We start from the raw sequence: 106,570 nt of genomic DNA on the forward strand, positions 1-106,570 counted from the left end.
CCCACCAGGCCAGACCGGTGGTCTGTCAATAAATTATACAAGTTAGGAGCTTAGACAGTCATGAAAAGTGTAGTCTCTCCCGGACACTGGTGCAGTCAAAGACTAACAATGATGTGTTACCTCCTTTACAGTACATATGGCCCTATACTTTCCCTAGTGCGGGAAATAGCACTTTCTGTGCATATGTCAAAAGTTTAAAGGGCCATATGTTTTGTAAAACGTTGTACGATACACGTGCGAATAGATAATTCGCAACTCGTGTCGATTTAAAACACTGCCTTCAGTCGTGTTTTCATTTATTGCCACTCGTTTCGAATTTCCTCTTTTCCGCACTTGTATCGTAAATAACTATTCCTAACTCCTTTTACTTTTCTTTTCCACTCTGCTGGTGGGCTTGTCTATTTTTGTGTAACATTTACTTTAACAACTACCCTGTTACCCTGTATCTAGCTTTAATGGTAAGTTCTAGAGATGCACCGGATATTCGGTTACTATCCGGTATCCGGCCTATCAGGCAATGATTTTAATATCCGGCGGAATACCGGATAGTAAAATTGCTTGATTTCGGAGTAAACTAATTGGATTTATGAAACAGTCTTTGATCATAAATATCATAATCGTACTTGTTTATTATTTTAAAACAATTTTAACATTCCACTGACTTGCACGCGCACTCACGCGAACCCAGAAATGTGTCCGCGCGAACGTTCACTAGGAAACAGGTCAAACCTGCAGAATGCGCACCTGTAAAACCGAAATGTAGGTATAGTTCCGCTGGCCGAATAGTCGGCGGCCGGATACCGGATATTCGGCCGATGGTCAGGCCGAATATCCGGTATCCGGTCAAACAACTATCCGTTGCATCTCTAGTAAGTTCCTTTGTTTGTAACTGAAGTCGCACTGTATGTGGAAGGTTTTTACAAGCTTTTACAGGTGAGAGATCACCTGTCCCGTTGTCTGTCTGCAAGTTGAAGTTAAATTTGATCCACTTCCCGGTTTCAGATTGAGCTGAAATTTTGCATGCATGTATAAATTGGATGACAATGCAATATTATGGTACCGACGAGCTGATCTGATGATGGAGACAGGAGGTGGCCATGAGAACTAAGAAAAGTACAGTCAGCGATAAAAGCGTGTACCAAAAATGAAATTGTTGCCAAAAACTTATTTACAATAAATGTGTTGTTGTGAACAGGGGGCAAGCTGGAGAACAAGCCGGAGGCGCGCAGCCCCAGCGAGAATGACGAGTCGCCGCCCGGCGAGCGCTCGCCCGCCCTGCAGCCGCCCAACGGTAACTACCCCCGCCCTACCGATACCATGCATGCAGTATTGTTTCTTTCTAAAAATAATAGTTATTTGTTTCACTCGGGGGCAAAGTTGTTGTTTTACCGCTCGTGCTGAACACCGGAGCAAGCGAAAGATTCCAAAATCACTCGCTACGCTCGTGGTTCGAAAAATTGAATCTTGAGCGTTGCGAGGGTTTCAAAGCACGAGGGTTAAACAAAATTTGCCCCCGAGTGAAACACAAAATTTTTCACCACACCAACCCGAAGCAAATATGAAATGTAAAATTTCAAACAAAATTAAATCCAAATGAATGTTACTAAATATTTATCACCCAAAAATAATCATTTGAAAGTCAATTCTACCAGCAAACAAGAAAATAACTCAAAATTTGCATTTGATTACTTTGCCTCACATGTGAATAAAATGCAACTTTGCTATCAGTTTTTGAAGTGCAAGGTAAGCCTTTCCGAGCTGGTGTGGTGAAAAGGAATGCCTCCTTTAAGTAAAATGAGCCTACTTAAGGATTTAAGGTAGTTTCCCTCCGGGGCCCGACTTATTTTTCCACTCTGTGTAATATAACCCTAAACTTGGCAGGATTTTTTTTGCTCGAATTTAGTGTTTTTTTCTTGAAAAAAGGGATACTAAGGGTTGACATAAGGGTACAAAAATAATAAAAAAAATCTTACTATTTTAGTTTTTTATTTATAAAACGTATCTTTAAATGCACTCTGCCAAGGATTCACAAATTAACATTAAATTAGGTATGTATCCCAGGAGAGACACTGCCAGGTTCACTGTGAGGTGAGTTATGTATCTTCAAAGATTCATTGCCAGGTTGAGGTTGCAGAATATATACTGTCTTTCTAAGAAATTATTAGGATTTTAGGACATATTACGATATTCTATTTATTAAAAGTATTTAACTATATTATTCAAGTGCCACAGATATTACAGATAAAGCTACAGCAACAAAAAAGAGCTCGCAATCTGGTTGCTGTTGTTCCTCCACCCGGGGTCAGGTCAGAAATAGATTAGTAGTTGCCTCCATCTTTACCATCTTCTCTAGAGCACCTACATCTGTTATCAGACAGCGATCATGGAACAACAGATAGCTACCCCAGCCCAGTGACCACTGCTATCCATGACCAGCATGCCACCATCACCATCGCCAAATCAGGTAACATTGCTAGTACATCTTCAGAGTGAGTCTCCAACTACGAGACGATCAGTAAGCCTCTCTGAACCTGCCACAATACCATCCCATAATCCTACACCATCGCCATTTTCAGGTTTATCATCCTACTCTGCAGCTTCAGTGCTCCTTCCCCTGCAACAGTAGCATTTTATGTGGCTTATTTTTTTACACATTATCTGTGACTACTGGCCTTTCTAAAACTTCTATTCAATATTGACTACCCCAATTCCCGTAAATCGCTACATTTCCAATATAGTGTGAGAGGTTTTGATTAGACTGGCTTCTTTTTAGTCACAATTATAGTTTTGGTTTTTTTTTATCGAGTAGCTACTGCAAGGGAAGGAGCATTGAAGCTGAAGAGTAAGATGTAGGATTGATAAACCTGAAAATAGTGATGGTATAGGATTATGGGATGATGTTGGAGCATTCGCATTTGCTTGTTCAGAGAGGTTTAATGTTTGTCTTGTAGTTGGAGAATCATTCTAAATGTAAGCAATGTTACCTGATTTGGCGATGGTGGTGGTGGCATGCTGGTCAAGGCTAGCAGTGGTCACTGGACTGAGATCGCTATCTGCTGTTGTTTCATGATCGCTGTCTGATAACAAGTCTAGGTTCTCTAGAGAAGATGGTAAAGATGGAGGCAACTGCTGCTGTCTATTTCTGATCTGACCCCGAGTTGAGGAATAAGAGGAACCCGATTGCGAGCTCTATTTTGTTGCTGTAGCCTTATCTGTAATAATTATGACACTTGAAGGATATAGTTAATTAATACTTTTAATAATAGAATGTCGTAATTTGTCCTAAAATCCCAATAATTTCTTAGAAAGACAATGAACATTCTGGAACCTTAACCTGGCAATGTATCTTTAAAGATACATTTAAAAAAGCATGTTTTTAGTAGAGAAGCTGGCGGTGTGCATTTGTAGATACATACGATAAAACGAGTTCATGCTATCTATAACAACAGTGCAATGAGTAATAAAAATACGTTATTGTTTAGAATATATATTAACTTTTTATGTAACAAGCATAAATAGACCCAAATCTAAAAGGAAATCACTAAAAAGTACCACTTTTCCCACACGATGAGTAAACGCAGCTGCGCGGCCTGACATTTTGCGTGCTACCCTCAAAATCCGATATGCCAGCGACATAAAACATTTTTTTACCAATTAAGTATAGTATCAAGTCGAAAAATACGCGTCAAAAAATACTATGAAGCTGTTAACTTTTTGCGTAGATTTTTAAAAAGTGTAACGTGCATAAGAATGCACGCTGCCAAGTTTAGGGATAAAGTGGTCGCTAAATGTTTTGTTGGTCCTCAGGCAACATGAGCTTCCCGCCGTCTGCGGGCGCCTTCCCGCCGGGCGCCGGCGCCCCGCCGCCCGGCTTCCCCAACAACCCCCCGCCAGGTATGTTACACCACCACCCCCCGCCAGGTATGTTACACCACCACCCCCCGCCAGGTATGTTACACCACCACCCCCCGCCAGGTATGTTACACCACCACCCCCCGCCAGGTATGTTACACCACCACCTCCCGCCAGGTATGTTACACCACCACCCCCCGCCAGGTATGTTACACCACCACCCCCCGCCAGGTACCTAACCACACCAATTTTGGTGGCTAGCCATAAGCCGCGCGTGGCGCTGTCGCCACCTAGCGGCCATAACTGTCCTGATCGTAACAGACGCCTTTTGTTAGAGAGGGAGTCCTCTGTACCTAGTACTATTATTTATTCTGTGACACAAGCCAAGATCCTCTTATGGGTCGTTACGCCATCGGGAAGTAAACGAGTCCCTTAATATGAATTTTGAATGTGTACAGGATTCAACAATCCCCCCGGCTTCCCGGGCGTGCCCGGCGTGCCCGGCGCGGGGGCCCCGGGCCCGGGCCCGGCGCCGGGCGCGTGGGGCGGCTGGGGGGGCTGGCCGCCGCCGCTGGTCGCGCAGCCGCCGCCCAACCTGGCTACCGCTAACGTTCCTAATTCCGGTTAGTATGCAGACTGTTTTATAACCGACTTCAAAAAAATGGAGGAGGTTATCGACTCGACCGTATTTTTTAAGTGAAAACTTCTTTAGCGGCGCCGTGTACTTTTTGTGAGGGGGAAAAAATTATAAACTCGCTAGAACGTAGGACGGACACGTGACCTGAGCGAAAACTGTTACGATGTCATTGAGTTTTCACTTCTGCCGGCACTCCCGGAGTGCAACCCGTTGGTTTTTTATTTGTATGTATGTTACCTCATAACTCCGTCATTGGTGAACCGATTTTTTGCCGAAAGTATATAGTTGCAAGTTGGTCCCGTTTTTATCAAATCCCAGGTCTGATGATGAGATCCATGAGGAATCCAGGGAACTCCTCGAATCTTATAGACATACATATAGAGATTTTTGTGTTGAACTTCCTTCTTAAGAGCTATAAATCACCAGCGTCTGAAACTGCGAATCTCACACTGAAACGTTAATATTAGAAGGATTTAGAATAATAATAAGAATTATTTATTGCCAGACACATACAAGAAAACAAAGACAATGAAAACAAAACAAACAAAATATACAAAAATACCTGTTGAACCAGCAACAATGAAATTAACATAGCTTGGCATTAAAGGCCAGGCCACACCGGATGCGTGTGCGTGACGTGCGCGTGCACGTACGCGTCCCGCTACGTTGTAGAATATGAAAACTCATAAGAGAGGACACACCGCTTGCGTGACGTGCGCGTACGCGTGACTTGCACGCAACGCAGCTCCGACGAGACAAACCGGCTGCGTGCACGCGTCCACGCAGCGGAGCGGCAACATCGCTTCGTTGCGTGCAGTGATGACGTTGTGTTTAACTGCGTTCCCTATGAGAGGGCGAACCGAGCAGGTTCGGACGCGCACAGCTCGGTGCTGCATAGGTGCTGTGCGTGTACACGCGCAGCCACTTGTATTTATTTACAACTCGGCCGGTGCGCGTGCTGGTTTTTAATACGGATTCAGTGATAAAAGAAAAACTAATTAAAATCTTTCGTTAATATGAATGTATATTTACAACATAGCACAAAGATTACCACAAATACGTTTTAAAATAATTTGGCCTGTGGGAAAGAATCGATTTTAGGTATTAATGATACTATTGGGAAACAAGGTTGTTGTATTGTGAACTATTTTGCGTCGGTGAACAATATTATGTACTCTCAACTATCTCGATTCAAATATGAGACATTTTTTTCTTCTAATTGCAATGGCGGCATTAGGTGAGCAGCTTCCATTTGCAACGGGAGTTATAATAACATGATGTAGGTACTGTCGCAGGAGTATTTTATTTTACTGCACGCATGACTGAGCTGCAGCGTGCGCCTGCGTGGCGTGTGCAGCACGTTGCGTGGCGTGCGTTGCGTGACGTGCGCGTCACCTGGTGTGACAGGGGTGCTGCGCAAGTCACGCAGCGCACGCCACGCAACGTGCTGCACACGCAGCCGTTGTGGCTCGGCCTTAATCGTTCTTATGTTATAAAACTTTTAAACAACCAATAGTGTGACAATAGGGATGGACTTAGCATTTGCTGTGTTACAGACTAGCTGTCACAGTGCTGATTTTCAGTTCACCCCTAATTATCAGAGCTCGGCAGGGGTGAGCCATTTTGACGTCACTTATGTCAAGTGTAGATATTAATATAGATACACCTTAGAAAGAAATATTAAAATAAAACTTTATTAATTATCATCATCATCATCATCATCAACCTACTCTCGTCCACTGCTGGACATAGGCCTCTCCTATTGCACGCCATTGAGCACGATTTGCGGCAACTCTAATCCAGCTCTCGCCAGCCGCCTTGCGAAGGTCATCGCTCCATCTTTATTAATTATAATTAAACTAAAATGACCATGCCTCATGTACAAATAACTTTAATAGTAGCAAATGGATGGATATACATATTATTTGAAGAGGTTTACTAAAAAAGCTTGCAATAAAATTTATTTCTTTTAATGGCGACGTAAAGATCGTAGCGGAAAGGCAGCCTAAATAAAATAATTTATTTAGTTATTAAATTACACCACATATACCATCGAATGACAAGGCATGTCCATGTTGTGCAAACTCTGAAAACAGCTCACCTCCGCCGAGCTCTGCTAATTATATACGAGCCCCGATGCACATGTTTTCGTCTAGTGAGACCATTTTTTGAGATTCTCAAGTTTGTTCAAAAATAATGTTCTAGTTTAAAAAATACTAATATTTAATGCTTATACTAATGTAATTTAATTTTATATGGTAATACTCTGCAATAACTAAATCCAAATACAAGAAATACTGTTTGTACTGAAAGTAAAAAAATAACGATTTTTTATTGACGGGTAGTATTACAACATATGTGAAAAGGGCTATTACCAGAGAAAGCAACAGGGCTCTTTCAATGTACTGACAATTTTGTTTCGAGCCCATGCATGCACCAGTGCTGTAGAAGAGAACAATATGATTAGGACAACGTTTTTGAAAAGTACGTTTTTTCGGCAATAAAAGTCTCATGCAATTTTATTATACGATCAAAATAAACTACATTAAACATTACTATTATGGTTCCCATTACTGGGTCATTTTATGTTCATGTGTAAAATTTATTAAAATAAACAAAATTTTTGCGTGGAACTAGACGAAATAATTTGCATCGGGGCTCGTATAAGATAATAAAATATAATAAAAATATAAAACAAGTGTTTTTATTTGCGAGCAGGAGCGGCGACAGCCGTGGCGGGCGCCGGCGAGCCGGCCGCGCCGCCGCCGGCCGCGCAGCCGCCACCCAAGAAAGAAGAGACGGTAACTACACTATTCTTCTAACTCTTTTCTTCATCACTTTGTATCCCGGGAGGTTCGTTTTTAGTTCTCAAAAACCGGCCAAATGCGAGTCGGACTCGCGTTTCTAGGGTTCCGTACATAAGTCTGACTCACGCTTGACTGCACATTTCTAATAGGTTTTCGTGTCATCTATAGATAAAGAAAGTAAGGTAAGTAAAGTTTTGTGTAATTTTTTTTTTTAATTTGACTCATTAGTTTCGGAGATAAATGGGGGGGGGGATTGGTCACTTTTTAACTATTTTCTTAAATAACTTCGAACCTATGTATTTTAAAATTATAAAAAAAAGATGTCCATCTTTGGGTTACTAATTTACATATGTTTACCAAATTTCAACTTAATTGGTTCAGTAGTTTCCGAGAAAATGTGCTGTGACAGACAGACAGACAGACGCACGAGTGATTCTATAAGGGTTCCGTTTTTTCCTTTTGAGGTACGGAACCCTAAAAATGCACAATATTTTATCTTCTAAATAAAACTTTTTTAGTTGAGGGCCTCAGAAACTTTCGCGCCGTCGGTTTTTGCGCCGGGGAGGGTCCCTGGTTGCTGCTGTTAGGGACAGTTCTACTCTCAGTGAATGCTGAACCCCTGGAGCCTGGCTCGGGCGGGCCGGACAGGAGGCGCTCGCTCTGGGTGTCGGGGGCCGGATTGGAACGCGTCGCGGGCCGGGGTTTGGAGGCTTTAATGCATTGGCTCCCATATGTAACGTTCCACGATAAAAGGTACCTTATGGCGGCTGGCGCTTACGTCGCATTGCGCCGCAATAATATTGCAGCGGCGTTAATAATAGCGTAAGCGCCAATCGCCATAAGGTACCTTTACCCGTGGGACGTCACATACAGACATTTAGGGCCACTTGCACCTTCCCACTAACCCGGGGTTAACCGGTTAAACCGTTAACCCAGTGTCAATTGTACTAGTAACCATGGTAACTTCAAGTTTATCCGGTTAACCCCGGAGTTTGTGAATGGTGCAAGTGGCCCTTATTGCTAAAAACAAACCCGACCGGTTGATACCATGAATGAAGAGTCATCCAGCCTATGGGCTCCTTTAGATGATGCGAGAACTCGCATGCGACTTTCATTACAATGCGGGTTGTGATCGGTCAGCAGTGTAACTAAAATCGCATGCGAGTTCGCGCGCCGTCTAAATGAAGTATTTGTCAAGTGATGATGGTGACCATTGTCACAAGATTTAAAAAAACTTTCGGTAAATCTTGACAGGAAATGAGTTCGGTGTCGGAATTTCGCGACAATTAGGATTGTTAATTTTTTTTCAAATGGTCTATTTCGAAAACCATTTCGAGATATAAGGTTTTTAAACAGTTTCCGACATTTGCTGCGATATAATAATTGAGGATTGAAGATATTTCAACAAATATCCTTATGACCTTAGTTTGACCTTCTCCTAGGCTGAATGTAAAGTCATTGCATAATAAAAGTTATCGAACCATAGTAAATAAATCCGTCACTCACGTAAAGCCAAGCGCGCACCACGATTTTTTGTCGCGCGATAATTTAGTCGCAGAAATGTAACGTATGGGTTTATATGGCGGTGCGCGCATATGCGACAAAAAAATCGCAGCGATTTTAAAATTGTGATTTGTTACATTTTTCCGCGACAGCGCGCGACGCGATTGTCGCAAAGTGAATTGCAGCATACGAAGCTGTATGGCCCCGCGCGCACTGCGATAATAAAATCGCAGCCGGGACCTCAGTCGGCATTTCGCTCTCCAAGCGTCAACATATCGGAACCTGCTTCTCCAATGGAGTTACAAGATGAGACGCTAGATGTTGACCGTTTAATTATAGAAATAGAAGGAGATCACCTTTGTGGTATAAATACTCAGTCATACAGCGTTTGCATATTGTTTCACGACAAGCGACTGGTACGACATCCATGTCGAGAATGAACAAATCGTCGACTTTTTCATCGCAGTGCGCGCACTGAATTTTCTGCGATAAATTACACCGCGATTCTAAAATCGTGTCGCAAAAATTAAAATCGTGGTGCGCGCTTGGCGTAATGTCAAAGTTATCATTGTCATCGATTGTCATAACAAAATTTTTCAGTTAAACCGCTGCGCTTGTTTGTTACAACTTGATTTATAATTAAGGCGCTCTTATAGTTGAGTTTTACGTTTCCGAGGGGGTGAAGCAGACGAGTGGTAGAACAGGCGGGCGGGCGCCCCGCGCGCCCCGCCGCACCATTCTCGCGCAGCACGTCTACATCCTTATTCTGGCGCCATCGGTATTCTGAATATTCTGATTTGTCAGTTCCGGGATTTTTTCCGGCAATTAATATCGAATAAGGTTTATTAGCAAATTCGTATTTAAATGAGTACTTAATGAAATTATATACTATATGAGAGTATACCCCGACAAACTAAGAACCTAATCAAATTATACCAAATTATTATGAGACAGAAATTAGTACTTACTTACCTTAAAAATATAATAGAGTTAGACCAAGAAAACTCTGCAACGATTTTGATTACACACGCAGTGCAAGTGTTATTTTGAATGACAAACCTTTATGAAATTATGATTAACACTTGCACTGCGTGTGCAACCAAAATCGTCGCAGACGTGGTCTAATTCTAGAAGTCAATTTCGGGCAAGTAGGTATTGAAAATAAGGAAGAATACTGTAGCAGGGGGGTGTCACTACCCAGTTTAGGTACATTTGGCCGGCGCGCCGCGCCGCGCGGCGTATGGCCAGTGTTACCAACTTGGCATAAATGATGCCAGATCTGGCATATTTTCACTCGCTTTGGCACCAAAATATTCCATTTAGCATCTGGCATATTTTTTAGCATAATTTAGTCTAAGCCAAGTTTGCACCAAATTGACAGCAACGATATGCGCCATCGCCTTATGTGGTTTATATTTTCATATAAATTTTGACTTTTGTGGAATAATGGACGTCGACAGACTATATAAAGTTGGTCAAGCAGACCTTGTCAGTAGAAAAAGGCGGCAAATTTGAAAAATGTATGTATTTAGCATGTTTTTAGCATATTTCAAAAAACTTTGGCATAATTTTGGCATAATCTAGACATTAGTCTAGCATTTTGTCAAAATCCGAGTTGGCAACACTGGTATGGCAGTGGGCTGCCGCGCGACGCTCGGCTTGCACGATAGTCGTGTCACGTGGCGCTCGCGCAAAATTGAAAATACACAATGGCTTCGAAACCTATATCTCGATCTAATCCGTATAAAAGATATTGTTCTGTTTACGGATGTCTCAAGAACAAGGAAGCAGAAATAACATTTTATTAAATTCCGGAAAGGTGAATTTTAAACTTTAAAACATAACATAAATATTAAGTAATCAAATCCGATAACTAATTCGTTTTGTTTGCATAAAACTAAACCGGTTTAGACCAATTTAAAATGATTATTGGTCGCCCAGAAACAATATTAGGAACTGACCGACATATTTTCAAAGGAATACGGCTGTGGCATACCTACCTAATACTTCCGTAAGAATCAGACATACTATCTCCGGATAAAAAAATTATGTTTACAGAATCAACGTTTGTAATTCCTACATATGTATTAATCTTAAAAATAATAAATCGGTAGGTATAGGTACAAAAACTTGTCAAGTTTCAACCCTGTGCCCGTTGCCGACACTCACAGCTCGGTCATAAAACGGCGGCGAGTATAGGTATAATTTTATACCTAAATGTGACTTTTGTGAACGAGTGAATTTTCTGTACGGTAGTACTATTACTTATTCTGTGACTGTAGTTCGTTTTTTTAGCATTAGAAAGTACTTGAAAGAAGGTAAGCGATCTTGACATGTCTTTTAATTGAAAAGCGCTTTTTAAAAATCAGTAACTATTACTTATGAAAGCTTATTTTATATATTAGGACTTTTATTTTATATAAAATCAATCAACATTTGGCATGATGTGTCACATCCCCGTAGCTGCAGGCGTCCATAGGCTATGGTGAATGCGGGTCGTATGCTTGCTTGCCACCAGTGTGGTATATAAAAACAGCATTTTTTGGAATAAATTTCCATATATCACGGTACGGACTTGGCGGAAATAAGGTAGAAGTACTAGTGCTCAACGCACTAGTATTCGACACAGGCACTTTATGTCAAAGTGACAAGAATTAAATTTGAATACAGAAAGATCGTCGCCGTTCAAATTTAACCTATATTACTTTGACATAAAGTATAGTGTGTAGCTTTCAAATAGAGCTCAACGGCTAATCCTATTGTCTATTGTTAAGTAAAACCGCACGTGCTACTGCAAAAAAAGGGTCTTAATTATTTTATTTGGCACCTGAGCGCCGGCTAGGCCAACGCACAAAAAACCAGTGTAGGTGCGCTCTCCGGTAACGCGCCTTTGTTACGCATCTCGATGACACATTTTAGACTGGTTCTGTAGCGTTCGACTCGCCGGCACTCAGTAACCGAAGTACGTATTTTTTATGCAGGTGGTTGTGGCACGTGGCACGAGCGGTTATACTTAACAATAGACAATAGAATTAGCCATCGAGCTCTATTTGAAAGCTACACACTATACCCATGTCGAATACTAGTGCAGCGTCGAGCACTAGTACTTTTACCTTACCTAATATTAAACACAAAACTATTTTAGGCATTTTTCGACCACTTCCCTTAAAACGCATGTAGGTAACTCGGAAACTAAAAGCGGTGAAATGGTTACCACCATACACTAAACACTCCCACATAGGTATTTGAATCCCGTACATACACATATGTTTAAAAATGATTCAATTTGATTAATTTAATAGCCTTTAATAAAATATATTTTCTCAAAAATGGACGGCAAAGTCGACTTTGCCGTCTAAAAAATAGGTCGCGAAGCATGTAGTTTATGGTCAATCAAAAATTAAAAAGTTAAAAACATTGCAGTCTCGATTTTGGGACTGCAATGTTGCATACAAATTCCATTATTTGTCGAGTTCCAAACTTTTTAAAAGTTGAAATGGCCATATCAAATGAAGGCACAGGCCCATCAAACAGCCAAACAGATGATTAATACCGCGACTATTTAGTTGTCTCAAATAGGTTGGCGTATTTTCGGCAGAAAAATACACTTCAATTTTTTTATAAAAAGAATAAAAAGGCGGCAAGATCTTTTTTCTGTGAAAATATATACGTAAAAACGTTGCTTTTGTAAAATATTTCTATTATATTTATATTTCTTGCACCATTTTTGAGAAAAGCACTATATATGACTCGGCTGGAAGGCTACTTGCTGGCTTCGGATTCAATTAAACGGACTCCCAAGGTCGTCCGTTTACAACGAATCCTCAGCCTGCAAGTAGCTACTTCCGAGCCTCGACAATAATGTACTATTACACAATTTATCAATCGTGACTGAATTCCGGATCGGTTAGATGGGTGTGTGCCTTTGCTTCCCAACTTGTTATAAAATGACAATATGACGGGCAAATGTCTGAAATGTCACAGTAATTAAGAATTATTTTGCTTTTCTTCGTAAGTATGTTGAAAAACATTGTGTGTATAACATATTTGCATATTTATACAGTGGTTACCCATTTTATGAAACGTTCACTAAACTAGCATAGGTCCGACGCTGGCAGTGGCCACGGGCGTACTGGCGTGGGGAATGGGCGCAAGGTATTGCCGCGTAGGGTGTAATTTAGTACGCAAAGCTTGAATTCATAAAATTATGAATGAAAAGATTAACGTATCGATAAAAGGACCAGCAATAACGAAGATTTACTTAAAAGCTATCAAATGAGGTAAGTTTCATATCCATTTTCGTCGTAGTACTTCTAAAATATGGATCAAAAGACAGCTTTAAGCATGTTTTCAACTTAAGATTATATCGAGAAAATAATGAGCCGTTGTGTTTCTGACAAGCAATAACGTAGTTCAAGGACTAAAGTTATACATACTAGAAAATAATGCATGAAATCCTTGTAAAAGTCTGTAAATATGGTTACAAAAAAGCGCATTTTACTACACACCGCGCCTTAATACCTAAACAGTAGATTTCATTGCTTAATAATATATCAAAAACCTTATTCCTACGTGTTTGAATGATTCACAAAAATAATAGTTCGAATCCACGAAGACCTACGACGTGAAAGATGGTGCCGTGAATTAAACTTGGAATACCTACCTACTTCACGTGTTACACACAGTATTGCTAAGAGAATCACGTCGATGTAAGTATAAAATTAATATTAATTTACTACAATTAAGTATTTAAAAGCTCACTTTATTGGCAGGGTCGTGGTATCTATTTATTTTCTGTGGTAATGTAGCCAGTATCTAAAGGCAAACCGTTAAACAGAGATGGTGCCTACTAGAAAGAAGGAATATACAAGAATACATAGCCATACTCAAAATTCAGCCTGAAACTGCTTTAAAAAGATATAATTTCTAATTTCCAGGTTCATGTTGCAGTTCAAGCTGCTGATATCATGGTGGACAAGACTTAATAAAGAGTTGTGAATAATAAAACATGTTTTTGTTTACCTACTTTTTTATTAATTTGGGAAATATGTTATATATGTTTACAAAAAAAAATGTAACTTTACATTAAATGTATGTTTATCATCTTCTGCACGAGCATCTGACAATGATGGCTTCTTGTTGACCATCCAGAAGAGAAGTGTATGGTTTGTTATTTACTCTGTTTCCAGGCATTATTTACGGTCGTAAAGTATTACGACGATTAATAATTAATATGACGTTCGTTTCAATACAAAATGCTCAACTTTGTTCTGGGCCCAAGTGCAATTACATATCTCACAGCTGTATCTAAATAGGAATCACGATGACCTGAAATAATAGGATATAATTAGCAAAATTGGCATGTTCCTAATATAGTAGTATAAGTATGTAGTACAATATCCAAACAATGGTGACAAGCCGGTAGAAAGCATCTACTGGGTGCTAAGCTACCTTTAGCAATGGACGGTTGTAACGATTTTATGAATCCAATCTTCTTACAAATCGAATCAGTTAAAATATATATGATGTAGGTAACTTACATTTATATTTTTGCTCCCTTGATTTCAGCCAAGTTAAGGTTGGAGTTGGATGCTATATGGATACATACTCCAATAAAACTAAGTTATATTATATAACTTAGGCAGATTTCTGGAATCAGCTTTCTCAAATTTATAGCGTAGGTATTTTGAAATTAATGATTCAAAATAAACGAGTTTGCCATTCCAGACGATATTATTATTTATAGAAACACGTGACACTGACATTGTCGACAGGTGACATTACAATCAATTGACAATGACAACTATTTTTTTAATTCTTGTTGTTGCTTGTGCTTTATCAAACAGCCGACGACATGTAATTTACGAGAAGTCGTATCTCATATTTTCAATAAATTATAAATGTTCAACCGAGCCACGAATTACTAAATCATTCAAATTAGTATCTTAAATTAACCTATATTTTCAGAAAATAAAATAAAAATGGGGGTCTAAAAAAAATGAACAATCCTAATTAGGATAGGAATTTATTGAAAATATGAGATACGACTTTTCGTAAATTACATGTCGTCGGCTGATTAGGATAATGCACAAGCAACAACAAGCATTAAAAAAATAGTTGTCATTGTCAATTGATTGTAATGTCACCTGTCGACAATGTCAGTGTCACGAGTTTCTATAAATAACAATCGTCTGGAATGGAAAACTCGTTTATTTTGAATCATTAATTTCAAAATACCTACGCTATAAATTTGAGAAAGCTGATTCCAGAAATCTGCCTAAGTTATATAATATAACTTAGTTTTATCGGAGCATGTATCCATATAGCATCCAACTCCAACCATAACTTGGCTGAAATCAAGGGAGCAAAAATACAAATGTAAGTTACCTACATCATATATATTTTAACTGATTCGATTTGTAAGAAGATTGGATTCATAAAATCGTTACAAGCGTCCATTGCTAAAGGTAGCTTAGCACCCAGTGGGTGCTTTCTGCCGGCTTGTCACCATTGTTTGGATATTGTACTACATACTTATACTACTATATTAGGAACATGCCAATTTTGCTAATTATATCCTATTATTTCAGGTCATCGTGATTCCTATTTAGATACAGCTGTGAGATGTGTAATTGCACTTGGGCCCAGAACAAAGTTGAGCATTTTGCATTGAAACGAACGTCATATTAATTATTAATCGTCGTAATACATTACGACCGTAAATAATGCCTGGGAACAGAGTAAATAACAAACCATACACTTCTCTTCTGGATGGTCAACAAGAAGCCATCATTGTCAGATGCTCGTGCAGAACATGATAAACATACATTTAATGTAAAGTTACTATTTTTTTTGTAAACATATATAACATATTTCCCAAATTAATAAAAAAGTAGGTAAACAAAAACATGTTTTATTATTCACAACTCTTTATTAAGTCTTGTCCACCATGATATCAGCAGCTTGAACTGCAACATGTACCTGGAAATTAGAAATTATATCTTTTTAAAGCAGTTTCAGGCTGAATTTTAAGTATGGCTATGTATTCTTGTATATTCCTTCTTTCTAGTAGGCACCATCTCTGTTTAACGGTTTGCCTTTAGATACTGGCTACATTACCACAGAAAATAAATAGATACCACGACCCTACCAATAAAGTGAGCTTTTAAATACTTAATTGTAGTAAATTAATATTAATTTTATACTTACATCAACGTGATTCTCACAGCAATACTGTGTGTAACACGTGAAGTAGGTAGGTATTCCAAGTTTAATTCACGGCACCATCTTTCGTAGGTCTTCGTGGATTCGAACTATTATTTTTGTGAATCATTCCCACACATAGGAACAAGGTTTTTGATATATTATTAAGCAATGAAATCTACTGTTTAGGTATTAATTATAAATCAAATTGTAACAAACAAGCGCAGCGGTTTAACTGAAAAATTTTGTTATGACAATCGATGACAATGATAACTTTGACAATACGTGAGTGACGGATTTATTTACTATGGTTCGATAACTTTTATTATGCAATGACTTTACATTCAGCCCAGGAGAAGGTCAAACTAAGGTCATAAGGATATTTGTTGAAATATCTTCAATCCTCAATTATTATATCGCATCAAATGTCGGAAACTGTTTAAAAACCTTATATCTCGAAATGGTTTTCGAAATAGAACATTTGAAAAAAAATGAACAATCCTAATTGTCGTGTTTCTTGTGACAATTGTCATTAGCTTCGCAAAATAAATATTTATTTATTGGCGATAACATGGAGTTTTCTTTATTAAAATGTTGGTGGGGAAAAAGCTCACCGCCCGTCCGATGGTAAGCGGTTACCGTAGCCTATAGAGGCCTGCGATGTCGACAATTGTCGCACCTGTCACCGTGGTGAAATACGGGCCCGATCGATTCTTACCATAAATGAAAAGTCATCATTGTCATCAAGCCTATGGGCTCCTTTAGATGATGCGAGAACTCGCATGCGACTTTCATTACATTGCGGGTTTTGATCGGTCAGTTGAATTGGACGTCAGCAACAGTCTACAATGTAACTAAAATGGCATGCGAGTTAGCGCGTCTAAGGCCCACTTACGCCAATCCTCTAACCCGGGATTAACCGGTTGAACCTGGAGTTACCATGGTCACCAGTAAAATTTGACACTGGGTTAACAGTGTAAGTCTGGTTTTAGTGTCACGCGGACCGTCCGTGCGGATCGCTCCGCACCGGACCAATATATATTAAGTTCAGGGAGCGTTACAGAGTAAAGCTGACGGGTCCGCGCGGACAGATTTCTCATACAATTTGGCGGTGCGGAGCCATCCGCACGGACGGTCCGCGTGACACTAAATCCAGCCTAAGGGCTCATTTAGACGATGCGAGAACTCGCATAGGAGTTTCATTACATTGCGGGTTTTGATCGATCGGTTGAATTATACGTAACCAACAGTCCGCAATGTAACTAAAATCGCATGCGAGTTCGCGCGCCGTCTAAATCAGCCCTAACGGGTTAACCCCGGGTTAGTGGGATAGTGCAAGTAAATGAGCCGTATGTGTGAAGTATGTGATGTATGTGGTGCAGGTGATCCCCGCGGCGCTGGCGGCGGCGGCGGCGGAGTGGAGCGCGCACCGGGCGCCGGACGGGCGGCCCTACTACTACAACGCGGGCAAGGGCGAGAGCGTGTGGGAGAAGCCCCAGCCCATGAAGGAGCTGGAAGGTATGTGGTGCAGGTGACCCCGGCGGCGGAGTGGAGCGCGCACCGGGCGCCGGACGGGCGGCCCTACTACTACAACGCGGGCAAGGGCGAGAGCGTGTGGGAGAAGCCCCAGCCCATGAAGGAGCTGGAAGGTATGTGGTGCAGGTGACCCCGGCGGCGGAGTGGAGCGCGCACCGGGCGCCGGACGGGCGGCCCTACTACTACAACGCGGGCAAGGGCGAGAGCGTGTGGGAGAAGCCCCAGCCCATGAAGGAGCTGGAAGGGATTACTAATATGTTGCATAAAATTTATTGTCATATTTTACTTTCGCATAGCAACCCTTGGCAGAATCATCATTTCGCAGAATTACTTTTTGCATAAGTTTCATGGCATACTGTTGTTTCGCACAATTTTGTAAAGCAAAATAATGCAATGGCATAATCTCAATTTGAAGAATAATACTATAATCGAATAATTGTTTTGCCGAAAATTGCGTCGCATAATATGTACTTGGCATACTGTCTTTTCGCACAATTTCCTTAGGCAGAATAATTCATTGGCATACTGTTGATGAGAATAATATTTTGATGGATAGTTAGTTTCTCTACCCTACCCTACTACACCAATGAATACCTACTCCAACAGTACCTATTGAGCAGGGGTCGCAGTTCTAATCTAACCTAACCTACAGTTCTGGAAGCAGTTTCTTTTGAGTAGGGGTCGCAGTTCTAACCTAACCTAACCTACACTTCTGGAAGCAGTTTCTTTTGAGTAGGGGTCGCAGTTCTAACCTAACCTAACCTACACTTCTGAAAGCAGTTTCTTTTGAGTAGGGGTCGCAGTTCTAACCTAACCTAACCTACAATTCTGGAAGCAGTTTCTTTTGAGTAGGGGTCGCAGTTCTAACCTAACCTACCCTACAGTTCTGGAAGCAGTTTCTTTTGAGTAGGGGTCGCAGTTCTAACCTAACCTAACCTACACTTCTGGAAGCAGTTTCTTTTGAGTAGGGGTCGCAGTTCTAACCTAACCTAACCTACAGTTCTGGAAGCAGTTTCTTTTGAGTAGGGGTCGCAGTTCTAACCTAACCTAACCTACAGTTCTGGAAGCAGTTTCTTTTGAGTAGGGGTCGCAGTTCTAACCTAACCTAACCTACAGTTCTGGAAGCAGTTTCTTTTGAGGGGTGTGTAATGATCCGTATAACAATTTTTGATATATTTTCAAAATATATAACAACTTTTGATATCATTTCATGGTGTATAATCACTTAAGCGGTATAATGAACTTTTGATATAACAACAAAATAACTATTTTCATGGGATATAATGTTTAATCGATATAAAAGCTATTCGATATAACGTTTACTGGATATAATGAATATTTGTTATAAGTATTTATGGTATAATGTATTCAAATGTATAATAATAAGTTGAGGTTATAATAAAAAAAGTCGGTTCTGGCGCTTCGCCGGCCGCTACCGCGGCACGCTCGCTTCGCTCGCTCGGCTCGCGCGTTGTAGGGTCGCAGTTCTACCTAACACTCCTCCTCGCTTCGCTCGTCGTCGTACCTAACTGAGACCTGCCTTAAGTTCGAATACGTAGGTTGTTATAATAGTAGTAAATATTACAAATTATACCAGTACTACATTATGCCAACTGAGCGTTATATCGAACTTAATTATATACGCTGTTAATGTTAGATTAGAAGTTGTTATATTACAAGTTCATTATACTTGACGATAGTTAGACTCTTTAAGAATATACCATGTATTGTTATAGCAAAAGTGCATTATGTCCCTCAATCGTTATATCGACTAAAAATATATCAAAAGTTGTTATATGGACCGTTACGCACCCTCTTTTGAGTAGGGGTCGCAGTTCTAACCTAACCTAACCTACAGTTCTGGCAACAATTTCTTTTGTGTAGGGGTCGCAATTGTAACCTAACCTAACCTATAGTTCTGGCAGCAATTCCTTTTATGTAGGGGTCGCAGTTCTAACCTAACTTAACCTGTAGTTCTGGCAGCAATTCCTTTTGTGTAGGTTCAGTCAGCGACATGAGTATTACGCGGTAACAATTTCGGCAGAACTTTTATTCTGCTGCATAACATTCTGCGAAATTCAAGTCTACAATATGAGCAATATGCCATAAGAAATTCGGTGGAATGTAATTTATGCTACATACAATTCTGCGTATGTAAAATCGACGATAGTAGTATTCTGCTATTCAAAATTCTGCCAAATGAATGTTATGCGACATGACAGTTATGCTAATTATACAATTATGCAAAAGTATCATTCGGTTAAAAATGTTTCTGCGAAACCTGCTATGCGAAGTGTATTTCGGACAATCGATATTATGCAAGATAAAGGGAAGCCAGCTGGAAGGTATGTGGTGCAGGTGACCCCGGCGGCGGAGTGGAGCGCGCACCGGGCGCCGGACGGGCGGCCCTACTACTACAACGCGGGCAAGGGCGAGAGCGTGTGGGAGAAGCCCCAGCCCATGAAGGAGCTGGAAGGTATGTGGTGCAGGTGACCCCGGCGGCGGACTGTTTGCCCTTGCATAGGGTTCCCATACGTCCGGATTTGTCCGGACATGTCAGGATTTTTGACCCCTTGTCCAGATTGCGGCCGGACTTGGCTAGTGTCCGGATTTTTAGGAATGACCTTATAAAAAAAATGTTTACGTGATATATTCATTACAAAGTTGACGCGCGCCGCCGGGGCGTCGTCAAGCTACGCCAAATCTCTGTTACAAGAAATGTCCGTATTTTTAGGGTGATGTCAGGATTTTTATCATGACATTTAATTCTTCCATATGGCAACCCTACCCTTGCAGGATCTACACCGTGTGTAACTTTCTCAAAGACACCGATATTCTAATTAACTCCATTTCGGAGCAATTAACGCCGTATGGCGTTCAAAAGGCTAATGCCCTTGATGCCAGCCCTTTAAGCCAAATCTCATATAATAAGGGGCATTCTATGATGGCGCCATCTATGCAAACGTTTGAAGTTGACAACCAAATTGTGAGAACACTGAATAATATAATTAAATGAGTGCATAATTATTAATATTATTATATTGTTGCAGAGTTACAAGCCAAAATAGCTGAGGAGAAGGGAGAAAAACCAGAGAAAGACAAAATGGACATTGACGGGAAAGTTGAAGGTAAATACTCTGAATTAGTTATTTGTTGTCATTTCATTTATTCTTTGTGAGTACAAAAGGTCTAATGTGTAAATCATTACATGTCTCAACACAACCCTGTGAGGGTATTGCAATACACTTAACAGCTATAAGAACTAAAGTATCTATACATAAAAACATTTAATATACAAATTTAATAAGTTAGGCATTATAAATAATATTTGAATTGATTGAAAAATATAATAAAATTAAGTATCAATCAATCAATCAATCAATATATTTATTGCTTACTTTACATAAGAACTTAACTTAGGTACAAAATGCGGTGTGGTACATTGCTATACATATGGATATATTTTTACTTTTATGGATATGCAAGGTATAGCGAAAGCAAGCTACCCTCCGTACTAGTTTACACTGTATTACGGCAAAATTATAATTAATAAAAAGTATAATTTAAATATTTTGTAGGCAATTGTTAGGCATTCAAATAAAATTTCAGTCGAATTGTAATTATTTTACATAAAATATAATGTTAATAAAATAAGAGTGGTGACATATATTATTGTTTTTGAAGTGAAAACTTCTTTAGCGGCGCTGTGCACTTTTTGTAATGGGGAAAAAATGTTAAACTCGTAACAGGTGTCACGTGACCGTAAGACGGACACGTGACCTGATCGAAAAACTGTTGCAATGATTTTTTCTTTATTGATTTAAATGCCCTCCAGTGAGTTTCCCTCTAACTGGTACTAATATAACTCGAGTACTAACAGTGATGTGCTTTGGGGGTTTCAAGTAATGCGACGAAATAGCGCTAGATGGCGTTAACCTCAATTATACATAGTGCGTCATTGAGTTTTCACTTCTGCCGGCACTCTCGGAGTGCAACCCGTTGTCTTTTTTAATCTCGCCTGTTAATACCGCCTAACGTGACCAGTTCTCCCAGTGATCGACGTGGAAGCGCACGCGGAGGCGGTGGCCGCGGCCGAGGCGGAGCGAGTCCGTCTACAGCAAGAGCGCGACATAGCCGACCGCGAGGCGGCCGAGCGCGAGGCAGCCGAGCAGGAGAAGAAAGAGAAAGAGGAGAAGGAAAAGGAGAAGGCGAAGAGGAAGAACAAGCCGATCTCGATTATGCCTATTTCTGGGACGCCCTGGTAAGTTCTTATTAAATAAAGGACGCTTATAACGGGGAATTCCTATCTGTATCGCACGCGCTTAATTATTTTTTTCTACTCGTTGACTGTAATTCCTGAATTAAGATTTCGTTATAGACTAGAAATCCTCTAGACCGAGTTTAGAGCAATTATTTCATGCAACCTATGATGCCAAAAATGCGGGGGTGCGCGGGACGAGGTGAGCAAAGTTCCGTGCCGGGATTGGTCCGTTCAAAGACACGCACGTCACACAAAGACACTTTCGACTCGAACATGGAGTAAAATTACCGTATGCGTGGCAGAGGGAGTAGCGCGACTATGCTCAGTCTGGTGGATGTCTTGTCTGTGGATTGCGTATACCAAACTGCATTTGGGTACTTTTAATGTATGGGCTCCCAACTGAACTTAGATACAGTTCGTTTCGATACAGTTTAGTCAACTATAATGAAATGGACCAATCACGGCTCTCCGCGATCTCATCGTCAGCCTCCGCGAAGAGGACGAAACAAAACCATACCTCAAATTAATTATTTATTTTAGGTTGTATAGTAGAAACGATTGCTTCCCTTGATATAACAACATCCCTAGACTACGTAAACCACTTAGCGTTGCTTGTTAGTCTCCATAGGCTACGGTGGCCAAAATCGAGAAAACAAATGTCTAAAAATTAAATTTAGCGCGGAGCAAGTACCAGGGCCTCATGAGTTACGAGAAGGTGTCGTTGACCAACGCGGCGGCCGTATGAAGGTATCGCGGCTGCTCGCGTATCTTAATAGCTGTATACTTTTGGTTTGGTTTGTTTGTATGATTCTACTAGTAAACATTTAATGAGTAAGATGCGTAAAAACCAAGCTATTTCGAATTTGGTAGCTAAACGAGATGGCGCTGTACAGTCCCCATCAGATGTATCGGAGCGGCCAAGGCGCTCACAATTATTTGAACACGCTTCTATTGTCACGAATATAGCTATAGTTGAGAGCTTAGCGAGAAGAAGCGAATGGTCGATCATTAGGAAGGCGTGCGACAAGTCGCAGAACACATATTAATTCACTATTTTAGACGGATTTATTTCTTATTTATTCAATTACCTTTAGTTACCGACGTTTCGACACAGGTTTCACTGGTCGTGGTCGCGGCTGAATGTCCCAGCAAAATGTCAAAACAGAGATTTGTGCAACTACCCGACGAAAAGCGTATGGAAAAGTTTGGGGTAGACATCACATTTTCAAACCACCCGCTACACATAATGTTAATTATTGTCAATAGTCGAACACACAACACTCAGAATATCCTCGCACACGTCCGAAGATAGATCCTTTGGCTTTAACTTCTGTGTCACCGCTGCGACACACACACATGACGAAGAGTTTCATGTTTTTTTTATGTAGGTGCTTGGTGTGGTCGGGCGACGGTCGCGTGTTCTTCTACAACCCGACGGCGCACACGTCGTTCTGGGAGCGGCCCGAGCAGCTCGTGGGCCGCGCCGACGTGGACCGCGCCATGGCCTGCCCGCCCGCCGCCGTCACGCAGGTACCACACACTACACCCATTAGTCCAACATGTGAATGTACTATGTAGTCACTTTTCTTTCTTACTTGGTTATTCTATGTTTGTAGTGACCCTGCCTCTGGTCCCGGGTCCTAATCCCGGTAAGGGTTTTTATTTGTGTGATGAACACAAATATTTGTTCCTGAGTCACAAGTATTCCCTATGTATTCGCGTTCTTTATGTCGGTAATTTACAGCAAGTAGAACATGTTTTAATTATTAATCTGTTACGGATTTATCGATGTTTCATTTTCTCATGTTTATGCCACTAAAACTTGTATGTCTGCAAATAAATAACCTGATTTAACCAAATTTGTTTGTTGTTCAGTATTTCCAACGCAAGGAGGCGACAGCGACGCCGACGGCGACGAAGCCCGCCAACGGCGACCTCAAGCGCTCCGCCGACTCCTCCAGCGAGGACTCCGACGCCGAGCCCGCCAAGAAGGCCAAGCCTGAGGAAGGTCAGTCACATACATACATACATACATACAACGGCGACCTCAAGCGCTCCGCCGACTCCTCCAGCGAGGACTCCGACGCCGAGCCCGCCAAGAAGGCCAAGCCTGAGGAAGGTCAGTCACATACATACATACATACATACAACGGCGACCTCAAGCGCTCCGCCGACTCCTCCAGCGAGGACTCCGACGCCGAGCCCGCCAAGAAGGCCAAGCCTGAGGAAGGTCAGTCACATACATACATACATACATACAACGGCGACCTCAAGCGCTCCGCCGACTCCTCCAGCGAGGACTCCGACGCCGAGCCCGCCAAGAAGGCCAAGCCTGAGGAAGGTCAGTCACATACATACATACATACATACAACGGCGACCTCAAGCGCTCCGCCGACTCCTCCAGCGAGGACTCCGACGCCGAGCCCGCCAAGAAGGCCAAGCCTGAGGAAGGTCAGTCACATACATACATACATACATACAACGGCGACCTCAAGCGCTCCGCCGACTCCTCCAGCGAGGACTCCGACGCCGAGCCCGCCAAGAAGGCCAAGCCTGAGGAAGGTCAGTCACATACATACATACATACATACAACGGCGACCTCAAGCGCTCCGCCGACTCCTCCAGCGAGGACTCCGACGCCGAGCCCGCCAAGAAGGCCAAGCCTGAGGAAGGTCAGTCACATACATACATACATACATACAACGGCGACCTCAAGCGCTCCGCCGACTCCTCCAGCGAGGACTCCGACGCCGAGCCCGCCAAGAAGGCCAAGCCTGAGGAAGGTCAGTCACATACATACATACATACATACATACATACAACGGCGACCTCAAGCGCTCCGCCGACTCCTCCAGCGAGGACTCCGACGCCGAGCCCGCCAAGAAGGCCAAGCCTGAGGAAGGTCAGTCACATACATACATACATACATACAACGGCGACCTCAAGCGCTCCGCCGACTCCTCCAGCGAGGACTCCGACGCTGAGCCCGCCAAGAAGGCCAAGCCTGAGGAAGGTCAGTCACATACATACATACATACATACAACGGCGACCTCAAGCGCTCCGCCGACTCCTCCAGCGAGGACTCCGACGCCGAGCCCGCCAAGAAGGCCAAGCCTGAGGAAGGTCAGTCACATACATACATACATACATACATACAACGGCGACCTCAAGCGCTCCGCCGACTCCTCCAGCGAGGACTCCGACGCCGAGCCCGCCAAGAAGGCCAAGCCTGAGGAAGGTCAGTCACATACATACATACATACATACAACGGCGACCTCAAGCGCTCCGCCGACTCCTCCAGCGAGGACTCCGACGCCGAGCCCGCCAAGAAGGCCAAGCCTGAGGAAGGTCAGTCACATACATACATACATACATACAACGGCGACCTCAAGCGCTCCGCCGACTCCTCCAGCGAGGACTCCGACGCCGAGCCCGCCAAGAAGGCCAAGCCTGAGGAAGGTCAGTCACATACATACAACGGCGACCTCAAGCGCTCCGCCGACTCCTCCAGCGAGGACTCCGACGCTGAGCCCGCCAAGAAGGCCAAGCCTGAGGAAGGTCAGTCACATACATACATACATACATACAACGGCGACCTCAAGCGCTCCGCCGACTCCTCCAGCGAGGACTCCGACGCCGAGCCCGCCAAGAAGGCCAAGCCTGAGGAAGGTCAGTCACATACATACAACGGCGACCTCAAGCGCTCCGCCGACTCCTCCAGCGAGGACTCCGACGCCGAGCCCGCCAAGAAGGCCAAGCCTGAGGAAGGTCAGTCACATACATACATACATACATACATACAACGGCGACCTCAAGCGCTCCGCCGACTCCTCCAGCGAGGACTCCGACGCCGAGCCCGCCAAGAAGGCCAAGCCTGAGGAAGGTCAGTCACATACATACATACATACATACATACATACATACATACATACAACGGCGACCTCAAGCGCCCCGCCGACTCCTCCAGCGAGGACTCCGACGCCGAGCCCGCCAAGAAGGCCAAGCCTGAGGAAGGTCAGTCACATACATACATACATACATACATACAACGGCGACCTCAAGCGCTCCGCCGACTCCTCCAGCGAGGACTCCGACGCCGAGCCCGCCAAGAAGGCCAAGCCTGAGGAAGGTCAGTCACATACATACATACATACATACAACGGCGACCTCAAGCGCTCCGCCGACTCCTCCAGCGAGGACTCCGACGCCGAGCCCGCCAAGAAGGCCAAGCCTGAGGAAGGTCAGTCACATACATACATACATACATACAACGGCGACCTCAAGCGCTCCGCCGACTCCTCCAGCGAGGACTCCGACGCTGAGCCCGCCAAGAAGGCCAAGCCTGAGGAAGGTCAGTCACATACATACATACATACATACAACGGCGACCTCAAGCGCTCCGCCGACTCCTCCAGCGAGGACTCCGACGCCGAGCCCGCCAAGAAGGCCAAGCCTGAGGAAGGTCAGTCACATACATACAACGGCGACCTCAAGCGCTCCGCCGACTCCTCCAGCGAGGACTCCGACGCCGAGCCCGCCAAGAAGGCCAAGCCTGAGGAAGGTCAGTCACATACATACATACATACATACAACGGCGACCTCAAGCGCTCCGCCGACTCCTCCAGCGAGGACTCCGACGCCGAGCCCGCCAAGAAGGCCAAGCCTGAGGAAGGTCAGTCACATACATACATACATACATACATACATACATACATACAACGGCGACCTCAAGCGCCCCGCCGACTCCTCCAGCGAGGACTCCGACGCCGAGCCCGCCAAGAAGGCCAAGCCTGAGGAAGGTCAGTCACATACATACATACATACATACATACATACATACATACATACATACAACGGCGACCTCAAGCGCTCCGCCGACTCCTCCAGCGAGGACTCCGACGCCTAGCCCGCCAAGAAGGCCGAGCCTGAGGAAGGTAATCTTCTTTTTCTCAAAAATGGACGGCAAACTCGACTTTGCCGTCTAAAACATAGGTCGCGAAGCGCGTAGTTTATGGTCAGTCAAAAATTAAAAAGTTAAAAACATTGCAGTCTCGATTTTGGGACTGCAATGTTGCATACAAATTCCATTATTTGTCGAGTTCCAAACTTTTTAAAATTTGAAATGGCCATATCAAATGAAGGCACAGGCCCATTAAACAGCCAAACAGATGATTAGTACCGCGACTATTTAGCTGTCTCAAATAGGTTGGTATATTTTCGGCAGAAAAATACACTTCTATTTTTTTATAAAAAAAATAAAAAGGCGGCAAGGGCTTTTTTCTGCGAAAGTATATACGTAAAGAACGTTGCTTTTGTAAAATATTTCTATGATATTTATATTTATTGCACCATTTTTGAGAAAAGCACTATATATGACTCGGCTGGAAGGCTACTTGCTGGCTTCGGATTCAATTAAACGGACTCCCAAGGTCGTCCGTTTAAAACGAATCCTCAGCCTGCAAGTAGCTACTTCCGAGCCTCGACAATAATGTACTATTTCGCGTTGTTCCGGCACCGGCATTTTGCCATGGCCCACGGGAGCCTGGGGTCCGCTTGACAATTAATTTCATGATTTGACGTAGGCACTAGTTTTTACGAAAGCGACTGCCATCTCTGACCTTTCAACCCAGAGGAGAAGCTAGGCCTCATCGGGATTAGTCCGGTTTCCTCACGATGTTTTCCTACACCGAAAAGCAGCTGGTAATATCAAATGATATTTCGTACATAAGTTCCGAAAAACTCATCGGTGCGAGTCGGGGCTTGCGGTCGAACTAGAACCTCAAAACAAAACGGCCTTTTTAACTTTGGACGCATAAATTGACGAATCCAGCAACATAAAAACTAGTTTGATGTATTCAAAAGGTACTTAAAGACACAATACAGCACGTAACGGCCCCCTTTTTGAAATACCTGTCTGTTAGCACCCACTCGAGGCCGCACGCCTCCCGGGCTCGAGGCCAGAGCGCGCGCGCACCGCTAACAGAACCTTCTCGCGATTTACTTACCTTTCCGCTCAGATTAATGTACTCATTGTTAAACTGTAAATGGTGTCGCTTTCATTATTTCCGAACCTTCGTCAACAATGTCGTTCAATTTAAATAAACACGATTAATTAGCGGTGGCGCTAGTGTGCACGTTTAAAGACTCTTATCTCGATTGTAAAATTGATATCGGTTACAGCGGCGTCGAAGAAGCCGGCGTCGACGACGTCCTCGTCGCTGATCGACGCGGGCAAGGAGGCGCGCATCGAGGCGGAGGCGCGCGCGGCGCGGCAGCGCGCGCTCGTGCCGCTCGAGCAGCGCGTGCGCGTGTTCCGGCAGATGCTGCAGGAGCGGGACGTGTCCGCCTTCAGCACCTGGGAGAAGGAGCTCAAGAAGATCGTGTGCGACTGCCGGTACCTGCTGCTCACCTCCGAGGAGCGCAAGCAGGTATGACACACACACGCACTAACATACCACTACATAGCCCTCAGACCGCGGCGACGCGAGCTGTTGGCTTTACCAGCGGACGCACCGTGTCACGACTCAACTCTCCGCTGCTCCGTGCCCTGACACGGTTGAATGCGCTCTTGGCATCATCACCCGAGTGCGACCTGTTTGCGTGGCGTTGAGTGTCTGTGAGAAATGGATGCCTGAGATTCTGTAAGGTGATTAATTATGTACCAAATATACAAAAATTTACGCCGGCCGGACGAATAGTAGGTCACTATCCGGTATCCGATCGGATGATAAAATAACGGCCAGATAGGCCGATAACCGGATAGTAACGGAATATCCGGTGCACCTCTAGTTGCCAGCACTAATAAAGAAATGTTTGTCGTCAGGTGTACAACAAGTACGTGCGCGAGCGCGCCGAGGAGGAGCGCAAGGAGAAGAAGAACAAGCTGCAGCAGAAGAAGAACGCCTTCAAACAGCTCATGGAGGAGGCCAAGCTGCACTCCAAGTGAGTACTGTGGAATCCGGTGACTCCGCTTACTATGACGCAAACTGACCAACCGCTTACTATGACGCAAACTGGCCAACTGCTTACTATGGCGCAAACTGACCAACCGCTTACTATGACGCAAACTGGCCAACCGCTTACTATGACGCAATTACTGTGCGAAGTTTGGTCTTCATATAAAATTCTTTGTGACAAACTCGGATAAGATGACTTTGCTTATAGTGACAAATCGCTTACTATGACCTACAAATCCCATTTTTATGAAATTATGTGCGGTTATACTGACACATTTTCTGGTTTTCGTGACCGTCCCCACGTCTTTCCTTGCGAGGACGTTTGGTGCGTGCGTGGCGTTTCAGTTGTTTTAGTTTTGATTCTCGGTGTAAGTTGATAATTGGTACAGTCGACGTCAAAGATATGTTTACATTTTTCGCATTATTAGAAAGGAGTAAGGTGCAAAAGTGTGAACATATCTCTGACGTCGAGCGTCGACTGTACAAGGTTAATAAAACCCATTTCTTATGAAGGAAATTGAGATTAATTCGGAAAATTAATAAAAATAAGAAGTTAATCCACTATGCTTTATATGACATCCGCTCAGTATGACGTGTTTGTCACTTCCCTTCGATGTCATTATAAACGGATTCTACTATACTGTAGTGCAGGGCTTGTTAACGTTACCAATTCACATTATAAAGTAACGTTACTTAACGTTAAAATCATAAATATACCTTATTACCGGTAGTAAATGGTAACGATACTTGATAACTTAACATTATTATAACGTTAGCTAGTTAACGTTAATTTTACCGGTAATTTTACTTTTTATTGCAGGGCTTGTTAACGTTACCCAATCCACATTATAAACTAACGTTAACACTATCATTCATAAAGCTGATATTTGCTTGTAATTTCATACACAATATTAAGGCCAGTAGACCTTATTGACCATAAATACGGCAGGGCTTCTGTCAAATTGAAATAGAATCAGTCAAAATACATTAAAGATAATTATGTACGTTAGTAAAACTCAACTTTAATTCTAGTAGTTAGAGTTCATAGTCTTTTGTCATTATTCTTTATGTTGATCAAATGAAAGAGGTGGTATTTTACTTGTTTAAGATCTGTGTCCAATATGCATTGCGTCTCACTCTCTCATTAAGCAAAATGTGAAACGTAAATACACATTGGACCGAAATTGGACAGATAGAATACCACCCGGCTGTGTCGGAATATATATATGCCAAAATAAGGAGGTTGCAAAACGTCATAAATTAGTTTGTTAAATATGATGGTATAGCTAATTCGTTACTTGGTCGGTTTATATTAGGTCCAGGCATCTTTGATATAATATACGTCAAGATTATATAGATTGGATAATGTCTAGATTCATTTTGTGAAATATGGAGGTGTTGCTGAAATGTAATTTAGTCGGATTATATTAAATGAGACACCTAGCTAGTTATTGATGTTACTGCTTGCTCGTAAAAATGATTCAATTAAAGATAATTAAGTAGGTACGTTAGTAAAACTCAACTTTAATTCTAATAGTTAGAGTTCATAGTCTTTTGTCATTATTCTTTATGTTAATCTAGAATGGTGAAACTTAAATTCTTATTTGAGACATTATTACATGCAATGTGAAATAATAATAATGTCCTAATGTGATATGTTGTTCAGGGCGTGTGGTTCAGAAGAGGAACTATTTTTTTATTATTTTTACGCTACGACGCACGGTTTAGGAGATCCAACCCTATGAAGATTTTTGTTTTCTTTTTTTTTCTTCTATTTATTAGTTTTTTTCTTTTCTTGTATTTTTTAAATGTTATTAAGGGGTTTCCTAAAGGGGAACGAAAGTTTGATTACTTTTGCGCTACGACGTACTGTTTAGGACACTTTAGGAGATAAAGCATTATAAAGTTATTTTTGTTTTTTTTTTTCCTTTTTTTTCTTTTTTTTAATATCAATTAGGAGTTTCGTACAGAGGAACGAACATTTTACTATTTTTGCGCAACGACGCACGGTTTAGGAGATACAGTCCTATAAATATTTTTCCTTCTTTTTTTGTGTTTTTTTAAATATGACTTAGGAGTTTCGTAAAGGGGAATGAAAATTTGATTATTTTTGCGCTACGACGTACGGTTTAGGATATACAGCTCTATAAAGATGAAAAAAAGGAAATCGTACCATAAACCACATACTGCCTATATTTTTTTTAAAGTGGTAACACACCATCGCACCGCACCGTGACCCTAGAGCGTCACACCCATAAGTGAGAGCGAGAAAGAGAAACAGATATCTCCTTCTCGATCTCACCCATGGGTGCGAAACTCCGAGGCCGCGGCGCGGTGCGACAGTGTGTTACCATTTTAATGGCTGAATGCCACGAAGGTGTGTCACAAATATCTGTGATATGGAAATTAAAAAAAGCAGCCAAGTGCGAGTCGGACTCGTTTACGATTTATGACGTATAAAAAAATACTACTTACTAGATCTCGTACAAACCAATTTTGCATGGTAATGTATTTTTTTTTGTTTTATCATTTTTTTTTTAAGTTACAGGGGGGGGGGACACACATTTTACCACTTTGGAAGAGTCTGTTGCGCAAACTATTCAGTTTATAAAAAAATGATATTAGAAACCTCATTATCATTTTTGAAGACCTATCCATTAATACCGCACACGTATAGCCCCCTCCAGACTATGCGCGTGAATCGCGGGCGAAGCCGCGAACGCGAGTGTGGAGTCTAGTTCGCTGATATGCGAAATCGACTCCAGACTCGCGTTCGCGGCTTCGCGCCGCGATTCGCGCACGAGTGTGGAGCGGGCTTATGGGTTTGCAGACAAAAAAAAATTTGAGTGCAGTTCTAAATATGGGAAAACTCCAAAATTTATTGTTTCTTTTTTCTATTTTTGTGTGAAAATCTTAATGCGGTTCACAGAATACATCTACTTACCAAGTTTCAACAGTATATTTCTTATAGTTTCGGAAAAAAGTGGCTGTGACGTACGGACGGACAGACAGACATGACGAATCCATAAGGGTTCTGTTTTTTGCCATTTGGCTACGGAACCCTAAAAACTAATAAAAAGAAGAAAAAAAAGAGAGAAAAACCTTTATAGGGCTGGATCTCCTAAACAGTGCTTCGTAGCGCAAAAATAATAAAATTTTCGTTCCTCTTTTTGTAAAAAGTTTGTGTAAAAGTGCCCTTGTGGCCTATTTGCTGAATAAATGTTGATGTTTGATGTCTTCAGAACCACACGCACTGAACAACCTATCACATTGGGACATTATTATTATTTCATTGAATGTTTGAGAAAAGCACTATACATGCCTAGCCGTGAAAAGGTCTTGCCGGCTTCATATCACTCCCTGAAACGTATAAAACGACACCCATGATGACTTTTATGTCAAAGTGCACGGGAGACATCTTGGATCTTAAAACTATCATGATTTTTGAAACCGTCACTCCCTGAAACCTATAAAATGACACCCATGATGACTTTAATGTCAAAGTGCACGGCAGACATCTTGGATTCCAAAATGGTCATCATTTTCAAAATCTGCACCCCCTAAAACCTACAAAATGACATCCATGACGACTTTTATGACATACTGCATGGTCGCCATCTTGGATTCCAAAATGGTCATTTTCGAAATCTGCACATCTGATTCAAATAATCTGCATCTACCGGGTGTGGCCTGTAACATGAGCAAATAATTAAAACATAGGTTGTACTCCTCAAATGGTGAAACTTTTGTTCAACAACTTTTAAAAATTATGAAGTATTTAGACTCCCTATTTTACATACAAAATAAATATTATCTTCAATGGACGCCATCGCCACGCCATAATTATTATTGTGATTTGACGTTGCTTGTCACGCCTTAACCATAACAAATTTCGCAATACATTGCGTCTTAGAATAAACTTTAAAGTGTATTAAAAATCAAACCACAAGTTATTTTTAAAAGTTGCTGAACAAATATTGGTCAGTATGAGGAGTACAGCCTAAAATTTAATTTTATGCTCATATTACAGGCCACACCCGGCATATCTATTAAGCCAACATCAACAACATATCTACTATCGAAAGGTACTTTTGATAGTAGTAGTGCGAAATGTAATCTGAAAGGAATCAAGTAATGCATTCCTATAATGAGGAATCGATATTGATTCCAATTACTAGTAATTGTAATATTAGAAAAGATGATTCCTGATTCCTTAAATGTAAGTGTACTTAGTAATTCGGTATTGTTAGATTACAAAGTAATCTGGGAATCAGTAATCAGATTACAAAGTAATTTCGAGTAATCGTGGAACCAAGAATCAATTACGAAATGCCCGTCTCTGCCTGACAGTGAATGAACACTCGCTCGATTGTCAACGATGATGACATCTATCAGTGAACCAAACGGTAAATAAGCAGCTGTTAACGTTACCTACTAACGTTAAAAATGGTGTATCGATACCTTTGACTTAACGTTAGCTCAAATTGACAGCTGCTAACGTTACCATTTTGTTACCGGTAAAGAGTAGTATAACTAACGGTACCTGGTTTAACGTTAGTTACAACTTAACGTTAAATCTGTCACCTTGTGGTAACGATACCAACTTTTTAACGGTATTTAAAGCCCTGCTGTAGTGTATTGGCGTCTCGAGCGCTTACATTGCCTCAACCGCATCGCTAAAACTTTTTCATTGTAACTGACATCTGTATTTGGGTCGATCAACTATTTCTTGTTGTTGTCTGTCCCATCAGCCAGGAGACAATAAGTAGCATAGTTTCTTAAAAGAGCTGCTGTACCATGTTCCACAAACGTGCTTAGTAGATGTCCCATTACGGAAAGGCCTTATAACTACCAAAAAAATTTAGTTTGGTTCATTTAAATACGGAATAGCTAGTATTTTAAGAGTGACCCAGGAGACCGTAACCATGGCAACTAGTGACAAGAAAAAGTTGATTCACCCATTTACAATGAACGTGTTCCCCCAGATCGTCGTTCAACGAGTTCTCGAGCAAGCACGGGCGCGACGAGCGCTTCAAGGGCATCGACAAGCCGCGCGACCGCCTCGCCTACTTCACCGAGCACGTCGCCGAGCTGCGCAAGCGCGACAAGGACGACAAGGAGCGCCGGCGCGAGCAGGTGAGCCGGCGGGGGGGTTACGGGGCGGGCGGTGCGCGGTGCCGTGACCAGGATACTAGTTACATCACTCGATTCATCAGTCAGATAAAGTCTCTCTCTTTCTTCGTCGTAACCTCATGTCTGAGGGTCGTGACCGCCATAAGTCGCGTTTTCTTGGATTGCTCTCCAACCTGGCCGATCTTCTGCCTTCCGCATAGAGCCTTGGATTTTGCGCGTGTGACTAAAAAAAGATAAAAAAATATGTATAAGATAAAAAATAGTTTATTCAAGTAGGCATATTACAATGCGCTTGTGAACGTCAAATAAATCTATACCGGCTCCAACCCTACACCTCTGCCTCTAGAAGATTTAAATCCCCCCTCAATTGGAGGAGGGTATCCCAATATGGGACCGGCAACAAACTCGGCGGAAGTTTAAGTTGATTAGTGCATCTCTCGCGGTAAGCTTACCAAATCAATCAATCAAACCATCTATTTTCAGGCCCATAGATACATACCTTACAAACTAACATATATATACAATCATAAAAAAACTAAAATGGTAAAGAATCATTTTCGTGACGCAGTTTTCTGTTCCGGCGGCAGGTAACCGCCGAAATATCACAACCTTCGGCCAGAAGTTCGTGTTCTAAATGATGACCGGTCTGGCCTGGTGGATTGTGACCCTGCCTATGAAGCCGATGGTCCCGGGTTCGAATCCCGGTAAGGGCATTTATTTGTGTGATGACACAGATATTTGCTCCTGAGTCATGGTTGTTTTCTATGTATTTATATGTCTGAAGACCCACAACACAAGCCTTCTTAAACGTCGTGGGGCGTAGTTAATTACTTAATTAGTGTAAAAAAAGGTCCTATTTTATCTGTTTCATAGATTTTGGCTGGTCCATTTTCTATGGGAGGGTAAATTTTTTTCGCGATTTCGGTTTTGGTCCCGTAGTAAAAGTTGGTCAGTATAATCCCAAAACCTCCCTGGCAACGGGAATGCACTTGTTTTTTGGCCACCCTGTATAACGATTTAGTTCTAATTGGAATTAACTTCACTATAATATTGCAATGCCATTGAACTTGCAGGATTATGCCAAATGTTTGCTCAATCGGATGCCAAAGAGTTTATGCACGTGTAGTAAGAGTTTAGACGTTTTGCGCATTTGGTATGCTTCATCACCATCATCATCAAAGACATATGTAACTTCGTATAAGATGAATAAAGTCTAAGGAAAAAACGTGCTTCGGAAATCAAGAAAAAGTCATTCTCGGATAGATGCCGCACACACTTTTAGCCTATGCTCGGCTAGATGGTGTGACGACATCGTTTCATATTTAACAATTTTAACACATAGATATCAGTGAATGAGCATGGGTCAAAACAATATAAACATGATAAAATCATTCATCCACATATATACGTTTTTTGATAATTTTATACGTGTTTATTTTGAGTTTTAGTCGTGTCGATAGATGGCAGTAAATTTACAGTGACTACAACATTTACTATACTGTATGCAATATTATTTGCGTTATTTGACACATTGTGACTGACGTATATAGAGATGTAACTAACCCAAATCGATTGTCACAGCAAGCGATTACGATTGGATGGCACGTAGACTGAGGTATCGAATTGTGACGTATAATGAATTTTTATTTGTGATTTAAATAAAGCTAGAATTATATGGTTTTCCCGCAAGGTAAACGCATTTAATACACCGACCGAGTAGGTCGCACCCATCGTCAAAATCTAAACTAACTGGGGATCTATTTTAAAGTTTATTTATGTTATTTCTGTGTCAAATTTGTTGTCTGTTAGGTGACGATAAATATATCCATATTTACAGTTAATTATCCACCTTTTCCTTACTTTTATTAAAAGAAAAATGAAAAATTCATATCGATTTACTTAGACGACTACCGATTCATAACGATGGTGACCGGCCAACCCTAAAATTAAAAAAAAAAGACGTAGAACGTAAACGTTTGCAGTGCAGTTGTTTTCCTTTGTGATTTCGATGTGCAAGACATTTTACGTAGTATTGCTGTTGTGAGTGACAGACGTCAAATACCGCAAATAATGTTGTATACACTATATGACAGGGCCCCTCTATATTATCTGTTCTTTTTGTCATCATGTTTGGATCGGCTGAATTGTTTTCATGCTACTTAATGAATATGAGTGATGTAACTTTTATTCGTGGTTCTAATGTCATCTTGGGCAGTGTGATATTGTAGTGACAGGCTGGACAGACAGGTTTTTATTTTATTTATTACACTCAACAAAAACGCCCTGGCAAAGACGCTTAACCAGGAGAGAGGCCTTTGCCCAGCAGTGGGACACTCATAGACTAGGAATCCTCTAGACCGAGTTTAGAGCAATTATTTCATGCAACCGATGATGCCAAAAATGCGGGGGTGCGCGGGACGAGGAGAGCGAAGTCCCGTGCCGTGATTGGTCCGTTCAAATACACGGACGTCACACAAAGACACTTTCGACTCGAACATGGAGTAAAATTACCGTATGCGTGGCAGAGGGGGTAGTGCGACTATGCTCAGTCTGGAGGATGTTTTGTCTGTGGGGACACTCAAATAGGCTAGAAGAAAAATACAATCAATGACACTTCTCTCCTTCTGACACTGTTTCAAATAGATAATATAAAGAAGTTTCTGACTGATGTTGTAGAGGAGATTGTACTCGTATGTATAAGGACTGTATCGTTTATTTTAAATACAGATAAAACCTGGTCTAACTGTTGACGTGTGTATTATTTTGTATTACTATGTTCTTAAGGTATAATCTGGGGGTATTTTTAAGCCATATCTGATATAAGAAGGTTTTACATTTATTTTATTTTAGGGACTTTATGATGATTTTAATACCGTCTAGCAAATGTAATTCGGACAAGCCTATCGAGCTTAATTTGAGACTATTTCACCGATTCCTTGGTCCGATTTAAAGAAACAAAAGGTTAATATGCTGCCAAAATATGCCATCTAAGTGTCCTTTTCATGATTGCTCAATTGAACATCCACAGAATAAATGTGGTGAATTTTTATCTTTACATGAAAACGACTTTTTATGCAACATTTTGGATTCCCGTCAATTTCTGACGCCAGCGAAATGAGGGAAACAGCTAAAAGAATCTACCGAAATCCAAAGCCTAACGGACATTCATGGCGTTGAACCATGGCTAGAACAGGTCGATAGAAACGCTCCATGATGGTTATATTGTATACCAAAGTCGGGGTTGTCGTAAGTAACATGCCATATTCTCTAAAAGGCCACCAAGCACAGATCCAAAACTTTTTTTCCAACTAAAAGAAATGATTAGACTATGCCCAGATGTTTCGCTTTACGAATCATATGTAATTGCTGTTTACATAGTACGATTTTTTTTGTGTAATATCTCGTCTTGTTCGCAAACCGTAAATTTTCTTGTAGTATTTGTCCAAAATCGTTGTAGTTATTCGGGAGGATTGGGTAAATATTGTCCAAACCATATGCTTTACGTGATCTCCCAGGACGAAATGTTACTTATTATTAAAGCACTAATTAAACTATATGTGTAATTTTTTAATAAAAATATAATACCAGAAAAAACGGCTAAGTAAAGTTGTATTCATAACAAACGATACAGTCCTTATGAGTAAAGATAGAGTGGTAACTCCATACATCAGTTTACTTACCAAAACGCGAGTTATTTCGTAGCATCCAATTCAGCCGACCAATAAAATACCGTACAGTCTAAGGGCTCATTTAGACTATGCAAGAACTCGCATGCGAGTTTCATTACATTGCGGGTTTTGGTCAGTCGGTTGAATTGGACGTAACCAAGCTTTAAATTTAAAAATAAAAGCAGCTTTAAATGATTATTTACGAAGGAAAATTGAGCTTACAAGGTTCTTACTTTATCACACTGCTCATATGATAAAAAAACATACGGAGATAAATCGCTTACTAATTGAAGTTAGCTTCAAGATTATCCTAAATCCGACTGGTTTAACAGAGACAGTTATAATAGATATTTGCAAGAATCTATAACAAATGAGAATCAACAGAGGCAATGCTTACAAAATCATAGATTACTTTTATGAAAAGGGCAGTTTTTGACATATATACTTTTTGTACATAAAATTAGTATTAAATTAACCCAATATATGAAGCTTCAAGAAGCGAAGTAAATGCAAAGCTTATGTAGGTACTAATTACATAGAGACAGCCCCCTTATTCATAAACGTCTACTAAAGTTGACAAGCCGATAATAATCGTTTGTCCTTTTCCGACGTATTGGTATGATGGAAAGGGACAAACGATTATTATCGGCTTGTCAACTTTAGTAAACGTTTATCAATAAGGGGGTAAGAAAATAATTAAGTCCTCCGTTGCAGTAACGCTTAGATATTTGGGAATTGTTATTTATAATTAGTGAAAGCAAATTGCATAAATGCAAAAATAGATAACAGATTCCTTTTAGAAGCCAAAAGTGAAATATGAACTAAAGTTTCATTAAAATCATTATTTTTTAATGATGAATTGATGTAATATAATAGCGAGTGCTACAGCAAACTTGAATGATACAATACAGACAAATGATTTTATAAAAAGCTACTGCAATTATGGTAGTCTAAAGATGTGACAAATGCTAATATTTTATATATTTTTATATATTTCCGAGAGTATCTCACTGCCAAGAAGCTTATGATATTGAAAAGCATAAAACCTATAATGGGTTCGAGTCCCATGTTGCCTTTTTTGACATTGCCTCGTATTTAATTTAATACAGTCTTTAATATTTTCAGCTACTTACCGGGTTCGATCCCCGGCGTAAAATGAATGGCTCAAATTGACAAATATCAATACAAAGAGATAGCAAATTCACTAAATAGATTTACATATCAAATATCAAGTTTTTTTTTAAGAGTTCCGGGTTCGAATCCCGCTCAAAATTGCAAGCGAATGTACTTTGAATGCTCTGCGATTTTAATAATATTAATTTTCGCTATATTCGTCTTTGGAATGAATTAAAATTACAACAACAACAATAACATAATATTTGGTGAAATACTTATTATTGTAATTAAATAAATATTTTATTAAAATGTGCACAATATCTATGATACAGTTTTCATTGAACTTAATACATAAATATATACTATATATTATTAGTAAAACTGTATCAAAGACTTGTATCGCGACTAGAAGCATTATATGAAGTGTTTGGCCAGCGACACCTAGCGGCCGAGTCTGACAGTTCGCGGCGTGTTGTAGCGAGCGGCCGGCTGAGCGGCGGCGGCGGCGGCGATGTGATCACTTGACGGTTATAGTTATAGGTATGAAACACTCATATACAGCCTCAAGCTCGAAACGATACGCGGCAACGCGGACATCCTTAGCCGGTGACATAACGGCCCCACATGTCATCAGAACCTGTTGAACCAAACTAATGAACACCAGGTAACCTTGCCGGGGTGAGCGACACGAGCCAAAGTGAAATATCAAATAATAGTCAGTCTAAGGCTTTGACCGACTTGACAAGCGAGAAATGGAGCGTTAGTATGGTGCAATCAAGTGTAAAAGGGTCGATCAACTATTTCTTGTTGTTATTCTGTCCCATCTGCCAGGAGACAATCGTAGCATAGTTTGTTAGAAGAACTGCTGTACTATGTTCTACAAAAATGCTTAGTAGATGTCACATTATGGAAAGGCATTATAACTACAAAAAAAAATAGTTTCGTTAATACGAAAAAACTGGTATTTTAAGAGTGACCCAGGAGACCGTAACCATGGCAACTAGTGACAAGAAAAAGTTGATTCACCCAAAAATATGGGTGTAGCCAACTTATTCAAAAATATGTCCCATACTTCTTAATTCGCTGACGTAAGAGCTATAGGACATATTTTAGAGATGATTTGTGCCCCCATATTTTTACAGTTGACTGTACATCTTATTCTAATAAGATTTGGACTTTTATGGCCATGCTCCACACCCTTTAAAATTAGAGGCTTAGTTATATAAGTATATACGAGGGGTAAACCGAAATGCTCGGGAATTTAAAAAACTAAGTACACTAGATATATAAATTATATTTTATTGTTTTTCGAAGTACTCTCCGTTACAATCAATGCACTTTTGCATTCTTTTAAACCAGTCATTGAAACAGTAATTCCAGTTTGAACTCGACATTGCCAAAATGGCCGATTTATAGGCTTCGACGGCGGCTTCTGGGTTCTCAAACCGTTGACCACGCAATAAATCTTTAATTCTAGGGAATGTAAAAAAATCGTTTGGACTCAGGTCAGGGCTGTATGGAGGATGGGACATCAACTCAATGTTTTCCTCGTTCAAAAATTGATTTGTTTTACGGGCGGTGTGGGAGCTCGCATTATCGTGATGTAAGATGACACGTCGTGTGGGGTTCCCTCGGCGAAGTTCGGCCAGCATCTCAGGCAAACAAACTGTAATATACCAATCAGCGGTAACCGTTCTTTGTTCTTGTAAAGGAATTGTGGCAATATGTCCTTTTTTTGAGACGAACGAAGCCACCATTTTCTTCGACACGCTGCGGGAACGCACAACTTTCGTTGGTTTGACCTCGTCTTCGAAGACCCAAACTGCCGACTGGTGCTTTCTTTCAGGCTCATAGGAATAAATCCAGGATTCGTCACCCGAGACAATGTTATAAACGGCTTTTGACCTTCCTCCATTGTAGCGTTTTAGAGTAGATCGGCACCAATCGACACGAGCCGCCTTTTGCTCTTCTGACAAATTATGGGGTACCCACCGGGAAATCAATTTTCTGACACCCAACTCACCATGCAAAATCGTGTGGATTGCAGTCATTCCAATGCCTATGGATGCCCGAATCTGCTCGTATGTCACATGTCTATCTTCTTTCAGTATTTTTTCTACAGCCGCGACGTTTTCAGGCGACACCGCTGTTTTCGGCCGACCTGTTGAAGGCACGGTGCTGAGAGAGGCACGACCCCGTCGAAACTCTGCATACCAACGATATATAGTCGTTTGACTCGGTGCTTCCATTTCATATATAGAAACAAGCTCATTAAGACAGTTATCTGGAGATAACCCTCGGCGAAAGTTGTGATAAATAATGGCACGAAAATTTTCACGGGTGAGCTCCATTTCGTCCAGCGACTTGTCAATTTGAAAATGGAATTTAAAAAATATGACGCTATTTTTTTAAATTGTGAAAACGGCATCGTGACTGTCAGTTGCCAGTACGCGTGTGATAAAAAAAGATTTAATGTAGCTCAGTTTAAAGTACTCTATTCCCGATCATTTCGGTGTGCCCCTCGTAGCTATACACTTTTATATTGCACGTAGTATGAGACATTGTCACGTGGACTCGTGTCGCTGACCCGACGGTAAGCAATATCTGGCTTATTTTCCAATTATTTGACTAAATATTGTGGAAAATTTTGTCAAATTTGATGCAGAAAATAATACTAGGTTGAAGTTGCAATTATTACTTACAATCCTTAGAACTTAGGTCCCATGAGAAGCTACATTTCAAATCTATAATCTATTCAATAAGTGGTCTTATAAATTGAGGCGATCAAGTCATAATTGATATACATTTTGTAGCATTAAATTGTTAAATTTGAAGTGATACAAGTTAACGACATACTTTCTATCAACAGCCGAGAATAAAAAGATGTTACCAAAATCGTCAAATGGTCACACCAATACTTCTCAAAACTATCTAAGGTTAGACATTATTTTAAGCTGTTCAAAATTATAACAAATCAGAGAATCTGAATGGCCTAGCTACGTTTCTAAAGGCCTCGCTTACCGCGTGGTAAGTGTACATTTTTATTATATAGAGTTAATCTTGCAAACCCCCTGCATGCGCCAAATGTAAGGCAATGTTGCCAGTACTACAGAAAATCTACCATTTTAGTAGAAACAACCAACTCAGCGGTGATGGGTTGCCACAAACAAAAATGAATGTAAATATACAAACGAGTGCCAAAGTAAATTTAAATTATTGGCAGAAAAGTCACAGTTGTTTTTTACTAATTCTTTTCTTTTACAGGTTTTTATTTTGTTTTATTGTTGATTGAGAATTTTTAATGGTTCATAGACACATAACAATGTAATTTAATTTAAAAACAATTATATATATAATTTATAAATATATATTTGGTTGTTTTGACTTTTTAACAATGATGTTAGAAATTCTCGGTTAACCTCTAAAAATTAATAAGAATAAAAGTATTCAGAAAGAGATTTAAGATGAAATTATGAAATGAATTATGAAGTTAAATATTAAAGTTATCGAAAGTATAGAAAGACTTTGTGTGTCTGTTTAAATTGAGAATCATTAGTTGAAATGAAATGGAATTGTAAACTCAGTGATATAGTAAATATACTAATTTTACGGATATGAGTTGAGAATCATTACTTTTGTCATAAAAACTATGAGTGTGGGTTCGATCCCCACCTGTTTTATTTATAATATTGTGGCCAAAGGCCAATTTAAAGAAGGAATTTAACATTAAAAGTGTGACATGCAAACATAAAGGTGGATACGTGACAGACGTGTTGGGTGCGAGTCCTGCCAATCACTGAAAATCTGCCTAAACGCACAAATGGCGTTAGCACTAGAATGAAATTCAATAAATGGATGTACATATGTTGCATTACATATTTTGAGTTCAATTATGATCAAAATCTGTCGGTCAGTTTAATAAATATGTGTGATTACAAAATCGATAATTATAGTTATGGCTAGCTTTTGGCGACTTTCTCTGCGTGGAATGATGGTGATGATTGCTAGAAACGACCCTATATGTGACGTTCCACGGCAAAAGGTACCTTATGGCGGCTGGAGCTTACGTCACATAGCGCCGCAATGATATTGGAGCGGCGTTAATAATAGCGCTAGCGCCAACCGCCATAAGGTACCTTTACCCGTGGGACGTTACATATCTTTCCGCCGGCCAAGCTATCTCCAGTACCGTCTATACCATAAGGGCACACGGGGCAGGACAGATAGTAACAGTATATTTGATTACCCATAATAAATAGAAGATCATAGTAGAAAAATGTTACTTTAATTCGCATTCTTTACTTTCTAAAAGGGCCCCAAATTCTTATGTGCCAAGGGCCCCAGCATGGTTTAAGACGGCCCTGGCTATCTCCATACCAAATTTCATCTAAATTGGTCGAGCGATTAAAGCGTGACAGACATACGAGTAAAATGGTAGAAATGAAATAAAAAGAACTAAAAAAAATCCATACTAAATTATTGCCATGTTGAAGCATTTTACGCTAAAAATGTGACAGTTACGTAGGAAGGGTGCCTTAATAATTTTCTACAATTTCTCGCCGGCTTATTTATGAATTAGTAGGAATTTAGATCAGAAACCTTTCGAGCAACACCGGCTTCCGACACGTCGGAAGGGAGGAGCCCGAGCCATATTTTACCGTACAAATCTTTCTGCAATTTTTTGCGAGGGGAAACGTGCACACAGTCGCACTTCTCACTCACTACATGCAAAATCCAATCTGTAATGATGACACAAATACATAGAAAATTACACCTCTGACCTCTTCATTGTGTACGGTCGAGTCACAACACGCACCGCGCCAGTTGTGTGCATGTACAATTGATCTTGTACCTCGGCAGAGGGGAAATAGTGCGAATGGCGTCTCCCTTCTGTGTTGCTCGAAGTCAGAAATAGATCATAATTGAATCTATTATGTCCTGTGTCGTTTCTTGTAGGCTCTTTATTTCCCATATATTTTATGCAATGCAAAATTATACTTTATCATAAAGAATAAACGTCACGATGACACGGTCTATATCCGTTAGTTCGCTTGGCTTATTATTTATTATGTAATAAAATAAATAAATAATAAAATTATGTAATGATTTTACATTTTATATCAAATAAAATATGATATATCCGTAAGGTTGGTCTTAAGTCAAATAAAGTCAAACTTAGTCAAAGATAGTTTACGTATACATGTTGTGATGGAAGTAAACGTATTAATTTTACCCCTAAAAATGTATCTAGGCTATTAATAACAATTAGATATTAATTTGTATAAAATAAAGGTTATATAAAAGTTATAGTTCGTAGTTTCCTAATAGAGTCCGACGGCTAATCCTATTGTCTATTGTTAAGTAAAACCGCTCGTGCCACGTGCTACAACCACCTGCATAAAAACTCGTTCGTTCACTTTACCCAGGTAATTGAATTACAACTCCTATGGAAATTGCAATAACATTCGAAATTAACTAATTTTGTTACGATGTGTGTGGTCCGTTCTACTCGCCGGCAACCAGTACTTTGGTTGGCGTGTCGAGTCGAACGCTACAGAACCAGTCTAAAATGTGTCATCGAAATGCGTAACAATGGCGCGTTATCGGAGAGCGCACCTACACTGGTTTTTTTTAGCGTTGGACTAGCCCGCGCTCAGGTGCCAATTAGAATAATTAAGACCCTTTTTTGCAGGTAAGTAGCACGTGCGGTTTAACTTAACAATAGACAATAGGATTAGCCGCCGGGCTCTAGTAGGAAACTACGAACTATACATATAACGCCTTCAAACTTATCAAGGCACATTGCGTTAAAAATTTTAAAGGTCTATTTTTGTGATAATTTAACAGACAGGGCGGACATTAAAAATAAGTTTTTGGCAAAAAATTCATTTTTGGTACAAGCTTTTATCGCCGACTGACCTTTTTTTTCTACAGGCAACTAATACTCATCGAGACAATTCTAAGAACCCCAAACACAATTCTATGGCCACCTCCGGTCTCCATCATCAGATCAGCTCGATGACACCATAATATTGCATTGTCACCCGACTTACATATGTATGCAAAATTTCAGCTCAATCGGAAACCGGGAAGTGGATCAAATTTAACTTGCAAGATTAGATTACACACAGACAAACGGTCAGGTGAAACTAAATAAAAGCTTGTAATAAAAACCTAGTGCGAGACGCACTCGCCCACCGAGGGTTCCGTACAAATTAAACTTAATTTTTTACTTGTAGTATTGACGATATTACTTGCCAAATTTCATTGTTCTAGCTCAAAGTAAAGTAGCCTATAATTTTTGATTCCCGTTGAGTGTCGAAATATACGATTTTGGCGCCAAAAACTTAATTTTTATGTAATTGTCATCAATATTTTGGAAATTTTAGGGGTAATAATATTAAATTTGTAAATTACACGTAATTACAATCTTGTCTGTGTTGATCTTTTTCTGCATATGGATTTGAGTATTATAATCTCTTCATATTATTATTATTATCTCCTTTATTCATTTAATATCTTGGGTTAGGTTATTAATTTATAATATAAATATAAAAACAAGAAAAAATACATATAAAAGTATTATAAAAAAACCTAATCTAGGGTGCCGCCAGCAGCGGGGCAAGGCCCAAGCTGCCGGTGGTCAGGGCCGCAGAGAGGAACCGGCGGACTATCCGCGCCGTGTCCAAGATCACCGCCTTCTGCATCTGACCCTTGATCTAACCACCCAGCGAGTCTCAATATTATTATTATTTCAATAATTAAAATCGTTAACCCGGCCACAGGTATTCTATGTTGTCTACGACATTTATTCATCAAAATAGGTTATGCTGGGTGAAGGGTCGGAACGGGTTAGGGAAGTCAAAATTAAATAAAAGTCAAGATAACTTACTTGGTTGGCGCGGTGACCCAAAGTGAGTCTTGGCCTCCAACACAAGTCAAGATTATAAATATTAAATATGTAAATATATTCCATTACAATACTAAATACGTTTACTTCTACACAATCAGCTAATAACCTTTTTTTTTCAGGAACTAATGCAATAATGACATTTCTCTCCACAGCCTCTAATGTACTCTTTCAGCATCTAATCTCATTTCCTTTTCAGGGCGAAATCGTTGCGTACTAGATGTAAGAAAGAGCTGGCTGCGGCGCGTTAGTGGTGGGTGGTGGGGGGTTGCCTAATTAGTAAACTTTTCCCGGTTTCGTCTTTTCAACCCGTGATTTTTTTTTTTCAGTAAAAGTCAGGTCCGCGTGAGCTCCAATGGCAGAAGTCGCATAATTTATCCAAGGACGATACTCGTACAATCGACGTCAATAATATGTTTACACTTTTGCACATTACTCCTTTGTAACAAGGCGAAAAATGTAAACATATCTTTGACGTCGACTATACTAAAAAAGCGTTGTGTTCGATGCAACCCTTTAATCTTGCATTATAATATAAAGTTAAAACTTAGAAGTAAGATCATCTATGGTGTAATTCACCGTATTTTTCAGCGGTTCAGTCAAATAACTTCGATTACTGAATTAAGTGCCGTTGTAAAATGATTTAATTCCGCATAAAATTATTTAATAAAAGTATTACGTCGATAATACTAACGAATGTCAATTTACTTTCAATTAATCTTTATATTGATAACGTACCATCACGCTGCGCGATTTTTGCTCCATTTACGGTCCTAGCTAAATAGGTTGTTCAATACTTACGCTATAGAATTTCCAATTTAGCGAGAACCCTAAATGGCTTAACAATCCCGCGTGGTGACTGTACGTCTGATCTTTCAATCACAGTTGATTCACAAACCATTTTGGTTGAGATACAAACCATTACGATCTAAAACAAATGGACAAAACCAGTTAACAATGAAACAACGCCCCCCACCCGCCGCTAACCCGCCCGCCCGCGCCCTATAAGCGCCACACCTCCCCCCTCTAACCGGTATTTCCCCTTCTAGGCTAAAACAGACTTCATAGCGTTGCTGAAGGAGAAGGCCATCGACCGGCATGCGCGCTGGGCCGACGCCAAGAAGAAGGTCGACAGTGAGGCGCGGTACAAGGCGGTAGAGAGCAGTACCCTCAGAGAAGACTACTTTAGAGAGTACTGCAAGATTGTGAAAGAGGAGAGGAAGAAGGATAAAGACCAGAAGGAGAAAGGTGGGTTTATGGTACACACTACCGGTGCACCGGATATTCGGTCACTATCCGGTATCCGGCCATTATTTTAATACTTCGCGGGGCTCCTATTTCTGGGCGGTTTGCCCTTCGGGCATCTGAAGCTACCTAACGAACCTAACCTACCTACACTTCTTTCCCCAAAGTGTAATGTTTTCATGGACGTCACACTAAATTAATAGGTTAGGTAGGTTAGGTTCGTTAGGTAGCTTCAGATGCCCGAAGGGCAAACCGCCCAGAAATAGGAGCCCCCGTCTAGCAAAGTTTTGAACTAAATGTTTTTTGAAAAACAAACTCTAGTGGGGAAAAATGCGTCCGGAAATAATGCTACGCGGAACTAACGCGAGTGGGGAAAAATGCGATCGGGAATAATGCTACGCGGAACTAACGCGAGTGGGGAAAAATGCGATCGGGAATAATGCTACGCGGAACTAACGCGAGTGGGGAAAAATGCGTCCGGAAATAATGCTACGCGGAACTAACGCGAGTGAGGAAAAATGCGATCGGGAATAATGCTAACGCGAGTGGGGAAAAATGCGTCCGGAAATAATGCTACGCGGAACTAACGCGAGTGAGGAAAAATGCGATCGGGAATAATGCTACGCGGAACTAACGCGAGTGGGGAAAAATGCGTCCGGAAATAATGCTACGCGGAACTAACGCGAGTGAGGAAAAACGCGATCGGGAATAATGCTACGCGGAACTAACGCGAGTGAGGAAAAATGCGATCGGGAATAATGCTACGCGGAACTAACGCGAGTGGGGAAAAATGCGTCCGGAAATAATGCTACGCGGAACTAACGCGAGTGAGGAAAAATGCGATCGGGAATAATGCTACGCGGAACTAACGCGAGTGGGGAAAAATGCGATCGGGAATAATGCTACGCGGAACTAACGCGAGTGGGGAAAAATGCGGTCGGGAATAATGCTACGCGGAACTAACGCGAGTGGGAAAAAATGCGTCCGGAAATAATGCTACGCGGAACTAACGCGAGTGGGGAAAAATGCGATCGGGAATAATGCTACGCGGAACTAACGAGTTTGGGCCCTTATCGTGATCTAGCTACTCCTAGTCAAATCAGCTTCTTTTTTAGAACTGTCAAAACGATTTGCTAATATGGAATTTATATGAAAGATCACATCGTGACATTACAGTCGACTCACCTACTTTTTATTTTTCTATCCGATTTATTAAATAGAACTTGTGTCTAAAAATAGCTGCTACCTACGTTTCTCAGTTAATCTTCTAGTGCTTTATTTCATACTTGTTTTAAAGTAATTTATTTGAAATAAAGTGAAATACCCTATTTGAATTGTATGTGTATTAACTAATTGATGTATCAGCAGAGCGAGACCGCAGCAGCAGCAAGAAGGAGAAGAAAGACAAGGAGCGAGACAAGGACAAGGATAAAGAGAAGGACAAGGACGACAAGCGAGACAAGGACGGCAAGAAGGAGAAGAAAAAGGAGAAGGGTAGCGAGGTAAGTGATACATCCGTACATATAAATCATTTGACGATTCGAAAAAAGAAACTGATTGGAATAATTGTCAAATACCCGGTTATTTATGTTATCTGATATTGAAAATAAACATTGATCATTGATCATTCATAATTATGGAAATATTAGAAACATGCTTATGAAAATACACTTATTTTCTGCGAATCCATTAACAATATTATTTTCTACAAATCGTGCGTTTTATGTGTTTTATTATATATTCGAATAAAACTATTCAAATTGTATGTTCAAAATCTTGCGAGGGTCAACCAACGAAACCAAATTAAATATAGAATTACAGCTTTTAAAGTCATAAGGTAAACGTACTAGTGCTCGACGCGGTCCCAGTACATGTCATCTTGAAACTTAAATCACTGTCAATAGAGGTGACAGCAGGTTGTCATCTATTGGGCATTGCATGGGCATGTCGAGCACTAGTACGGTTACTTTATTTACCGTAACTAAAAGCAAAATTAGCAATGTTATCGTTACTCAGTGGAGAGTATACGCCATCGTGTGCGGCGCGTCATCGGAACCTTGTTGGAATGCGCGGAAGTTGACATGAATTGGGCTTTGGCGGTTAAAGTTTTTTTTTGAAGTAAAAACTTGTTTTGCGGCGCTGTGCACTTTTTGTGATGGGGAAAAAATGTTGAACTCGCGACAGCGTAAGACGTAAGACGCTTCGTAAGACGGACACGTGACCTGATCGAAAAACTGTTACAATGTCATTGAGTTTTCACTTCTGCCGGCACTCCCGGAGTGCAACCCGTTGTTTTTTTTTATAGCCTATTGTGGTCAAAGGGACTTATACAATTTGAATAGTTTTGAGCCAAAGTGAACCTGCTTGCGCGAGCGAGTCGGGCGCGATTGTACGGACGGCGGCGATATTTACTCGAAACGTTTGATTTCGGAAAAGTGCAACAATACTCCACATAAGTAAATACTGACAGTACCACAAGGTACGCGGCCTTTAGCGTAAGTACCCGCTTAATTTTATGCGTTTGTATTAATGTTAGTTAGTTAGCTAGCGATACTAAAATGGTATCGTCTTGGGTCGTCCCATTTGTTTTCGTCAAGTTCTTAAATTAGTCCTATTCTGCTTTCGTCACTCATTCTACATTGAAAGCCATCGACGATTTTTTTTTTCTTTGTATGGACTTGAAGGCGGTGTTGCCCGTAGCCAACGTCAAGTAAAAGGGTAGGAAATTAAACGCGGAAAGGAATAAAGGAACGGAATTTGGAAAAAGTGGTCAGGTCAGGTATAAGAATACAAAGTGATATTTTTTTCTAGTGATAAATATACTTAATATTATGAAGATTATACTTTTATATTATTATGAAAGATGAACCATGCTAAGATGTTATATAAATCATGATTAATAAGCAAGGAGTGACGAATGTAGAATGAGGGCCAAAAGCAGAATAGGATACATTTAAGAACTTGACGAAAAACTAATGGGACGACTTATGACGATACCACTAAAATATTTAGTATCGCTAAGGCCAACATGTTTATATTAGTGTTAGTTAGCTAGCGATACTAAATACATATTCTTATTATTATTAGTTGGAGCCTGTCGTATCCCACTGCTGGGCAAAGGTCTCCCCCCCCCCCTTCCCATTTTTCCATATTCTTATACTTGGGTTCAACTCCCAAAGTATTTGATTATGTAGATATACAGGTTCTTTTTGGACCGTTAGCCATATTATGCGAGGTGATTACAGTAGAATCCGCTTACAATGACATCGAAGGGAAGTGACAAACTCGTCATACTAAGCGGATGTCATATAAAACATACTTGTACAACTTCTTATTTTTGTTATGTTTTCCAAATTAATCTCAAATTCCTTTGTGAGAAATGAGTTTTATTGAACTTGTAACAAATATCAACTTGTTAAAACTAAAATACCTTACACGCCACGAACGCACCAAACGTCCTCGCAGGGAAAGACGTGGTGACGGCCACGAAAACCAGCGAATGTGTCAGTATAACCGGACATAATTTCATGGAAATAGGATTTTTAGGTCATAGTAAGCGGTTTGTCACTATAAGCGAAGTCATTCTATCCGAATTTATCATAAAGAATTTTATATGAAAACCAAACTTCGCACAGTAATTACGTCATACTAAGCGGTTGGTCAGTATAAGCGGAGTCATAAAGGGATTCTACTGTAGGTAGGTCATACTGAACAACTTTTTCTATGGGACCAACTCCGAAATCACAAAAGTTTTTTTAGCCGTTTCATACATTTTGGTCGAGTGTATGTCGATGTTTTCTATGGGAAGGCCAATTTTTTTTGGGATTTCGCGGTTGTTCCCATAGAAAAAGTTGTTCAGTATGACCTACTTAATCACCTCGCACAATATGGCTAACGGTCCAAAATATATGCCCTGTATAGATATATGCCACAACTTATTTATTGTATTGGGATGTTACGCCGATTGTCATAATCTGTGGGGGACTTACCCGCCTCGGAAACCCTAACTAAAACTAAAGTGTTTTTGCAGTGCTTACTGTTTTGGGGTCCCGCGGACGGACGGACGGACGGACGGAGCTACGGTGAGGTGTTAGGAGCCAGTATAACACGAATAGACACATGTTATAGCTAGTATTCTAGCTGGTATAGCTAGTATATGGACTTGGGACCCGATAGTTGACATTTTATGCGGTGATTTTTTCGGCTTTAATCTTAATCTGTTAAACAAAAGGCATTATTTCTTTTATGCAGCGTAGTTAGCCACCGAATCCGTCACCAGGGAAACGAACGAGCTCGTATTAAAGGCAATTCTACCGTCTTATGAATAAGAAGGTGGAATTGGTTCAAATTCTAACAGCCCATTCAGAGATAAAACGTTTTATCTCGTATCGATTTTCCTCTTTTCCGTACTTGTATCGTAATAGTTATTTACGATACACGTGCGGAAAAAAGGAAATTTAAATTTAAATCGACACGAGTTGCGTATTACCTATTATTAGTACATATGGCCCTTTAAACTTTTGACATACGCACGAAAAGTGCTATTTCTCGCACTAGTACGAAAAAATAGGACGATAGGCTGTAGACTAAGAACCTCCTCAAAATACCTTCTTTAGTCGCTGTGACTATCATCTGCAAAGATGCTGGGGCCAATGTTGACGTATCATAAAAGAAACAATACCTTTTGTTTGACAGATTAAGCCGAAATATTCATCTTATAAAATATCAACTATAGTTGAACCTGCATCAGTCCCGCAGATCATGACAGACGGCCTCAGGTTTAGGGTCACGGATTTTAACAATTCCAAAACACTCGATACACGGGTAGATCAAATCGGGCTCTTAAAGAGGCCCACAGATTACCAGTTCGCCGGACGATATCAGCCTGTCAGTTGTTCGGAGCTGTCAAATTTTGCGTTTAACTGACGGGCCGATATCGTCCGGCGGACTGGTAATCAGTGGGCCCCTTAAGACTGTTATTGTTTTGCTATTGGTCATTAATACCTCCTAATTTTGTCAGTTTTGAATCGTCGGCGTTTAAAAGTGGCTCCTGGGGCTAATTATCATCATATTCGTTAAATTTAAACAATTTTAACATTACCCATTAGTATGGAAGTCTATATAACAATTTAAATGAAGCAATTGCATGTGTATAAACATTGTTATATGTGACGTCCCAGGGGAAAAGGTACCTTAAGGCGGTTGGCGCTTACGCTATTACTAACGCCGCTCCAATATTATTGCGGCGCTATGCGACGTAATCGCCAGCCGCCATTAGGTACCTTTTTCCGTGGAACGTCACATATGAATGCATTCCGTATCGTGAAAGGCCGTCATGTGTTATCGTCTCGTGCTATGCAGGTTCACTTTGTGCCCTAGTGGGTAAATGCGTGTTTAACTATACATGTTGTGACAGAAGCTAACCCTATTAACTGTAACCTCGTTTGATTTAGAAACGATAAGTCAGTCGATACATATTCGGAATTCAATGTCTAGGGTGTTTTGCTTCTGACACAGCATCGAATATATTTAAGAATAACAGCGAAAGATAATAAACAATAGTTATAATATAATGGCTCCTAACAACGCTGCTGCCGGTTTAGCGAATGATAACCAAGCTCTTTATTTTGATACAAACTATTTACATCAAAACGGACAACCAAAGTTCGTTATAGTACAAAGTGCGGAAAGTGGGAATTTGGCTACGAATGGCGATAAATTAACACTGACTACCGAGAACCCGCCTGGTAGGCACTCGTAATGTTTGCTTAGATGCCGGACAACCCGCCCAGCGGGTTGTTTTGTACGCAGATATAGACGATCGGTTTCTGGGGTAGTGCGGCGTTTTTTGCCCGGTTGCGAAAGTGTTAAAACAAAACCAAAGAGTGTTTTAAATTGAGTTGCGAATAGAGATGCAACGGATAGTTGTTAGGCCGGATACCGGATATCCGGTATTCGGCCGCCGAATATTCGGCCAGCGGAACTATACCTACATTTCGGTTTTTCAGGTGCGCATTCTGCAGATTTCACCTGTTTCTTAGTAAACGTTCGCGCGGACTCATTTCTGGGTACGAAATTGATTAAATTGTTTTAAAATAATAAACAAGTACGATTATGACCGTGTCTGTTTCTTAAATCCAATTGGTTTACTCCGAACTCCGAAATCAAGCAATGTTACTATCAGGTATCCGGCTGGATAGTAGGTCACTATTCGGTATCCGGCCGGATAGTAGTCCACTATCCGGTATCCGGCCGGTAAAACAATGGCCGGGTAGGCCGGATAGTAACCGGATATCCGGTGCATCTCTAGTTGCGAATTATCTATTCGCACGTGTATCGTACACCGTTTTACAGTACATACCTGTTGTTACCTACATATTTGTACCTGTTCATACTTTTGTACCATTTCTTTTGTAGTGTGCAATAAAGCATTTTATTATTATTATTATTTGTATGTCTTTTCTATATCTCGGGACCATGGGGTCCCGGACCTTTGGGAGGCGTACGTGGGGCCGAAGCCAACAGCGCAGAGGCCCTTTAAGACACTTTAATCTAAAAGCAAGGGATACATTATTATTATTATGCCCTTTTAAGTTCGGTCGTCTTTTAAGTTATCGCCACTCGTTTCGAATTTCCTATTTTTCGCACTCGTATCGTAACGTACTATAATGTCACTAAACATAATGTAACTGAGACTCACAAAAGCGAGGTTATAATTCCGTTAATGTCAATAATCTTGGTCACTACATTACACTCCAAATAAATATCCGTGCAGGTGAAATGAAGTCAGGCCCCTATTTCACCAACGTGACAGGTGCGACAATTCGACAAGTCTCATTGTTGCTGACGTCACAGGCCTCCATGGGCTACGGTTATCGCTTACCATCGGGCGGGCCGTATTCCTGTTTGTCACCATGATTGTATTATTTAAAAAATCTTTATTGTATCGGCATTAAACAGGTATTTCTCTTGCGATGTTTATGATGATAATGATGAAAATTGTCACAAGATTTCAAAGAACTTTCGGTAATTTTGACAGCAAATGAGCTCTGTGTCGGAATTTCGTGACAATTGTCGTATTTCTTGTGAATTAACATGTTGGTGCCAAACAACCACACCGCCCGTCTGATGGTAAGCGGTTACCGTAGCCTATGGAGGCCTGTGACGTCAGCAACAGTGATGTCGACAATTGTCGGACCTTTCACGGTGGTGAAATAGGGGCCGGATTATGCGTGTCAAGTAATAGTAAGCTTAAGGGCTCATTTAGGGCTTATTTAGACGGCGCGCGAACCCCATGCGAGTTTCATTACATTGCGGGTTTTGATCGGTCGGTTGAATTGGACATAAGTAACCAACAATCCGCAATGTATAGTTCGTAGCTTTGTAACAGAGCCCGGTGGCTAATCCTATTGTCTATTGTTAAGTAAAACGTGCTACTTACCTGCAATAAAGGGTTATACTTATTCTATCTGGCACCTGAGCGCGGGCTAGTCCAACGCTCAAAAAACCAGTGTAGGTGCGCTCTCCGATAACGCGCCTTTGTTACGCATCTCGATGACACATTTTAGACTGGTTCTGTAGTGTTTGACTCGCTGGCACTCGGTAACCGAAGTATGCAGGTGGTTGTGGCACGTGGCACGAGCGGTTTTACTTAACAATAGACAATAGGATCAGCTCGGGCTCTATTAGAAACCTACGAACTATAACTAAAACCGCATGCGGGTTCGCGCGCCGTCTAAATCGGCCCTAAATGAGCCCTTACGCTAGTTCCGTATGATACGATTTCTTGTTTCGACGTAGAGAAAACACAAAAGACATTCAGAAATTATAAAAGTTACGGAGTTAACTGTTGGTTGAATTTAAACTGTCATAACTTCATAAGTCATACTAGCTTAAGCAAAAAAAATCGGTATAACTCGCGTAATTGAAGATGCTCGCGCGACATGTCGTGCTTGGGGACCTAGGGGGGCTGTCCATAAATTACGTCATCGATTTTTGACCCCCCCCCCCCTAAAATCATCCAAAAATCATGCTTCGAATGACCCCGTTTCCTCCTACATCATGCTACCATCACCCGATGTCGAGACCCCCCCCCCCCTAATTTGAAATGACGTAATTTATGAATAGCCCCTAGGCTCTCCGAAACATGTCGCGCAAGTGACTAAAATCACGTGAGCTAACCTGTACATGGAGTGTTATGTGGTGCGCAAGGTCGCAGCGGCGCCCTCAACCGTCCGTTTTCCACAGAAATCCGACCAATCGACCGCCGAGGAGGACCCCAAGCAGCCCACGCCGCCCCCCGACCAGTGGGCCGATATCCTCGGCATTCCCGACAAGAAGGAGAAAGAGGAGAATACCTCCAAATCCCCCAAATCCTCCTCTAGCTCCCCCGAAATCGTCAGGTCCCCCAAACAACTCAGGTCCTCCAAAAAACTCACCCCAGAAGAAAAGTCCCCCGTCAAACAGTCGCCGAAGAAGAAGAAATCCGAGCCGAAGTCCCCGGAGCCCGCCAAGAAGACCCAGAAGAACGAGAAGAGGAAGAGGAAGAAGAGCGAGAAGGAATAGTGCTTGCTGTACGTTTTTTTTAAAACGCCCCATCAAAGGAATAGACTTCTTTTACAGTGAGCTCTGTGTACGTGCGTATAGAGACTATTTTGAGACCGGAACTATTTTATGTGTTTAACGAAAACGGACGTTCTCAGTGACATTGATCATAATAATGTAAGTTTTATGTAACTAACGCGGTCACGCCGCTCCGGAGCGGGAGCGAGAGAGCGCTATGCGTGTATAGAGATGTCCCGCTCGCACACCGGCGCGGCATCCAGATCCGCATCCAGTGTGAAGACAGTCTAAGTTGATATTTACTACATAACATACAGGGTGATTCATGAGACGTGAGCAGGACTAATCCTGCACACTCAGTAACTGATAATTGATCGATCACCGTCGTATTTAGGTGAAACAACCACACTTTTTCCTATTTTTTAACTTTTTGGTGAGGGCAAATTTAACTCTCTACAATCATGGTTACCCTACAAGACCTAATTAATAAACATAAAACCTCTTTATCAGTAATGACAGCATATTGATTACGAAGAAAATAAACTGTCAAACTTGAGTGAGATACGAGTTTTCAAAAGTAACCAGACAGTGATGACATTCAATTTGACACAGAATATCGGTAGTTTAGTACATATTCTAATTTTAGGGTGTCCATGCATGTCGTAAATTAATTAATTTTTTTTTTCAACACGAGTAGAAAATTAACGTTAATCTCACTAATACTGATACAAAACAGTTGCTTATAATTTACAAAATGCGCAGTGTTAGTCCTGCTCACGTCTCCTGAATCACCCTGTATATACAATACACTAAAATTGTATTTTCTACGACCATTTTAATTTGTGCCTGTTTCATATTGTTCTATACTATAAATCATTGTAAATATCATTAAAATTATTTTAAAACGATTATTATGAATAACGACTGAGCTTAAGTTTTATAAGCGTTTTAAACATGTTTGGGAAAGTACCTGATAAATTGAATATTAATAACTTCCTGTAAAAATGCATAGTGCTTACAAAAATGACTATATTTGTAATGGTTGTATGTACATAAAAATTTACTCGTTTATACCGGGTGTGGCCTGTAACACGAGCAAATAATTAAAACACAGATTGTACTCCTCAAACGGTGACACTTTTATTCAACAACTTTTATAAATTGTGAAGTATTTAGACTCCCTATTTTTCATACAAAATAAATATTGTCTTCAATGGACGCCATCGCCACGCCATATCATTGTGATTGACGTTGCTTGTCAAGCCTTAAACAAAACAACATTCGCAATACGTTGCGTCTTTGAATAACCTTTAAAGTGTATTAAAAATCAAAGTACAAGTTATTTTCAAAAGTCGCTGAACAAATGTTGATCAGTATGAGGAGTACAGCCTACAGTTAAATTTTTTGCTCATATTACCGGCCACACCCGGTATAGTAATCTTAATGGAACAAAATAAATAACAGGTGCTGCACTCTGGCGGCAGAACATTGCAGTAATATCCCCTATTCAAAATTCATTTCTTGTACTTTTCTGATTGTCGTATGTTTATTGTTTATAGTAGAATATTTTAACCTCATAAGGCCAAATGTGCTGCAACACATAATAAGTGCATAGGCATAGTTTCAAATTAAAAAAACCGGGCAAGTGCGAGTCGGACTCGCGCACGAAGGGTTCCGTACCATAATGCAAAAAAAAAAACAAAAAAAAGCAAAAAAAAAACGGTCACCCATCCAAGTACTGACCACTCCCGACGTTGCTTAACTTTGGTCAAAAATCACGTTTGTTGTATGGGAGCCCCATTTAAATCTTTATTTTATTCTGTTTTTAGTATTTGTTGTTATAGCGGCAACAGAAATACATCATCTGTGAAAATTTCAACTGTCTAGCTATCACGGTTCGTGAGATACAGCCTGGTGACAGACGGACGGACGGACGGACGGACGGACAGCGAAGTCTTAGTAATAGGGTCCCGTTTTACCCTTTGGGTACGGAACCCTAAAAAATAGGAAATGTTTGTATAGTGGACATTACAGACGTTACAAGAAAACCTAAATATAGTATATTTTAAAATATAACAACTAGATTTCTACACGGAATCCCAGTATTATGTTAATTTCAGATACATTATTTTATGGACATTTATTCTTGATGACATATTCTATTTATTTGGATAGTATTCAGGGTTTTATCTTGTATAACTTAGAGGATATAACCAACGGAGACGCCATGTCTATAATTTTCGGTACAAAATAGTCTGCCGTTTTTTGCGGGGGAGGGGCACATCAAATGTATACGTAACGTCAACATAGCCATGTCAGATAAACGTCAGTCCATACATGTGGTTGACCATTGGCCGCCTACTTTCGACAGAGGGCAACGCCTGTTAATGACCACTCCGTTGGTTATATTCTCTGTTGTATAATTTCATTAATACATAAATATAACTTTGATAAAATTCCCTTAATAATAACGCGCTAGTCAGTCAGTGGTAGCCCGTGGGTGCTTGTTGGGTTAGCGCGTTATTACCAGTATTTTGCGGATTAGCAAAGTAATAATTTTGTAAGTAAAGCCTGATTCTATCCTTGTGCCGCCCAATGTACATTAGGATGTACAGTCGCCATCAGATATATCGGAGCGGCCAAGGTGTTCACAATATCTGAACACACACTCTAACGCCCTGACAATAGAGGCGTGTTCAGATATTTGTGAGCACCTTGGCCGCTCCGATATATCTGATGGCGATTGTACACTTAGTTTCGATGGAATGTCAACCTTAATTAAAAACGAAGTAGGTAGCAATTCATTTGTCTCGAAAAATTTTCGTACAAATGAAATTCAACCTAATTGAAAATACGATAAGATTCTAACTTCCTTGACTATAGTTTTGTATGGTGAGCGGCACGAAGCTATTAATTACTTGAAAAATGTGTTTATATACAATTGAAATATAAACTGTTAGTCCAAAAGCTTCAAGGTACTATTTTTCCTGTATGAATACAAACTACTTGATGTGTATATAATTATTAATTAATTGACTGCATATTAATTGTTGTAATTTGTGTCGTGTCCAAGCAAAAAGACCCACAATATCGCTTGCCATAATGACGCTTTGACAGGTTATTCATATGTGACGTCCCATGGCAAAAGGTACCTTATGGCGGTTGGCGCTAACGCTATTATTAACGCCGCTCCAATATTATTACGGCGCTAAGCAACGTAAGCGCCAGCCGCCATAAGGTACCTTTTGCCGTAGAACGTCACATATAAAGATACAAGCAAATCTTGTCCTTATGGTAAGCGTAAAAGTGGTACCTTTGACTAGAGTACGACACATTTTTGAATAAAATTATATTTATATGGTCAGGCAGGGTATGTCCAGCGTAAGGTATTCTTACCTTTGCCAAAATATTTAGAACTCACCCTATAGGGGTCGCCTAGAAATCATGTGATCGCTTAGAGGGGGCTGAGGGAAGAAAAATATCACGAACGAAGGTCAAAAAACCGGTCAAGTGCGAGTCAGACTCGCTTTCCAAGGCTTTCGTACATAAGTCCGACTCCCGCATAGGTAGAGTACTATTTTGTGTATTTTTTTTCTAAATTTTAGGCCCAGTAGTTTCAGAGATAAAGGGGGGAGATGGTCAGACAGACAGACAGACGCACGAGTGATCCTATTAGGGTTCCGTTTTTTACAAGCTTTTATTTAGTTTCACCTGATCGTTGTCTGTCTGTCTCTCTGTCTGTCTGTGTGTAATCAAATCTTGCAAGTTAAATTTGATCCACTTCCCGGTTTCCGATTGAGCCGAAATTTTGCATACATACGTAAGTCGGGTGACAATGCAATATTATGGTGTCATCGAGCTGATCTGATGATGGAGACCGGAGGTGGCCATAGGAACTATGTGGTAAAACAACGAAACCTAATTGTGTTTGGGGTTTTTAGAATGGTCTCGATGAGTATTAGTTACCTGTGGAAAGAAAAGTACAGTCAGCGATAAAAGCTTGTACCAAAAATGAAATTTTTGCCTACAACTTATTCCTTTTGAGGTACGGAACCCTAAAAATAGGCCAAATATGATCACATGATTTCTGGACGACCCTATATGACCGAATAGTATTAGGATTAAGTGGACCGGGAAAAAACTTGTACAGGGTACTCATCATAACGCATTCACTGCGAGGGGGGTATAGTCTTGGGTCGTCCCATTCGTTTTTCGTCAAGTTCTTAAATTAGTCCTATTCTGCTTTCGTCACGCATTCTACATTGAAAGGCACCGACGATTGTGACGAATATAGAATGGGTGACGAAAGCAGAATAGGACTAATTTAAGAACTTGACGAAAAACGAATGGGACGACCCAAGACGATACCGCGAGGGGGCGTGGCCTAGGAACAAACTCGTATGATGGTGGATGCCATGGGTCACCTCTCTCTGCAGCTGACGTGAGCTCTGTACACAAGCTTGTTGTCCCACATTGTTACACGGATTGTAGTGTATTTTATATATTAGTTCAACATTTAAATAAACCTATAGTAGGTTAGGTAACTTACCCTAAAGGTTAGGTAACTTACCCTAAAGGTTAGGTAACTTACCCTAAAGGTTAGGTAACTTACCCTAAAGGTTAGGTAACTTACCCTAAAGGTTAGGTAACTTACCCTAAAGGTTAAGTAACTTACCCTAAAGGTTAGGTAACTTACCCTAAAGGTTAGGTAACTTACCCTAAAGGTTAGGTAACTTACCCTAAAGGTTAGGTAACTTATCCTAAAGGTTAAGTAACTTACCCTAAAGGTTAGGTAACTTATCCTAAAGGTTAGGTAACTTACCCTAAAGGTTAGGTAACTTACCCTAAAGGTTAGGTAACTTACCCTAAAGGTTAGGTAACTTACCCTAAAGGTTAGGTAACTTATCCTAAAGGTTAGGTAACTTACCCTAAAGGTTAGGTAACTTACCCTAAAGGTTAAGTAACTTACCCTAAAGGTTAGGTAACTTACCCTAAAGGTTAGGTAACTTACCCTAAAGGTTAGGTAACTTATCCTAAAGGTTAGGTAACTTACCCTAAAGGTTAAGTAACTTATCCTAAAGGTTAGGTAACTTATCCTAAAGGTTAGGTAACTTACCCTAAAGGTTAAGTAACTTATCCTAAAGGTTAGGTAACTTACCCTAAAGGTTAGGTAACTTACCCTAAAGGTTAGGTAACTTATCCTAAAGGTTAGGTAACTTACCCTAAAGGTTAAGTAACTTATCCTAAAGGTTAGGTAACTTATCCTAAAGGTTAGGTAACTTACCCTAAAGGTTAAGTAACTTATCCTAAAGGTTAGGTAACTTACCCTAAAGGTTAGGTAACTTACCCTAAAGGTTAGGTAACTTATCCTAAAGGTTAGGTAACTTACCCTAAAGGTTAAGTAACTTACCCTAAAGGTTAGGTAACTTATCCTAAAGGTTAGGTAACTTACCCTAAAGGTTAGGTAACTTACCCTAAAGGTTAAGTAACTTATCCTAAAGGTTAGGTAACTTACCCTAAAGGTTAGGTAACTTACCCTAAAGGTTAGGTAACTTACCCTAAAGGTTAGGTAACTTATCCTAAAGGTTAGGTAACTTACCCTAAAGGTTAGGTAACTTATCCTAAAGGTTAGGTAACTTACCCTAAAGGTTAGGTAACTTACCCTAAAGGTTAGGTAACTTACCCTAAAGGTTAGGTAACTTACCCTAAAGGTTAAGTAACTTACCCTAAAGGTTAGGTAACTTATCCTAAAGGTTAGGTAACTTACCCTAAAGGTTAGGTAACTTACCCTAAAGGTTAGGTAACTTATCCTAAAGGTTAGGTAACTTACCCTAAAGGTTAGGTAACTTACCCTAAAGGTTAAGTAACTTATCCTAAAGGTTAGGTAACTTACCCTAAAGGTTAGGTAACTTACCCTAAAGGTTAGGTAACTTACCCTAAAGGTTAGGTAACTTATCCTAAAGGTTAGGTAACTTACCCTAAAGGTTAGGTAACTTACCCTAAAGGTTAGGTAACTTACCCTAAAGGTTAGGTAACTTACCCTAAAGGTTAGGTAACTTATCCTAAAGGTTAGGTAACTTACCCTAAAGGTTAGGTAACTTACCCTAAAGGTTAAGTAACTTACCCTAAAGGTTAGGTAACTTATCCTAAAGGTTAGGTAACTTACCCTAAAGGTTAGGTAACTTACCCTAAAGGTTAAGTAACTTACCCTAAAGGTTAGGTAACTTACCCTAAAGGTTAGGTAACTTACCCTAAAGGTTAAGTAACTTACCCTAAAGGTTAGGTAACTTACCCTAAAGGTTAGGTAACTTATCCTAAAGGTTAGGTAACTTACCCTAAAGGTTAGGTAACTTATCCTAAAGGTTAGGTAACTTATCCTAAAGGTTAGGTAACTTATCCTAAAGGTTAAGTAACTTACCCTAAAGGTTAGGTAACTTATCCTAAAGGTTAGGTAACTTATCCTAAAGGTTAAGTAACTTACCCTAAAGGTTAGGTAACTTACCCTAAAGGTTAGGTAACTTATCCTAAAGGTTAGGTAACTTATCCTAAAGGTTAAGTAACTTACCCTAAAGGTTAGGTAACTTACCCTAAAGGTTAGGTAACTTATCCTAAAGGTTAGGTAACTTACCCTAAAGGTTAGGTAACTTATCCTAAAGGTTAGGTAACTTATCCTAAAGGTTAGGTAACTTATCCTAAAGGTTAGGTAACTTACCCTAAAGGTTAAGTAACTTACCCTAAAGGTTAGGTAACTTATCCTAAAGGTTAGGTAACTTACCCTAAAGGTTAGGTAACTTACCCTAAAGGTTAGGTAACTTACCCTAAAGGTTAAGTAACTTACCCTAAAGGTTAGGTAACTTACCCTAAAGGTTAAGTAACTTACCCTAAAGGTTAGGTAACTTACCCTAAAGGTTAGGTAACTTATCCTAAAGGTTAGGTAACTTACCCTAAAGGTTAGGTAACTTATCCTAAAGGTTAGGTAACTTATCCTAAAGGTTAGGTAACTTATCCTAAAGGTTAAGTAACTTACCCTAAAGGTTAGGTAACTTACCCTAAAGGTTAGGTAACTTATCCTAAAGGTTAGGTAACTTACCCTAAAGGTTAAGTAACTTACCCTAAAGGTTAGGTAACTTATCCTAAAGGTTAGGTAACTTACCCTAAAGGTTAGGTAACTTATCCTAAAGGTTAGGTAACTTATCCTAAAGGTTAGGTAACTTATCCTAAAGGTTAAGTAACTTACCCTAAAGGTTAGGTAACTTATCCTAAAGGTTAGGTAACTTACCCTAAAGGTTAGGTAACTTACCCTAAAGGTTAAGTAACTTACCCTAAAGGTTAGGTAACTTATCCTAAAGGTTAGGTAACTTACCCTAAAGGTTAGGTAACTTATCCTAAAGGTTAGGTAACTTACCCTAAAGGTTAGGTAACTTACCCTAATGGTTAGGTAACTTATCCTAAAGGTTAGGTAACTTACCCTAAAGGTTAGGTAACTTACCCTAAAGGTTAAGTAACTTACCCTAAAGGTTAGGTAACTTATCCTAAAGGTTAGGTAACTTACCCTAAAGGTTAGGTAACTTATCCTAAAGGTTAGGTAACTTACCCTAAAGGTTAGGTAACTTACCCTAAAGGTTAGGTAACTTATCCTAAAGGTTAGGTAACTTACCCTAAAGGTTAGGTAACTTACCCTAAAGGTTAAGTAACTTACCCTAAAGGTTAGGTAACTTATCCTAAAGGTTAGGTAACTTACCCTAAAGGTTAAGTAACTTACCCTAAAGGTTAGGTAACTTACCCTAAAGGTTAAGTAACTTACCCTAATGGTTAGGTAACTTACCCTAAAGGTTAGGTAACTTACCCTAAAGGTTAGGTAACTTACCCTAAAGGTTAGGTAACTTACCCTAAAGGTTAGGTAACTTACCCTAAAGGTTAAGTAACTAACCCTAAAGGTCTTACTATAAAAAGATAACTCAAAGGAGTTCATAAAAGGCTAACGTACCTATACTGTTGAAATCATTAATTAAGACAAAAATAACTATTGATTATAGTTTTTCAATAAGATAATTATTTCGATTTTGGATAAATAATACACCTTTTGTACTGAATCTCAAACTTTAAATGATATTTTATTCAGTATTTTAACACATGCCTCAGGTCGAGCGTAGCCGGTAACACGGGAAAAACCGTATGTAGCGAAAATATTGTGTGATTTTAGGAAACCACGATGCAAGTGAACCTTTTTTTCGGATTGTAAGGATGTAACTGAAAATTTTCGAAAAATTATTCGATTTAGGGTATGAAAGTGTAACAATGGTATTTCCTTCCTTTACCTTCGAGAATATCTAAATCTTCCGGCATTGCCTTGACCAACAAAACTGGGTTGGAAAGCACAGAACCGAACAAAAGTGGGTTAGGTTAGAAGTGCGAGCCTTACAGAAACGAAATGCTACTAGAAAAGTGGGTGGTTTTATCTCCTTTTCTACATAGCGCACCATCTACAATAATCTTTCACCGGGCCGCATAGAAGTCGGTTTTTTTTCTTAAAAATTATTTACAAGACTAAACTCTTAAGTACCTACTAGAAATAAAGCAGATTTTACTAATGATGTAATTATGTAATATAATATGCTGATAGGCAGTCCAAAAAATTTGGAGCGATAGAATAAAAGATTCACTTTAAAAGTGCTTATGAACAGAGAACCCGCGGGGCGCTGGCGGGGCATGTGTTGAATCAACTGAACCCTAGATCTTACCTTCAAGTACAAATATAATATTCTAAAGTTATATTGAATCTAATATATCAAATACACGTGTGTTCATCATAAAATCAATACTTGGACTCAAAAATGTATCAATTCGGAAATTGTAAATAGTGAAAAAAATTGTAAATTTGTTATGATTGTAGGTTAAGTACGTAGTTTTTGTAATTATTATAATGTAGTATGTAATACTGTCTCTGTTAAGATTGTGCATTAAAATACTTAAGGGAAGTTGTGGTTTCTAATGATTGTTTTATTTAAATCACTTCGATATGGCGGCAAATAGAGGCACTATTCATTTTACCTGTTGTTTCCTTCTTGGACATGAATAGAATATATGGTTTGTTAAAGAACTGTCTCATTTCAATCATAGACAGAGAGAATCATATAAACATACAAAATGGAACATCGATTGTCCGAGATAGTTGGGTAATTCGCCAGGAACTGACCCCCTTTAGGAAATGGCCGCCCTAAACTAAAAATGATCGAATTTAAGCTGTTGTGAGACATACTAACATTGAATAATTTTACGGTTTAGACTCGCTTGTTTTTAGTCACTCGCGCGACATGTTTCGGAGAGCCTAGGTCTCTTTTCTCAAGCACTAACAGTGCGAGCAGCGTTCACGACGGTCGTGTATGTGTGTAAAATTATTCAAAACTAAAAATGAATTATATTCACCTATAAACAGAATTCATTTTAGTACTTATTAGATTTCAATAACTGGCCACCTTATACTACACCCCTTGGTTTGGGGTGGCCAGTTACTGGCGAATTACCCTAAACACTTTTTACGAAAAATAATAGTAAATAAATAATAATAAAAACTATGCCATTAAGTTTCCTTAAATGTACTTAGCCATAATAGCCCAAAGTTAACGGAGTTAAAAAAAACACTGTAGAATATTTTGTCGATTTTTGCCTAAAAGCACAATAAATAATAGTATGTACTAGGTACAGACGACTAACTCTCTCACAAAACGCATCTGTTACGATCAGGACAGTTATGGCCGCTAGGTGGATACAGCGCCACGCGCGGCTTATGGCTAGCCACCAAAATTCGTGTGGAACGGATGTACTTTTAGCTACCTGTAGCAAAGCGACGAAATTGCGGAGTGAACCACGCCTGCCCGTAACGCGCAGGCGAGTACATATTTAACCCTTAAATACATGTTTTTTTTTCTTTTTGCTCGAAATTAATATATGTATCACATAATTGTTTGCTGATTCTAGGAAAAATAGTAAAAAAAAAAATATCTTCGATTTTCACTGCGAAATCACTGTTAGAAGTTGAATTGGCTAAATCATATTTATGTAAATATGTAATAGATACATGTTTTTTTTTATTACCATTAGAAAGGTACACCATTTGTGATATACCTATGACAAAGTTTTTAAATATAAAATAATTACAAACCCCTAAAACACCGTTCAAAATCACACATAATAAATTATCAACATCTGGATTTTTCCAAGTTTTCCGACTTTACGCCTTAAAGCAAATGTAATTTTTATAAATTAAAAATATTGCGTAAATTTAACCCTTACATCATCACTCATCGTCACTTGAGGTTTAGTATAAAGGTGCGTTCAAGATGTTAGCCTTTTTTTTAAATCTGTGAGCTGTCTAATGCTTTGTAGACATTTGGCAACACTATGCATTTAAGGGTTAAGCGATCGGTCTATAACGTTACCACGCTAAGTTTTCATACCAAGCGCTACATCTGGTACCTATGGAGCTTACTGGGATATGTATGCATTCTTACTGCCAACTCTGTGCATAGTTAGCGTGATCAGAGTCTACGGGTCCGTTCAGCGCCATCTACGACAGCTGTTAAATTGGAAGTACAAATTTGCGTTCACCTTAACACATCTTAAACTGCAAAACGTAATTCAAGACCAAAAAAAGTAAGACAATGTTGCCACTTTTTACTAGCGCGTCTTGTATTTATGTAAAAATAAGTAAATAAAAGTGCTTTTTTAAATAGTAGGAGTAAAATTACTAATAAATAAATTATCTTAGCGTGATTATTTATCAAAAGAAATTTACTATTTTACAAACATATTATTGCAGTGGCAACATTGTCTTACTTTTTTTTGGTCTTGAATTACGTTTTGCAGATGTTATACACAATATTTGTTTCAAGTTCATTCCATATGAATACTCACGTTTGATATCTTTATACCAGCCGGAGGCAGCGACGGGGTCCGAGGCGGAGGCGGAGGCGGACGCGGACGCGGAGGCGGGGGCGGGCAGCGACGCGGAGTCGGAGGCGGCGCGCGAGCGGGCGGCGCGCGCGCAGGCGTCCATCAAGGAGCGAGAGAGAGAGGTGCAGCGCGCGCTCGCCACCAGCCTGCGAGACAGGGACAAGGAGAGGGAGTATCATAAGAGGGACGAGGCGGTGCAGGTACGTTGATAATGAATAGAATAGAATAGAATAGAAATGGTTTATTTGGTGTTGAAATACATGCTTAACCTATAATACATCTTATTCTAGTACAAGACACCAAAATGGATGCCACTCAGCATATGCCGATGACTAATGTCCTTAGCCATAGTGTAGTAGTCATTCTCATTAGGATTTTTTTCTTCCTCGCGTTATCCCGGCATTTTGCCACGGCTCATGGGAGCCTGGGGTCCGCTTGACAACTAATCCCAATTGGCGTAGACACTAGTTTTTACGAAAGCAACTGCCATCTGACCTTCCAACCCAGAGGGTAAACTAGGCCTTATTGGGATTAGTCCGGTTTCCTCACGATGTTTTCCTTCACCGAAAAGCAACTGGTAAAAATCTAATGATATTTCGTATATAAGTTCCGAAAAACTCATTGGTACGAGCCGGGGTTTGAACCCGCCACCTCCGGATTGCAAGTCGCACGCTCTTACCGCTAGGCCACCAGCGCTTCTGGTTTAGCATTATTAAATGTGGAGTGGAAATTAGGTAGGTGCCTAATAATGATTCTCCGAGAAACTTTTAGCTGATTATCGATTCGCTGACAACAGGTTTTAATCAATTTTAAACCGAAATATGAACAAAAGCATAGGTAGGTATATGGTATCTATGCAACATAGATTTTTAATTTTATGGTCATTTGTGTATCTACGTGAAAATAAGTAGATAATTAAAAGTATCTAAAACCATGTTTATGAGACTCAAACTAAAAGTTGTTGTGTAGGTTAGTCATGTCCTAGTCTAGTTAAATAATAAGAGACAAATTCTGCTGTCAATATTAATGCCAAATAAACATTCGACCCATGGTTTCTCGGGTAATTATGAGATTATGACAGTTAAGGTAGAAGTACTAGTGCTCGACGCTGCACTAGTATTCGACATGGGCACTTTATGTCAAAGTAAAAACCGGGCAAGTGCGAGTCGCACTCGCGCACGAAGGGTTCCGTACCATAATGCAAAAAACGGCAAAAAAAAAACGGTCACCCATCCAAGTACTGACCCCGCCCGACGTTGTCGTTGACGTTGACTTTGGTCAAAAATCACGTTTGTTGTATGGGAGCCCCACTTAAATCTTTATTTTATTCTGTTTTTAGTATTTGTTGTTATAGCGGCAACAGAAATACATCATCTGCGAAAATTTCAACTGTCTAGCTATCACGGTTCGTGAGATACAGCCTGGTGACAGACGGACGGACGGACGGAGAGCAGAGTCTTAGTAATAGGGTCCCGTTTTACCCTTTGGTACGGAACCCTAATATAGGTTAAATTTGAACGGCGAAGATTTTTCTGTATTCAAATGTAATCCTTGTCACTTTGACATAAAGTGCCCATGTCGAATACTAGTGCAGCGTCGAGCACTAGTATTTCCACCTTACTAAATGATTATTCTACGAATAGTAAATGTGCGTATCACTATCTATGTTCTGCTTAGGGGGCGTCCAGAAATCATTTGGTCATATTTGGCCTATCTTTGTACCCCTTGGTGATATTTGGCGATTATTCCAACTGCAATGTAACCTGATTCTTACATACAATAAAGAACTTGAACTTGAATTAATGACTAGAGATGCACCGGATATTCGGTTACTATCCGCACAATGCGCAGCTGAAAAACCGAAATGTAGGCATAGTTTTGCTGGCCGATTGTCAGCCCGAATATCCGGTATCCGGCCAAACAAGTATCCGTTGCATCTCTATAAATGTGTCTATAAAGGTGTCGTGTTTCGGAGGTTCCGGGGCAAACTGCCGAATCCGACACAAGAGCAGCCACATGCAACGGAGCCACGCCGTTTTATCGACTAAATAGTGTTTAGTTTTATGTTTATAAAATACATTATGTATGTTAGTCTGTAAGGTATTTGTAATATGGGCCTTGTTGCCTGAATCACAGAATAAATAATAGTACAGAAGACTCACTCCCTAACAAAACGCGTCTGTCACGATCAGCACAGATATGGCCGCTAAGTGGCGACAGCGCCACGCGCGGCTTATGGCAAACCCCAAAATTGGGGCCGAACGGATGTACTTTTAGCTACCTGTAGCAAAGCGACGAAATCGCGGAGTGAGCCACGCCTGCCTGAATTAAATTTGTAAATGAATGCCCTTCTCCGCAGCACTTCAACGCGCTGCTGGCGGACCTGGTCCGCAACCCCGACCTGGCGTGGCGCGAGGCCAAGAAGCAGTTGAAGAAGGACCACCGCTACGCCGCCGCCGACCTGCTCACCAAAGAAGACAAGGTTTGTATAAGGCCGGGTCGTATTCCACCTCTCCAATATCTTTCCTCCTGTACCTCTTCCTGTTACCTCTTCTTCCTGTATTATTTGTATTGTTTTATGTAATGAGGTGTGCAATAAAGAGTATTTGTATTGTATTGTATCTTTGTCCAATTTGTTTTGCTATTAGAAGCCAAATGAACGTTCCAAATTTCCAATGAGGTCATAAATCTTTAGGCCGGCCCCGCAGGGATGCGTGTCGCAACCAGGGACCGTACAACCGGTTTTAATGAATAAGGCTTCTTTAAGGCTGATATTTGCTTGTAATTTCATACCCAATTTTAAGGACAGTAGACCTTACTAACCTTAGATACGGCAGGACTACTGCCAAATTCAAATAGAATCATTCAAAATACAATGTACGTTAGTACAATTCAACTTTATTTCTAGTAGTTAGAGTTGATAGTCTTTTGTCATTATTCTTTATTTTTATCTAGAATATTAAAGAATATTCGCTAATGACCATTTTGGAATCCAAGATGTCTGCCGTGCACTTTGTCATAAAAGTCGTCACGGATGTCGTTTTATAGGTTTTATGGATTGCCGATTTCAAAACAGATGACCTTTTTAGAATCCAAGATATCTGCCGTGCACTTTGTCATAAAAGTCGTCACGGATGTCGTTTTATAGGTTTTATGGATTGCCGATTTCAAAAATGATGACCTTTTTAGAATCCAAGATGTCTGCCGTGCACTTTGTCATAAAAGTCGTCACGGATGTCGTTTTATAAATCATAAATCATAAAATCATAAATCATTTATTTGCGTGAAAAGGACGGAAGAAGACGGACGGACGGAGGAAGGAGGTATAGGTTTTAGGGAGTGCCGATTTCGAAAATGATGACCTTTTTAGAATCCAAGATGCCTGCCGTGCACTTTGTCATAAAAGTCGATATGGATGTCGATTTATAGGTTTTAGGGAGTGCCGATTTCGAAAATGATGACCATTTTGGAATTCAAGGGGTCTATATTAATTCGCATAACGTAGTTCTCCTAATTCAATTTGGCATAACGTATGTTACGCATAATTTCTAAATCGCATAACGTTATTCCGCATAACTGAGTACGCATAATGTTAATGCGCATAACATACATTGTCATAACGATGACTTGGGATAAATATAATAAGCATAAAGTTATTTTGCATAATTATTGAATAGTATAAATATAAAAGGCAAATAAATAAAAATATAGACAGAGCGGCTCGAATTAATGTTCAGTAGGTTTAGAGAACGAAGTTTTAATTAAATGTAGCGCTTTTTTAGATCTCAAATATCACAATACGGCTGCCAAAAATTTAATCAGCAACCTTGCGGTCTTTCTCTAGGGACTTCAGCGATTCAAATCCTGAGTTTATGACTTTTGCTCGATTAAAAAAATCACTAAAATAGGTCTAAAATGCACTTTAAAAAAAATCCCAAAAAATCAAAATATGATAATTATTTCTAAAACCTAAAAAGAAAACAAAAATTACTAAAAAAAACACGAACTTACTACAGTTACTACGCCTTAATAATTTTTTACAGCAAAAAGATTATTATTTGTTAGAAAAGCTTCGCTTTGTTTCGCTCGATCCTGCCTTAGCCTTGTGAACCTGACCTAACCGAGTTGGTTTTGCCCTGATCCATTTAATTCTCTTGCTTTATTAAATTAGGCTAATTCAGTTTGTGCCAAATAATGTTATAGTTAATAATGTTATGCATATTTAAATTATGCGGATTCATTATTATCCGCAATAAGTGTTATGCTTTTTTAATATTATGCCTGTTCAATGTTATGCACAATTATGTTATGCCAAAACTGTTATACGAATTCATATTATGCCAATTAATGTTAGGCGTATTAAGGGGCACCCGGAATTCAAGATGTCCGCCATTTGTACATTTTTCCTGTGATTGTGCAATAAAGTTTAAATAAATAAAACTTTAATACTTATTTGTTTAAAATCGTCTCTTAATATATTAATTTGATATTTTGAACACTTATATTTAAACCAGGAGCGCCTATTCGCTTCGCACACTAGCACGCTGGCGACGCGACGGCGCGACAAGCTGCGCGCGCTGCTCACGGAGCTGGGCGTGGCGCCCACCGCGCACTGGCGCGACGTGCGCGCGCGCCTGCGCGCCGAGCCCACCGCGCCCGTCTACACCAGCGCGGACAAGGTATACTTTGTAGCTTTGTAGCAGGCCCCGAGGGCTAATCCTTTGTCTATTGTTAAATAAACCCGCTCGTGCCACCACCTGCATAAAAATCTTTCGTTCACTTTAACCGGTTATTGAATTATAACTTCTACGGAAATCGCAATAAGATTCAAAATTCAGTAATAGCGGAAGCAGTTATAAAGTTGACCCAAAAAAATTTTATTAAGCTATGAGCTTCATCACAAATGTTCCTTGAGTAATTCTAAGCATTTCAAGCCTGGGAGGCAACAAGAAATGTGTGTCTACTCGGATTTGTAATGGATTCAAACTTTCAACCCCTTTTTAACCCTGTTAGGGGATGAATTTTACAAAACGCTGAAATTACTTTTCCTGTCTTTTAATAATATCCCCAAATACAAAGATTCAAGTCCCGCGTTCGAAATATTTTTTGATATCCATACAAACTTTCAACCCCTTTTTACCACCTTAGGGGATGAATTTTCAAAAACGCTGAAATTAGTTTACTTGTATTTTAATAATATATCGTTTTACGAAGTTTCAAATTCCTAGCTTAAAATAAAACTTGAACCCCATACAAACTTTCATCCCCTTTTTAACCCCCTTAGGGGCTGAATTTCTCAAAATCGCTTCTTATCTTTTGTACACTTTATAAATGTAATCTAGTGTGCAAATTTCAACTTTCTATATTTTGTAGTTTCGGCTCCGCGTAGCAAAAATCTCCAACCAAATTTTTCACCGTTTTACGTTTTTCTTGTAAAATTACTATGAAACTGAAAAAAACAAATATCAGCAATGAATTCTACGTCTTTGGTTTATACGAAAATGATACCAAACTTGCCCTAGTACCCAACAGGATCAGAATAGATTTTTTTTAAAGATGACGGGTGGCGGCCGTCTTTGTACCCCACCCTCCCCCCCACCCCAGGCTAGAAATGCTTAGAATTACTCAAATATCAGATGTGATGAAGCTCATAGCTTAATAAAAAATTTTTGGGTCATGTATGGCAGCGTTACATAACCAAACGTCGGACTATAGGGGGCAGTTTGAGGGCAAGGTAAGGTTTACAAAAAAATCTTAACTTACGAGTATTATAATGTACCTAGTATTTGTAACATAGTTAATTAAATTAGTTACCCGTTATCATTTATTCATCTTTAATGTGTAAATACTCTTTGAAGTGATGACTGATAGCCCACTGAAGTGGCCACTTAAAAAACAAATAAATAGCTGACATGCGTCATTATGACTGTTGTTCATACTTATATTTGTTGGTAGAGTGCCGTCTAATCAATAGAAAGATTTGCTTTATTTGTTACATTATAAATACTAGGTACCAAATACTAAGTACAAATACTCGAAAGTGAATTGATTGATTTTCGAACCTTACCTATCATTCTGACATGCCACGAAAATGCCCGCTGGAGTCCGACGTATGTACATAACTGATTCCAGTATAATGGGAAAAAAATTTTTTAGGCTGTGTGGTCCCTTCGACTCGCCGGTACTCAGTACTACGGTTACCGAGTGCCGGCGAGTCGAACGCTACAGAACCAGTCTAAAATGTGTCATCGAGATGCGTAGCAAAGGTTTTAAATGATGATAAATATTTTATAACATTCATTTGGATTTGATTTGGTTTGATTTTGTTTGATTTTTACATTTAATATTTGCCTTGGGGTTGGTGTGGTGCAAAAATTTTGTGTTTCTGTCGTGGTCAAATTTTGTTTATGCCTTGTGCTTTGAAATCCTCGCAACGCTCAAGATTCGATTATTAATTTTGGAATCTTTCGCTTGCTCGGGTATCAATATTAGCACGATCGGTTGAACAACAACTTGGCCCCCTTGTCAACAACTAGATGGAGCGATGACCTTCGCAAGGCGGCTGGCAAGAGCTGGATCAGAGTTGCCGCAAATCGTGCTGAATGGCGTGCAATAGGAGAGGCCTATGTCCAGCAGTGGACGAGAGTAGTAATAACGTTATTTTTCAGATGGAGCGCGAGTTCCGCGACTTCCAGCGCGACAGACAGAGCGCGGCCAAGACTGCCTTGCGCCAGTTACTGCAGGAGACCAGATCCATCACACACAAGACGCTGGCCAGCATGAAGGATGTTGCTGGAGGCGAGCAGCTGCAGCCTGTGCACGACATGCTCAAACACGACGCCAGGTACGTGCAGTGAAGCCTCGTGACCGTCGGCCGCCGCTCCGCCGGTGGGTACACTGATCCACCACACACAAGACGCTCGCCAGCATGGAGCTGCAGCCAGCACACGACATGCTCAAACACGACGCCAGGTACGTGCAGTGAAGCCTCGTGACCGTCAGCCGCCGCTCCGCCGGTGGGTACACTGATCCACCACACACAAGACGCTCGCCAGCATGGAGCTGCAGCCAGCACACGACATGCTCAAACACGACGCCAGGTACGTGCAGTGAAGCCTCGTGACCGTCAGCCGCCGCTCCGCCGGTGGGTACACTGATCCGCCACACACAAGACACAGTGGACAGAAACAGAAGAATGAGGTCATAATAGTGACTTGCGTGTTAAAGGTAACTGTAAAAATATGGGTGTAGCCAACTTATTTATAAATATGTCCCTTACTTCTTAATTCGCTGACATAAGAGCTATGTCCCATATTTACACCGGTCAAATCTTACAATAAAAAAACAATGCGTGATGTAGTTCTGTATTTTTTGTATATTGTTTATAGTCCTTAGAGGAATGTGAGACTATGTTTTGCAAGCAAAAAAAAGTTGTGCTCTCTGCGTAATTTGCGAAAAACTGCAAAAATTTCGGACTTTTTTCAGATTTTACAGTTTCATCATAAAACTATGGGTTTTTGGTCAAAACTTGCTATGTAATGTTGAAAGAATATTAAATTTGGAACAATTTAAGCCCACTAACAGCGCCGTATGTCAAATAGTTCTTGAGATATGGGGCTTTAAAAAAAGGTTATTTTTTCCTTGGAATGAAATTACAAGTTTTTCCTATATTTTAAGACAAATATCGGCACAACCGCTCATGCTATGATATATATGGCAATGAAAGTTATAGCAAATTTAATTACCTTTCATTTAAGTGCTAGAAAAAGTCAGTAAGTCTTACAGTACTGAAGTTATCGTAATAAAATTAAATTGCTATAATGGGGAAGGCAACTAATGTATTGTTTTAGGCATTATCAAAATCCCTTCAAAAGGCAGTACCATTGTCGAGAACGCAATCTACGATTATCTTTTACCGGTTTTCCCCGATAGCAGTAGAGCGACGTCGGAGATCAAACATTTTTAAAATGCACTCACGCCACTCACCTCTTAAGCACTTCTTTCATTCAGTAATGAAATCAAGACACAAATTCTGTAGTTTGGCTTGTTTCTCGGCTCCACTTTTTGGTTGTAGCCGTAGATTTCATGATGCCAATTCTGATTTTACAATTTGTTATGGTTTTGAACTTGTTTTAATACGACCGACCTTGACAATAGTTCACGGTAATCGGCGTGGTGTTGGTGAAACACACTGAAATTACTGGAAGTCATGTCATTAGTATCTAGCTTGCGCTCGCTTATTGGTGCTCTTGAGTGTACTCTGAGTCGTGGTAATGGTAATACAAGATCACGATAAAATCCTAACCATAACAAATTGATACATCAGAATCAGTTACCATTACCCACTCTAGGTATACGTTTGTGTTATAATCCACGGGTTTTAACTGGCAATATCCTGTTACTACTAGTCTTTACTAGATAGGTGTATAAACTGACAAACCAAATCATTTATAGAAAAAGAACTGAACGAAACACGTAGGTAAGTATAGATAAGTGTGTGTTAACATGATGTGCCAAGCCGGGCGGATTGCATAAATTTGTTTCATATCGGTAAGCTTACATACCGGTTTCTTTAGCCCTTGACTCGTATAAGCGATATTAATAATGAACTACAGCATCATGTTGAGTAACTGGCGTGATTGGCGTTGGGCGAGATTTTATAAGATAATTAAAGAGAATATTAATTAAGTTAAGATTAAAAAACCCGTTTTGAACACCCTAAATCCGATAAATTTCCGAATATTTTTAGTTAAATGCCTATATCTACAATCAGAAAAAAGTTTCACTTGTATCGTGGTTTCATAAAACCACACAATTACTTGTTTTCTATTGATAAATTGACCCATTTACTTTCCAATTATTTTTATTTTTTTACTATAGGTAAATACATTTATTTTATACAGTAAATACTACTAGTGAAAGAGGTATTGCTAGTTACAACCCATGGATTGACAACTCTCTGAGCAGTAGCACCACATTCATTTCAGCCTTAACAACCATTGGAAATGAATTTGTAATTTATTGTGTAAATTCGGTAAACCATTGAAGAAGTTTTGATATACTGGTTACATGACAAGACTGAGTCACATACATGCCCTATAACTAAACGTTTACCTAGAGTGGGTAATGGTAGCTGATTCTGATGAATCATTATGTTACGGTTAGGATATTATCGTGATCTTGTATTACCACGACTCAGAGTTCACTCAAGAGCACCAATAAACGAGCGCGAGCTAGATACTAGTGACATGGCTTTCAGTGTGTTTATCCAACACCACGCCAATTGCCGTGAACTATAATTATTACCGTCAAGGTCGGTCGTATGAAAACAAGTTCAAAATCATAACAAATTGTTAAATCGGAATCGGCATCGTGGGATCTATGGCTACAAGCAAAAAATGGAGCCGAGAAATAAGCCAAACTACAGATGGTGTCTTGATTTCATTACTGAATTGAAGTGCTTAAGAGAGGGGTGCACTTTAAAAATGGTTGATCTCCGACGTCGCTCTACTGCTATCGGGGAAAACCGGTAAAAGATAATCGTATATTGCGTTCTCGACGATGGTACTGCCTTTTGAAGGGATTTTGACAATGCCTTAAACAATACATGAGTTGCCTTCCCCATTATAGCAATTTCATTTTTTTACGATAACTTCAGTACTGTAAGACTTACTGACTTTTTCTAGCACTTAAATGAAAGGTAATTAAATTTGCTATAACTTTATTCATTGCAATATATATCATAGCATGAGCGGTTGTGCCGATATTTGTCTTAAAATATAGGAAAAACTTGTAATTTCATTCCAAGGAAAAAAATACCCTTTTTTTAAAGCCCCATATTTCAAGAATTATTTGACATACGGCGCTGTTTATGGGCTTAAATTGTTCCAAATTTAATATACTTTCAACATTACATAGCAAGTTTTGACCAAAAACCCATAGTTTTACAATAAATCTGTAAATTCTGAAAAAAGTCTGAAATTTTTGCAGTTTTTCGCAAATTACACAGAGAGCACAACTTTTTTTTGCTTGCAAAACATAGTCTTACATTCCTCCAAGGACTACAAACAATATACAAAAAATACAGAACTACATCACGCATTGTTTTTTTAGGAGATTTTTTTGTAAGATTTGACCGGTCTAATTTTTGAGATGATTTGTGCACCCATATTTTTACAGTAACAAAAAATAAGTGCGATATGTACTGTAAAACATTGTCTCCCTTGCACTCACTTCCTGAGATATAATTTAGCAACTAACTATGTATGTAACTATGTATCAGTGGCGGCGCGTCCATAAAAGCCGATTCCCACCGGCTTTACTGTTTTAGGACGTTTGAGCACAGTTGTAAAGGAAATATGTAAGTCAATTTAGCCCCGGCTTACCTATGGATATGTTTGACGCGCCGCCACTGCTATGTATGCCTCTGCTTATTTATTTCTGTTTTCTTTTGTATTGTCTTCTTTTATTGAGGTGTGCAATAAAGAGTATTTGTATTGTATGTACTTATGTAGGTATATGATATATGATGTTGGAACACAGGTACCTAGCGCTGGATCACATGGCGGAGGAGCGCGCGAGCATCGTGCAGCAGTACGTGACGGAGCTCGCGCACAAGGGCCCGCCGCCGCCGCCCACCGCCACCGAGCCGCAGCGCCGCTCCAAGCAGTGACAGGTGCTCACACCACACTCGCACACACTACACTCACACCACTCACACCTCTACTGCTGGCCGAGGAGCGCGCGAGCATCGTGCAGCAGTACGTGACGGAGCTCGCGCACAAGGGCCCGCCGCCGCCGCCCACCGCCACCGAGCCGCAGCGCCGCTCCAAGCAGTGACAGGTGCTCACACCACACTCGCACACACTACACTCACACCACTCACACCTCTACTGCTGGCCGAGGAGCGCGCGAGCATCGTGCAGCAGTACGTGACGGAGCTCGCGCACAAGGGCCCGCCGCCGCCGCCCACCGCCACCGAGCCGCAGCGCCGCTCCAAGCAGTGACAGGTGCTCACACCACACTCGCACACACTACACTCACACCACTCACACCTCTACTGCTGGCCGAGGAGCGCGCGAGCATCGTGCAGCAGTACGTGACGGAGCTCGCGCACAAGGGCCCGCCGCCGCCGCCCACCGCCACCGAGCCGCAGCGCCGCTCCAAGCAGTGACAGGTGCTCACACCACACTCGCACACACTACACTCACACCACTCACACCTCTACTGCTGGCCGAGGAGCGCGCGAGCATCGTGCAGCAGTACGTGACGGAGCTCGCGCACAAGGGCCCGCCGCCGCCGCCCACCGCCACCGAGCCGCAGCGCCGCTCCAAGCAGTGACAGGTGCTCACACCACACTCGCACACACTACACTCACACCTCTACTGCTGGCCGAGGAGCGCGCGAGCATCGTGCAGCAGTACGTGACGGAGCTCGCGCACGAGGGCCCGCCGCCGCCGCCCACCGCCACCGAGCCGCAGCGCCGCTCCAAGCAGTGACAGGTGCTCACACCACACTCGCACACACTACACTCACACCACTCACACCTCTACTGCTGGCCGAGGAGCGCGCGAGCATCGTGCAGCAGTACGTGACGGAGCTCGCGCACAAGGGCCCGCCGCCGCCGCCCACCGCCACCGAGCCGCAGCGCCGCTCCAAGCAGTGACAGGTGCTCACACCACACTCGCACACACTACACTCACACCACTCACACCTCTACTGCTGGCCGAGGAGCGCGCGAGCATCGTGCAGCAGTACGTGACGGAGCTCGCGCACAAGGGCCCGCCGCCGCCGCCCACCGCCACCGAGCCGCAGCGCCGCTCCAAGCAGTGACAGGTGCTCACACCACACTCGCACACACTACACTCACACCACTCACACCTCTACTGCTGGCCGAGGAGCGCGCGAGCATCGTGCAGCAGTACGTGACGGAGCTCGCGCACAAGGGCCCGCCGCCGCCGCCCACCGCCACCGAGCCGCAGCGCCGCTCCAAGCAGTGACAGGTGCTCACACCACACTCGCACACACTACACTCACACCACTCACACCTCTACTGCTGGCCGAGGAGCGCGCGAGCATCGTGCAGCAGTACGTGACGGAGCTCGCGCACAAGGGCCCGCCGCCGCCGCCCACCGCCACCGAGCCGCAGCGCCGCTCCAAGCAGTGACAGGTGCTCACACCACACTCGCACACACTACACTCACACCACTCACACCTCTACTGCTGGCCGAGGAGCGCGCGAGCATCGTGCAGCAGTACGTGACGGAGCTCGCGCACAAGGGCCCGCCGCCGCCGCCCACCGCCACCGAGCCGCAGCGCCGCTCCAAGCAGTGACAGGTGCTCACACCACACTCGCACACACTACACTCACACCTCTACTGCTGGCCGAGGAGCGCGCGAGCATCGTGCAGCAGTACGTGACGGTGCACAACCCGTATACAAAACCAAAGAAAATTTAAAATAGATAGTTACTGTCATAGCAAATTATATAGATACAGTACATTTACTGCCATCTTTCGACAGACGATTGAAACTGTTACAACGCCATTAGACTTTGATTATTATGATATGCTTTCACTGATATGTGTTAACTTGTTAAAAATGTTAAATATTAGTATTAACGCCATCTACTCATCTATTCGAGAGTAGGCTGAAGGTTATGGCGCCATCGCTCAAAAAGATTGCAATCGCTAAAAATAGGCTACATTCCTCCTAGGCAAATCAGCTTCTTTTTTAGAACTGTAAAAACGATTTGCTAATATGGAATTTATATGAAAACGAATATAGTGACGTCACTGAAAACTCACCTACTTTTTATATTCCAATCCGATTTATTAAATACAAATTGTGTCTAAAAATAGCTGCTATCTATGTTTTTCTAATAATTATCGGTATCGTCTTGGGTCGTCCCATTAGTTTTTCGTCAAGTTCTTAAATTAGTCCTATTCTGCTTTCGTCACTCATTCTACATTCATCACAATCGTCGGTGGCTTTCAATGTAGAATGAGTGACGAAAGCAGAATAGGACTAATATAAGAACTTGACGAAAAACGAATGGGACGACCCAAGACGATACCTAATAATCTGGTGCTTGGTGGTTATTTCGTGCACGGTTTGAAATAATTTATTTTGAGTACAGGAAACATCCCTATTGTGTGCAGTTGCCGGCGGCGGGTACGGAGGCTGCGCCCGCGGCGGCGGCGGCGGCGGCGCCCTGGCCGCGCGTCTGCCTGACTCGCCTGCCACTCACACTGTCCCAACACTGCACCATGGACCTAGCTAATAATATACTATAAATAAATACAATATTATAATTCACCGGACTTTTATTATAATAACGACGTCCTTTTGGACAATGACCGATATTTCCGCGCGGCAGGTTCAACGCCAAAGACTTAAGACGAAACAGCTTTTTTTTGATACTCGCCTAGTTTCAGAGATATTATTAATTAAAAAAAAAAGAGATTTTATTGTTACATACTTTAAAAGGCCTTTTTGATGGTGATGTTGCTGCTATGGGACGTAGTCTAAATATCCTTATTGATAGATGTCAAAAAGTGACAAGTAACACTTTGCAAAAAATAGGTTCTACGAAAAAAAAATTACAAGTGTACCAATAACATTTATTGTTTATGTACAAATACATTCAAAAAAATCCAAAAAACAAAACGAAAAAAAAAAATTTTTTGGCGAAATTGACTAAACTCATATTAATTTTTTTACTTCTTTTGACCTCAGAAATGCGTGGTTAAAATTATTCGGTTTCCTCATGTTACACCGTGTATAAATGATTATGAAATTATCTGTGTCGGACCGTTTTGCTTTTTTGGCTAATTGATATCAGTTTTGAATACCACGCCTCTCATTGCGGCATAGTCAAGCCATTTTGGCCATTTTTGAAGTGCTCTAGCGCCTAAAATAATAAACAAAAATATCAAAAAAGCTAAACGGTCCGACACAGATATTGACAATATTGTGTTGAAAAAATCATTGCTCTAGCATCAAAACCCACGGAGGAAACAGTCGAGTACGTTTGTATGGAGAAATGACCACTCCTGTTGGCTCTTAATCGGTCACAGACCACAGAGCAACATAGACCTACGTGCATATACATAGTTCAATTTCAGTTTAGACACTTCGGTGACGTGGCATCCGAATGACAGGTTTTTAGGGTTCCGTACCCAATGGGTAAAACGGGACCCTATTACTAAGACTTCGCTGTCCGTCCGTCCGTCTGTCATCAGGCTGTATCTCACGAACCGTGACAGATGATGTATTTCTGTTGCCGCTATAACAACAAATACTAAAAACAGAATAAAATAAAGATTTAAATGGGGCTCCCATACAACAAACGTGATTTTTGACCAAAGTTAAGCAACGTCGGGAGTGGTCAGTACTTGGATGGGTGATCGTTTTTTTTTTGCTTTATTTTTGTTTTTTTTGCATTATGGTACGGAACCCTTCGTGCGCGAGTCCGACGCGCACTGTTTTTTCCCTCTGCCGCAAAATGTACAAAAAGCAAAATGTACACAACTCGCAAAATGTAACAACAGGTAAAATGCTAAATACGCAAAATGTGCACAAGATAAAACGTACAAAAAGCGGAACGTACAAAAGCAGATTGTACAATCGCATAATGTACAAATCTGAAAATGCGCACTACTAGCAAAACGTACAATACGCAAAACGTGCAATATGCAGATAGAGTTGTAAGCAAAATGTACATATTTTTTTGTATTTTATGTGACCCACACCACTCGACAGAGTGACATCCCTAGTGCGCAAAACGTTCAAACTGATAAACAAGACCAAAGAATATAATACTCACTAGGAGAAGAACGGTAACTCCATACAAAAAAATGTCCCCAACCGTTTATACGTTTATACTACTGGCGCCCTCGATGTGTACCAATGGAACTAAAGTTAACAACCGGTTTAGCCTGGCGGGTATTGGTATTATAGGTATATAGTAATTATGTTGATAAACATATTTGTTATCTTCACATCACGAAATATATGAAAGATGCAAATATTACCCCTTGTTTGTGGTATTATCTATTGATTTAAATAAAAGGCATATTTATGTTTATAACATTGTATTATGTTTTACATATAGAAATATACACTGAAAATTAAACCCTGACAACTTAATAAAAATAGACATTAATAAAGCGCATTCACAAAGTTTTCAGTATTATACAAATAACATTAGGCATACCTACCTATTACACTTTACACACAGATACGCTACACTTTACACACGGCATTTTACACAGATTTCTAACTTGTATTCATACATTTCTTCACGGTTAATTAATACGCTTTCCAGATGCGTTATGACTCGGTTCCTTGTGAACCCACTAAAGCTGTATAAATTTCACTCTGGCTGCTTCAACAGCCATTGCTCCGCATTTAGCACATTTTCTATGTGCATTGCTGTAATCTATGTAGGTACAGACTTACAGTCTTAAGTGGTTGTACCGCTACGTTGTATTTATTATTTAAAGATTTAATAAATAAAATGTTCGTTATGAACTTTAACCACAGCAGTTGGACAGAGTCATTGACAAATATATTTTTTTATTATGGTGGATGATTATGCAATAAAACTTTGATTTTATGAAAAGACGCATTGTATTATTACTTTTCACACACATTTATACCGTGAATCGACACAATAACTAATTTTCAGTTTTATTGTAAAGGAAAGCGAACTAGCTTGAGCGGCCATTTTTGCAAGAGCGAAAAGCACAGATAAAATATCTTTGTCATAGATCTAGGCCGAGCTGTTTGAGGTTTCAAATTAAACTATTTCCACTATGAATGGCAAATTACTCATAACATAAATCTTATAATAATACATATAACGCTCAAACAAAGCAAATATTCATTATAAAACTTAATCGCGTGTAATTAAGTTTTAAGCATTTTGAGTCCCGTTTTATGATTAATTATGTATAAAATTCGTGATAATTTAAATCAGAGTTGGGAGCAATGTTGCTGTAGAAAAATGTTTTTATTTTTATTACTCGCAACTTTTTCTCGGAGGCCAACGCACACATAGAAGCTTCAGGCGCACACATGCGCAATTATTTGGGGACATAACTTTCTTAGGAAGTGAACAGGCCTTGAACAAGACCAAGTGCGGGTAGTTCGAAAAACTCGCGCGGCTAGAAGATGTTGATGTCAACTTGAGCCAGTCTTCTCCGAGACCACGGGGACAACGCCGTCCTCGAAACGTCGGAGGTAAATCTTAAAACTTAAATACGCGATTAAGTCCCGTTGTGCAGTTTGATAAATAAAAGATTATTACAATTTAACATCATTTAATTATAATAACAACATATTGTTTCTAATCCATACAATATTGCAGTAAAATTAACTATTAGTTTACATATCACTCGTACCTATTATCCATGTATTTGACTGTATTTAAAATACATTATTTTACACCATGCATGAAATAAAGTACCTGAAGAATATAATAAAAAAAAACGCAAAGAGCAATTATTTTTAGATACAATAGGGATGTCTCCTCTAACCTTTTGGACGCCAATGACATCGGCACTGCAGGTCCAACGCCAGAAGCCTCCTCCACACTCGTGCGCGAATCGCGGCGCGAAACCGCGAACGCGAGTGTGGCGTCGATTTTCGCGGACAGCGAAATCGACTCCACACTCGCGTTCGCGGCTTCGCCCGCGATTCACGCGCATAGTCTGGAGGGGGCTAGAGACTTATTAAAGGGGTATCCAGTCGGGACTGACGAAATCAGTAATTTGTTCAGGAAAATAAGGTCAATCTCATCTAGCGTCCACACATACACAAATTACATCACCAATTTGCATTCTACTATGAAAATTGGCATTTTTGTGTCCGCACCTGCAGATGTGATCGGGGAATCAAATTGTTATTTGCGTCCTCACGGCCCTGTTCGATCGGAGAATTTCATCAGATTGGCGAAAAATTGTCTCGTCTGGATACAACTTTAGTTGGTTTGAAAGGGACGACACTACAGTGTTGCCACTTTTTAATTGCTACTCTTTTTTGCTAAGCTGTATGTCCCGATATATTTGGTCACTTTACCAAACTTTAATCAGCGTAGGACGTCCACCCACAAAATGGACAGACGACCTTGTTGAGGTCGCCGGAAGACGCTGGATGCGGGTCGCTTCCAACCGGCACGTATGGAGGTCCAAGGGGGAGGCCTATGTTCAACAGTGGACGTTAAACTTGAATGCGACGTCACAAGGTGACGTTGTACAGGAGTTAGAAGAGCAAGTCTTCCGCCAGTCTCTTCCTCGGCGGCAAGTCCCACACGCGCACGTGGCCGCCGCCGTCGCCGGCCGCCACGCGGGTACTCCTACTGACAAAATATGTTATAGTTATAATAAGGCCCCGTTCGCACGGAAGCTTTTTCAACGCGCTTTAAAAAAGCGTTTGGATGACACAATTGGATAACCATGTATCACACGACAGCGGTGGCGCTTTTTATCAAGCGTTGTTGGATTTTCGACTTTAAGCCTTGGTCGTTAAATCGACTTTAGAGTGCGGACAGATTCAAGCGCTTTTTTAACGCGCGTTGAAAAAGCTGTCGTGCGAATGGGGGCTAAGTCATTTTCACCACACCAGCTCGGAAAGGCTTAGGTACCTTGCACTTCAAAAACTGATAGCAAAGTTGCATTTTATTCACATGTGAGGCAAAGTAATCAAATGCAAATTTTGAATTGTTTTCTTATGTTTATGTTCGCCGGTAGAATTGACATTTAAATGATGATTTTGGATGATAAATATTCAATAACATTCATTTGGATTTGATTTTGTTTTATATTTTACATTTAATATTTGCTTCGGGTTGGTGTGGTGAAAAATTTTGTGTTTAACCCTCACAACGCTTAAGATTTCAATTTTAGAATCTTTCGCTTGCTCGGGTATCAATATTAGCACGAGCGAAAGACCGAACAAGCGAAAGATTCCAAAGTTAAACCACGAGTGGTTCGATTGGTTCATAAGCCCCCTCCAGACTATGCGCGTGAATCGCGGGCGAAGCCGCGAACGCGAGTGTGGAGTCGATTTCGCTGTCTGCGAAAATCGACGCCTCACTCGCGTTCGCGGCTTCGCGCCGCGATTCGCGCACGAGTGTGGAGGAGGCTATACCGTGTAATCTTGAGCGGCGTCAGTGGGGAGGGGAGGGCGCCATTCGGCTCAGCATTGCTCCGAGCAATTATTAGGGTTAACACAACTTGAAATCCCTTTGCGTGCACGACCACAGATAAGATAATAGCTTGAATTTTGACAACCCTAAATAGCCGAAAGGGATATTCTGATGATTCGACCCTGAATCGCGGTCAATCTTCGGTTTTGTAGGAAGTGCTGCTGCTCTCACCCCGCGTGTGTGACGGCGACGCACAGCGCGTCTCCCCGCAGCACGCAGGCCGCCCTGCCCCGCGCCACGTCCCACACGGTGCAGTCGGCGTCGGCGGCGCCGCACACCACGGCGGTGAGCGCGCCAGGCACCCACGCCGCGCACGTCACTGGCACCTCCAGACATATTATCTGTAAACAAGAGTAATGTCCGATCTTTACATTTGAGTCTGACCAGCGAGTCGTGTCACAAAAAAAATGCGGGAATTTCAATAAAAACCGCACCTGAACGGCTACCGCGAAAACCGAAATTCGCAAATTGCGGGGATCTTTCTCTATTACTCCAATGAAAGCGTAATTAGAGTGACAGAGTAAAATCCCCGCAATTTGCGAACTTCGATTTTCGCCCTGCAATAAAATTACAATGAAATTAAATGACAGCTTGAAACTGACAGCTTATTTGATAATGATTTGATAGGAAAAAAAATTGCCATAAAGAATTAAAAAAAATAGCTTGTGATACGACTCGCTGGTCAGGGCTATATAACCGCGAAAATCGAAGTTCGCACATTGCGGGGATTTTTCTCTATCACTCTAATTACGCCTTCGTTGGAGTAAAAGAGAAAGATCCCCGCAATTTGCGAATTTCGGTTTTCGCGGTAGCCGCTCAGACTCTATTCCGCATATCTGATGCTGCATTTACATAACACGATCGGGGAATCGGAGATTAATACCTGCCATATTAAGCGCTTATTACATCTACGCGGTCGCCGAACTAACTTACAAAATGAAAATAAATATCAATTAATGTTACGTAATAAAATTTATACACAAAATGTGGGAATCAAAGCAAGTTTACCTTCAAAGGACTGAGTTGATTGACGTGGTACAATCTCAGCTCCGAATCCATAGAGACAGACAGGAACACCCCCGGCCTCTGCGGGCTGAACACCACGCTCAACACGCAAGTCTTGTGCCCCTCCAGCACCTCGAACACGGGGTCCACCATCGCGCTGTCCGCTATCGCCTCAAACGATTTTATCTTACACAAATACAGCTTTCCACATTTCGTTCCAACAACAAATATATCGTCAGAAATTTTCTCGTCCCAAGGTCGTAGCGGATACGTTTTCACAAAATCGAAACAGGTTATATCAAGCGTCACCAACTTACGAGAGCCGTTGACGCTGTAACAGTAAATATTCTCGAATTTTCCCGGATTCGCATTCACCTGCCATACGTTTATAGTTCCATCGCTGCCAGAAGAAATTAAGACTTGGTCGGAGCCACACCTGCGTTTACCGGTATTCACTACATGCATGGTCAAATATGTATTGGTTAGAGTAGAGTCCGCCCACATTAGGAAAGATACCCGTTTAGATCCGTGGCAGCCAGCAGGGGAAGTCAATTGCACATTTTCTTCAACTGTATTAGAGCCTAGTTTAGTGCTGCAGAAAACCACTTCTCCAGAGCTCGTTCCGTAAGCTAAAAGCGGCATGCTGTGATGATATTTAACCACGCTCACGCAATTTTTCTCAGTAATATCTAAGGAATGAACAAAGTTGTCATTTGCCGAGCGCTTGGCTGTGTAAATGCGAATCAAACCAGAGTGCTCGCACCATTCTTCATGCTGAGGTTTTCCTACAGACACAGCTAGAGAGTTCCCTGCGCTGCTGAAACTGAGATCGAGGACCCTGGAGCTCTGATGGTCACCGGCGCCGTGGGGCGTGTCCGTATTTACTTTTATTTCTTGGAACAGTTTAGCTGTGGCGACATCTTCTTCGTCGGAATCAGATGAGAAAAACTCTTGATCGCGTTGGTCTAGTTGCTCTAACATAGTAGGTACAACTCGCCTTAAGAACTGGTTCAGGCCTGGAGGGGGGTATTCATGAAGCGTAGCGTCCTGCGCGTTCAAATCTTCAGGAGTGACAACGCATCCCGACTCTTTGGACATATTCGTTTGGCACCCCGTGCCGGTCTCTCCGAACTCGGTGGTCTGCGTAGAACTGGCGGTTTCCGATCGCTTGTTAGTGCTTATTGAGTCGAAGCCTACCGCTTCGCTATCATAACCGCTTAGATTAGACATCCTTAACTTTTATTTTACTTATCCAAAAGAAGCGATTCAGGTTACAAATACAGATTATTCGAAGTTTATGTTGTCAACGTTACCATGACAACGCGTTTGTTTGGTAAAAACAAAAGGCGTAAACGTGTCAGTAGTATAACGAGCAAAAAAGGTGGAAAATCATAGATTCACACTACCGGGCGAGTTAGTATTAGAAAAGATGAGAAATACTTAACTGCTGTTCGAAAAGAAAATATGTATATTAGGCAGTAAGCATACCGAATAAAATAAAATAAATAAATAAAAGAGTCGTGAAATGTGTTGGGTTGGGCCCGATTTGGCCCGATCAAAGCCAGCCCGATACATTAAACGGCTCTTCTTTCCGCATAGACTCTTAAGTCCGCTCCACACTCGTGCGCGAAAAGCCCCCTCCACATTCACGTTCGCGGCTTCGCGGCGCGATTCGCGCACGAGTGTGGAGCGGGCTTCAACGTAACACATGCGTGAAATGAGCCGTGAATGTCATGTCAGAATTGACTGACAGATCAGATTAAGCCTTTTAGGTTATAAAATGAATGAATTAGTATTAATAATGTACTAAAACTTACTACTGTCCATTATATCTTAATTTATTAACGAAAATAAATTGTACATACTATATATCAAAAACTTTATATTAAAGTGTTCTAACGTTTCACATTACTGCGTGTATCTGCGGTATGTCGCAAAAATCTATCGTTGAAGTAGACTTACCTATACAAGAAGTACCATTTGAGGTGCACGTGAAAAAGGAGCCAGAAGAAAGGACAGACGAGCCAGAAGAAAGGACAGACGAGCCAGAAGAAAGGACAGACGAGCCAGAAGAAAGGACAGACGAGCCAGAAGAAAGGACAGACGAGCCAGAAGAAGGAACAGATGAGCCAGAGAAAGGAAGAGATTTGGAACAAACTGAGACACAATCGGTTGTGAAAAATGAACTGCGAATAAAAGAGGAACACGCTTGGGAGGATGAGGTGTTCGAGCCAGTGCGGGTGAAAGTTGAGAGGGGGCTGCCTCACTACGAGGGCGCGGTGCAGGATGTCACTGGATCGATCTCTGGTAAGCGGATAAATGTTTTTAAATCTCAGATACTCAGTTACTAGTTACTCACAAGGAAGGGTACCCAGCTGTCCGACTCCGATTTGATTTATTTTGATATATGTTATAGAGTAGTCTAAAATAACGGACACGTATTTTTTTTTAGCTGCCCAAACTCAACCTGTTAGGAGAAAATGGCCTTCAAAGTACTGAAAATTGACCAAACCTAATTTCTGAGAACTTTTTTCAATAAAATTGATAATTAATTACTGGTTTCGTTATATGTCATAACGAAACCAGTAATTAATTATCAATTTTATTGAAAAAAGTTGAAGAGAACATGAATATGGGTTCTTCGCATGGGTTAACAAATTGAAGGGATGTTTACAAAAACAACATAACTGCTTAGAGTGGTTGACACTTTTTTAAGAACATTGTCAATCGTTTCAGGTGTCAAGTTGTCAACCAGTGTAGTCAGTTATGTTGTTTTTGTAAACATCCCTTCAATTACACACCTAAACCTGCAAGAATCACTATACTGCAGGGCTCGGATCTGGTATTTTTGAAAAACCCAGAAATAACCCAATATTTTGAATTATTTTATGCTCTTTACATAGGACTGAATCATGTATTTAGGTAACAACTTTGTATTATTAGGTTGTTCCATTCAAAATTAAATAATAAACCAAAGAACAAAGAAGAACGTAATAATACTGGTATTTTTGTATGGAGAAAATACCGGTTTCCGACCCCTGCTATATTGATAGCCTCATTAAAATCCGCTAACAAACACACAGGTAATATTTCACATAAGATATACGGAGCCAGACTGGTGCTGCGGCAAGTCTAGTACACTAGTACAGGTCATGAACGCAACTGTCGTTGCTCTCATACTAAATTAGTACATTTAGTACTAGTTAGTAGTGTCATAGAAATAGTATTAGGTACATAGATGAGGTATACGCATGCCTCCATGAGGGACAAAACATACGCAAAGCGACAATATTAAAAACACGTTTTAACATTCCTGACAACATGCCAAAAAGGATCTACGTAATTCGGTCTGGTTATTTGTTGCCCACCATAAACCATACAAAATTTTTTGGTGGGGAACAAACAAAAAGTGAGACTGTGACAAGGACAAGCAATAATACCGCTTTCTCTGCTACCCCTACTGAAATTTCCATAAGTGCATCTCGTTCGGTCATTTGGCCTCTCCCCCGTGTCATCTCTATGTTATTGTACCTCTATGAATAGTGTGGTTAGCATTGTACACGTAGTTGAAGTGATCGTTGCTACGAATAAATACTAGGGATGTACCGACTAGTCGGGAAAGCCGACTATCCGGCCACATTTGTAGTCGGCGATTAGTCGGCAAAAATGGCCGATTAGTCGGCACCTTATTAGTGAAAGAAAAACAGAAAAAAGAAACCAACAGTCAATATTTACCATATGTTTTATGTCTATTTTACCAAAATACCTATTCAGGGTGTGAAAACTTTTGTTCATATAATTGACTGTTTGATCGTTATCGTATGGTGGTAGGCTGGTGATTTCCTCTACAGGTCGATCTCAACTGATTCTCGTGTAATTTCATGGCCAAGTTCTATATACTTAAAGGATTGTATTATAATTCAGTTTTTGTTTTTTTTTTAATGGAGGAACCATGGGGAACTATTAATGGTATTGCAAAATTTAGAGACTTATAAACAGGGCACGTTGCTCGTAAAGACGCTGACCACGGGGGATAGGTTCTTAACTGGCGACTACGTACGAGAAATAGAGCCTTGGAAATACCTCCTACAAGTTGTACCTACTGACGGTCTGCTCAGGATCGCAAAATAAAAGAAAGACAGAAATAGAACGAGGATTCTTGTGATAGGTCTTTGAACCTGTAGAGAACACCTTTTAGCCAAGCTAATATATGAATAGCGCAACCTAAAGAGCAAATCTATTGTTTTTCACCTGATATTATACGAAACTAATGATCTGGCCGACTAGCCGACTAGTCGGCCGACTAATCGGCCATTCGAGCGCCGATTAGTCGGCTAGTCGGCCAAATCAATAGTCGGTACATCACTAATAAATACCCTTCCTTTCCGTCCAGATGCAGTGACGAGCTACGGATCAAAGGACTACGCCTCGAATCTCAAACACGAGCTTCTAGAAGAAATCGACTCAAGAAAGAAACGCGAATTGTCCGCACTCATCAAAAAGGAAACTTACCCATGTGAAACTTGTGGCGAGCTTTTCACACTCAAATCAAGGCTAAAAAACCATATGAAAGAACACGGGAAAAACCGCTTCATGTGCGATGTATGTAAAAAGGGGTTCGATTTCAAATATAAACTTATAACCCATTTTAGAGTACACACTGGGGAGAAGCCTTTCTCCTGTAACATTTGTAATGAGCGCTTCAAGAGGAAAGATAACCTAAGAGAACACATTGCAGTTCATGATGGGACATTGACATGCGAAATATGCAAAAGGCAACTTAAAACTGCAAGAAGCTTAAAAAGTCATATGAAACTCCACGAGGGAGATAAACCGTTTCCGTGCGACACGTGCACTTCATGTTTCAGTACTAGAAGAGCTTTGGATGAACATAAACTTATACATACAGGTATAAAACAATTCTCATGCGACGTTTGCGGTATGAAGTTCTTAAAAAAGAATCCCCTAGTCATGCATAAACGGGTACACACGGGTGAGAAGCCGTACGCGTGTGATGTATGTAATAAATCGTTCAGATTAAGATACCAGGTAAATACTCACAAAAGAGTGCACACGGGACAGACGCCGTATTCTTGTGGTGTATGTAAAAAACAATTTTCGCATAAGAGTAATTTGACTAAACATGAATTAATACACACGGAAAACCAGCCTTATTGCGAGATATGTAAGAAGCACTTTATGCATAAAGCGTCTTTAGTTATTCATTTAAGAATACATAGTGGAGAGAAGCCGTATTCTTGTGATATATGTAATCGAAAATTTAAGGATAAAAGGTACTTACCTAGTCATATAAGAACGCACACTGGTGAAAAGCCATACGCATGTGATGTATGCAACATGCGGTTCACGCTAAGAACTGGTCTGAACGATCATAAACGAGGCCACACGGGAGAGAAACGGCATTCATGTGAATTGTGTAAAAAAAAGTTTGTGGACAAAAGGACCCTTGTTAGACATATGCGTACTCACACTTAATACCAAATTATAAAGGCATCATTGGGTACTTTCCTCTACTTAAAATAAATTATTTCACACTGTGCACGAAATTAAACACCAGATAATTATCAGAAAAACATAGATAGCAGTAATTTTGAACCACAAATTCTATTTAATAAATCGGATTGAAATAAAAAAAGTAGGTGAGTTGACCGTGACGTCACTATACAAATTTTCATATAAACTCCATAGTATCAATACGTTTTGACAGTTATAAAAAAGAAGCTGATTTGACTATCTAGTAGGAAAGTAGCCAATTATATGTACGCCTGAATTGTGTTGAACATGATTAACATTATATAACATTTGCCGTCTTATTTTATCACAACGTTGGTATAAATATGCAAAAAAAAAATATTTACAAAAATAATGATGTTTTATTAACATAATCTTATACCTTTAAACGAGCAATTCTTGTATATTTATTTATTTATATATATATATTTCGGGGATCCCGGAAACGGCTCTAACGATTTCGATGAAATTTGCTATATGGGGGTTTTCGGGGGCGAAAAATCGGTCTAGCTAAGGTCTTATCTCTGGGAAAACGCGCCTGTTTGAAAATCATAGACAGAGAGAAATCATACCATCTTTGTCTTACACTAGTACTAGCACCCAAAAGAAAAGGATGAGTATAGTTTTCCTGGTTCTTACTGACTGACAAATTGGTTTGACCAACTATAGCTTTTGTATTTAGAGGTATATTTATATTCATATCATATAACATATAACTCATAGTAAAAAGGTTTTGGACCAATATATTTATACATTATGAGACGTAAAAAAAACAACATGTTCACAACAAACTGATATATTGATTTAATAAATGGCATGCAATATTCTATTTAAATGAACAGACTAAAATGCTTGCATTTTTTGGTAAATACAATAAATACCCGATTTACTTAATGTAAAAATAAAATAACTAATTGGTTCCTCTCTCTGCAGCCCTGACCACCGGTAGCTTGGGCCTTGCCCCGCTGCTGGCGGCACCCTAGGTTAGGTTTTTTATAGGTTGTGTTTATATGTATTTTTTATTGTTTTGTAAGTGTTTTTATATTTTACTTTTATATTCATATTATTAAAACCCTAGCCTAAGAAAAATGATGAATAAAGAAATAACTAAATGACTGTAAAATTAGGATGGCGTACATCGCTCAGATACAGAACAGGCCGGGACAAGTTGCCAGCCGAGGTGCAGGCTAGACGCTTACAGAACGAGTCAGGCAATCCTAATTACATATATGTATGAAGTCCTAAAAAATGTAAACTAATTTCACGGATACCTGGGTACATACTGTAAAAATGAAAGATCGTTAATTATACATCGTTGGATACTTTGTTACGTGAAGTGAATGTCACACATCGTGCTTTTTTATAAAACGACGCAGTGCAATATACAACAGCCCGTAATAAATAACAAGTCATGTATTTTTTTTATATTCCCAATCAAAAATTGATAAATATCTATTTTGCACCAATTTACATGTAAAAATGAAAGATCGTTAATTATACATCGTTGGATACTTTGTTACGTGAAGTGAATGTCACACATCGTGCTTTTTTATAAAACGACGCAGTGCGATATACAACAGCCCGTAATAAATAACAAGTCATGTATTTTTTTTATATTCCCAATCAAAAATTGATAAATATCTATTTTGCACCAATTTACATTCTCATTTCGTTACGGTTATTCTGAAGGAATGATATAATATTTAACCCCCGACGCAAAAAGAGGGGTTCCGCTAAATCCGTGGCACTGTAGCTCTTAAGAGCCCATCGACGTGCACACTAGCGCCACTGCTAAATAATCGTGATTATTTAAATTTAACGACAGGTACCTATTTAAAAAAGGGGGCCGCTACGGACTGTATTGCGTATTTAAGGCGCTCTTATATTTGAGTTTTACGTTTCCGAGGGGGTGAAGCAGACGAGTGGTAGAACAGGCGGGCGGGCGCCCCGCGCGCCCCGCCGCACCATTCCCGCGCAGCACGTCTACATCCTTATTCTGGCGCCATCGGTATTCTGAATATTCTGATTTGTCAGTTCCGGGATTTTTTCCGGCAATTAATATCGAATAAGGCTTATAGCAAATTCGTATTTTAATGAGTACTTAATGAAATTATATACAATATGAGAGTATACCCCGACAAACTAAGAACCTAATCAAATTATACACAATTATTATGAGACAGAAATTAGTACTTCCTTACCTTAAAAATATAATAGAGTTAGACCAAGAAAATTCTGCAACGATTTTGATTGCACACGCAGTGCAAGTGTTATTTTGAACGACAAACCTTTATGAAATTATGATTAACACTTGCACTGCGTGTGCAATCAAAATCGTCGTAGACTTGGTCTAATTCTAGAACTCAATTTCGGGCAAGTAGGTATTGAAAATAAGGAAGAATACTGTAGTTCGTTTTTTTTAGCATTAGAAAGTAAGGTAAGCGATCTTGACATGTCTTTTAATTGAAAAGCGCTTTTTAAAAATCAGTAACTATTACTTATGAAAGCTTATTTTATATATTAGGACTTTAATTTTATATAAAATCAATCAACATTTGGCATGATGTGTCACATCCCCGTAGCTGTAGGCGTCCATAGGCTATGGTGAATGCGGGTCGTATGCTTGCTTGCCACCAGTGTGGTATATAAAAACAGCATTTTTTGGAATTAATTTCCATATAGCACGGTACGGTACGGACTTGGCGGAAATAAGGTAGAAGTACTAGTGCTCAACGCTGCACTAGTATTCGACACGGCCACTTTATGTCAAAGTGACAAGAATTAAATTTGAATACAGAAAGATCGTCGCCGTTCAAATTTAACCTATATTACTTTGACATAAAGTATAGTGTGTACCTTCAAATAGAGCTCAACGGCTAATCCTATTGTCTATTGTTAAGTAAAATCGCACGTGCTACTTACCTGCAAAAAAGGGTCTTAATTATTTTATTTGGCACCTGAGCGCGGGCTAGGCCAACGCTCAAAAAACCAGTGTAGGTGCGCTCTCCGATAACGCGCCTTTGTTACGCATCTCGATTTTAGACTGGTTCTGTAGCGTTCGACTCGCCGGCACTCAGTAACCGAAGTACGTATTTTTTATGCAGGTGGTTGTGGCACGTGGCACGAGCAGTTTTACTTAACAATAGACAATAGGATTAGCCGTCGAGCTCTATTTGAAAGCTACACACTATACCCATATCGAATACTAGTGCAGCGTCGAGCACTAGTACTTCTACCTTACCTAATATTAAACACAAAACCATTTTAGGCATTTTTCGACCACTTCCCTTAAAACGCATGTAGGTATTTAGGTAACTCGGAAACTAAAAGCGGTGAAATGGTTACCACAATACACTAAACACTCCCACATAGGTATTTGAAATCCGTACACATATGTTTATAAAAATGATTCAATTTGTTTAATTTAATAGCCTTTAATAAAATATGTTTACACAATTTATCAATCGTGACTGAATTCCGGATTGGTTAGATGGGTGTGTGCCTTTGCTTCCCAACTTGTTATAAAATGACAATATGACGGGCGAATGTCTGAAATGTCACAGTAATTAAGAATTATTTTGCTTTTCTTCGTAAGTATGTTGAAAAACATTGTGTGTATAACATATTTGCATATTTATACAGTGAATACCCATTTTATGAAACGTCCACTAAACTAGCATAGGTCCGACGCTGGCAGTGGCCACGGGCGTACTGGCGCGGGGAATGGGCGCAAGGTATTGCCGCGTAGGGTGAAATTTAGTAGGCAAAAGTTGAATTCATAAAATTATGAATGAAAAGATTAACGTATCAATAAAAGGACCAGCAATAACGAAGATTTACTTAAAACCTATCGAATGAGGTAAGTTTCATATCCATTTTCGTCGTAGTACTTCTAAAATATGGATCAAAAGACAGCTTTAAGCATATTTTCAACTTAAGATTCTGTCCAGAAAATAATGAGCCGTTGAGTTTCTGACAAGCAATAACGTAGTTCAAGGACTAAAGTTATACATACTAGAAAATAATGCATGAAATCCTTGTAAAAGTCTGTAAATATGGTTACAAAAAAGCGCATTTTACTATACACCGCGCCTCTGTCCTCGGCGAGGGCTACATATTTGCACCGTTCGGAGTCGAAACTCTGAGTCCGTGGGGGCCCAGTGCGAAGTCCGGGCGTCCCACGGCTATGCCACATGGAGGGAAAGTACCCTAAATATTGTAGATGGAACATTTTACTGAAAGAAGACATTATTTTAATTTAAAAAACAATTTAAACTGCATTCATAGATTTTTAAATAATTACATGGTTGAACCGGGAATCGAACCCGCCGCACGAGAAAAAAAATCACCCTGTAGCTTTATCATACCGATCGAAAGGCTTGATCATAAGGATTATTTTTTGCTAAAGAACATAGTGTCAGAAACAAAAGGAAGACCATGAATTTTAACATTTGATGTGAAATTTAGCGAAATAATCAAAAGAGTGCGGCTTTGTATTCAACAGAATGAGACTACATTTTGAGCATTTGATAAATTAAATTGATTAATTTTGAATTAAAAATGTTAAAATTCATGGGCTTCCTTTTATTTCCGACACTATGTTATTTAGCAAAAAATAATCCTTATGATCAAGCCTTTCGATCGGTATGATAAAGCTACAGAGTGCTTTTTTTCTTGTGCGGCGGGTTCGATTCCCGGTTCAACCATGTAATTATTTAAAAATCTATGAATGCAGTTTGAATTGTTTTTTAAATTAAAATAATGTCTTCTTTCAATAAAATGTTCCATCTACAATATTTAGGGTACTTTCTCTCCATGTGGCATAGCCGTGGGACGCCCTGTATAAAGAAATATCTGAGCGCCTTATAGACGCGTCTGGTGACCAGAGGGCTGGCAGCTACTTCGGCCAGAGACTGTCTGGCCATCCAACGAGGTAACGCTGCCAGCCTACTGGGCACCATAACACATGACAGCGACCGAGGGAGCATTTTTTATTTATAAGTCTATTTATATGATTATTTTAAGTTTTATATTCCGTGTAGTTTAGTTGTATTATTGTTTAGTTTGTATTTTTTGTCTCAATAAAGTCCCCATTATGAATATATAGTAAATACTTAGGTATATTCGTACGAATATGAAGCCGAAATTCCTGGGTTCGAATCCCGGTTAAGGGCATATTTGTGACATTTATTTTTCTCAGTCATCGGTATTTTTTACAAAGAACGGCTCACAGCATGAGCCTTCTTGAGCTTACTGTGGGGCTAAGTCAATTTGTGTAAGAATGTTTTTTAGTTTGTGGTAAATGTCGGTATTTCTTTTAATTTAGGGTATATTCGACATGAATTAAAATTTTGATTTTAACGTACGTAACGTATCGGTAGCTTTTAACTTTTTGAACGCTTTAAGGGTCGGTTGCACCAAACTGTTCGTATCGTTAAAAGAGTTCTCTAAATTTTTATGTATGGAAAGTTTCATAGTAAAGGGCGCAGGGCGCGCCGGCTGACGTTGATCAGTCTGTCAAATGTAGTTGGTGCAACTGGCCCTTAGTCATAAACACAAACATCACTCAAGCTCCCGGCGCAAGGGGGCTAACTTAAACCTTACTTGAAAGAGTGAAGGTTACTTTGACAGCGTACGCCATAACACCAAGTTATCCATGGCGCTGTGGGCAAGACTAGAGTCGGACCAAAAAAAGTTTGCAGCGGATTTAATAACCCACGCAGTGCAAGTGTCATTTATACGTCATAATTTCATAGAAGTTTGACGTTTAAAATAACACTTTCACCGCGTGGGCTATCAAATCCGCTGCAGACTATTCTTGGCCTGACTAGTAATGACGACTTTAGGTGTTCTTGGCGTTCAAAAGGTTGTCGTCCTATTACCTTCGCTTGCGAAACCAGAGGGTCTAGCCAAGATACAAATCTTTTGCGCCGTAGCGAACGAAACGGTCATCTCTATAACGACTCTTCCATACTTCATATTCATTAGAGCGACAGAGACACATATTAGCGTATCGTTCACTACGGCGGAAACGATTGGTGTTTTGGCGGCTAGGCATTAGGCACATAGGCGTACCCACGGTGGGGCAAGGTGGGGCAGTTGCCCCACCCTGGTCTCTGGCCATAAGCTAAGAATTTCCAGTGTTGCCAACTCGGATTTTGAAAAAATGCTAGACTAATGTCTAAATTATGCCAAAATTATGCCAAAGTTTTTTGAAATAAGCTGAATAAAATGCTAAATTGAAACTTGAAATTAGACACTTAAAACACATACGTTTTTCAATTTTTCCGCCACTTTTCTACTAACAAGATCTGCTTGACCAGCTTTATATAGTCCGTCGACGTCCATCCGTCCACAAAAGTCAAAATTCTTATGAAAATATGAACCACATAAGGCGATGGCGCATATTGTTGCTGCCAAGTTGGTGCAAACTTGGCTTAGACTAAATTATGCTAAAAAATATGCCAGATGCTAAATGGAAAATTTTGGTGCCAATAAGCGAGTGAAAATATGCCAGATCTGGCATCATTTATGCCAAGTTGGCAACACTGAGAATTTCTGTTTCAACCGTACCCTGTGACGACGTACCCAGCCTCCCCTACTTCTGCCCCACCCCTTACAAAATGCTGCGTACGCCCATGATTAGGCACCATGTATTATGTTATATAAAGACGCTTTATATAGCTTCTTAGCCCTTTAGGATGGTGTTTTTTGACCACTCATTTACTATTTTATTCTATTAATTCGATAATGTATGAAAAGCGCAGGGATCTAAATATGTTTATTTCAAGGCCCCTTTAAGGCATCTCACATAATTATCTTAAAAATATCTCTTACCAATTGCCAATTTTAACAATACTATATATCTTTTAAAGCTAACTTCGTAGTATAATACATAAATGAAGCTTAAAAGTCGGTGTTTTGTAGAAGAGATGTATGTTTTTACGACTCTAACAGTCTACGTATATATATATGATATACACGATGATTTTCAATCGGTGATCAGGAACCTATTTTTCTAATTCAGTCATCGATGGCGATCGCATTTAACTATGAAACAAACCGCAAAAACGCAAAAAAATGTACTCTCTCATAGAAAATAACCAGAGATGTGATAAATACTTTATAAAAAGTATTTAAATACAAAATACAAATACTTCCTTGATAATACTATTTCAAATGCAAAATACAAAATCGTTTTTGAATTTGTATTTAAATACTAAATACGAAATAGGTATTTTCAAAATACTTTTTAAAAATACAAATACTTTGCGATAAAAGGTACTCTGAGTAGTGAATACCTAGGCTGAATTAAAAAGTATTACTCGGAATTTCCGAGTTGAAAAGACTCTTTATTCTTTGAAATCAATCCTCTATCTAAAGTGCAAATTTTAAAAAGTTGTTTGCTCATATTAACCGGTAGGATGTAGGTATGGATGATGGTTTTTAACGGCCAACTTTTAAAGCATTAATTTGTAATGTTTTACAGCTAGTATAATGCCTCTCGTTAGTGTGATGAAAACGTCTCGTTTGTGTTTCACCAGGGCAGAAAAGTTTGTTCTCCTCTCGTGCCTTGAAACCCTCGCAACACTCAAGATTCCACTTTTGTGGTCATGTGCGATGTTATTAAACAGACTCAACCGTTCCATGTTAAAAGAAAGAGATAATTGCCAGGATTGTAACATCAGAAGAGATTGTAACTCCTATACCTACATTACCTACCTACTATAAAGTATTTTGTATTTTGAAAATAGAAAATAGGTCCCAAAAACTATTTCAAATAAAATACAAAATAGTTTTCTTCAAAAGGTATTTAAATACAAAATAGGTATTTTGCATTTTGTATTAGCATTTTAAATACAAGTATTTCAAATAAGTCACATCTCTGAAAATATCAACATCGGACCAGCCTAAAAGTATGAAACAGGATTTATTTTTTTGTGATTTCGAGGTTGGTCCCATAATTAAATGTGATCGCCATCGATGACTGAGCGCCACCTGCACCATCCCATTTACCTGGGGTAAACCAGTTAAATCTGGAGTTACCATGGTTACCAACACAGTTTGACACTGGGTTAACGGTTTAATCGGTTAACCCCGGGTTAGTGGGATGGTGCAAGTGGTCCTGAATTAGAAAAATTGGTTCCTGATCACTGATTACATTTCTTGGTGTATATGTATCTATGTCTAGTGTCTCCGTATGTATGTATGTATTGTATGTCTGTTTTGTTATCCACCGTCCCGTCATAACTACTAGGCCAAGTTTGGTAATACAATATCTACATATTCGCCCCTCAGAGCGTGGCTAGGCTTCACACAGTTTCAAAGAAACACGGTGTACGAGTACCTAGGTATATTCTGTAAAATACTGACTATGTATCATCCGCTTTTACAAAACTTCGACTTAGTTTTGTTCTGATGCTTAAATCTATAAAATACTATGTAGGTATGTTTTGTATTTATTCCATCCAATCATCGCCACCCCCGAATTCGGCGACTGATACCTGGAACAGAGATATTAAAAATCATTTATATATTATTTTATTAGATAAGTCGCATCGCGTTTAAAGGGGTATTTTATGCAAGTTGGATATATGGACCTGAGCATACGCGCATGGGCTCCGTGTGCCTTTCAGAGACCCGGCCAGCGAACGAAAAATCTTTCAGAAACTAGATACAGGATACTAAACACAGCCTACCTCCTCTCTCGGTGGGCTGTCGCTGCAGAACCCCCCGCCGAGGGCGTAGCCAGCGAGCCCGCCGGCAGCCAGCCCGGCGAATCCGACTCCCACCGCCGCGCCGGTGCCAGGATACTACACACAGCCTACCTCCTCTCTCGGCGGACTGTCGCTGCTGAACCCGCCGCCGAGGGCGTAGCCAGCGAGCCCGCCGGCAGACAGCCCGGCGACGCCGACTCCCTCCGCTGCGCCGGTGCCAGGATACTACACACAGCCTACCTCCTCTCTCGGCGGACTGTCGCTGCTGAACCCGCCGCCGAGGGCGTAGCCAGCGAGCCCGCCGGCAGACAGCCCGGCGACGCCGACTCCCTCCGCCGCGCCGGTGCCAGGATACTACACACAGCCTACCTCCTCTCTCGGCGGACTGTCGCTGCTGAACCCGCCGCCGAGGGCGTAGCCAGCGAGCCCGCCGGCAGCCAGCCCGGCGACGCCGACTCCCACCGCCGCGCCGGTGCCAGGATACTACACACAGCCTACCTCCTCTCTCGGCGGACTGTCGCTGCTGAACCCGCCGCCGAGGGCGTAGCCAGCGAGCCCGCCGGCAGACAGCCCGGCGACGCCGACTCCCTCCGCCGCGCCGGTGCCAGGATACTACACACAGCCTACCTCTTCTCTCGGCGGACTGTCGCTGCTGAACCCGCCGCCGAGGGCGTAGCCGGCGAGCCCGCCGGCAGCCAGCCCGGCGACGCCGACTCCCACCGCCGCGCCGGTGCTGATACCGCTCCGCTGCTGCTGCACTGGCGCGTAAGAGTCGTACATCTATTAACATTAATCAATAAATCATTATGGAACATTCTTACACAATTTACACAAATCAACCTAGTAAATAAGTTGTAGCATGCCAAATGAGACAGTAGGTACATGTTATAGAGATATATAGGAAAAGCGTGACAAGGGGGGAGGGGGTTCAAAAACTCTACATTTTGTGTGACGTAATTAATGGATTACGTTTTACGATTACATATAACTTTATAATGTATAAATACCGTAAAGCCCCCAAACTATAACCCAACTATAGTTTAGTATTTAACTATGGGCATAGAGAAATATAGTAAGCATAGAGTGCTCACTCCATACATCAGTTTTGGTACCAAACAAAACGACTATTATTTTCGCAGTCGACATATCACTGGCCCAATATTACATTTCACGGTTTTATGTTTCACTTTTATCTGATAATTTTGGACCATAACGGCTACACTACACTAGCGTGTTTGAGCGTCGTCGTCTATAGTCCGTTTCTTTTTGCATTAGAAAGAACTTCGCAGAAGTAAGCTTGTGGTTCCAAATCCGGCACTTTTAGCGGTAATAATTTGAAGTAAATTATATGTATTGACCATGCTACATTAGATAATTCAATAATTATTAACAATTAAAGAGCCTGATAAAAACTGCACGCTTGCTTCTGTGGAGTTCTTTCTAATGCTAAAAAAACGAACTATAGTCAGCGCTGTGGCAAATGTCGCTTTGCAGTTGCGCCAACGTTGCGTCGACCAGCAGCCATAGAGTTGACTGGACGCCGACGCTAGTGTGGGGTGGGCCTAAGTAGGCGGGAGCTTTTGGAGTATACTTACTACTAATAGGTAAGAAACTCTCACAGATAGTATATACAGGAGTCTTCACTTTTCGTTTGGACTCGAGGGCCACGGCAAGTGGCACGGCAAGGCTTCGAGTCTCTCATTTTACATATAATACTTCTAGGTAGTCGCTCTATTTTATTTGTATTATCAAAGCGAAATATAAGTAAGGAAAGAGTGGTAGCTTCGTACATAACGTTTCTTACCAACACGCGAGATATTTCCTAGTCGACCTCTAGCGGCAAGTAGTGGAACTATCAGTACCGCTACTTGACACCAGATGTCACGAGTGTCGCTGCTGACGAAAAATATACTGCTAAAACAATTTATAACTAATGTTAAAAGCAGGAGTTGAAAATAAAGTTCTGATTATAATATTCGACTGGACAGAAACGGCTTTGGACAGAGTAGCATGGCGGTCTTTGGTGTCGGAGGCCAAGATCCACTTCGGGTCGTTGCGCCACAGCAGTAGTAGTTAGTAGGTAATATTAGCTGAAAAATGCTGAGGATTAGACTTTTCGAACGTCTATTGTCAACTAGCAGTACTGATAAATTCTGCCACTTGACGCTAGATGTCAAAAACGAAATAACTCGAATTTCGGTAAAAAAACTGATGTATGGAGCTACCACTCTTTCCTTACTTATATTTCTCTAAGGTGTTAAATTTTTTAGAATCGTAAATTATAGTTAGTTTTTTAGCTTTAGAAAAAAAGCAAACAATCTTGACGTGCTTTTTTAATGAAAATGATTTTTAAAAATTAGTTTCTTTTACTTGTGAAAGCATAAGAATGTAAAACATCGTGTAGGCGTATGATTTATTTATAATTGTTACATATTTGCTGTAACTTATTTTTTTAAAGTGTTTCTTAATAAAAAGACACGCCAAGATCGTTTACTTTCTTTCTAATTATAAAAAACGAGCTCTCGTAGTTCTTCTCTTTGAGACGATGCGAAAACTCGCATTACATTATATTGCGGTTTTTGATCGGTCGGTTGAATTGGACGTCTTTCTAATTCAGCCCATTCATGTTTTTTCAGCATCTCGTTTTAAAATAAGACCGTTATTTAGATTGCTTGCTTTTAGCGACAATTTCTTGTGGCCCAATAAACGCCGCCATTTCGTCGGTGGTTCTTTGTTTTTTACTTTTTATTTTCTTTTTTATTATTATCATTGTAAAGTTCTGAAGACTCATAGTTTTTATAAGGTTTTTATTACTTTCTATTAACAGTATTTTTGTTTGAAGACTCATAACATAATCTTTAGTAACACTTTCCTTATTTTTCTTATAAATGTCATTGCATGGCAGTTTTTATGTAGGTAATTCAATTTAGCATTCCTATCTTACATGTTTATTGATTTCGTCACTGTTCGAAGACTCATATTGTGTTTTGTTATCTTTCTTCACATTTTCTTTCTTTTTCTTCGTATTTACAGTACCAACATCACTGTCAGAAGATCCTGTGCCATGCAATGGCTTTGATGGTTGCTTTTTCGTACTTTATTTCCTAACATTTTCTTTACTTTTTTTATTTTTACCGTTACTGACAGAAGAATCAGCTCCTTTCTTTTCTCTTGATTTACTTTTATTATTATTTCTATTGCTGTCAGAAGTGTCGGAGTCTTTCAATGGGGCATTGTTGTCTACTGTAATACTGCCTTTTCTATTACTTTCTTTTCGAGTTTTTTTATCACTGACTTCTGATTCAGAATCCTTTAGAAAATTTGCTGCAGGTGAGCTTTCTTTTCCTTTTTCACCTTCTTTTTTAATATGCCTGTTTTTGCCGCTATTACTGTCAGATGAATCAGAATCTTTCACAAGTTTATTTAGAAACGAAGATATTTTGGAACTTTCTCCTGGTTTATTACTGCGTTTTCTATCCTTTTCTATATTTTTGTTTTTCTTATTTTTACCGTCACTGTTGGAAGATTCGGAATCCTTTAATAGTCCATCTGATTTATTAACAGCGCCTTTTCCACTCTTTTCCTTTTCCTTTTTACGTTTCTCATCAATGTCAGAAGACTCAGAGTCCTTCAGTGGGTTAGCCTTTGGGTCTTTTTTACCCTTATCTTCTTTTACTTTCTTGGCATCAGTTTTACTTTCTGCGCTATCAGACTCGGCAATTTTGAAAAACCATCCGTCGTCACCCGACGATGACGACTCCTCAAAGAAACCTTTCTTCTTGTTTTTTTTCTTTTTACCTTTTTCGGTTGTTCCGGGGTTTGTATCTTTTGATGATTTGCGTTCGGATTTTTGCATGTTTAGACTAACAAGCAAGTTTACAAGCTCAATGGTATGGGAATTCTCTTGATGGCGGAAAATATTTATCATGAAGATTTCAAGGTTAATTTTTTCAGTATTCTGAGGGAAAAAAGGGTTGGAAAATGACATGCTATTGTAAGAAAAATATAGGCGGTTGTTCTGATGCGGTTTAGCGTGCGACCCGGACATGGCAATATAACCGGACCGGACATGACCGCATGAGACCTTCGAGCAACGCCGGCAAGGGAGCCGACATTCGTAATATTTCCCCTCTGCCGAAGCATAGGTACAACTGTACCTATGGCGATGCGCGTACCTATATGTGACGTTATCTATGAAAGGGACCTTATTGTCGATGGCGCGTACGCCATTATTAACGATGCTCCGATATAAATACAAGCAATGCCGCGCGACGCTGTGCGGCTTAAGCGCCAACGACAATAAGGTCCCTTTTCATAGATAATGCCCCATATAGTGACTGATCCTTACACAAAGAGATCGAGACTTGCAGGGCTTGTCCTTGACGTGTGTCATTTTCTATGTATTTATGTCGTCATTATCATTACAGTTTGCATTTTGATTGTAGTGAGTGAGAAGTGCGATCGTGTATCGTGTATCTACACGTTTTCCCGGCAAGAAATGGCAGAATAGTACGGTAAGATATGGCTTGGTCTCCTCCCTTCCGACATGTCGAAGGCCGGCGTAATGCCGGCTACACACGTAACTATAAATCGTAGCGATTAATCTGTGCAGTCCGATTTGCGCAGTTTTATCTACCATGTGTATGACAAATCGTTGTCGATTATCATAACGTGTGTAGCCGGGGTTACTCGAAGCCTGAGACCCAGGGGTCCCATCAGGGGCAGATCAAACTTCAAGATTTATTCAGCCGATAGGCCACAAGCCGTTTTACACATCAACATGGAATTTACATATAAAAAACCGGCGAAGTGCGAGTCGGACTCGCGCACGAAGGGTTCCGTACCATTACGCATAAAACGTTAAAAAAATCACGTTTGTTGTATGGCAGCCCCACTTAAATATTTATTTTAATTTTTTTTGGACTTGTTATTGTTATAGCGGCAACAGAAATATCAGATGTCTGTGAAAATTTCAACTGTCTAGCTGTCATGGTTAATGAGATAAAGCCTGGTGACAGACAGACGGACAGCGAAGTCTTAGTAATAGGGTCCCGTTTTTACCTTTAGGCTACGGAACCCTACATATGGCCCTTAAAGTTTTCGACATTTACGTAGTTACGTAATCTGCTAATTATCGCACTAGTGCGGTAAAGTAGCAACATGTATTACTGTAACAAACATTTTGGGCTAAATTTTATTTATTTATTATTCGGAGAACCATCAGCTATCAATTGTACAGTAGTTAGGGTATGTACGGAAAGAGAAGAGTCGTGGAATGTATGGGCTCCCCTAAATTTCACGACTCTTCTCTTACCGCACAGACTCTATATATAACTGAAGTTGCATGACAAATACGAACGTTTCCGAAAAAATAAGATGGCCAATGATTATACACTACGTTTGTAACACGGAGGAAAAGAAACCATTTCAATGCTTACCACGGGCGGTGTACCTGCGGACAAACGAAACAATTTTAGAAATACTCCAAAAGTAGCACTTCAAAAAGCGTATAGCGCGCTTAAAGTAGCAGGTACTTATGCTTTACCTTTTTCATCGACTCTATATACTTTTTAACCGACTTCCACTTACTTACTTTTCTAAAATGTCTATGTCAAAAGTAGGTTATCAATTCGGTTGTACGTACCTAATATCTATATTTTATTTTTCATGTTTGTTGCCATATCTCCGGCATTACTGGACCGATTTTGAAAATTCTTGTTTTGATTTTATGTACATATGTATGTATATGCATAGTGATTGGTCCCGTTTTTATCAAAACCCAGTTCTGTTGATGGGATCCATGAGGAATCGAGGGAACTCCTCAAATCTTAAAGGCATACATATAGTGATTTTTGTGTTTTTATCAATAAATCAAGCATATACATTAAAAAAAGTGATATTTGATGAAGTGGAACTGCTGATGATGATCAGAACTATTCAACGACGCATAGTACACGTTTGGAGTTTAACCTCTTCATTACGATTGTAACTGTTGTAAGGAAGTTTAGTTTTTAAGCCACATTTTTGTCAATCTCGATTTCTGATGATGGGATCCATGAGGAATTGTGGGAACTCCTCGAATCTTAAAGGCATGTGTAGGTATAGATTTTAGGAAATCAAGCTTTAACATTAAAATTGGCGCATTTGATGAAGTGGAACTGCTGATGATGATCAGAACAGAACTCTTCAACGATGCATTACAAGTTTGGGGATTTCGATTTCGACTGGGACCCAGAATCGAACTGCTATCAGAAAGGTTAGATTAGTATTAAACTGCGATCCTCACAGAACTGAAACTACTATCAGAAAAGTGGGTAAGGTTAGGTTAGAGCTGCGACCATTACAGAAACGAAATGCTACCAGAAAAGGTGACGAAGTGGATCAACTATACTATATCTTGTTAAATCTTCTTTTCCTTTGCCTTATCCCACATTAGGTGGGATCGGCTTTCCTCGGTCGCCAAGACGATCTGTCTTGAGTTGTGATCAGTTAAATACCAGCCAATAATTTATATTGCATTACCTACAAACTGTTTTAGAAGTTGTTTTTTTCTATTACTTCGGTGACATGCATGTAGGTTTTAAAAGTTATTTCCTTTAATACTTACTTATACGTTACGCGACAGGAACAATATCAAGGGTTCCTTTTTTACTTCCCTTAACTTAGTCGTAGGTACAATCTCTTTTGTTGGTACTTTTCAAAGCATGAAATAAGAGCAAACAGGAGTGGTCATTTCTCCATACAAACGTACTCCACTGT

The 106,570-nt window shown here is 40.5% G+C and overlaps 3 protein-coding genes and 1 long non-coding RNA gene across 8 annotated transcripts; 2 read left to right on the top strand and 2 right to left on the bottom strand.

The window, feature by feature from the left end:
* Window positions 1–19,909: 19,909 nt before the first annotated feature.
* On the top strand, window positions 19,910–77,019 carry LOC134676374 (transcription elongation regulator 1). 2 transcript variants are annotated; one of them, XM_063534736.1, is made up of 15 exons: window positions 19,910–20,014; window positions 20,589–20,666; window positions 21,583–21,799; window positions 23,188–23,329; window positions 23,675–23,807; window positions 27,984–28,231; window positions 28,627–28,745; window positions 33,745–33,895; window positions 46,636–46,834; window positions 48,200–48,333; window positions 66,328–66,546; window positions 68,706–68,828; window positions 70,861–71,025; window positions 73,015–73,190; window positions 76,889–77,019. In XM_063534736.1, the coding sequence occupies exons 1-15, from the start codon at window positions 19,999–20,001 to the stop codon at window positions 77,016–77,018; spliced, it is 2,250 nt and encodes a 749-aa protein (XP_063390806.1). In that variant the 5' UTR covers window positions 19,910–19,998; the 3' UTR covers window position 77,019. The 2 variants fall into 2 exon arrangements, with proteins under 2 accessions (XP_063390806.1, XP_063390807.1); XM_063534737.1 differs by having other exon boundaries at window positions 21,592–21,799.
* LOC134676455 (uncharacterized) lies at window positions 71,049–100,283 on the bottom strand. Of its 4 annotated transcripts, XR_010099926.1 has the most exons (3): window positions 100,181–100,283; window positions 94,017–99,598; window positions 71,049–71,103 (listed from the first exon to the last, which is right to left on the bottom strand). It is a non-coding gene; the product is annotated as an uncharacterized LOC134676455 (long non-coding RNA). The 4 variants fall into 4 exon arrangements; XR_010099923.1 differs by lacking the exon at window positions 71,049–71,103 and having other exon boundaries at window positions 91,875–99,598; XR_010099924.1 differs by lacking the exons at window positions 71,049–71,103; window positions 100,181–100,283 and adding an exon at window positions 99,923–100,025 and having other exon boundaries at window positions 91,875–99,598.
* LOC134676546 (uncharacterized) lies at window positions 83,612–86,882 on the bottom strand. The gene is made up of 3 exons (XM_063534935.1): window positions 85,566–86,882; window positions 84,729–84,898; window positions 83,612–83,705 (listed from the first exon to the last, which is right to left on the bottom strand). Exons 1-3 carry the CDS (start codon window positions 86,790–86,792, stop codon window positions 83,612–83,614), a joined length of 1,491 nt encoding a protein of 496 aa, XP_063391005.1. The 5' UTR covers window positions 86,793–86,882.
* Window positions 87,327–91,384, top strand: LOC134676161 (zinc finger protein OZF-like). Its single transcript, XM_063534438.1, has 2 exons — window positions 87,327–87,869; window positions 89,956–91,384. Exons 1-2 carry the CDS (start codon window positions 87,491–87,493, stop codon window positions 91,056–91,058), a joined length of 1,482 nt encoding a protein of 493 aa, XP_063390508.1. The 5' UTR covers window positions 87,327–87,490; the 3' UTR covers window positions 91,059–91,384.
* Window positions 100,284–106,570: the final 6,287 nt, after the last annotated feature.

This window comes from Cydia fagiglandana, chromosome 24 (genome assembly GCF_963556715.1).
Source record: "Cydia fagiglandana chromosome 24, ilCydFagi1.1, whole genome shotgun sequence".
Lineage (NCBI taxonomy): Eukaryota > Metazoa > Arthropoda > Insecta > Lepidoptera > Tortricidae > Cydia > Cydia fagiglandana.

Coding starts and splice junctions, on each gene's coding strand:
- LOC134676374 (XM_063534736.1), top strand. Junction 21,800..23,187: donor CCTATTTCTGGGACGCCCTG/GTAAGTTCTTAT, acceptor TTTTTTATGTAG/GTGCTTGGTGTGGTCGGGCG. Junction 73,191..76,888: donor ATGCTCAAACACGACGCCAG/GTACGTGCAGTG, acceptor GTTGGAACACAG/GTACCTAGCGCTGGATCACA.
- LOC134676546 (XM_063534935.1), bottom strand. CDS start 86,792: ATGTCTAATCTAAGCGGTTATGATAGCGAAGCGGTAGGCTTCGACTCA. Junction 84,899..85,565: donor ATCAACTCAGTCCTTTGAAG/GTAAACTTGCTT, acceptor TCTTGTTTACAG/ATAATATGTCTGGAGGTGCC. Junction 83,706..84,728: donor GTCGCCGTCACACACGCGGG/GTGAGAGCAGCA, acceptor TTTTGTCAGTAG/GAGTACCCGCGTGGCGGCCG.
- LOC134676161 (XM_063534438.1), top strand. CDS start 87,491: ATGTCGCAAAAATCTATCGTTGAAGTAGACTTACCTATACAAGAAGTA. Junction 87,870..89,955: donor TGTCACTGGATCGATCTCTG/GTAAGCGGATAA, acceptor CTTTCCGTCCAG/ATGCAGTGACGAGCTACGGA.